The sequence below is a fragment of the Bubalus kerabau genome, chromosome 15 (genome assembly GCF_029407905.1).
Source record: "Bubalus kerabau isolate K-KA32 ecotype Philippines breed swamp buffalo chromosome 15, PCC_UOA_SB_1v2, whole genome shotgun sequence".
NCBI classification, from domain to species: Eukaryota; Metazoa; Chordata; class Mammalia; order Artiodactyla; family Bovidae; genus Bubalus; species Bubalus kerabau.
In genome coordinates this window covers 15,783,058-15,927,236 of record NC_073638.1, presented here as the reverse complement: position 1 = coordinate 15,927,236, position 144,179 = coordinate 15,783,058, and the positions used below count along the sequence as shown (strand labels likewise).

The 144,179-nt window shown below is 41.4% G+C and overlaps 2 protein-coding genes across 2 annotated transcripts in view; both read left to right on the top strand.

Moving 5' to 3' along the window:
* The window catches only part of FUT4 (fucosyltransferase 4), a 3,515-nt gene extending 2,783 nt beyond the window's left edge, over window positions 1–732 (top strand). Inside the window, exon 1 of the mRNA XM_055547763.1 lies at window positions 1–732. This exon is cut by the window's left edge and continues 2,783 nt beyond it. The gene's annotated coding sequence lies outside the window, so the exon portion shown is untranslated.
* Window positions 733–67,524: 66,792 nt separating this feature from the next.
* Window positions 67,525–122,808, top strand: PIWIL4 (piwi like RNA-mediated gene silencing 4). Its single transcript, XM_055547623.1, has 21 exons — window positions 67,525–67,608; window positions 68,663–68,665; window positions 69,121–69,205; window positions 71,392–71,517; window positions 75,787–76,001; window positions 82,934–83,055; window positions 85,373–85,453; window positions 88,557–88,754; window positions 90,574–90,685; window positions 96,011–96,134; window positions 97,385–97,502; window positions 98,262–98,373; window positions 104,821–105,005; window positions 106,964–107,036; window positions 111,323–111,523; window positions 112,566–112,669; window positions 114,756–114,826; window positions 116,179–116,332; window positions 121,591–121,716; window positions 121,823–121,970; window positions 122,680–122,808. The coding sequence occupies exons 1-21, from the start codon at window positions 67,525–67,527 to the stop codon at window positions 122,794–122,796; spliced, it is 2,559 nt and encodes an 852-aa protein (XP_055403598.1). The 3' UTR covers window positions 122,797–122,808.
* Window positions 122,809–144,179: the final 21,371 nt, after the last annotated feature.

Sequence of the window (144,179 nt, the reverse complement as noted above, 5' to 3'; positions counted from 1 at the left end):
CATTACCCCTCTGCAGAACAGAGAGTGAGATTGCACTGTATTATGGAATCATGCAAAAGGAAAAAAGTCTGGCGGCTGTTAACGACAGTTTTTGACTCTTGTCAGTTTGAAGTTAAATGTTTGGTTGCTAGGGAATAGAACTAAATCTGTGCCTGCAGTAAAACTTTATCTTTTGTTACAAAAATCTGCAATTCTGCCTGGGGCCACCAGATTTCTGGTCTGCCCAGTAGTACGTTCATGGACGTGCTTAGTTGCTCAGTCATGTCTGACTCTTTGTGACCCTATGGACTGTAGCCTGCCAGGCTTTTCTGTCCATGGGATTCTCCAGGCAAGAATACTGGAGTGGGTTGCTATTCCCTTCTCCAGGGGATCTTTCTGACCCAGGGATCAAACCCAGGTCTCCTGCATTGCAGGCAGATTCTTTACCATCTAGATACAAACATTTCTGCGGTCCTTGAGACTGTGCTGTGGGACCAACTTTGAAAATATATCCATTGACTAAAAACTGTCGAATTAACAGCATGTTAGGTGTCACCATGTACCTGCATTGTGTGAGACCCTGAGCGTGAGAAAGACAAAAATTTGTAAGACAAGGTCCCTATCATTAAGGCTGTTGAAATCTACTTTTGTCAAAAAGCAATTGGCAGAACTTATTTGTTAAAGTAACATTCTTTTTTTTTTAATTAACATTGTTGATTTACAATGTTGTGTTAGTTTCAGGTATACACCCAAGTGATTGAGTTGTGTGTGTGTGTGTGTATATATATATATATAATAATACATATATTATCTATGCCTGCTAAGTAGCTTCAGTCGTGTCCAGCTGTTTGTAACCCTATGGACTGTAGTCCTACAGTCTTCTCTGTTCATGGGTTTCTCCAGACAAGAATACTGGAGTGGGTAAACATTCTTTCTGACCCACAGATTGAACCCGAGTCTTTTATGTCTCCTGCATTGACAGGCCAGTTCTTTACCACTAATGCCACCTGGGAAGCCCTACATTCTCTATAACATATATTATAGGTATATATATTCTTTTTCAGATTCTTCTCCATTATAGCTTATTACAAGATATTGAATATAGTTCTCTGTGATATACAGTAGGTCCTTGTTATCTGTTTTACATATAGTAGTGTGTATCTGTTAATCCCAAACTCCTAATTTGAAGAGGAAGAATAAACTAGTGACATTAATAATAAATTAATAATTATTAATTAGTGTATTAAATTAATAATAATAAAGTGACATTAATAGTACCATAAATCAATTATTAGAAAGCCAGTTGATCTAAAGCCTAAGATAATGGGTTTTTTCCTCCTTGATTTATTATAATAAGCACCCTCAGTGACTAATTATTATGGATGAGGTCCAACATTAATTAGGTTTATACAGAATTCTGCTGTAAACAGTAATTTTGCATTTGATTAGTACAATGAGCTGATTCATGAAGTAACTTGTCTGTGAAAGTTACTCACTAAAATCTAGGTGCTTCAGTTCTTCCTTTTCCTTAAAAAGAGAAATTGAAATCCCTGGATAAAATGAAAAACTCACTAAAATCTAGGTGCTTCAGTTCTTCCTTTTCCTTAAAAAGAGAAACTGAAATCCCTGGATAAAATTTCCTCATTAAAATATTATAGCATGGACAGAATTACAGTATCAAAGTAGAGTCATTCAATAAAGAAGGAAAAATTCTACTCTTTAAATAACTATTTATGACTTATTGGCCAATGATCTTGGGGTTATTGGAAATCTACATGGGACAGTTGGGGAATAGTTTGGGTTTTGAAGGTACTCTGGCTTAGATTTGAATTCCAGCCATGCGACCTCAGGCAAATTGGTAATAACCCTGGGCCTCAGTTTTCTCATCTGTAAAATGGAGCAGGAATTGGCTTCACAGCAGCTTATGAGCTGTTCTGAGAATAAATAAAAAGGTGTCTAACACATAGTGGTGACTCAATTGGTGACAGAAAAATAGGGTTTTTTCCCCTTCTTGGAGTGATTTCAGGTTGCCTCCATATCCGCTTATATGGATTATAAAATTAAATCTCAAGATATGTTACAGAATATATCTGAAATAAAAAGCAAATGACCTCATATCATGTATTTCAAATGAATCCCTAAAGCTAGCCATACTTGCTATTCAAGATGCATCATTGCTATTTAGATTGAGCTTGAATTTGCAGGGTAGGAAGAAGCACCTATGCTTTCTTTGAAAAAAATTTTGTTTTAAATTTGTTTTGTTATATTAAGTTTTTGTTGAGTTATATTAAGTATTATTTTACTAATACTCTCTTTAGTATTAAGTCTGTTTAAAACTAACCATGTATTTTTTTATTACTAAGCATGAGGAAGGTATAATTGCAGTTTTATTCATGGGAAAATCCTAGGTAAAGAAAAAAACAATGTATTTTAAGGCTAATCTCATCAAATAGCAAGAGAAATGGGCAATGGTTCATTTTATGTAATTTCATTTTTCAAGTCATTCTAAGTTGAGCAGTTTACAATCTCATATATGTTAGCACAAAAATACATAGAAATACATCACATATTCCAAAATGGCTTTCTTAAACTTTTCTTTCCAATTTATTACAAATTTAATTTACTAGTTTTAGTGCTTGATGACTTTAATTACCAGTGCACCTGGAATGATATTGACAACAGGAAGACAGTCTGACTCACCTTCAGTATTCACAGGTCTTTTCCAGTTTCCAAACCCTTCCTTAGCAGTAATTTAGAAGAGACAGGGTAGCTTCATGGAAAGAGCTCACAATCTGGAGTCCAAACCTAGGTATGTGGTTCTGCCACTGCCTCTGTGACCCTGATTAGGCAAGTTACTTAAATTAACTTCCTCCTTTATAGTGAGTGAATGCCCCTTGCAAAACAAGGATTAAATGTGTTGACGTTTGCCAAGGTGCTTTGTACATGGTAAAATGCTGTACAGTTTCAGCGTACTCTAAATTTTCAAAGCGCTAAAGCAGGTGTCAGCACACATTTTTTCTGTAAAGAACCAGAGAGTAAATATTTCAGGTTTTACTGACCATACAATCTCTATTGCCTCTACTAATCTCTGCTGTTGGTGGTGCAAAGGCAGCCACTGCCTATCTGTAAACAAAGGCGTTGCCATAGTTTGTTAACTCTGCTCTAGACTTTCAGAGCTAGAGGAATTTGAGAAGCTTCCTGATGGAGTTTTCTTAGAAGGGATTTAAGAATTGGCATCTGAGAATCTTGGAGCTAGTTATTCCTAGATTACTAGGCCAGATTTGCAACATTTCCCAATTGTCCTATCGGGGGCAAATTATTTAAGCTTTCTGTGTTTTGATAGTCTCATCTCTAATTGAAGGTAATTATATATAATTTATGAAGGTGTTGGGAGAATTAGACACTTAAAGTACTCAGGACAGTGTGGGAAACACAGGAAGCACCTGAGAAATGTTAGCTGTGATGATCACCTGTCCATTTTACAGAGAAGGGAGTGAAGTCCAGATGTAGTTAAGGACTTGTCTAAGATTACAGTAATAGTTGGGGCTTCCCTGGTGGCTCACATGGTAAAGAATCTGCCTGCAATGCAGGAGACCTGAGTTCGATCTCTGGTTGGAGAAGATCCCCTGGAGAAGGGCATAGCAACCCACTCCAGTATTCTTGCCTAAGGAATTCCATGGACAGAGGAGCCTAGCAGGCTAAAGTCCATGGTGTCACAAACAGTTGGACGCTACTGGAACTACTAACACTTCCAGTTTTACTTCACAGTAATAGTGGCAGAACCAGACATGCTTGTGCAAGTCACAACCCCTTTGAGCCTTTGTCACTTGAACTGAAAAATGAGGGGGTTGGACAACATCATCTCTTACAACCTTCTAGTTCCATTGCCCTTACTCTACTAACTGACACCCTAGGGCTTAAAGAACTAATTTACCTCCCTAAGTGCCTTCCAGTCTGGAAATTATTTTCTATGCAGCATCAGTAAATTGTCAAAAAAAAAAAAAAAAAAAATGCAGGCACCAGAGAGGGAGACTCTGATGTGGCATTAATATAAAATAAATATATTTATATAGAATATGTAATTCTAAATATTATACATTATATATGTGAACATATTGTTGTTCAGTTGCTAAGTCATGTCTGACTCTTTGCAACCCCTTGGACTGCAGCTCATCAAGCTCCCCTGTCTCCCACTATCTCCTGGAGTTTGTCAAATTCAATGTCTGTAGAGTCAATGATACTATCTAACTATCTCATCCTCCACCACTCCCCTTTCCTTTTGCCTTCAGTCTTTCTCACCATCAGGGTCTTTTCCAGTGAGTCGATTCTTCGCATCAGGTGGCCAAGTATTGGAGCTTCAGCTTCAGCACCAGTCATCTCAATGAGAATATTCAGGGTTGATTTCCTTTAGGATTGACTGGTTTGATCTCCTTGCAGTCCAAAGGACTCTCAAGAATCTTCTCCAGGAGTACAATTCAAAAGCATCGATTCTTCAGCGCTCAACCTTCTTTATAGTCCAACTGTCACATCTGTATATGACTGCTGGAGAAACCATAGCTTTGACTATATGGACCTTTGTCAGCAAAGTGATGTCTCTGCTTTTTAATATGCTGTCTAGGTTTTTCATGTCTTTCCTTCCAAGGAGCAAGTATCTTTTAATTTCATGGCTGCAGTCACTGTCCACAGTAATTTGGGAGACCAAGAAAATAAAATCTGTTACTGCGTCCACTTTTTCCCCATCTACTTGCCATGAAGTGATGGGACTGGATGCCGTGACCTTAAGTTTTTTGATGTTGTGTGTATATACATGTATGATACATCACATGCCTTAAGTATCAGAGAAGGGAGCCAAGTCCTTGGCAATTAGTATGGTAAATAATTGCATTGAATACATTTCAATCATTTTTAAATGTTTCTCAGGGACTTTTAAGGTGCACATTCTAATACAAATTGAGTATTTATGTACCCAAGTTCAGATTATTTTGACAAAATGATTAAAAGTAATGAGATGAAAAATGACTCTTTTTTTTATAATGTATATTCCCCAGGCACTAGTGAATTCAACAGTGATACATCGGGTGTTTCTTGGTCAAGGGGTTTCTGTAAGCTCACTGGTAAACTGAAATGTGATGACTTTGATTTTTCTGAACCACACAAGGTCTCATTCAGCTTGCCCTCTGCTCTTTCTTGCCTGGCTTCTTCACTTTTACCCAGTGACTCATCTCCAAGGGTGTAAGTAGCATACTCTTTTCTCTTATTCCAGTTTATTTTGCTAAGTGTTCAGATGTCCTCTGTACTGTCTCTAGCTTCTGTGCTCTAAATTAAATAATACCATTTTTAAAAGAGGTGGGATAATGGGAATTATTCCACCTGGTTAACCACCAGTTAACCCTGGCCATCCAGTGGTTAGGATTTTGCACATTTACTGCCAAGAGCTGGGTTTGAGTCCTGGTCAGGGAACTAAGACCCCACAGGCTGTGCATCATGGCCAAAACACTAAAAAATAAAAGAGGTGAACTAAAGTCTAGGAATGTGACAGTGAGCAGAAGTATCTCTTTTCTTAACTGCTGATGCTCAAATTATTAAAAGGGGAAAAGAGGAACTTGGACTGTCCAAGGGGCAGTCCCTAGTTTCCCTTCTCCAATAGACGCACACTGATGTGCTCATTTAAGTACTGAAAAATGATGATGGCCAGTGAGGGTAGGAGCAGGTGTGACAGAAAAAGAGGACTCCATAATGAAAGAGTTAGAAGAAATGCATTATAAAGCAGAACAGGTGGTGAATATATGTGAGGTGGGAAGAGAAAAAAAAGACGTTGGGGTAAATGAGTACAAAGTGCTTGAAGAGGAAGTGAGAAGGTAGAAAAAGAGGAGAGGGAAGATATGGTGAGATGCAAAGAAAGTAGGATAAAGGAGGAACATGTGTCCAGAGAATGAGGGGACAGTGTAAGATCTGCCATTCAATACCACTGTCCTCCAGAGAAACCTTTGTTCCCATGTGAAATGCAGCATCCTTTGGCAAATGGGGAGCGAAATCATGAAGTTTAAAATCACTGATAAAGAGTCAGGAACTTAACAAGGAATAAACTAACATTTCAGCAGAAATATAGAAGTGCCCCTTAATTGATTACAACAGCTTCTTGAACTCTTGTGAATCCTTCTTTCTCATTTTGGAAAAAATCACATTGTGACAGATTATTTTATTTTTTTTATTTCCAGTCAGCATGCTTCAACTGTACTCAGAATCTATTTGTAGAAAAAAAAAATTTTTTTTTAAATAGCCATAATCACCAACTGACTCCACTGAGGAAGAGTCAGAGGAAAACATAGAAGGGATAAAGAACATTTAGTACATTGTTAGTGTCATGGGGAACCCTATTGGAAAACTCTTTCAAGTAACTTGTAAAGAATTGTATTTCTGAGATCTTCAACTGAATGTTTTTGAAAATTACTGAATCTTCCCTAAATATGCTAAAAATGAATGCTCTGTTAGATCATGAGAATTACAAGTCTTAATCTGAATTATTTTATAGGGAAATGGATTTCAACAACATTTTGCAAACATTTCTTGGATGTCTGCTTTGTGCAGATACTGTGCTAGGACTTGGGGTTGTAAATGAAACTAAGGCAAGGACTCTGCACTCAAAAAGTATATGTTCTGCACTCTCTGACATAAATCACAGCAACATCTTTTTTTTGATCCATTTCCAGCAATAATGGAAATAACAAAAATAAATAGGACCTACTTAAACTCAAAAACTTTTGCAGAGCAAAGAAAACAGTAAGCAAAATGAAGAGACAACCCACACATTTGGAGAAAATATTTGCAAATGAAGTGACTGATAAGGGGTTAGTCTCCAAAATTCACAAGCAGCCAATGATGCTTAACAGCATCAAAACAACCCACTCCAAAACGGGCAGAAGACCTGAATAGACATTTCTCCAAAGAGGACATCAGTTCAGTTCAGTTGCTCAGTTGTGTCCTAATCTTTTCGACCCCATGAATTGCAGCATGCCAGGCCTCCCTGTCCATCACCAACTCCCTAAGTTCACTCAAACTCATGTCCATCAAGTCAGTGATGCCATTCAGCCATCTCATCCTCTGTCGTCCCCTTCTCCTCCTGCCCCCAATCCCTCCCAGCATGAGAGTCTTTTCCAATGAGTCAACTCTTCGCATGAGGTGGCCAAAGTACTGGAGTTTCAGCTTTAGTGTCATTCTTTCCAAAGAACACCCAGGACTGATCTCCTTTAGAATGGACTGGTTGAATCTTCTTGCAGTCCAACGGACTCTCAAGAGTCTTCTCCAACACCACAGTTCAAAATCATCAATTCTTTGGCACTCAGCTTTCTTCACAATCCAACTCTCACATCCATACATGACTACTGGAAAAACCATAGCCTTGACTAGACGGACCTTTGTGGGCTTAACAGCATCGAAACAACCCACTCCAAAATGGGCAAAAACACCTGAAGAAACATTTCTCCAAAGAGGACATACACATGGCCAATAGACACATGAAAAGATGTTCAATATCACTATCAGATTAATGCAAATCAAAACCAAAATGAGATATCACTTCACACCAGCTAGAATTACTATCATAAAAAAATCCACAAACAATAAGCACTGTAGAGGGTGTGGAGAGAAGGGAACCCCTTACAGTGTTGTTGGGAATGTTAGTTGGTACAGCCAGTATGGAGAATAGTATGGAGGTTCCTTAAAAAACAAATAGAGCTACCTTACGACACTTCAATCCCACTCCTGGGCATATATCCAGAGAAAAACATGGTCTGAAAAGAAACATGCACCCCAATGTTCATTGCAGCACTGCTTATAATAGCCAAGACAGGGAACTAACCTAAATGTCCAGTCTCTATAGGGATTTTGCTCTCCTAGCAACTAGGCACACCCACTCATACCCTGTGATTTCCTCCTTCTCATAATGTTAGATAAACACTTTAGAAATTTCTGTTCTACTTCCTGAAACTTATTCTGAAATACAATGAGGCACCACCATCACACTGATCAAACAAAAACATGTTTAGATAAAAATGAGTCACATCTAAGGATTTCTCAAGCCTCCTTCTTTGGAAGATATATATATATACACACACACACATACACATATGTATATACATACACATTTGTTACTTTTAAACAAGGATTTTTGGCTAGAAATTGTAGCTCACTAATAATGTGTCATTTATTAAGCTCCTAGTATATGCAGGATGCTTTACATATTTCTTTTTCTGTTTTTTAACTCTTTACATTTTAGGCATTGTGTAGTCAGTCTTTAAGATAACCCCCATTGATCTGCAGTCCACACCTTTGTGTAATTATCTCCTTTTGAGTTTGGTCTGGATTTAGTGACTCATCGCTAATGAAGAGATGAATATGGCAGAAGTGAAAAGCTGACACTTCCGAGATTAGATCATGAAAAGCCTGGTTTTCCGTTCTGGGGGCCTTTTCTGCTTTATAGCTTGCTTGCTCTGACGGGATGTGAGCTACCCTGGGACAGGAAACAGGGGGAGGCCCTCTGGCCAACCCAGTGAGGAACTGCGTCCTGCCGGCCAGATGCGGAACCTCCAGAGGAGACCCAGGCCTGGCTGACATCTTAACAGCAACCTCTTAAGAGACCTTGAGTCAGAGGTCCCAAGGTGAGGCACGCCCAGATTCCTGGTCCACAGGATCTGTAAGATAATATATGTCTCTTGTTTTAAGGTTTGTGTAGGGGTATTTGTTATGTAACAATAGATCACTAACGCTGGTATTTTTCCCATTATAGAGATAAGAAAAATGAGAAACAGGTTAAGCGTGTACAGTCCTATAGATAGTACCTGATTCAGGATTCTAATATAACTCCATTTGATTCCAAATCTTTCATTATAGTACCCTGTCTTTAGTTTTGCAGTAACTATGAGGTATGCTCCTCTGTCCTTATTTACATAAGTTTCCCTAATCTTTTGCTGCTTAAATGGGCAATCTTCTCAACTCCTCTAAATTTGGATTTTTCTCATCTGTAAAATATGGAGGCGCATGTTTGCACTGGCTTACCAGGAAGCTTGCTGGGACCTCAGTGTCTGACATTTGGAAAGGAGCAGGAGTCGGAACTGGGAGGGGCTTAAGTTAGTTGCTCAGTCATGTCCGACTCCTTGCGACCCCATGGACTATAGTTTGCCAGTCTCCTCTTGTCCATGCGATTCTCCAGGCAAGAATACTAGAATGGGTTGCCCTTTCCTCCTCCAGGGGCTCTTTCTGACCCAGGGATCAAACCCAGGTCTCCCGCATTGAAGGGTTTAGACAAGGGTAATTGACTCACTAGAGGCAATGTCTTTGGGTGGCAGCCAGTAGCTCTTACCATGGTATCAACGAAAGCCCAGAGACCTCGTGGTGAGGGACAGATTCAAGTTAATAGCAGTTTTGATCTTGTGGATTGAGTACAAGAGTGTCTGTGTGGCCAGATGGGTAGTGGTAACCTTGCTGTTTCAGGCAGTCAATCCATGTGGTTTAAAGCAGGATCACGACAATGGGCTGGGAGTGCAGAAGTGGGGTTCAGTCCCTAAGTGGATAAGGTTGGCAAGAGCTAGAGAAGATTCCAAGTCTTCTGAGCAGAGCTGGGGAAGGAGACTAGGAAACATAACTGCTCTTCTTAATGGGTCCATCTCGTGCCAGGTTCCTCATCATGTCACTAGCTTCTAGTTCTTTGCATTCCCAGTGAAGGAACAACAGGGGATGCGGTAACATGAAAGAGCGCTGACTTGCGAACAATATGGAGCCCTGGCCATTGATTTCAGCTCTTGACTTCTTGTGGCCATGGCCCTGAATTTTCTTAGATGACTCAGTTTATAGCATTTTGTAATGTATGCGTGGGACTTCCCTTGTGGCTTAGTGGTAAAGAATTTGCCTGCCAATGCAGGGGATGTGGGTTCAGTCCCTGGGTCAGAAAGATCCCCTGGAGAAGGAAATGGCAATCCAAGTCAGTCTTCTTGCCTAGGAAATCCCACGGAGAGAGGGGCCTGGCAGGCTACAGTCCATGGGGTCGCAAAAGAGTTGGCCAGAATTTAGCAACTAAACAACAACGACAAATTATTTAGTTTTGAAAATCAGTGTAATAATTTTGAGTTATGGTCACTGAAATAACTATTGAAGGACTTTCCTAATGGTCCAGTGTTTAAGACTCTGTGCTTCCATTGCAGGGGGCAAGAGTTCAATCCCTGGTGGGGGAACTAAGATCCTGCATGCCACATGATATTTCTCAGATTTTATCATAGCTTCTAGCTATTTCTGTTTGTCTGTAGCTTAAGTAATATATGTCTATTAGTAACAGAAACATAATTCTAGAACAAAGATGCCTTTGATATGAACATAATTTCAGAGTAATGACACTATAGCAAGAAGGGAAACAGCTGATATTTAAGAAGTGAAGTGAAGTCGCTCAGTCATGTCCGACTCTTTGCGACCCCATGGACTGTGGCCCACCAAGTTCCTCTGTCCATGGTGGGTAGATAATTCTAGTTTTAGAGAAATTCTTGTAGGAGAAATCCACAAATCCACATTATATCAATAACACTTAGATCAAAATGTTTTACCTAGCTACCAAACTCCTTTGCAAAGTGCCTTTTTATAGTGTTATTTAAAATTTTCAGCTTCAATCCAAGAGAGCATCTTTTGAATAAACTTCTTCCATCTTGAAACTTCTGATTCTCTAAAAGCAAATAAATAATCAGGAGCCTCCAGTGCGCAGCTCAGCATATCTCCCTGGTCTCCCACCATGCATGACCCTTCCCTCCCAAAAAGGAGTTTATCCAGTTTGGACTGGGGAATCCACCACAGCTGTTAAAAATGTAATCACCATGAGCAGGAAGGCTGTCCTCCAAAGTTATGATACCCCATTTTTAAATGCAAACTTTAGAAAAAAGGATAAATATGCATACACTGCTGTTGCTGTTGTTTAGTTGCTAAGTCATGTCCGGCTGTTTTGTGACCGCATGGACTGTAGCTTGCCAGGCCCCTCTCCCCATGGGATTTCCCAGGCAAGAATATTGGAGTATATTGCCATTTCCTCTGACCAGAGGATCTTCCTGACCCAGGGATCAAATCTGTGTTGGTAGGCAGATTCTTTACTACTGAGCCACCAGGGAAGCCCAATTTTAACAATAATAGCCAAATAATATGTTGCATATTTATAGCTATCATTTATATTACTTGGATTCTATATTGGAACCACCTTACTAAATTGAAAAGAGATTTGAAAGAAACCATTGTTATGCCAAAATTACATATGAAAATCACCTTGAAATTTTTAGCTTCTTCCCTTGTGAATAGTTAATTGATTTATTTATTCATTTTGGTCTCATTCATCTAAACCTAGCTCCATCCCCAATAATTATCTAAGCAAACTATATTGTCTTCTTTCCCCCATCTCTGTCACTTCTTTTCCTCAAAGCAGAGTAAGAAGTATTTCAGTCATATTCCAGTTGTTTGTTATTATACTTGAGATTAAATCTGGGCCTATAGAATCATGATCAAATTGGAAGAGTATGTAGGAACGTTGGATAGTCTGATTTGCCTGTCATCTTGATATTGTGTAAGCCGTGACACTAGAATTTCCTGAATGGTGCTGCCATATGGATGATCTGTAGCCAATCAATGCTCAAGTATGACCCCTACAACCTGGTATCTGGTATCCTCTCCCACTATTATAGTCTACCTTAATCTGTATAAATTTTGTATCTGAAAACAAAGTGGTGGTGGGAAAACTAGAAATCCAAAGTCAGACAGTCAGTCAATCGGATTTATTAACGCACAAGAAATACAGGCACACGTTTCTGGGTCCCAGAGTGGATAGCAGTCTTAGGTGTTCAGTTCACCCTGCTCATCTGTATGCCTGAAGCCTGATGACATTTAGTCAGTTCAGTCCAGTGATTTTGGTGGAATGGCACTGCCAAGGCCACTCCAGGATCTAGAAACCAGGTCTTGTGGTCAAGTCCATCATTCCCTAGATTTTCCTCATATCATAAATGAAACGGAGTGGTATGTAGCCTTTCTATAAGGCTCCTTTTTTCTTAACGTAATGCTTTTGAGACTCTTCAATATTATTGTATCTGTCAGTAATTTCTTCCTTTTAATTGCTGAATGCAGGTTTTTATGTCCTAAGAAATAAGAAGAAACTATTGATATCATTATTATTATTTTACTGTCTTACTTACTTGGTTAAAGGCCTGGCAATTCTACATAATGTACTGGAAAGGAAATGGTTTGATATCCTTACCCAGGAGACTAAAATGGCAAACGTGCCAGCTGTATGTGGTTCCATCTTTGGTTTTAAGTCAGTACTACTGTTTGATTCAGAACACGTAGGAAGCCTGAAATGAAACCATCCCATACAAGTAAATAGGCAAGTCCTGTTATTCATTGATTGAGAAGGATTCATGTGATATTATGGTGATTAATTTATAGTAGCACCTGCAGCTTTGCTTTCTAGTTTTGTCTGTAAAGCAAATAAGTAAGACCGACCACAAAGATTCCTCTTTATTTCCACTTAGCTATGAATCTCTTTGAGTTTTCAGGCATAGACACTTTGTCTGTAAGAATTTCTGAGTTACAGTTTTAAATGAGCAACTATTTATCATACTCCATCCATAACTGACCAGAAAAGTCTAATTTAGATGCCTTTTGAAAGGCATCTAAAGGGGAAACTTTTGAAAGTTTCCCCTATTCAAATTTATTTGCTCCTTTGTTTTAGTACTTTTCTGTATTATATTTATTCTTTCTACCAGTCTGAACAGATAGGCTCCCCTTGAGGCCAAAAGAAATGAATGTCTCTATTCCTTCAGTTCAGTTCAGTTCAGTTCAGTCGCTCGGTTGTGTCCGAATCTTTGCGACCCCATGAATCACAGCACGCCAGGCCTCCCTGTCCATCACCAACTCCCAGAGTTCACTCAGACTCACGTCCATCGAGTCAGTGATGCCATCCAGCCATCTCATCCTCTGTCGCCCCCTTCTCCTCCTGCCCCCAATCCCTCCCAGCATCAGAGTCTTTTCCAATGAGTCAACTCTTCGCATGAGGTGGCCAAAGTACTGGAGTTTCAGCTTTAGCATCATTCCTTCCAAAGAAATCCCAGGGCTGATCTCCTTCAGAATGGACTGGTTGGGTCTCCTTGCAGTCCAAGGCACTCTCAAGAGTCTTCTCTAACACCACAGTTCTAAAGCATCAATTCTTCGGCGCTCATCCTTCTTCACAGTCCAACTCTCACATCCATAAATGACCACAGGAAAAACCATAACCTTGACTGACGAACCTTTGTTGGCAAAGTAATGTCTCTGCTTTTGAATATGCTATCTAAGTTGGTCATAAATTTCCTTCCAAGGAGTAAGCGTATTTTAATTTCATGGCTGCAATCACCATCTGCAGTGATTTTGGAGCCCCCCACCCCAAAAGAGTCTGACACTGTTTCCACTGTTTCCCCATCTATTTCCCATGAAGTGATGGGACCGGATGCCATGATCTTCGTTTTCTGAATGTTGAGCTTTAAGCCAACTTTTTCATTCTCCACTTTCACTTTCATCAAGAGGCCTTTTAGTTCCTCTTCACTTTCTGCCATAAGGGTGGTGTCATCTGCATATCTGAGGTTATTGATATTTCTCCCGACAATCTTGATCCCAGCTTGTGTTTCTTCCAGCCCAGCGTTTCTCATGATGTACTCTGCATAGAAGTTAAATAAGCAGGGTGACAATATACAGCCTTGACGTACTCCTTTTCCTATTTGGAACCAGTCTGTTGTTCCATGTTCAGTTCTAACTGTTGCTTCCTGACCTGCATACAAATTTCTCAAGAGGCAGGTCGGGTGGTCTGGTATTCCCATCTCTTTCAGAATTTTCCACAGAATACATGTATAGCATTGTCCTAAATGAGAAGGGGAGCACAGAGAAGGTGAACTTTATTGAACCTGCTGTATGGCCCATTAAGCTGGTTCACATACATTTCCCACACACATTATCCCATTTTGCAATCTCAGCACTCCCTGGGGTTTGTTGTTGTTCGGTTGCTAAGTCATGGCTGACTCTTTGCAACCCCATAGACTGCAGCACACCAGGCTTCCCCTGTCCTTCACTATCTCCAGGAGTTTGCTGAAACTCGTTTTCATTGAGTCATTGATGCCATCCAACCATCTCATCCACTGTCACCCCGTGGGGGGTTACACATTTTTTTTTAACTACAAGTTCATATTACTTTGTTTTGTTTTTTAAGATTTATTTATTTATTTTATTTTATTTTTGGCTGCTCCGGGTCTTCGTGGTTGCCTGAGGACTTTCTTTAGTTTCGGCGAGTGGGGGCTACTCTTCCTTTGAGTGTGCAGGCTTCTCATTTCCGGGGCGTCTCTGTCGCGGAGCGTGGGCTCTCGATGAGCAGGCTTCAGCAGTTGCTGCTCACGGGCTCTAAGGTGCAGGCTCAGTAGTCGGGGCACACGGGCTTAGTTGCTCCGCAGCATGTGTGATCTTTTTGGACCAGGGATCAAACAAGTGTTCCCTGCACTGCCAAGTGGATTCTTAACTGCTAGAAGACCAGGGAAGCCCTGGGGTTAATGTTTATGATCCTCATTATACAGATAACTAAGAGGCGAGTTGCCTGCTTAAGGTCACACCATTTATCACTGCCGAGCTGGGGTTGACTCCCGTGAACTCCAAGGCCACTTGTTCCCACTAAGCGCTACCTTGAAATGAAGGTGGATGGGATATTGCCATTTTCAATCTTTAATCTTCTGTATAGGATTGTTTAGGTAGTTTCTTACCCAAAAGTAAGGGAGAAGACTGTACCGTTTTACTTAGGAGCAGAATCCAATTTTTAAAAAACATTTTATTTCACTTTTGTTTTCATGTATTTGGTGCTTACTTATTAGGTACATATATGTTTATAACTGTTTCGTCTTTTTGATCACTCTCTTTGTATCATTATAAAATGTTCCTGTTTATCCCTATTAATATTTTTTTACAGTTTCTTTTGTCCAATATTAGCGTGGCCACCTCAGCTTTCTTGTGATTGCCTTTTGCCTGATGTATATTTTTCCATAGAAAAAGATATAACTCAGATTTTAGATTTTGATTTTAATCTATTATTAATGGAATCAAGTGTGTCTACTGTAGACAAGAGAGTTGAATTTTGCTCTCTGTTAACCTTATGCACTTTGACTGACTTAGTTAATAATTTACAGTTAATGTTTTTACTGGTACAGTTGGATTTATGGTGCCATTTTACTTTTTGTTTTTTTGTGTTTCTCATGTATTCCCTCCCTCTAATTTTCTTTTGCTGATTTTTTTATTAGGTAAATAAATTATACTATAATTTAAAAATATTTATTTAATGATCTTTCACTATGTTTGAGTTAGTTTCTTAATAGTTGCTCTTGCTTTTATCATTTTTTTCCTGCAGCCATTTTCAATTTTGTGATTTTTTTTTATATCATGTGGTGGCTCAGCACTAAAGAATCTGCCTGTAATGCAGGAGACACAGGTTCAATACCTGGGTGGAGAAGATCCACTAGAAAACAAAATGGCAACCCACTCCAGTATTGTTGCCTGGGACATCCTATGGACAGAGGAGCCTGGCAGGTACAGTCCATGGGATTGCGAGAGTTAGACATGACTTAGCGACTAAACCACCACCACCACATAATATATATTTACATTATATATTTATATAAAATCCTGCTAATGTTATGTTCTATGTTTCTTAATTCCAATATTGAAGTTTTATGAGCTTCTTTTGACTACCTATTCTTTCTGCTTGTCAATGGAAACTCTATTAACTTTCAAGTTAAGAAGAAAAAGCGCACTTTATTTGAGCCACACTGAGTGTTATAATCTGGGAAGCAGGTTCTCAGAAAGCTCTGAGAACCATTCCACTTGTTAGACATCAAAGGCATAATCATATTCATTTTGAGACAAAGGGTCACTCTCACTACCGATGTTTTACATAAAGTCCACCAAGGATACATGGTTCAAGTAAACATGTACAAAGCGAACAGCAAGTCACCATGACCCCTTGAGAGCTGGGAAAAAACAGTATTCTTTTAAGAAGTTACATTGCTAGCGCCAGCAGGCACTCCCATCCTTGAGGGGCTCTGGTTAATGTGTAATGGATTGGGCTCTAGTTAATGTATAATGGAGATGCACGGTGTATATTAGGGAGGGAGAAGGCCCAAACAAACAAATAAGGAGAATTTTATGTTAAATAATTTCTTTTCCTGCCTTAAAATATAAATAAATTGTATTTTATTATGCTGGTTTTCAATCACTGTCTTTTTTCCCATTTGTTCTCCATACATTTCTTGCCATGAGTTGCTGTTTGTCCTGGCGCAATAATTTGGCAAATTCTTTGACACTTAGGTTAACTCTAGATTTCTGTAGAGAATTTTATATCTTTCTTCCATTTTTTTTAGGTCATCACAAATCCAGGGCCATTATAATGTAAAGTCAGGGCTTGAGGTTATTTTGGCCCAAAATAGTAAAGCAGATTTGGACTGCAAATCATAGGAGGGCTAGCCCATGGTTGCAAATCTTAAAAAACAGTTGTTTCCTCTTTTTTTTTTTTTTTTTTTGCTGCCTCAAAAGGCAAATTTTCTTAGAATACTCTTGTATTATAGGACACAGCAGATTTTGTTTTGTTTCACCCTTAATCTGAGCATGTGAGTCTTGGATCCCCAGATTTTCAGCTGGAGAATGCCTCATATGTTCCCCATGTGGTTGAGCTCTAGGTATCATTTCCTGTCTGTTATAGCTCATGAGCTTGAGAAAACAAAAACTAAGATTTTTTTCAGATTGGGCAAATGCCCTAAGGATAAAAACAACTTTTCTCTCTTTTCTGTAACCACATGGATATTTTTGGTCTAAATGATTACTCTCTTGATTGTTTTCTTGACTGTATTCTTCTGGATGTTTTTATATTTTGTCTATTATTTCTAGTCATTTTTAGTGGAAGAGACAGCTTTAAAACCTAACCTATCATGTAACTGGAAATGGAGCCCACATTAACCTTTTTTTTTTTTTTTTCATTTCTGCTATTTATCTTGCATCAGGACATAAGTACTGAAATATAAATCTACCTAAACCAATGCTACTCTGTGTGTTCTGCAAGCCAGTGCTGGTTTGTGAACTGTTTATTATCAGCATAAAATAAGATACATACAAGTACTGAAAGTGAATATAAGCTAGTAAATTTCTACTTTATTTGTCCCAGATTGACAATTGCCAAGATAAAGATGAGCATTTATATCATGTCATTGAATCTGCTAAAAAGGTTGTTTATTAGCTCTTCACAGACCAGAGATTGAGCAGCATGGTGTCTAAACTAGGATGATTTTTTGGACTTTTGCTGGAATCACATAAAAACTGATAAATGTTACATATACTCTTCCCAGAAATATGTGCATGTAAAAATATAAAATTTTATATGAAATCTCTCTCTATATATATGTATATGTATATATGGACTTCCACAGTGGCTCAGATGGTAAAGAATCTGCCTGTGATGCAGAAGACCTGGGTTCAATCCCTGGATCAGGGAGATCCCCTGGTGAAGAGAATGGTTACCCACTCCAGTATTCTTGCCTGGAGAATTCCATGGGCAGAGAAGCCTGGCAGGCTATACTGTCCATGGTGTCACAAAGAGTCAGACATGACTGATATCTGAAGTGTTATAGATCTTAGTTTTTTAATCCTAGCAAGGGACAAGATGCAAAAGAAGATTTTGAATAATCATTTCATCATTCCACAGTGTCTGTCCACTTATTTGTGAATACAAACTGCAGAAGCCAAAGGCGGACCCCATAACAGACTATCAGGAAAATACATTGGAAGATGTTATTTATTAATCACTTGTTCATCCAACCAAACCCCTCATCCCCAGAACCTGTACCCTCTTCCCACATTGGAGAAGTTAATACTTACTTGCACACTTAAAGACTCTTGGTAGGAGGCAGAGACCACTTCCTTGCATAAGAGAGGCAATCTCACTTTCCCAAGCATTCTTGCAGATGGGCAGGACATGAAGCCCTCACAGGCAGGTGACCACATGCCAGTTCTCTGGCTCAGGACTTGGTGGCAGACAGGTTGGGACAGTGAAGAATGCATTTGGCACAGGCAGCAGGAGTGGCAGTAGTGTTATCCAGTTGCCAGGAGCAACAGAGAAAGCCGTCCTAGGGCCGGGGTACAGTGTCCAGCATCAGGGGAGTCAGTGGTGTGAACACTAGCATCTGGGCCTAACAGCATGGAAAGTGGTGCCTTTGTGGGACCCGAGCTGGGGTGAGATTTTGCATCTAGTTCTTAGCTATGTAGTCTTAAGACTGTTTTATGGCTTTCCCTGAAATAAAACAAGGCCCAAATTCATATGTGTATATATACACATCCCTGAAAAAGGAAATGGCAACCCACTCCAGTGTTCTTGCCTGGAAAATCCCATGGACAGAGGAGCCTGACAGGTTACAGTCCATTGGGTTACAAGAGTCGGACATGACTTAGCGACTAAACCACCACCATATATATACACACATATATTTTCACTTATGCTTCAATTAGAACAATTTGGAATCCATTGTTCACACAAGAAGTGAGAAATTCATGTAGGGAATAGTCTCAGAGAGCAAGGATTATGAGATTTTTTCCCAGATTTATTGAGATATAACATTGTGTAAATGTAAGATGTATAACCTGTTGCCTTTTTTTTTGGAGGATAATTGCTTTACAATGTGGTGGTGGTCTCTGCTGTACATCAACACCAATCTGTCTTTCTTGCCTGGCAAATCCCATGGATGGAGGAGCCTGGTAGGCTGCAGTCCATGGGGTCGCTAAGAGTTGGATATGATTTTGCGACTTCACTTTCACTTTTCACTTTCATGCATTGGAGAAAGAGATGGCAACCCACTCCAGTGTTCTTGCCTTGAGAATCCCAGGGACTGGGGAGCCTGGTGGGCTGCTATCTATGGGGTCACATAGAGTCGGACACGACTGAAGTGACTTAGCAGCAGCAGTATATATATATATATATATATCTCCTCTCCTTCTTGAGCCTTTCTCCCCCAACCAAAGAAGACATACAGAGAGCCATTAAACACATGAAAACATGTTCAGCATCTCTTATTATTAGAGAAATACAAATCAAAACTACAATGAGGTATCACCTCTCCCCAGTCAGAATGCATGTGTGCTAAGTCACTTCAGTCTTGTCTGACTCTTTGCGACCCTATGGACAACAGCCCGCCAGGCTCCTTTGTCCATGGAATTCTCCAGGCAACAATAGATAAATGTAAAAAATATTAAAATATTTTTATGTTAAAAAATATAAAAACATCAGGATCTTCCTCACCCAGAGATTGAAACTGCATCTCTTGTATCTCCTGCATTGGCAGGGAGGTTCTTTACTGCTAGTGCCACCTAATCAGAATAGCCCCTAATCAGAAGCCCCCAATCAGAATGGCCGTCATCAAAAAAACTACAAACAATAAATGCAGGAGAGGATGTGGAGAAAGGGGAATCCTCCTACACTGTTGGTAGGAATGTAATTCGTACTTGTTGCTTTAATACACTTACATTTTGCAAAATGACTACCACCATAGCACTAGCTAAAACCTGTCTCATGTTACATTATTACCATTTCTTTTTTGTGGGGAGCACATTTAAGATCTAGACTCTTAGCAACTCAAGAGTTAGCATACGATTTTTCTTTATGCTGAGCTGATAACCATTTCCTAAATCTTCCAGTTGCCTATACTCCACAGTAGAGAAAGCAACATACCTCTTGTTTTTTTTTCCTCTAGAAAAAAAATTTCCATGTGGATTTAAGACCCCTCCCTGCCCAGAGTGCTCTCTGATTTCTGAGCTCCCTGGATCCCAATCTGGCTGGACTACCTGTGGGTTTATTACAAAACATTCAGGCCTGTCCTCAGACCCCCTATCTTAGAATGTAGGGCATGGAGCCAGGAACACATAATTTAACAAGCCCTTCATAGGAGGCTGATGCACAGCCATGTGGGAATTCTGGTCTACGTTCTTGCTTCTAAGTGTGTGATCTGAAGACCAGCAGCATCAGCATCTTGTTATAAATTCAGAATCTCATGCTCTGCTTTAGACCATCTAGATCTTAATAAGATGTCCAGGTGATTTTTGTGCGCAGTAACATTTGGGACTCCCTTGTCATCATGCATTTAGATGTGATGTCAAAACTCTGCAGTCTGCTTATGGTGTGTGGTCTGATAAGATCTCTCAGCATAGGGCAAGGGAGTTCCAGGGTTCAACCCTGTTGCTTTCTCTTCTACAGTCATTACACCCTTGGTTAACCTCATCCGTTCTCAAGGCTTTTTTTTGAAAGCCAAGGTTAATTTATTTCAGCATATTAAATTCAATGGAATTTTACTTATTTCCTACCAAGACTGTATATGAAGATGAAGCTAGAATCAAACCTAGCTTGCTTTTCTTTCTCCATCTTATTATTGTGAACAGTTAAAACCTTTAGAAAAGTTGCAATAGTACAATAAATACCAATGTATCTTCATCTGGATATAGCAGATGTTAACATTTTGGCAAGTTTGCTTTTCTCTCAGCTTTTCTTTCTCTCCTTTCTCAAGGCTTTAAATATCATTTACATGGTATCACCTCCCAAATTTATTTCTCTGGCCAGGATATCTGCCTAAACACTTGTATCCAACTGCTAACCTCACTTGTATTTTCTAATAGATTACTTAGTTTCAGGGCTTCCCTGGTGGCTCAGATGATAAAGAGCCTGCCTGCAATTCAGGAAACCCAGGTATGATCCCTTGGAATGGAAGACCCCTTGGAGCAGGGCATGGCATGACTACCCACTCCAGTATTCTTGCCTGGAGAATTCTGGTGGACAGAGAAGCCTGGTGGGTTACAGTCTATGGGGTCGCATAGAATCAGACATGACTGAGTAACTATCACATCTTAGCTTCAACTTTACTAAATTAAATGCCTATGATGTCCCCATTGCCACAGAAGTCCTCCTATATTTCTACTCATATTGTCTGAAGCTTTGAGTGTCCTCCTTGATTCTTTCTTCTCAGATTTAATCCATCAGGAGATGCTGTAAAGTCCATCTTTAAATATATCCAGAGTTCAATCACCTTCTGTTATTTTCCCTGCTCACATCCCAGACAGGCAACCAATATCTCCAGCCTGGACACTGCATCTTACAGTTTCCTCTGCAGGTCACTCAACCTTTACCTGTCCATTCTGTGCAGTGGCCAGACTACTGACCACTGCTTCTAAAGAGAAATCGTACCAGATCTGTCTTCTGTTCAAAACTATCTGGTAACTTCATGACTTACTCAGAGAAAAGTCGAAATCTTTGTAGTGTCATTGAGACCTACGTGATCCAGACATCAGACCTCACCTCAGTTCCTCTCTGCTCTGGCCACTTGAGCCTCCTCGCTTTTCTTGATCCACAGACTCATTCCTGCGCTGGTGCATTTGCACTGGAGATTTTTCCTGTCTGGAAAGAACTTCCCCTAGATATCCTCTTGGACAATTCATGTCCTTCAAATCTTTTCTCAGTGGTCATCTTCTCAATGAAAACCACACTGACCACACCAGCAAAACAGCCAGCTACACTGTTCCCACACATTTATACTGAGTCACCTTCCTCAAAATACTACACAACCTCTAACATAAGCACTTCCCCATTTACTCTGCTTATGGTCTAGCCTGCCTCTTACCAATAGAACATGCCCCACAAGGTCAGTAATGTTTTTTTGTTTTTAGTTCACTGAGGTTTCCTAGATGCAAAAAATACTATGTCGTACATCTGACACCCAACGAATATCAGTTGAATGAATGATTAGTGTAGAGCACCTCCCTATTCTAGAGATAATATCTTTATTAATGTAGCCTTAGGCCAAATATGTTGTGAAGCTCCACGGCACAGCAGCCACTCACACTGACATCAATGCCACCTGTACTTTTCTCACAAGTGCTGCCTGCCGCTCCCTCCACTAAGCACGTCCCTCCCACACCAAGCCTCCTGCACAGTAGAGCACACAGTTATATTCATTTCTATTTCTCTTTTCAGAAAAGATAAACCTAGGCTTGTAGGTCCCATTTTCTGACCAATTGTGAGTCAAAATCAGACGCAATAAATCCAGGAGTTTGCACTGGAGCCAGAAATCAGATTACTAGAGCTAAGGCAGAGAGAAGGTGCAGGTTGCAGAGAAGATAGAAACCCAAGAGGAATTTAATTAAGAGGAGAAACTATCGGATCTCTCTTCTCTGCTTGTCTTAAAAAAATACATTGGTAAAGAATGGGAAGAAAAATCCAGGGAACACCCCCAGAAAAAAGGCAAGAGTTGAATTAGTCTGGAATTCATTTCAATCCCACAGAGATGTCTGCATGCAGGGCCTGCCCTGAGACTTGTGGGGACAATGACTGGCAAAATGAGTCCTGCTTCTGTCAAAGAGATGGCAGACCCACAGGAGAAAGAGACCTGAACTCCAAACATGAATAACAACAGGCATAATCCAAAGAAATACTGCAGAGGAAAAATATGAACACACAAAAGATGGGAGTCAGGAGGCAGGACCCAGGCCTGAACCTAGGCTGACCCAGCTACCCGAAGCCCTCACTGTCCCATGGTCCTGGAAACAGGACAGGGCCTAGGTGATGTTCAAGCCCCTGTGACCACAGGTGCTAGTAGGACAAGGCTCTACTGAAGGGACAAGGACAAAGGAGCAGAGAAGAGAGCCAGCTGAGGAGTGACCACACCCAAGCCCAGGATACACTGGGCATTGACTAGGCACTCCTGCCCATCCTGAGAATGTTCAGGACAATTGGTTTAGAAGGAAGAAGCAGAAAACCCAGATATCGGCCTGGACTGGGGAATCTGGGTTAATCTTCAGCTCCTTGGAAAGTTCTCAGATTAAAGTGAGAGCCCATGGTAGGAGGCCCCAGGTCTCTAAGAAAGAGAATACAGACTGCTGGTCCTGATCTGGGTAGAGGGTGAATGACTTAAAAATGCTGGAATGAGGCCTCCAAAGGCATTCTCAGGTAGGGAATAGGCCTTGAGAAAGAAAGTCCTGGTTCCCAAGCCAGCTGCGAGGGTTAGAAGGAACCTCTGATCAGTCATTTCAGGGACCATCTCTCCCTCCATCCTGAGAGACTGTATTCCTTAGTAGTCCTTTAAAGAAAGCCAATGTCAAAAATTATATTGTATTTTTGTTGTTGTTGAGTGGCTAAGTTGTGTCTGACTCTTTTGAGATCCCATGGATGGTAGCCTGCCAAGCTCCTCTGTCCATGCCATTTCCCTGGCAAGAATACTGAAGTGGGTTGCCATTTCTTTCTCAAGGGGATCTTCCAAGGGTCAAACAGTCTCCTGCTTGGCAGGTAGATTCTTTACCGCTGAGCCACCTGGGAAGCCCAACTATTTTGTTTATACAACATTGTCAAAAAGACAAAACCATAGTGATGGAGAACAGATCAGTGGTTGCTAGAGATTGGGTGGGGGAGGATGTGAATACGGAAGGGCAGCTGAGAGAGTGTTTCCGGGGTGAAGGAACTGCTCCATATTGGGTTGTGGTGATACTTGAACTAATCTATACATGTGTTAACATTTATGAAACTGTACATCAGAAAGAGCCGATTTTAATGTATGAGAAATTAACTCTGGTAAAGAATCCGCCTGCAATGCAGGCGACCCCCTTTCGATTCCAGGGTCGGGAAGATCCCCTAGAGAAGGGATCTTCTCCACTCCAGTATTCTTGGGCTTCCCTTGTAACACAGCTAGTAAAGAATCCGCCTGCAATGTGGGAGACCTGGGATCAATTCCTGGGTTGGGAAGATCCCCTGGAGGAGGGAAAGGCTACCCATTCCAGTACTCTGGCCTGGAGAATTCCACTATAGGATCACAGAGAGTCGAACACGACTGAGAGACTCTCACTTTAATGTATTAGAAAAAAGAAAAACAAAAATAGAAAAAAGAAAGAAAGCAGGGCCCCTTGGGCCAGTCACTTTCTGGTACAGAAGATAAACGTCTAGACAGAGCGGAAGGAGGGCTGTATTCTGACGGTGATTTCACTTTTCCCTTCGGTGGGAAGCTAGCGTCAGCCCAGAGGGAGGTCTGGAAGATCCGCTTCAGCGTCTCCTTCCAGTAGGTTTCTCCAGCTGTCTTGAGTACCAGTCCACGCAGGATGGCTCCTCCAAGCGCCACAGGAGCTTCGCCTCACCGGCTGCGTCTCGCTCGCGCAGGCGGCACGAGCCACACTGCCCTACGCAACCCCAGACGGCGCACTCTTTCGGGGCCAGGGAACGTAGCCGTCACAGGCAAAGCATTCACTGTCGCCCGCGGAGGAGGCGTCTGTCAAACCGCCTGCACCAATCCCTTGCAGGCTCTGAGGCCTTGGCCACGCCCCGGCGGCCAGCCACGGCCACATAGCCCCGCCCTCCTAGCCCCGCCCCGACTCCAGCCTCGCCCCCTGGGCGGTGTCTTGGCCGTGACTGAACTCGGTACTGAAAACTAAACCTAGGGGGAGACGCCCGGGGCCCCTCCCGCGGGGACGAGGATCTTGACCTGCAGCTTGGAGACAACCTCTGCCAGCTGTAGGAGCCGCGCGGGTGTTCAGGCATCTGATGAAGTACCAGGGCTGCCCGCGACCGGCCGAGGTCCAAGGGACCCCCGGAGTGGAGGAGAGAATGACGGGGTCTGGAGACGGGAAAGGGACAGCGGACCAGGGAGAGGCCGGAGCTTCAGGGGTGGGTGCGAGGAGGGGCCGGGGCACGAGGGAGGGCCGCGGTCCAGGTAGGCGGAGGGTCTGAGTGGGGATTTGGGGGAGGTCAAGAAGAGGCTTTCCCGGGGGTCCTCAGCTCTGGCTCAGTGGTCCCTTAGCTTTTCCCCTCCAAGTTTCGTTTCTCTCCTGGGCCCGCACTCGCTTCCCAGGTCTGCTGACCATCCCCCCTCCACAGGGCAGCAACTGGAAAGGTTGGGGCGCCGTAATAGGGATCCTGGGGGTCTAGGGACAATCAGTCCTGGCTGGTGCGGACTTTTAACCAGGACCCTCGGTGACCTTGGGCTTCCCGGGTGGCTCAGTCGGTAAAGAATCCGCCTTCAACGCAGGAGGCCCAGGTTTGATACCTGGGAGGGGAAGATTCATTCCCCTGGAGAAATATTCTTGTCTGGAGAATTCCATGGACAGAGGAGCCTGGCGGGTCACAGTCCACAGGCTCCCAAAGAGTCAGACGCGACTGAGCGACTAACACTTTTGTTGACTCGGATTGACAGCCCCAGAAGTTAAGACCTGGGGCAAAGTGGTGAATACTCTAGCGGGAGGATCTGACACAGGTTGTGAGAGGAACAAATGAAACTCCTGGGAGACGGGGACACCGCAGCACTGAGCTTCCTCTATCGGAAGCTTCCTCTACTGCCCTGGAAGCCTGAGACCTGACACCCACACCAGGGGGGGCCTGGGGCTTTGCCCTGAGCCCTCTCCTCCTGTCTGAAACATTGTTTGTCACACTGTCACCCTGAGTCCTGCCCCAGGAACTGACTCATCATTCTCAAAACATTTTGGTTCAGTAATATCTATATAGTCTTGGAATTAGTGAGAAAGTGTTAGTCACTCAGTCGTGTCTGACTCTTTGTAACCCCGTGGACTGTAGTCTGGCCTCCAGGATCCTCTGTCCATGGGATTTTCCAGGCAAGAATACTAGAGTGGGTTTCTGTTTCCTTCTCCAAGAATTAGTGAGAACCCTAAGGATTATTTTTTTTTTAATTTTTCATTGAAATATACTTGATTTTCAGGTGTACAGTGGAGGGATTCCAATATACATACACATATCTTTATTCTTTTTTAGATTCTTTTCTCATATAGGTTATCACAGAATATTGAGTAGAGTTTCCTGTGCTACACAGTAGGTCCTAGTTGGTTATCTTTCCAAGCTCCTGATTTACCCCTCCTTCCTGTTTCCCCTTTGGTAACCATGACTTTCTTTTTGATATCTGTAAGTCTGTTTCTGTTTTGTGAGTGAGTTCCTTTGTAACATTTTTAAAAATTAGATTCCACCTTTGAGTGATATCACATGATATTTGTCTTTCTCTGACTTACTTCACTTGGTATGATCATCTCGAGGTCCATCCATGTTAAAGCAGGTGGCATTATTTCATTCTTTTTATGGCTGAATAATATTCCATTGTATATACATACCACACCATTTTTTTTTCTTTTTTTGGTCATCAGTAGCAGCTTGTTCAAACCTGTGATCCCTAAGGTGGAAGTGCAGCACCCTAACCACTGGACAACCAGGGAATTCCCAGTACATCTTTATCCATTCCACCATTCCTAGACATTCAGGTTGTTTCCATGTCCTGGCTATTGTAAATAGAGATGCAATGAACTACGTGGGGTGCTACGTGGGGTGCTACATGGGGTGCATATACCTTTTCTATTATGGTTTTCTCCATAAATCCAGGAGTGGGATTGCTGGATGATATGGTAGTACCCTAAGGATAATTTTGTTTATGTAGGTTTTATCAAGCAATATTTACCATACTAGGAATAAAACAGTTTGTTTTTTTTTAATTTTGTCAATTTATTTAGAATGGTATTAATAACCCATTACATTTTTTGGATAGATCTATTCTTTATTGTAATATTTGTAATAAAACATAGTTGCAGAGACTTCCCTGGAGGTCCAGTGGTTAAGATTCCTAGCTTCCATTACAGAGGATGTGGGTTGGATCCTTGGTTGGGGAGCTAAGATCCCGCAAGCTGCAAGGCAAAGCCACAGAATAAAATAAAGGTGTAGTTAAAAAAAAAAAAAAAAATGTGGGACTTTCCTGGTGGTCCAGTGGTTAAGAATCTGCCTGCCAATTCAGGGAATATGGGTTTGATCTCTGGTCCGGGAACTAAAATTCCACATGCCATGGGGCAGCTAGGCATGTGTGTTGCAACTACTGAAGCCCGGGTGCCCGAGAGCCCGTGCTTTATAACAAGAAAACCCACCAGAACAAGACGCCTGTGTACCACAACTAAAGAGCAGCCCTCGTTTGCCACACCCAGAGAAACTCTGGGGGCAGCAATGAAGAGCCTAGGAGCTGCAAAGAAGATCCAGCACAGCCAAAAGTAATAATAATAGCAATTGCATTTAACTTAACTGCCTTTTGTGATATAACTGATGGTGTAATTGTAATGATTTGGGTGAGCTATTGTTTATGCTTCTCCCTTATGAGTGCCAGGCAAAAAGAGTAGAGAGTATTTACAATAAATATATTCTGAAGGAAAAGCAAAGGTATGGCAATTAGGCTTCTGGTGTCAACTGTCTACTTTGATATTTGCTGTCCTGTTGATCCAAAAAGTGGTATTTTGCAAATACTTTTCTACTTTAAACATGTCCCAGGTAATACAGTGGGAACCAGTTATAAAACCGTCAGTAAATATTCATCTCTAGTACTTTGACACTGATTTCTCTCTCTCTTTTTTGCAATAACCCCCTATTTCCTTAAGATTTTTATCTCCTCTCCATAGCTAGTTGCCTTCTGAATTTGCCTGTGGGTAGTAGACACTATTCCAGATTTTTGTAAAATAATTTTTTTTTGTAGCTGAACAGTTGTCAATTCTTTGACCTTATTCAGTGATTGATTCATAGATTCAGGAGAGCTCATGGAACTGTACTTACTTTTACTCTCTATTTACCATTCCCTCCTTTCAAATAGGAGTTCTAACTGGAAGAGTGCAGTTAAATGCGACTCAGATTGCAGCTTCTCTCACTGTGCCCATGGCAGAGATTTCTCATTGACCCTGGGCCATGGATCTTGAGTCAAATCACAAACTAATACTGTTCTTATGATAGTGCGCCAGGAATCCACAATCAGTCGATAAAAATCATTTTGCCATTTTTGCTTTGAAATAAAAGAATGATAAACATTTTTTGTGTTTCTGCTGCTGCTGCTAAGTCACTTCAGTCGTGTCCGACTCTGTGCGACCCCAGAGACGGCAGCCCACAAGGCTCCCCTGTCCCTGGGATTCTCCAGGCAAGAACACTGGAGTGGGTTGCCATATCCTTCTCCAATGCATGAAAGTGAAAAGTGCAGTCGCTCAGTTGTGTCTGACTCTTAGCAACCCCATGGACTGCAGCCCACCAGGCTCCTCCGTCCGTGGGATTTTCCAGGCAAGAGTACTGGAGTGGGGTGCCATTGCCTTCTCCAAGGCACTTATTCATAGCTGAAACCAAAGACTTGAGATGGGACAGAGAAACGGTACAACGGAGGCAGAGTGGGCAGGAAACAAGACCACTAAAAACACAGGAAAAGGAAACCAGGGTGGAATTCCGGTGCTGGGAGCTAGAGACTCATTCAGAATCCAGATCTGCCAACTATGAGTGATGCAAATAATTCTGCTTTTTGCAATTAGTATGTATTTTATAATTAAAACTTTTAATCCCAAAATGTTTCCTGTTTCATAGTTTTGAAGATCAGATGAGAACACTGGTCAAAGTACATGGCACAGAGCTTTCTAACTGGGAAGCTCAACTAGTTCACTAGTTTTTAAAAATGGAGTATCCCCTTAATCAATTTTTAATCACAATTTTGTTAATTTAATTTACATTAACACACATTTTGTTAAGAGTTTTGTTCATGATGATAATGCTCGATGACAGTGAAGCAAAAAGGTAAACAAAAAAGTAAAACCCTTCAAGTCAGCCAGACCTAAAATCACATTAGGATTGGAGCCCTTGACAGCCTGCCACCCGAAAGAAGTTATTTTATCATCATGCACAAATTTTCATAGGATGGGAAAGAATAAATGTTAGCGATATAAAGGCCTCAAATACTGATGTTCACTTCACTCTTCGTGATCCCTAAATAAACACATTTCCCAGCTATACTGGATGCCTGGGGTCTGGCTGCTCAGCGTACAAACCCAGTCCTACTTCAGCCCCTTCCCGGTTCCTCTGCAACGGTGAGAGAGAGAGGGGAGCTGCCATTCCCCTGCCCTCTGGCGGCAGAAGCGCGGCCTGCAGCCTCAGTGCAGCTGGGACGGGCTCCGCTCCCCGGGAAGGTCTGCACTGCTGCCGACAAGGGCCTGGCCGGGGGCAGAATCCCGGCCCCCTGGCCCCACAGCAACTTCTCATTCGTTCTGTGACCTACACACTCCCCCGATAAATTCATTTTCTCCTTAAGTAATTCCTGTTGTGTGTAAACAACAACCCTAAACTAAGGACACTTCTTTGCTGCTGCTATCAGTGCCATGAAATTATTTTAGTACCTTTTTCTCCATGACTGAATATACAAAGATAATGGGAGCAAAGTATTCTTCCACTGTAAAGATGGGTGGAATAGATCAAAATCCACTTGTTGAAGTTTCTTTAAATAGTCCTCCAGAGCAACAGTCTGAAGAAAAGCAGGAAATGCTTTCACAGGAACACTTCTGCGGAAGGACCTAGTGTGCTTTAGGTGCAGGTGTGCCTGGCTGGCAACGTCATATACCACATCTCTCGCATTTCTATCTTGACTCTTCCATAGGAAATCCTCTTGTGTGTTTCTACTGTACATTAAATAATCTTATTGGAGTTTTGCGTGTATTATCTCTCATTCTCACAATAACTGTACAAGATAGATTGTCCTATTCCATCCTTCAATTATGGAAATTGAAGCTCTATGGTTTAAGTAAGTGAACTCTAAAATGACTCTTTAAGTGACTAAGTCATTTCTGACTCTTCAGGTTCATGGACTGCAGTACTCCAGGCTTCCCTGACCTTCACTGTCTCCCAGAGTTTGCTCACACTCATGAGTCAATGATGCCAAATGAAAATGAAAATGACGCTTCCTGACCCTAAAATCCCTCTTGTTCCAATAAGCAAAGCAGTTTGTTTTAAAGGGCCAGGTCTGGGGCAGCTGTGGGCTCAGGGGTTCTTAAGCAGCATGTCTGCTGACGGGCAGGGCTATATCTCCACCTGGCTAGTTGCTTGGCTGGAGGCATCCTAGTACTGGTGCCAGCAGGCTGGTGAGGGTTGTGGGTGGATCCCAATGCTAATAAGCTAGGGAGAGGATTCCAAAATGGCACTTGCCAGCGCCAGTATCCATGTGGTAGAAAAAACACCCCCAAAATGACTGTTGCCAGTGTCTGTGTCCCCAGGATGAGTTCCAGCTGCTTCCTGCCTCTCTGGGAGGCTTCCTGAGATCTGTGTGTGTGAGTGTGTGTGTACTCAGTCCCGTCCGACTCTTTGCAACCCCATGGACTGTAGCCCACCAGGCTCCTCTGAGCATGGGATTTTCCAGACAAGAATACTGGAATGGGTTGACATTTCCTCCTCTAGAGGATCTTCCTGACCCAGGGATCAAAACTGTGTCTCTTGCTTCTCCTGCATTGGCAGGAGAAGTGGTGGATTCTCTACCACTGTGCCACCTGGGAAGCCCTATGTTGATCTGACCCAGGTTCATTACAAATTACTGCTTCTGTACTAGGTCCCGGAGCTGTGAGATTTGATGTGTGCTCTTTAGGAGTAGATCATCTATTCCCCACAGCCCTATGGATTGCCCTAAATAAGCCCCGCTGGCCTTAAAAGCCAAACACTTTGGGGTCTCTTCTTCCTGCTGCAAGATCCCCAGGCTGGGGAGCCTGATGAGGCGCTTGGGCTCCTTGCCACTTGGGAAGAATTTCTAAAGTTGTAATTATCCTCCCATTTGTGGGTCACCCTGGTGGCTCATATGGTAAAAAAAAAACTGCCTGCAATGCAGGAGACCTGGGTTTGATCCCTGGGTGGGGAATATCCCTGGAGAAGGGGATGGCAACCCATTCCAGGATTCTTGCTTGGAGAATTCCATGGACAGAGGAGCCGGGTGGGTTACAGTTCATGGGGTTGCAAAGAGTCGGACATGACTGTATCATGACTCTACCCCACCTACCTGTCTTGTTGAGGTTCCTTTTTTATATTTTTAGTTGTAGAAGATCCTTTATGCCCTTTCTGCCCATCTTCTGGTTATTCTTATCAATGGTTTCTCTGTAAATAGCTGTCATTTTGGTGTGCCTGTGGGAGGAGGTGAGCTCAAGTCCTCTGACTCCACCACCTTGGCCACTCCTCAACAGTTCTCCTTCTTGATGAATTAATTTGCAACAGGAGTTGGGCATTTCTGTGTTCTCCTTTTTGGCCAAGTGATGGGGTGATGGCCAGTTTGAAACTTTCTTTCTTTGCTACCATTCCCCTAAGTTCATGAACACAGGCTCTACTGGCCACCCGATCCAGGCAATCAAGGGGCATCTTCCAGGGAAGTACATCCCCGCTACCACCACCACACACGCACAACTGGGCACCAGATACATGTACCAGCTGCTGGGGCTCAGCAGAGAAGGAAGACTGTGACATAGGACTTGCCCTTTGAGGTCTCTGCATGGATTTACAGTCAGCCCTTAGATGTGTGTTTCATTAGAAGCCTGGCCCTCGGGCCACAGCTGTGCAGAAAGGCTAACAGGCCTCGGGGCTCCTCCCTCAGTCTGCTGCCTCTGTGCTGAGTCCTGTGGGTGTTAGCCATTGAAGAGCTCTTTCCCTATTGGTTCCAGTCTTGTGGGATCCATGAGCATACGCCCCACTCACTACCAGAATCAGGCCATCTAGAAGTGTCCGCTGGGCTGCAGCCACTAAAGTGGAACTCCAGATGACAGTGCAAGCTCCTCTCTGGGAGATATCAGCAGTATGGAGTGAGACTCAAAAATTAAAAAAAAAAAAGTCTCTCAGTCGTGTCCAACTCTTTGTAACCCCCAAGGACTGTAACCTACCAGGCTCCTCTGTCCATGGAATTCTCCAGCCAAGAATACTGGAGTAACCATTCCCTTCTCCAGGTTTTCTTCCTGACCCAGGGATCAAACCCAGGTCTCCTGCATTGCAGGCAGATTCTTTATTGTCTGAACCACCAAGAAAGCCCAGGAGTGAGACCCAGGGAAAGCACCAAGATAGCACCCAGCAGCCCCAGTCCCTGAAGACTTCGGCAGCCTCTAAATGTGTGCCAAACCAGAAGCCTGCCCCTCAGGCCAAAGCTCCAGGATGAGCAAATAGGCCTCTTTCATAAAAAGGCTGAGACTGTGTTTCAATAAGTGGCCTGTGCTACTACCCACGGGTGGTAGATGGCTAAGAACTGCCCCTCTGTTTGTAATAGCCCCAGGGGACTCACGATCTGAAGCTGAGAGGGTAACAAGCAGGAAGGCCAGGGGTCTCCAAACGGAGGAAATAGCCTGCAAGTGTCAGACATTTTTATCTCTCTTAAGGGGCAGGAGGAAACAAACTAGATATTTTTTTCTTCTCTATACAAATTTAAAAGGTTTCTCTTAAAATACTGTGTTGCCATAATAACACCTGGTTTCACCTAAAGTTAACTATTCTCAAACCTTAAGATAACCAGTGCATTTTTCTTATGGAAATGTTTGTCTTAAGCTATTCTAATATGCTATGCATTTACCCCAAACTCTGTCTTCAAGTCCGTTCGCCTAATGGCTCAGAACCTACTTGAAAACCAGTATGTTATACTTAGATATTGTTTCCCTAATCTATGTAAACAAAACTATTTGTATGGTAATCTGTCCTTCTACAAGATTCAAGTTAACCATTTTGTGGCCCAGGATGAATCGTCTGGTGCCAGGATTATCCCAAAATGCATCTTATGGGTGAAGTGCCTGGTGCCATTCTGAGTTTTAACATATTCCTTTCTTTCATTAACAGACTGTTAGTGACTATATAACATTCAGCTCAAGACTAGCAGGGGGGTACTCTTTCTGTCCCCTTCTGATACCTATGTCAGAAGCTTTCTCTATCTCCTTTATAGTTTAATAAAACTTTATTACACAAAAGCTCTGAGTGATCAAGCCTCGTCTCTGGCCCTGGATTGCATTCTTCTCCTCCGGAGGCCAAGAATCCTGGCGTCTTTTTTTCAGCAACAACCTTTCAAAGCTTTGCTGGCCACCAGAGCCAAGTAATCAAAGATCACACGCTGAGCCCCAGCCATAAAACCCCAGGCACAACGCAAGGGTACAAATTCCTTTCTAGATGGTACCTGGTGGCTCAGTGGTAAAGAATCTGCCTACCAAGCAGAACATACAGGTTCAATCCCTGGATGAGGGAGATCCCCCAAAGAAGGAAATGGCAATCTGCTCCAGTATTCTTGTCTGAAAAAATCCCATTGACAGAAGAGCCTGGTGAGCTACAGTCGTGGGGTCAGAAAAGAATCAGACATAACTTAGTGACTAAACAATAACTAGTAAGCTACTACAGAGCAGAGCAGAAAGAGAGCGCTAAAATGGCATGCACCAAGCTCTGTCTTTGGAGATTATTTCAGTAGGCCCCTAGATGTATGTTAAAGTAGATGCCTGTCCCTCAGGCTATGGTGTAAGCTGAGCAAACAAGCATCTTTCACAGAAAGTCTGGGCACCTTTGAGTCGGCTTCTGTGCTGGGTCCTGGGATGGGTGAATCTGCATGGACAAGTCCTTTAAGAACAGATTCTCAGTTCTCTACTCCTTGTAGATCTCATGGCTTTCAAAGCTATATATTTTAGGGGCTTGTCTCTCAGATGTAACTCTTAAAAATTGCAGTGCCAATTGTGGGTTTCAAGCCCTTCACTCCTCAGGGAGAAACCTGGGTTTGTGAGAGTTCCCTCCTGATTGTGGGTGGCTGTGCCAGGAGTGGGGTTTATGTGTGGGCAGGACTGTGTCTTAGCCTCTCCTGACCATTTCGAAGTGGGGATTTCCCAGTTTGCCCAATGCACAGAAGTCACTCAGCTACTTTCGGTTTCTGGTTTTGTTTTACAGTGTCAATTATTCCATATATTCCATATATGCAAGAGGGCATCAGAGGGCAAACACACTGAAACCATACTCACAGAAAACTAGTCAATCTAATCACATTAGGAACACAGCCTTGTCTAACTCAATGGTGGAGAGATCTGACAGAATGTGGTCAACTGGAGAAGGGAATGGCAAACCACTTCAGTATTCTTGCCTTGAGAACCCCATGAACAGTATGAAAAGGCAAAATGATAGGATACTGAAAGAGAAACTCCCCAGGTCAGTAGGTGCCCAATATGCTACTGGAGATCAGTGGAGAAATAACTCCAGAAAGAATGAAGGGATGGAGCCAAAGCAAAAAGAATACCCAGCTGTGGATGTGACTGGAGATAGAAGCAAAGTCCGATGCTGTAAAGAGCAATATTGCATAGGAACCTGGAATGTCAGGTCCATGAATCAAGGCAAATTGGAAGTGGTCAAACAAGAGATGGCAAGAGTGAATGTCGACATTCTAGGAATCAGCGAACTGAAATGGACTGGAATGGGTGAATTTAACTCAGATGACCATTATATCTACTATTGCGGGCAGGAATCCCTCAGAAGAAATGGAGTAGCCATCATGGTCAACAAAAGAGTTCAAAATGCAGTACTTGGATGCAATCTCAAAAACGACAGAATGATCTCTGTTCGTTTCCAAGGCAAACCATTCAATATCACAGTAATCCAAGTCTATGGCCCAACCAGTAATGCTGAACAAGCTGAAGTTGAACGGTTCTGTGAAGACCTACAAGACCTTTTAGAACTAACACCCCAAAAAGATGTCCTGTTCATTATAGGGGACTGGAATGCAAAAGTTGGAAGTCAAGAAACATCTGGAGTAACAGGCAAATTTGGCCTTGGAATACAGAATGAAGCAGGGCAAAGACTAATAGAGTTTTGCCAAGAAAATGCACTGGTCATAACAAATACCCTCTTCCAACAACACAAGAGAAGACTCTACACATGGACATCACCAGATGGTCAACACCAAAATCAGACTGATTATATTCTTTGCAGCCAAAGATGGAGAAGCTCTATACAGTCAGCAAAAACCAGACTGGGAGCTGACTGTGGCTCAGACCATGAACTCCTTATTGCCAAATTCAGACTTAAATTGAAGAAAGTAAGGAAAACCACTAGACCATTCAGGTATGACCTAAATCAAATCCCTTATGATTATACAGTGGAAGTGAGAAATAGATTTAAGGGCCTAGATCTGATAGATAGAGTGCCTGATGAACTATGGAATGAGGTTCATGACACTGTACAGAGACAGGGATCAAGACCATCCCCATGGAAAAGAAATGCAAAAAAGCAAAATGGCTGTCTGGGGAGGCCTTACAAATAGCTGTGAAAAGAAGAGAAATGAAAAGCGAAGGAGAAAAGGAAAGATATAAACATCTGAATGCAGAGTTCCAAAGAGTAGCAAGAAGAGATAAGAAAGCCTTCCTCAGCGATCAATGCAAAGAAATAGAGGAAAACAACAGAATGGGAAAGACTAGAGATCTCTTCAAGAAAATCAGAGATACCAAAGGAACATTTCATGCAAAGATGGGCTCAATAAAGGACAGAAATGGTATGGACCTAACAGAAGGAGAAGATATTAAGAAGAGATGGCAAGAATATACAGAACTGTACAAAAAAGATCTTCACAACCCAGATAATCACAATGGTGTGATCACTGACCTAGAGCCAGACATCCTGGAATGTGAAGTCAAGTGGGCCTTAGAAAGCATCACTACAAAAAAAGCTAGTGGAGGTGATGGAATACCAGTTGAGCTATTCCAAATCCTGAGAGATGATGCTGTGAAAGTGCTGCACTCAAAATGTCAGAAAATTTGGAAGACTCAGCAGTGGCCACAGGACTGGAAAAGGTCAGTTTTCATTCCAATCCCAAAAAAAGGCAATGCCTAGGAATGCTCAAACTACCACACAATTGCACTCATCTCACATGCTAGTAAAGTAATGCTTAAAATTCTCCAAGCCAGGCTTCAGCAATACGTGAACCGTGAACTTCCTGATGTTCAAGCTGGTTTTAGAAAAGGCAGAGGAACCAGAGATCAAATTGCCAACATCCTCTGGATCATGGAAAAAGCAATAGAGAGTTCCAGAAAAACATCTATTTCTGCTTTATTGACTATGCCAAAGCCTTTGACTGTGTGGATCACAATAAACTGTGGAAAATTCTGAAAGAGATGGGAATACCAGACCACCCGACCTGCCTCTTGAGAAATTTGTATGCAGGTCAGGAAGCAACAGTTAGAACTGGACATGGAACAACAGACTGGTTCCAAATAGGAAAAGGAGTACATCAAGGCTGTATATTGTCACCCTGTTTATTTAACTTCTATGCAGAGTACATCATGAGAAACGCTGGGCTGGAAGAAACACAAGCTGGAATCAAGATTGCCGGGAGAAATATCAATAACCTCAGATATGAAGATGACACCACCCTTATGGCAGAAAGTGAAGAGGAATTAAAAAGCCTCATGATGAAAGTGAAAGTGGAGAGTGAAAAAGTTAGCTTAAAGCTCAACATTCAGAAAATGAAGATCATGGCATCCAGTCCCATCACTTCATGGGAAATAGATGGGGAAACAGTGTCAGACTTTATTTTTTGGGGCTCCAAAATCGCTGCAGATGGTGATTGCAGCCATGAAATTAAAAGACGCTTACTCCTTGGAAGGAAAGTTATGACCAACCTAGATAGCATATTCAAAAGCAGAGACATTACTTTGCCAACAAAGGTCTGTCTAGTCAAGGCTATGGTTTTTCCTGTGGTCATGTATGGATGTGAGAGTTGGACTGTGAAGAAGGCTGAGCGCCAAAGAATTGATGCTTTTGAACTGTGGTGTTGGAGAAGACTCTTGAGAGTCCCTTGGACTGCAAGGAGATCCAACCAGTCCATTCTGAAGGAGATCAGCCCTGGGATTTCTTTGGAAGAACTGATGCTAAAGCTGAAACTCCAGTACTTTGGCCACCTCATGCGAAGAGTTGACTCATTGGAAAAGACTCTGATGCTGGGAGGGATTGGGGGCAAGAGGAGAAGGGGACGACAGAGGATGAGATGGCTGGATGGCATCACCGACTTGATGGGCGTGAGTCTGAGTGAACTCTGGGAGTTGGTGATGGACAGGGAGGCCTGGTCTGCTGCGATTCATGGGGTCGCAAAGAGCCGGACACGACTGAGCAACTGATCTGATCTGATCTCTGATATATAGATTTTATGTGTCCACTGGCAGAGGTGTGTGAAGGATCCACCTACGTGGTCATTGAACCAGAACTATAGTCTTGATAATCTTTTTGTTGTTGTTGATGAGAAGAGAAGGATAATCAGTGTTCCTTATTTGTGTTCCATGAGGGCAAGTTGTGTTTCCTTTTCTGTTTGTTATGCCCTTTTTTGAGCTTCCCTGGTGGCTCAGGCAATAAAGAATCTGCCTGCAATGCACGAGATGCAGGTTCAATTTCCAAGAAGGAAATGGCAACCCACTCCAGTGTTCTTGCATGGAGAATTCCATGGACGGGGAAGCCTGGTGGGCTACAGTTCATGGGGTCACAAAAAATCAGACATGACTGAGCGATTAAGCTTTTTCACCTATTGCCATTTTTGTAGGCTGTGTCTTCTTTAAGTTTCTGCTTTCTTCTGTAACAAATCTTTACACTTTTAAAAGCCAAACTCCAATTCAAGTATTTAAACCAATGTTTATTGATTGTTTACTGTGTTTAAGGAATTATTCTAAATTTAGGATGGTATTAAAAGCCAGACTTGTTCCTGTGCTGAAGGAACTCATGATTCTTTAACTTTGAAATAACTTTGAAAAGACAGCCTTATCAATAACTATTGATAATGCATGCTATGTTGCTTCAGTTATGTCCAACTCTTTTGCAACCCCATGGACTGTAACCTGCCAGGCTCCTCTGTTGATGGTGCCTTCTTCCAAGGGATCTTTCAGACCCAGGGATCAAAACTGTGGTCTCTTACATCTCTTATAATGGCAGGTGGTCATTATAGTGCCACCTAGGAAGCCCAATAACTATTGTGGTCAGCACTAAAAGAAAGACACGAAATGTTAAAGAAGTTAAAGATTGAAAAATGTTTTCTTGAAGATGCAACAAGCTTTCAAAAAAGAAGAGACATTTGAATTGGGTTTTAAAACAATAAGGTGTTTTAATTAGGAAAAGATTTATCTTCTGTATGTTTGTGCATGTGTGTATTTCTTTCTATTTATTTATTTAAACTAGAAAGGGATTTAATTCAGGAATGTTGGACATGCTGAAATAGTACATTCTAGATCTTTCTGGCATAACTCATGGAATAATGCAGAAGTAGTCCAGTAAGACACCAGCTTCCTCTGGGCTACTACTGGAACTAATTTCTTGGCTCAGGAACCCACTGCTACACAGCAGCCCTAGACACCAGGAAACCAGGGAAAAGAGAGACAGGTCAAGTAGCCCTAACTACCCTGACAAAGTCTAGGATGTAGTTGTTGACAAGAACCCGTGCCAGGGAAACTAGTTACAAAAGTCTTTGAAGAAACTGTTTTAGAAGAGGATGCTATGGCTGTTGGAGAGAGGCATAGTGACTCAGAGGAGTAAGGCCCTCTTCCTTGAGCTGTTGTTTGTGGGCAGATCTGCATATGAATATGTATGAATATGTCATAACTCTTGGCTCTTTGCTTCGTGTACCTGTTCTTAGTTGGCCAGGGAGAGCTCACTCAGGGGAAGGAGGAATACTACCTCTAGAGTAGTCATGTGCCTCTTTTTTGATGTGGACCATTTTTAAAGTCTTTATAGAAAGTGAAAGTGAAGTCACTCAGTCATGTCCGACCCTCAGCGACCCCATGGACTGCAGCTTTCCAGACTCCTCCATCCATGGGATTTTCCAGGCAAGAGTACTGGAGTGGGGTGCCATTGCCTTCTCCGTCTTCATAGAATTGGTTATAATGTTGTTTTTGTTGGTTATAATGTTGTTTTTGTTCTATGTTTTGGGTTTTTGGCCATGAGGCATGTGGGATCTTAGCTTCCTAACCAGGGATTGAACCTGAACCCCCTGCAATTGGAAGGCGAAGTCTCAACCACTGGACTGCCAGGGTTGGACTGCCACCTAAAATCTTATTTCTAGTCACAAGGTTTTGAGTAAGTATTTCTCCAGTGGACAGATGGGCCTGTCATGGTCAGAAAATGGAAGACAAACAGCTAGTTCCAATTAGCCAGGGTTTTAGCAACTTATTTAGGGCAGCTAGCTCAGTTTAGGATCTCAATGGGTGACTGGACTTATTTTTCAATATTGCAAATGATAGAACCTTGTCCAGTTCAGGCTTATCTTTAAAATATCTCTGGTAAAAAGAATAAGAAAACAAATGATCACATAGAGACACCCATCTGGTTATTAAAATCCTATCAAAGCATAAGAAGTATAGCAACATCAGCATCATGTGGTTTGAGTTGTTCCCTTCTTCTCTTCCTTTTGATTTACAATTAATTGGACATTGATAACTGAACAGGAGTCTCTGTGCAGTAAATTAGGATGCCGCGGGCTTCCCAGCTGGTGCTGGTGGTAAAGAACTCGCCTGCCAATGCAGGAGACACAAGAGATACAAGTTGATCCCTGGGTTGGGAAGATCCCCTGGAGGAGGGCATGGCAACCCACTCCAATATTCTTGCTTGGAGAATCCCCGTGGACAGAGGAGCCTGGAAGGCTACAGTCCATGGACTCGCACACAGCTGGATATGACTGAATCAACTTAGCACCCAAGCAGGACCTCGGAGGGGGCTGCAAATCAAAGAGTCAGTAAGCCTGCCCTACCCTACTCACTGTAATTGGGAAAATGGAAGCCTGGAGAGTGCAAAGCTGGGCAGACACCCACAGGAGATATTTTGTGGAGGTCCAGCTTGCCTGTTGGGAGAATCTGACATGCCATCAGTGCAGGACAGAGATGAGTTTGGCAGCAGAGGAGAGGGAGGATAGGGCAATCCCCTTCCCGAGGGCGACACTGCCGCACTCGGCACTGAGCCCCGCAGCAGCTGCCTCTCCAGCAGAGGAGGTGGAAAGCAAAAGTGGTGAGAGGTGGACTGCTTGACTGCACTCCTTGTAGCTGGAGGCACCCATTTCTGTCTAGCAGCGCCCAGATTTCTGAAGAGGGACGGACGTCTGTGACTGGAGTGAGAGAAGAAAGGTGAGGAAGAGTCAGATAAGAATATCAAAGGGCCTTGAAGGAACACATCTCTTGCTGTATGCTTGGGGCCTTCAGCAGGATGTCCACCTCCGAATTATGGAAGTCCCCTGTGAGGCCTGTGGGCACCCCCAAAGTCCCAGATGCGAAACCCACACCTCTCCGCACTCTGCTGAGGGTTCCTTGCATGTGCCCTTGAGTGCAGTTCCTAGAACCCACGCAATAGAAATTTTTTAAAATGAGCAATTGCGCCACCTTCTGGAATGCAAAGGTTGAAAATTGGAAAGTGTTAGTTGTTTAGTCCTGTCTGACTGTGACACCATGGACCCCCCAGGTTCCTCTGTCCATGGGATTCTCTAGGCAAGAATACTGGAGTGGGTAGCATTTCCCTTCTCCAGGGGATCTTCCCAACCCAGGGATCAAACCCAGGTCTCCCACATTGCAGGCAGATTCTTTACCGTCTAAGCCACCAGGGAAGGTTTCTAATTGTCAGCCTGTTGAAATGTAAGAACCAATGTAAACAGTATGAAAGCAGAAACTCATACTATCAAACACTATGAAGAATAAAAGAAATATGATAATTTTCCTTACAAAAAGAAAATTATAATTCTTTAGCAACCAAACTTAAAGACACCGAATATTGGTACCTAAGAGATAGGGAATTCAAAATAGCTGTTATGAAGAAATTTAACCAGCTACAAGAAAACTCAGGCAATTTAATGAACTCAAGAGTAAAATTATTGAACAGGAATTCTTTACAAAAGAAATTTGAATTATAAAAAAGAACCAAATGAAGATTCTGGAACTAAGGAATTCAATGAATGAAATAAAGAATGTATTGGAGAGCACAGGTAACAGGGCAGATCAGATGGAAGAAAGAATAAGTGATGATTCAGTTGGGAGAGGATTAGATTTCTAAAAAGTGAAGAAACTCTACAAGATTTATCAAATTTGATTGGAAATATAGATAAAAGTATAGATGTTTTCCCAGAAGAAGAAAGGGAGAAGGACCCAGAAAGTTTATTTGAAAACGAGAAATTTCCAAACCTGGGGAAAGAATTGGACATCCATAAAGTTAATAAAACACCTGTTTTCTCAATGCAAAAAGACCTTTTCCAAGATGCATTACAATGAAATTGTCAAAAAGTAGTGATAAAGAAAATTACCTACAAAGGATCACATTAGAGTATCAGTGAATTCCTCAGAAGAAATTCTGCTGAGGCCAGGAGAGAGTGGAATAACATATTCAAAGTGTCAAAAGAGAAAAGTTGCCAACCAAGAATACTATATCCAGCATAGTTATCCTTTAGGCATGAAGAAGAAATAAAGGCTTTTTAAAAGACAAACAAAAGCTGAGGGAGCTCACCACCACTAGATCTGCTGAAGGGAGTTCTTTAGTTTGAAATGAAAAGATGCAAGTGACATAAAAACATAGGAAAGTACACAACATTCTGGTATAGGTGAAAAAAAGGTCAAAGTTAGAAAATTGTAACTATATTAGAATGGTATTTTAACCACTTCATTACAGTAAAAAATTCCCTAATATATAGATATTAAAGCAAATTATAAACCCATTAAAAGTAAAACATTGCAGAGACTTCCCTGTTGGTCCAGTGGTTAAGACCCTGCACTTACTCTGCAGGGGGCGCGAGTCAGGGAACTGTAGTGTTGGCACAGTGAAATAAACAAACAAAAACTTCAGAATAGACTGAAGAATGGAATATAAGATAAAGGAGACTGGTAAAAAATTATTTTTTCGTATGTGAAAATAAATTTCAGAACTAAATGTTGAAAAATTTTGAAGTATGAAAAGGAAAAAATTATGCTAACTATTTGCTTTTTGTTAAACATAAAAAATACAGATTTTATAACCACAAAGAGTAAAACTATACATTAAAAATTATATAGCCAGACTATAAATCACCAGAAGGGCAGAGATTTTGTCCTAGTCATTACTTAATCTCCAGAACTTCAAATAGTATCTGGTACACTGTAGATTTGTAAGCAATTTACTTTTTCCAAATGAAATCATTTGAGTCCATTCCTTTGGATCAAACATATGCTTTACATTTTAACAATGGTTTAAACTGTCCACAATTTCTGCCCAAAAAGCCAGCTGAATTGTGATAGGGATTGCATGCAATCTATTGATCAATTAGGAAAATTTGACCAAATATTTAAATAAGAATTAACATCAATCCTTCTCAAACTCTTTCATAAAATTGAGAAGAAAGTGAGACTCTCAAACACATATTTTGAGGTGAGCACTACCCTGATACCAAAGCCAGATAAGGAAACCACAAGAAAAAAATCTATAGACCAATATCTCTGATCAAATATGAATGCAAAAATTCTCAACAAAGTATTAGCAAACCAAATTCAAGACATATTAAAAGGTTATATTCCATGATCAAGAGGAATTTATCCCTGGAATGGTTCAACATATGCAAATCGATAAAGCAACACATCACATTAATAAAAGGAAGATAAAAATCACATGATCATCTCAATAGACACAGGAAAACATTGGAGAAAATATAATATCCTTTCACTACAAAAACCTTAACAAATTGGGTATAGAAGGAACACGTGCTGTGCTGTGCTTAGTAGCTCAGTCGTGTCGGACTCTTTGCAACCATGTGGATCTTAGCCAGCTGGGCTCCTCTGTCCATTCAAGGAATTCTCCAGGCAAAAATACTGGAGTGGGTTGCCATTCCCTTCTCCTAGAAGGAACATGCATCAATATAATAAAGATATATCTGTCATATATGACAAATGCACAGCTAACATTATGCTCAATGAAGAAAAATGGAAAGCCTTTCCTCCAAGAACAGGAATAAGACAAGGATTCCCATTCTCACCACTCTTACTCAGAAAAGTACTGAAAGTCCAAAATAGGTCTAATAGGCAAGACAAAGAAATAAAAGATATCCACATTAGAAAAGAAGAAGTAAAATTATTACTATTTGCAGACAACATAATTTTTTATAGAGAAAATCTTCAAGACTCAACCAAAAAATGATTGGAGCTAACCAACAATTTCTGTAAAGGTGGAGAATACAAAATCAACATACAGAAATCAGTTGCATTTCCATACACAAATGACGAAACATATGAAAAAGAAATACAAAAATCTATTCCATTTATAATTACAATCAAAAACAATAAAATACTTAGAAATAAACTTAACCAAGGAAGCGAAAGAGGTATACAACAAAATTCCAAAGCAAACAATTCAATACCACAGTAATCCAAGTCTATGCCCCAACTAGTAATGCTGAAGAAGCTGAAGTTGAATGGTTCTATGAAAACCTACAAGACCTTCTAGAACTAACACCCCGAAAAGATGCCCTTTCCATCATAGGGGACTGGAATGTAAAAGTAAGAAGTCAAGAGAAACCTGGAGTACCAGGTAAATTTGGCCTTGGAGTACAAAATGAAGCAGGGCAAAGGCTAGCAGAGTTTTACCAAGAGAACACACTGGTCATAGCAAACACCCTCTTCAAACAGCACAAGACAAGACTCTACACATGGACATCACCAGATGGTCAATACTGAAATCAGATTGATTATACTCTTTAAAGCCAAAGATGGAGAAGCTCTATACAGTCAGCAAAAACAAGACCAGGAGCTGACTGTTGCTCAGTTCATGACTCCTTATTGCAAAATTCAGACTTAAATTGCATAAACTAGGGAAAAGCACTAGACCATTCAGGTGTGACCTAAATCAAATCCTTTGCGATTACACAGTGGAAGTGACAAAGAGACTTCAGGGATTAGATCTGATAGACAGAGTGCCTAAAGAACTATGGAATGGAGGTTTGTGACAGTGTACAAGAGACAGTGATCAAAACCATTCCCAAGAAAAAGAAATGCAAAAAGGAAAATGGTTGTCTGAAGAGGCCTTACAAATAGCCGAGAAAAGAAGAGAAGCTAAAGGCAAAGGAGGAAAGGAAAGATATATCCATCAGAATGCAGAGTTCCAAAAAATAGCAAGGAGAGAAAGGGAGAACAAGATGGTGGAGGAGTAGGTGGATGTGGAGTATATCTCTCTCCACAGATACTTCAGGAACACACCTTCAGACACAGAAGTGCATGCAGAACACCAGCTGAGAGTGGCAAAGAATATACAGAACCACACAGATCTCAGTAGGACAAAGGAACAAGGGGGAAAGCAGGAGTGTTAGTAGGACTGGACCTGCCCTCAGTGGGCGGGGGAACTGAAGCAGGGGTCCGATCCCCACATCAGGGCAATTATCTGAGTCAGAGGAGAAACATTTAAGGCTGAGAGTGAAACAGCTGATCTGCGGCGGCATAAATGGGATGAGAATTAGGCAGTACTTGTTGCAGCCATACACACCCCAGACAGGGACGCAGGTCCCCTGGAAGGCGCAGTGGCTAGGAGCTGGAGTTTAGGGATTGTAGAGGAATCCCAGCCCAAGGGCTGCTGATGACTGTGGAGAGATGGGTTGAGGGGATGTGAGGGAGGAGATTGTGGTGGGAAATGCCGGTGGAGGAAAGCCAGGCAGCCATGGAAGCAAGGAGATACTGCTGAGTCACATGTAAGAGATGGAGTCATCACCATAGCCTCTCTCCCCCCACACGCCAGCATCAGCAGCTGAACAACAGAGAGGCTGGCCCATCAAATGCCTGACGCACTCTACAGAGTAGGATCCCAGCCGGGGGGCCCCTCTATGTGCCCAATGCACCGAACAACAGAGAAAGATCCCAGGCAAAAGAGCCGCATAAGTGCCTGAATGGGCGGAGCTACAGAGAAAGACTGGCCAAAGAGGCCAAACAGTAAAGCTCTCACTGTTTGCAGATGACATGATACTGGACATAGAAACCCTAAAGATAGTATCAGAAAATTACTAGAGCTAATCAGTGTATTTAGCAAAGTAACAGGATACAAAATCAATACACAGAAATCACTTGCATTTCTATATACTAACAATGAAAAATCAGAAAGAGAAATTAAGGAATCAATCCCTTTCCACCATTGCAACAAAAAGAATTAAATATCTAGGAAAAAACCTACCTAAGGAGACAAAAGAATTGTACACAGAAAATTATAAGACACTAATGAAAGAAATCAAAGACAACATAAACAGATAAAGAGATAGTCCATGTTCCTGGGTAGGAAGAATCAACATTTTGAAAATGACCATGCCACCAAACGCAATCTACAGATTTAATGTGATCCCTATCAAATTACCAATGGCATTTTTTCACAGAACTAGAACAAAAAATTTCACAATTCATATGGAAACACAAAAGACCCTGAATAGCCAAAGCAGTCTTAAGAAAGAAGAATAAAGCTGGAGAAATCAATCTCCCTGACTTCAGATTATACTACAAAGCTACAGTCATCAAGACAGTATGGTACTGGCAAAACACACACACACACACACACACAGAAATATAGATCAATGAAACAAGACAGAAAGCCAAGAAATAAACCCATGCACCCATGTACCTTATTTTTGACAAAGGAGGCAAGAATATAAATGGGGCAAAGACAGACTCTTCAATACATGGTGTTGGGAAAACTGGACAGCTACATGTAAAAGAATGAAATTAGAACACTTCCTAATACCATATATAAAAATAAACTCAAAATGGATTAAAAACATAAATGTAAGACCAGAAACTATAAAACTCTTAGAGGAAAACATAGGCAGAACACTTGATGACATAAATCAAAGCAAGATCCTCTATGAGCCACTTCCTAGAGTAATGAAATTAACAATAAAAGTAAATAAGTGGGACCTGATTAAACTTAAAAGCTTTTGTACAGCAAAGGAAACTATATGCAAGGTGAAAAGACAGTCCTCAGAATGGGAGAAAATAATAGCAAGTGAAACAACTGACAAAGGATTAATTTCCAAAATATACAAGCAGCTCATACAACTCAATACCAGAAAAACAAACGACCTAATCAAAAAGTGGAGAAAAGACCTAAACAGACATTTCTCCAAAGAAGACATGCAGATGTCTAACAAATACATGGAAAGATGTTCAACATCACTCATTATTAGAGAAATTCAAATTAAATCTACAATGAGATGTCACCTCACACTGGTTAGAATGACCCTCATCAAAAAGTCTACAAACAATAAATGCTGGAGAGGGTGTGGAGAAAAGGGAACAGTCTTGCATTGTTGGTGGGAATGTAAGTTGATACAGCCACTGTGGAAGACGGTATGGAGATTCATTTAAAAACTAGGAATAAAACCACCATATGACCCAGTAGGACTGGAAAAAGTCAGTTTTCATTCCAATCCCTAAGAAAGGCAATGCCAAAGAATGTTCAAGCTAAGTCACTTCAGTTGTGTCCGACTCTGTGCGACCCCATAGACAGCAGCCCACCAGGCTCCCCCATCCCTGGGATTCTCCAGGCAAGAACACTGGAGTGGGTTGCCATTTCCTTCTCCAATGCATGAAAGTGAAAAGTGAAAGTGAAGTCGCTCAGTCGTGTCTGATTCTCAGCGACCCCATGGACTGCAGCCTACCAGGCTCCTCTGTCCATGGGATTTTTCCAGGCAAGAGTACTGGAGTGGGGGTGCCATTGCCTTCTCCGAAGAATGTTCAAACTACTGCACAATTGCACTCATCTCACACACTAGTAAAGTAATGCTCAAAATTCTCCAAGCCAGGCTTCAGCAATACATGAACCATGAACTTCCAAATGTTCAAGCTGGATTTAGAAAAGGCAGAGGAACCAGAGATCAAATTGCCAACATCTGTTAGATCATTGAAAAACCAAGATGCGTTCCAGAAAAACATCTATTTCTGCTTTATTGACTATGCCAAAGCCTTTGACTGTGTGGATCATAATAAACTGTGGAAAATTCTGAAAGAGATGGAATACCAGACCACCTGACCTGCTCTTGAGAAATCTATATGCAGGTCAGAAAGCAACAGTTAGAACTGGACATGGAAAAATAGATGGGTTTCAAATAGGAAAAGGATTATATCAAGTCTATATATTGTCACCCTGCTTATTTAACTTATATGCAGAGTACATCATGAGACATGCTGGGCTGGATGAGCACAAGCTGGAATCAAGATTGCTGGGAGAAATATCAATAACCTCAAATATGCAGATGACACCACCCTGATGGAATAAAGTGAAGAAGATCTAAAGAGCCTCTTGATGAAAGTGAAAGAGGAGAGTGAAAAAGTTGGCTTAAAGCTCAACATTCAGAAAACTAAGATTACAGCATCTGGTGCCATCACTTCATGGCAAATAGATGAAGAAACAGTGGAAACAGTGGCAGACTTTATTTTTTCTGGGCTCCAAAGTCACTGCAGATGGTGACTGCAGCCCTGAAATTAAAAGACACTTGCTCCTTGGAAAAAAAGTTATGACCAACCTAGACAGCATATTAAAAAGCAGTGATGTCACTTTGCCAACAAAGGTCCATCTAGTCAAGGCTATGGTTTTTCCAGTAGTCATGTATGGATGTGAGAGTTGGACTATAAAGAAAGCTGAGCGCCAAAGAATTGATGCTTTTGAATTGTGGTGTTGGAGAAGACTCTTGAGAGTCCCTTGGACTGCAAGGAGATCCAACCAGTCCATCCTAAAGGAGATCAGTCCTGGGTGTTCATAGGAAGGACTGATGCTGAAGCTGAAACTCCAATACTTTGGCCACTTGATGAGAAGAGCTGATTCATTTGAAAAGACCCTGATGCTGGGAAAGATTGAAGTTGGGAGGAGAAGGGGTCAACAGAGGATGAGATGGTTGGATGATATCACTGACTGAATGGACATGAGTTTGAGTAAACTCCGGGAGTTGGTGATGGACAGGGAGGCCTGGCATGCTTCAGTCCATGGAGTTGCAAAGAGTCAGACATGACTGAGTGACTGAACTGAACTGATGACCCAGCAATCCCACTCCTATACATATACCCTAAGGAAACCAATATTGAAAGAGACACATGTAACCCATTGCTCATTGCAGCACTATTTACAATAGCTAGAACATGGAAGCAACCTACATATCCATTGACAGATGAATGGATAAAGAAGTTTCGGTACATATAAACAATGGAATATTCAGTTCAGTTCAGTTCAGTTCAGTCACTCAGTCGTGTCTGACTCTTTGTGACCCCATGAATCCCAGCACACCAGGCCTCCCTGTCCATCACCATCTCCTGGAGTTCACTCAAACTCACGTCCATCAAATTGGTGATGCCATCCAGCCATCTCATCCTCTGTCGTCCCCTTTTCCTCCTGCCCCCAATCCCTCCCAGCATCAGAGTCTTTTCCAATGGGTCAACTCTTCACATGAGGTGGCCAAAGTACTGGACTTTCAGCTTTAGCATCATTCCTTCCAAAGAACACCCAGGACTGATCTCCTTTAGAATGGACTGGTTGGATCTCCTTGCAGTCCAAGGGACTCTCAAGAGTCTTCTCCAACCCCACAGTTCAAAAGCATCAGTTCTTCAGCGCTCAGCTTTCTTCACAGTCCAACTCTCGCATCCGTACTCAGCCATAAAAAGGAATGCATTTGAGTCAGTTCTCAGGAGGTGGATGAATCTAGAACCTATTATACAGAGTGAAGTTAGTCAGAAAAAGAAAGATAAATACCACATTTTAATGCATATATGCAGAATCTAGAAAAATGGTACTGAAGAATTTATTTACAGGGCAATAATGCAAAAGAAGACATAGAGAATAGACATATGGACACGGGGAGAGGGAGGAAAGGGTGAGATGTATGGAAAAAGTAACGTGGAAACTTACATTACCATATATATGTAAATCAGATAGCCAACAGGAATTTGCTGTATGGCTCAGGACACTCAAACACAGGCTCTGTACCAAACTGGAGGGGTGGGATGGGGAGGGAGATGTGAGGGAGATTCAGAAGGGAGGGGATATGTTCATAACCCAGATGATCACAATGGTGTGATTACTCACCTAGAACCAGACATCCTGGAATGCAAAGTCAAGTGGGCCTTAGGAAGCATTACTATGAACAAAGTGGAGGTAATGGAATTCCAGTTGAGCTACTTCAAATCCTAAAACATGATGCTGTGAAAACGCTGCACTCTATATACCAGCAAATTTGGAAAACTCAGCAGTGGCCAGAGGACTGGAAAAGTCAGTTTTCATTCCAATTCCAAAGAAAGGCAATGCCAAAGAATGCTCAAACTACCTCACAATTGCACTCACCTCACATAATGGTAAAGTAATGCTCAAAATTCTCCAAACCAGGCTTCAACAAAATGTGAATCATGAACTTCCTGATGTTCAAGCTGGTTTAGAAAAGGCAGAGGAACCAGAGATCAAATTGCCAACACCTGCTGGATCATTGAAAAGCTAAGAGAGTTCGAGAAAAACATCTATTTCTGCTTTATTGACTATGCCAAAGCCTTTGACTGTGTGGATCACAACAAACTGTGGAAAATTCTGAAAGAGATGGAATACCAGACCACCTGACCTGCCTCTTGAGAAATCTGTATGCAGGTCAGAAAGCAATAGTTAAAACTGGACATGCAAAAACAGATGGGTTCCAAATAGGAAAAGGAGTATGACAAGGCTGTATATTGTCACCCTGCTTAGAGTACATCATGCAAAATGCCAGGCTGAATGAAGCACAAGCTGGAATCAAGATTGCCAGGAGAAATATCAATAACCTCAGATATGCAGACGACACCACCCTTATGGCAGAAAGCAAAGAATAACTAAAGAGCCTCTTGATAAAAGTGAAAGAGGAGAGTGAAAATGTTGGCTTAAAACAAAATTCAAAAAATGAAGATCATGGCATCTGGTCCCATCACTTCATAGCAAATAGATGGGGAAACAGTGGAAACAGTGACATACTTTTATTTTGGGGGGGCTCCAAAATCACTGCAGATGGTAACTGCAACCATGAAATTAAAAGACGCTTGCTTCTTTGAAGAAAAGTTATGACCAACCTAGACAGCATATTAAAAAGCAGAGACATTACTTTGCTGACAAAGTTTTGTTTAATCGAAGCTATAGTTTTACCAGTGGTCATGTATGGGTGTGAGAGTTGGATTATAAAGAAAGCTGAGTGCTGAAGAACTGATGTTTTTGAACTGTGGTGTTGGAGAAGACTCCTGAGAATCCCTTAGACTGCAAGGGATCCAACCAGTCAATCCTAAAGGAAATCAATCCTGAATATTCAAGGAAGGACTGATACTGAAGCTGAAACTCCAACACTTTGGCCACCTGATGTGAAGAACTGACTCCTTGGAAAAGACCTTGATGCTAAGAATGATTGAAGGAGAAGGGGACAACAGAGTATGAGATGGTTGGATGGCATCACTGACTCGATGCACATGAGTTTGAGCCTGCTCCAGGAATTGGTGATGGACAGGGAAGCCTGATGTGCTGCAGTCCTTGGGTTCACAAAGAGCTGGACATGACTGAGTGCCTAAAATGAACTGATAACACTTTGCTGAAAAAACTGAAGAAGACACAGATGGAAAACATTCTGTGTTCATGGATCAGAGGAATTAGAACTGTTACAATGTCCATATATCTCAGAACTATCTATAGATTCTGGAGTAGGAAATCGCACCCTACTCTGATATTCTTGCCTGAAGAATCTCATGGACATGTAGCCTGTGGGCTACAGTCCAGAGGGTCACAAAGAGTTGGACACAACTGAAATGACTTAGCAGCACATCTATACATTCAATACAATCCCCATCAAAATACCAATGGTATTTATCAGAGAGATAGAAAAAGCAATCCTAAAATTTGTATGGAACTACAAAAGACCTTGAATAACTAAAGCACTCTGGTGGAAACAAAAGCAGAGGTATCACACTTCCTGATTTCAAACAAAATTAGCAAGCCATAGTAATAAAAACTGTATGATACGGGTCCAAAAGCATATGGGACTACACCAAGCTTAAAACATTTTGCATAGCAAAAGAAATAATTAACAAGTTTAAAAGGCATCCATGGGAAAAGATTTTTTGCACAGCATATTCAGATAAGGAGTCAATATTCAAATATATTAAAAACTCATATAATTCAATAATTTAAAAAAGCAAACAATATGATTTCAAAATGGGCAGAGAACATTTTTCCAAACAAGACACCCAAATAGTCAATGGGTACATAAAAAAAAAATGCTCAGCCCCATAAATCATCAGGGAAATGCAAATCAAAACCACAAGGAGATATCACTTCACACCTGTTAAAATGGCTATCATCAAGAAGATAGACAACAAATGCTGGTGAAGGTATGCAGAAAAAGAAATGCTTGCACATTGTTGGTGTAAACGTAAATTGGTTCAGTCACTATGCAAAGCAATGTTGAGGTTCCTCAAAAATTTGAAAATAACCTATCACAGTTCAGTTCAGTCACTCAGTCATGTCCAACTCTTTGCGACCCCATGAATTGCAGCACGCCAGGCGTCCCTGTCCGTCACCAACTCCCGGAGTCCATCCAAACCCATGTCCATTGCATCAGTGATGCCATCCAACCATCTCATCCTCGGTCATCCCCTTCTCCTTCTGCCCTCAATCTTTCCCAGCATTGGGGTCTTTTCAAATGAGTTAGCTCTTTGCAGCAGGTGGCCAAAGTATTGGAGTTTCAGCTTCCGCATCAGTCCTTCCAATGAACACCCAGGACTGATCTCCTTTAGGATGGACTGGTTGGATCTCCTTGCAGTCCAAGGGACTCTCAAGAGTCTTCTCCAACACCACAATTCAAAAGCATCAGTTCTTTGGTGCTCATCTTTCTTTATAGTCTAACTCTCACATCCATACATGACCACTGGAAAAACCATAGCCTTGACTAGATGGATCTTTGTTGACAAAGTGATGTCTCTGCTTTTTAATATGCTGTCTAGGTTGGTCATAACTTTTCTTCCAAGGAGTAAGAGTATTTTAATTTCATGGCTGCAATCACCATCTGCAGTGATTTGGGAGCCCAGAAAAATAAAGTCAGCCGCTCTTTCCCCACCTATCTGCCATGAAGTGATGGGACCAGATGCCATGATCTTAGTTTTCTGAATGTTGAGCTTTAAGCCAACATTTTTACTCTCCTCTTTCACTTTTATCAAGAGGCCCCTTAGTTCTTCACTTTCTGCCATAAGGGTGGTGTCGTCTGCATATCTGAGGTTATTGATATTTCTCCTGGTATCTTGATTCCAGCTTGTGCTTCATCCAGCCCAGAGTTTCTCATGAGGTATTTTACATATAAGTTAAATAAGCACGGTGACAATATAAAGCCTTGACATACTCCTTTTCCTATTTGGAACCAGTCTGTTGTTCCATCTACAGTTCTAACTGTTGCTTCCTAACCTGCATCCAAGTTTCTCAAGAGGCAGGTCAGGTGGTCTGGTATTCCCATCTCTTTCAGAATTTTCCACAGTTTGTTGTGATCCACACAAAGGATTTGGCATAGTCAATACAGCAGAAATAGATGTTTTTCTGGAACTCGCTTGCTTTTTGGATGATCCAGCGGATGTTGTGATTTAATCTCTTTTTCCTCTGCCTTTACTAAAACCAGCTTGAACATCTGGAAGTTCACGGTTCACGTATTGCTGAAGCCTGGCTTGGAGAATTTTGAGCATTACTTTACTAGTGTGTGAGAAGAGTGCGATTGTACAGTAGTTTGAGCATTCTTTGGCATTGCCTTTCTTTGGGATTGGGATGAAAACTGACCTTTTCCAGTCCTGTGGCCACTGCTGAGTTTTCCAAATTTGCTGGCATATTGAGTGCAGCACTTTCACAGCATCATCTTTCAGGATTTGAAATAGCTCAACTGGAATTCCATCACCTCCACTAGCTTTGTTTGTAGTGATGCCTCCTAAAGCCCACCTAACTTCACATTCCAGGATGTCTGGCTCTAGATGAGTGATCACACCATCGTTATTATCTGTGTCATGAAGATCTTTTTTGTACAGTTCTTCTGTGTATTCTTGCCACCTCTTCTAAATATCTTCTGCTTCAGTCAGGTCCCTACCATTTCTGTCCTTTATCGAGCCCATCTTTGCATGAAATGTTTCCTTAGTATCTCTAATTTTCTTGAAGAGTTCTCTAGTCTTTCCCATTCTGTTGTTTTCCTCTATTTCTTTCCATTGATTGCTGAGGAAGGCTTTCTTATCTCTCCTTGCTATTCTTTGGAACTCTGCATTCAAATGGGTATATCTTTCCTTTTCTTCTTTGCTTTTCACTTCTCTTCTTTTCATAGCTATTTGTAAGGCCTCCTCAGACAGCCATTTTGCTTTTTTGCATTTCTTTTTCTTGGGGATGGTCTTGATCCCTGTCTCCTGTACAATGTCATGAACCTCTGTCCATAATTCATCAGGCACTCTGTCTATCAGATCTAGTCCCTTAAATCTATTTCTCACTTCCACTGTACAGTCATAAGGGATTTGATTTAGGTCATACCTGAATGGTCTAGTGGTTTTCCCTACTTTCTTCAATTTCAGTCTGAATTTGGCAATAAGGAGTTCATGATCTGAGCCACAGTCAGCTCCCAGTCTGGTTTTTGCTGACTGTATAGAGCTTCTCCATCTTTGGCTGCAAAGAATATATCAATCTGATTTCGGTATTGACCATCTGGTGATGTCCATATGTAGAGTCTTCTCTTATGTTGTTGGAAGAGGGTGTTTGCTATGACCAGTGCGTTTTCTTGGCAGAACTCAGTTAGACTTTACTCTGCCTCATTCTGTATTCCAAGGCCAAATTTGCCTGTTACTCCAGGTGTTTGTTGACTTCCAACGTTTGCATTCCAGTCCCCTATAATGAAAAGGACATCTTTTTTGGGTGTTAGTTCTAAGAGGTCTTGTAGGTCTTCATAGAACCGTTCAATTTCAGCTTCTTCAGCATTACTGGTAGGGGCATAGACTTGGATTACCGTGATACTGAATGGTTTGCCTTGGAAACAAACAGAGTCATTCTGTCAATTTTGAGACCTACCACATAATTCAGCAATTCCATTTCTGGGTATATACACAAAGGAAATTTAAAAAAAAAACAAGATATCAAATATATATATGCATTCCTACGTTTATTGCCATATTATTCACAATAGCTGAGATATGGAAAAAATCTACTAGCCAATCAATGAGTGTATAGATACAAAAGACATAGTGTATGTGCAATAGTAGTGTTATTTGCTCAGTCATGTCCGACTCTTTGAGACCCCATGGACTGTAGCCTGCCAGGCTTCTCTGTCCATGGAATTTTCTAGGCAAGAATACTGGAGTGGATTGCTATTTCCTCCTTCAGGGGTCTTCCAAACCCAGGAATAGAACCTACATCTCTTTCATCTCCTGAATTGACAGGTGAATTCTTTACCACTGAGCCATCTGGGAAGACTTACATATACACAGTGTTGCATGTCAAATATATTTCAATAAAAATATGTTAAAATCACACACAAAAAAAACAGAGAAAGTGTACAAGACAAAGATAGGAACAAAGAATGAATGCAATGAAAAGAAAACAGTAGATGTAACATGGTAGATATTGATCCAACTATGCCAATAATTACTTTGAACATCAATAGTCTAAATGTATCAATTAAAAAGACTTTGTCTGAAAAGATTTTAAAAAATGAGATCCAACTATCTATATGCTGTCTACAAGAAGCCCACTTTAAATATAAAAAGACACATATAGTTTAAATGTTAAATGGATGGAGGAAATTGTACCTTGCTAACATTAATTTCAAAAAGCAAGAGTAACTGTATTAATTTCAGACAATGAAGTGAAGTGAAAGTCACTCAGTCATGTCTGACTTTCTGCAACCCCATGGACTATACAGTCCATGGAATTCTCCAGGCCAGAAGACTGGAGTGGGTAGACTTTTCCTTCAGACAGAGCAGACTTCAAAGCAAGGACAGTTATCAGGAATAAAGGAGCACATTCAGTTCAGTTCAGTTCAGTTGCTCAGTCATGTCCAACTCTTTGCGACCCCATGAATCATAGCATGCCAGGCCTCCCTGTCCATCACCAACTCCTGGAGTTCACCCAAACTCTTGTCCATTGAGTCAGTGATCTCATCCTCTGTTGTCCCCTTCTCCTCCTGCCCCCAATCCCTCCCAGCATCAGAGTCTTTTCCAATGAGTCAACTCTTCACATGAGGTGCCAAAGTACTGGAGTTTCAGCTTTAGCATCAGTCCTTCCAAAGAACACCCAGGACTGATCTCCTGTAGAATGGACTGATTGGATCTCCTTGCAGTCCAAGGAATTCTCAAGAGTCTTCTGCAACACCACAATTCAAAAGCATCAATTCTTTGGTGCTCAGCTTTCTTCACAGTCCAACTTTCACATCCATACATGACCACTGGAAAAACCATAGCCTTGACTAGACAGACCTTTATTGAGAAAGTAATGTCTCTACTTTTGAATATGCTATCTAGGTTGGTCATAACTTTCCTTCCAAGGAGTAAGCGTCTTTGAATTTCATGGCTGCAATCACCATCTGCAGTGATGTTGGAGCCCAAAACAATAAAGTCTGACTGTTTCCACTGTTTCCCCATCTATTTCCCATGAAGTGATGGGATCAGATGCCATGATCTTCACTTTCTGAATGTTGAGCTTTAAGCCAGCTTTTTCACTCTCCTCTTTCACTTTCATCAAGAGGCTGTTTAGTTCCTCTTCACTTTCTGCCATAAGGGTTGCATCAAAGGAGCACATTACATAATGATAAAAGGGTCAATTCTAGAAGAAGACACAACAATCCTTAACGTGTGTGCACCTAACAACAGACCATTAAATTACATGAGGCAAAAACTGACAGAACTGCAAAGAGAAATAAATGAATCCATTTTCATGGTGGGAGATTTCAACATCCATCTCTCAGAAATGGCAGACTGTAGGGAGAAAATTATAAGGCTATAGCTGAACTTAATAGCATTATCAATCAACTGGACATAATTGACATCTATAGGCTACTTCATCCAATAATAGAAAAATACACATTCTTCTCAAGCTCACATGGAACATTTGCCAAGATGGACCACATTCTTGGCCATGATACACACTTAACACATTAAAAACAATAGAAGTAATACCATGTCTGCTCTCCAACCACAATGAGAATAGAGAAGAAATCAGTAGCAGAAAGATAACTGGAAAACCTTCAAATACATGTAGATTAAACAACACACTTCTAAATAATACATGGGTAAAGGAACAAATCTCAAGAGAAATTGAAAAATGTTTTGAACTAAATAAAAATGAAAATATAACTCATCAAAATTTGTAGGATGCAGTGAAAACAGTGCTGGAGAGAAATTTATGGCATTAAACACATATATTAGAAAGGAAAAAAGATCTTAAATCAATCACTTAAATTTTCCCCTTAGGAAACTAGAAAACAAATAGCAAATTATATCCAAAAGAAGCAGAAGAAATTAGAGCAGAAATCAATGAAATCAAAAGCCAGAAATCAACAGAGAAAATCAACAGAACTAAAGAGTTGCCATAATTAGAGAAAATAAGCGGACATACAGCTCACACTGAGGGGACTGCTGTAAAGGAAATCTGACCTGGATGACCCACATCTGCCCTTGACTATTAATCTTTGGCCTGGGATCCACCCTCACCCACCTTCTGTGAACTTATGGTGGGAGTCAGGGGCCATTCCTAACTCTCCTGATGTAGGACCTAAGTATGCCTCCACATGAAATCACTCAATTTGGCAAATGCATATAGATTTGAGAGTTGGGCTGCCTCATGCATTAGAGGCAGGAAGCATAGTGTCTAAGGCCCACAATGGCTTGGTGGGGGGAGCACTTGAAAATGTTTCATTTCTCTTAAATTGGAAAAGGAAAATTTTGAGTTCCAAGAAAATGTTCTAATATATAATGTTGATATATTCATCTTTATATCATCTAAGTTTTAAGATATAATTTTAAATATCTTTTAAGTGAAAAAGGAGCCCACCAAGGTGAAGGTGCTTATAGACAAGGAAAGTCAAAATGGTGCTCTGAAATCACTGGGGTGGAGTTTCTTGTTGGATGGATTCTCAACCAAAGAGTGCTTTAGGTGAAGGGAATGTAAAGCTTATGGCTAGAGAACTAGGATAGGAACTAGGGAATAGAGACGCTCTCCACTGTAAACATTTTCCTTTTTTTTCTTTTTTTTTTTTAACCTTGTGCATGTATAGGTAATCTTAAATCCTTCCTGGAGCACAACAGGGCACACAGAGATAAAAAGACCTCTGCAGCATGGAACACTCAGTGCGAGTCGGTTTGTGTCTCCAGAAGGAGTTCATTGGCCTTAGAGCATTCAGCGTGGACCAAGAGGCAGATGCAATGTTTTAGAAAGATGCCCATCACAGTGGCTAAGCAGTTAACATACATAGTGGGAATTTTTCTTTCTCTGGATATTTTAGTAATGAAAATAGTGTATTTTTTACAATTTGCTGAGAGAGGGAGAGAGAGAGATAGGTGGTTCCCATCACAAATAAAAGACTGAGACAGGGACTTCCCTGGTGGTCCAGTGGCTAAGACTCCATGTTTTCAATACAAGAGACAAGGGTAGGTTCAATACCTGGTTGGGGAACTAAGATCCCACACGCCACAAGGGGTGGTTAAAAAATGACAATAAAAGGAAAAGACTGAGGCATAACAACCAAATGCATGGTGTTACCCTGACCTAACTGTACTCTGGAGAAGGAAAAAAAAAAGTTTTAAAGGACATTTGGGGAACGTTGTCTAAATTAAGTACTGATGATACTTGGACAACAGTATTTTATCCATGTTACATTTTGGGATTGGATTGGTAGTTATACAAGAAAATTGGAAGATATTGTTATTCTTAACAAATGCACATTAATATTAAGGGGTCAAAGGGTATAATGTCTACAGCTACTTTGTAAATGGGTCAGCAACACACATACACACACACACACACTGATAATGAGCACGGCCCTATGGGTCTCCAGGACACAAAGCTTTTCTATATTCCCCCATTTCTTTGATTACAGGAAATAGTCTTCATTCAGCATGAACTTTCCTGAGTTCCAATGGGCAGACAGAAGAAGTTGTAAATTAGGGAAGAAGAGGGGATGTGAGACAAAGGAGAAACAAAGTCAAGAGAAACAATATTGCAGCCTTGGGACAAGGTCCCTTTTCTCCATCAAGGGATTCACACAAGATCTTTTGAGCTGTCTTGCAGATACTGAAACTCCTACTAGGTGGAAAAAATTAATGGCTGAGGACGGTATGCCGTAGACCCCAGACTGGTTGGAATCAGAAGGTTAATGATGCTGATTCCCACTAGCTCATCACCAATCAATCAAAAGAATGTCCACCAACTGATCATGCTGTGAATGATCAGCTCACCAACTGAGCATTTATTGTGAAACTTCTCACTATCCCCTCCAAGTTTGGGGGACTCACAGTTTTGAGGGCATTAGCTCACTGTGACCCCCTTTGCCTGCCCAAGCACTAAAGCTATTCTTTCAGTTTTGAACTTCAACTAAACTGCCTCCAAGATTTAATTTGACCTTGGGACACAGAGGCCAGATTTAGCTTCAACACAAAAAGAAAAGAATAAAACACATATGTCAAAATGTTAACTGGTGAATCTTGGTAAAATGTTCTTTGGGCTAGTCTTGCAACTTTTCTGTAAATGCAATACATTTAAAAATAAAAAGTTAAAAAATGAGACTGTTTGAAATTAGTCCTGTGTTAATTTTAAAGTGTTGAAATAAGGTCCAAAGAAGACAACACCACTAATACACTAATTTCACAGGTATTCAACCACATATCTGCACTAGTAGATTGTCATTGTTTGCAGGGTTTTCCTAATAAAAATCATTTCAAATATTTAAGCTACAACTACTGGAATAAATAACTGAAAAATAACTGAAAATCTTTATAACTGACACGCAGGATAAAATTCAGATACCAGCGCTTGTGTCCAGAGTGCTCATGAAACATGTTTTAAATGAGTAAATACTACATTTTCTTTCTGAACGATGCTAGCCTAGTTTGAATGAAAAATGTTGCCTAAAAAAAGAGAAAGAGAGAAAAATGTTGCCTGATATATCAATAAACAAAGAATGTTACAGCCATGAAGTCAGTATGTGTCCAACTTACTTGTTCAGTCGTGTCCAACTCTTTGCAATCCCATGGAGTCCGCCAGGCTCCTCTGTCCAAGGGATTTTCCAGTCAAGGATACTGGAGTGCAGAGCCATTCCCTTCTCCAGGGGATCTTCTTAACCCAGGGATGGAATCTGGGTCTCCTGCATCCCAAGTAGATTCTGTACTGTCTGAGCCACCAGTGAGGCCCAAAGAACAGGATAGTGGCCCTAAATAGTTAAGGTGCATATCAAAGGAATAGTTTCAATGAACCCAGACTCTTGAAAAAGCTCATAGATAAAGCAAGAGGGTTCCAGAAAAATATCTACTTTTGCTTTATTGACTATGCCAACGCCTTTGTCTATGTGGCTCACAACAAACTGGAAAATTCTTCAAGAGATGAGAATACCAGACCACCTTACCTGCCTCCTGAGAATTCTGTAGGCAGGTCAAGAAGCAGCAGTTAGAACTGGACATAGAACAACAGACTGGTTCCAAATTGGGAAAGGAGTACATCAAGTCTTATATTGTCAACCTGCTTATTTAACTTATATGCAGAGTACATCATGCGAAATGCTGGGCTGGATGAAGCACAAGCTGGAATCAAGATTGCTGGGAGAAATACCATAATCTCAGATATGTAGATGACACGACCCTTATGGCAGAAAGCAAAGTGGAACTGAAGGGACTCTCGATGAAAGTGAAAGAGGGAGAGTGAAAAAGCTGGCTTAAAATTCAACATTCAAAAGACTAAGATCATGGCATCTGGTCCCTTCACTTCATGATAAACGGATGGGGAAATAATGGAAACAGCAAGAGACTTGAGTGTTTTGGGCTCCAAAATCACTGCAGATGGTGACTGCAGCCATGAAATTAAAAGACATTTGCTCACTGGAAGAAAAGCTATGTACATAGACAGCACATTAAAAAGCAGAGACATTACTTTGCCGACAAAGGTCCATATAGTCAAAGCTATGGTTTTTCCAGTAGTCCGGTATGGATGTGAGAGTTGGACCATAAAGAAAGCTGAGTGCCAAAGAATTGATGCTTTTGAGCTGCAGTATTGGAGAAGACTCTTGAGAATCCCTTGCTTGCAAAGAGATGAAACCAGTCAATCCTAAAGGAAATGAGTCCTGAATATTCATTGGAAGGACTGATGCTGAAGCTGAAACTCCAATACTTGGGCCACCTGATGCAAAGAACTGACTCATTGGAAAAGACCCTGATGCTGGGAAATATTGAATGAGAAGGAGAAGGTGACGATAGAGGATGAGATGGTTGGATGGCGTCACCAACTCAGACATGAGTTTGAGCAAGCTCTGAGAGTTGGTAATGGACATGGAAGACTGGCTTGCTGCAGTCCATGGGGGTCACAAAGAGTCAGAGACAACAGAGCGACTGAACGGAACTGAACAGACTCTTGATACCTCTTCTCTTAGGAGCAGTCCCTCAGCTGAGAGACTGCCTCCCAGGCCTGAAGTCCGCAGAAAGACCGCTATATAAAACAAATTCTCAGCTGTTAAATTGTACTTTTTTTGTTTCATTTGACACTAGGTTCCCTCCAAAATAGAACCTGAGATAAGGGTTTGCATGCAAGCAGTCTATTTAGGGAAGTGATTGCAAGACACAGTAGAGAGGGAGAAGGAAGAGTGAAACAAGGGAGGATGGAGTCCACGTAAGAGTGCATTACCAGAAAAATAAACGACCCAATCAAAAAATGGGCCAAAGAACTAAATAGACATTTCTCCAAAGAAGACATACAGATGGCTAACAAACACATGAAAAAATGCTCAACATCACTCATTATCAGAGAAATGTAAATCAAAACCACAATGAGGTATCATTTCACGCCAGTCAGAATGGCTGCGATCCAAAAGTCTACAAGCAATAAATGCTGGAGAGGGTGTGGAGAAAAGGGAACCCTCTTCCACTGTTGGTGGGAATGCAAACTAGTACAGCCACTATGGAGAAGAGTGTGAAGATTCCTTAAAAAACTGGAAATAGAACTGCCATACGACCCAGCAATCCCACTGCTGAGCATACACACCAAGGAAACCAGAATTGAAAGAGACACATGTACCCCAATGTTCATCAAAGCACTGTTTATAATAGCCAGGACATGGAAGCAACCTAGATGTCCATCAGCAGATGAATGGATAAGAAAGCTTGGTACATATACACAATGGAGTTTTACTCAGCCATTAAAAATAATACATTTGAATCAGTTCTAATGAGGTGGATGAAACTGGAGCCTATTATACAGAGTGAAGTAGGCCAGAAAGAAAAACACCAATACAATATACTAACACATATATATGCAATTTAGAAAGATGGTAACGATAACCCTGTATGCGAGACAGCAAAAGAGACACTGATGTATAGAACAGTCTTTTGGACTCTATGGGAGAGGGAGAGGGTGGGATGATTGGGAGAATGGCATTGAAACATGTATAATATCATATCTGAAATGAATCGCCAGTCCAGGTTTGATGCATGATACTGGATGCTTGGGGCTGGTGCACTGGGATGACCCAGAGGGAGGGTACGGAGAGGGAGGTGGGAGGGAGGTTCAGGATGGGGAACACATGTATACCTGTGGCAGATTCATGTTGATGGATGGCAAAACCAATACAATATTGTAAAATAATTAACCTCCAATTAAAATAAATAAATTTATATTTAAAAAAAAAAGAGTGCATTTACCAGGTGGCCACCAGTGTGACATTTGATACTTGACCCCACTCAAACCCTCTGTGAAGCCATAGAATGCACCACAAAACAGTCTGCCCAATGGACGGAGAAGGGAGTATTTACCCATCATTTCCCATGACACACCGGCCAAGTATGACATGAGATGTGAACTTCTTCACACTTCCAGGTTTGCTCCTCTGTTGGAATGGCTGAGAGAGTTCCTGTGGGTAACCTGCAGTAGCAGAGAAGCCCCAGGATAGAAGCTGGGGAGAGGGAGAGGTATGGTGCAGCTGAGGTTACACTGTGTGCAGCTGATCACCACAGCAAGGGCTGGAGCTAAAAGGTGGGCAGAAGAGAATGTGAGGAGTGGCACAAGATAAGAGTTGTCCAGCACTAGGAACATTATGAGCCAGTATATGCACATGAACGGACTTGACACAAATATGAAACATGGCAAAAATTATATTAAGTAAACTTTTGTAAAATGTGTTCATCACATATTCTTATGATAATAATGTCAAAGAAGGCAGTTAGCTAGACATGAGCAGAGAAAGGGGACATGGGCCGAATGGCAAGAACCCACATGCCTTGCAAACAATGGGGGTCAATGGGGATCCTTGGGTGGACAAGGAAGGGCAGGAATCTCTAGACACCATGACAATTCCAATCAAGACTAAATAAGAACAAAAATTCCTGCACCTCTCAGGAAGGTGGAGCTGGGATGAAAATCAGGGAATATGACTCCCAAAACCTTCCTTACCCGGTGAATATTCTACCTCTTCATTTCTACACTCCACATAACCAACCTGCTGAAGAAGCTCTGGACAGCCACTCACCTGAGTCTGCCTGCTTTCCCCTAAGAGCATATCACCTATATAAATCCTCATTTTACTTTCTTGACCTCCTTGTCTTATCTTTGAATTCTTTATGCCATGAGACAAGAACCTACTCTCTCGTATCAATAATAACTAACCCTAATACAATTTGTTATTGTTGTTCAGTTGCTCAGTTGTGTCCGACTCTTTGTGACCCCATGGACTGCAGCACACCAGACTTCCCTGTCCTTTACCATCTCCTGGAGTTTGCTCAAACTCCTGTCCATCGAGTCAGTGATGGCATCCAACCATCTCATCTTCTGTTGTTCCCTTCTCCTCTTGCCTTCAATCTTTCCCAGCATCAGGGTCTTCTCCAATGAGTTGATGCTGCATCTGGTGGCCAAAGTACTGGAACTTCAATTTTTATTACATGCCACACACTACACTGTGTCATTATTATTATTTCATTTAATCCTCAAAACAGTCAAAACAACCTTGAGATGTAGCCATATTTTGGTAGGTCTTTTTGTGTTTTTTAAGATTTTTTTTTATGTGGACCATTTTTAAAGTCTTTACTGAATTTTTTACAGTAATGCTTCTGTTTTAAGTTTTCGTTTTTCAGCTGTGAGGTATGTGAAACCTTAGTTCTCTGACCAGGGATTGAACCCACACCCTGTGCGCTGGAAGGCAAAGTCTTTTTTTTTTTTTTTTTGGTTGCTCTGGGTCTTCATTGCTGTGCGTGGGCTTTTCTCTAGTTGTGATGAGTGGACACTACTCTCTGATTGCAGGGCTCAGAACTCTTACTTCGGTGGCTTCTCTTGTTGCAGAACTTCAGCTCTAGAGAGGCAGCTCAGTAGTTGTGGCACATGGGCTAAGTTGCCCCATGGCATATGGGATCTTCCTGGACTAGGAATCAAATCCATGTCCCCTGCATTAGCAAGTTGACTCATAACCCCTGGGCCACCAGGGAAGTTCCTCAGTGGTTCTTAATCTAGGGCAATTTACCCTGCAGAAGACATTTGTCAGCGTCTATGGACACTTTTGATTCTCACAATGACAAGAGATACTGGTGTCTAGAGGCCAAGATTACTACTAAACATCCTATAATGTATAGGAGAGGTCCCCCTCCCCCCAGATAATGCGTTATCTGGGCCAAAATGTGAATAGTGCCAGGGTTGAGAAATCCTGGCATACCTTTATCTCCATTTTACAGCTGAAGAAACCGAGGCTAAGTGAGATTAAGTACATGTTCTTGAGACAGAAAGCTAGTGGGTTGATGGAGTTAAGATATAAATCCTAATCTTTAGGATTCTAAAGCTCATGTGTGCTTGTAACCATTCTGTGAATTCTCTGTTAAAGGGAATATGCAAGTGCCTTTAAAAATCATATGTGGAGGTCACAGTGTGAATTTGTATGTCAATTAGACTCTAAAGCTCATGTGTGCTTGTAACCATGCTGTGAATTCTCTATTACAAGGAATACGCAAGTGCCTTTAAAAATCATATGTGGAGGTCACAGTGTGAATTTGTATGTCAGTTATAATAATTATAGTAGAGAGTTGAAAATGCAGATAATTATTGGAAATAATATTTCTGATTTCATAATGAGTTACTATTTGGAAAACTGAAAGGATTTGACTGTTTGAAGTTATCTGTGGTATTTTCAGCATTTCTTGTCACTGTTGGTGTTCTCACATCAGTACAAGTCAGATTTATTTGAGGTGGTCAATTTGGAAAACATTACATAAAGATTATTTTTATATTCACAACAAAGCTCAGATTTTTCAAAAGTAGATTCCTTGTCCAGATTCTGTTCTCCACCTGCCCTATTTTTTAACATGCAATTCATGAGCATTCACAACTTTCAGACTCATGCATTTTCAAAGAAACATATTTATTACAGTGGCTTCACTGAGCCAAGACCAGACTGGTCATCTCTGTCCAAGGCTACTATACCTCTTGCACTTCCAGCCCTCAGGGCTAATGGTTTCCCAAGACAACTTAATAAAAGAATATTCTGATGTAAAATATATAAATAAATAACTTCAATAAACCATCTATACAATAAGCAGTCTATAACCTCTGCACCAGCTTTCAATATATTCATCAGTTCAGTTCAATTCAATTCAGTCGCTCAGTCATGTCCGACTCTTTGCAACCCCAAGAATCGCAGCACTCCAGGCCTCCCTGTCCATCACCAACTCCCGGAGTTCACTCAGACTCACGTCCATCGAATCAGTAATGCCATCCAGCCATCTCATCCTCTGTCGTCCCCTTCTCCTCCTGCCCCCAATCCCTCCCAGCATCAGAGTCTTTTCCAATGAGTTAACTCTTCGCATGAGGTGGCCCAAGTATTGGAGTTTCAGCTTTAGCATCATTCCTTCCAAAGAACATGCAAGACTGATCTCCTTCAGAATGGACTGGTTGGATCTCCTTGCATAGATTTATTTAATAAAGTTCTACACATATTCATGATTAAAGTAATCTTTGAAAATTAGGATTAGAGAGGAGTTTCCTTAAAATGTGAAAGATTATAAACGTGATATTTATGGCAAACTCAGAATGGAAACATTTCAGAGATAGTCTCTTTAAAGTCAGGAAGAAAACAATATCAGCTATCACAGTCACTTTCAAAACTATACAGGAAAACTTGACCAACATGATAAGACAAGTAAAAGAAATAAGAATAAGAAGGGATGAGATAAAATTACTATTATTTGTAGATGACATGATCATCTAAATGCGAGCTTAATGAAATCAAAGGACAAGCTATATGAACTGAGGAGTTCAGCAAATCTGATAAACAATATCAACTTACAAAAATCAATATCCTGTATCTGTATTAATAATAACCAATTAGAAAATATAATGAAAAAAGATATGCTTCAAACTACTAATAAAACTATGTTTCCATAAATTAAATAATATACAAGGCTTTTATGAAAAAAATTAAATTCTATTAAAGGATATAAAGAGACACTTGAATAAATGAAGAAATATAACACTGTAAGAGTGACTACTGCTAAGTCACTTCAGTCGTGTCCGACTCTGTGTGATCCATAGTCAGCAGCCCACCTGGCTCCGCTGTCCCCGGGACTCTCCAGGCAAGAACACTGGAGTGGGTTGCCATTTCTTTCTCCAACGCATGAAAGCGAAAAGTGAAAGTGAAGTCACTCAGTCGTGTCCGACTCTTAGCGACCCCATGGACCGCAGACAGTTCTTCTCAAACTAACTTATATATTCCATACAATGCCCATTGGAAATTAATCAGGAATTTTAAAGAAGCTTGACAAACTTATTTTAAAACTTATATGGAAGAATATAGTTTGCAAAAAATAAATCAGAGAATCAAAAAAATCAAAGAATAAAGACTAGCCCCACCAGATTTTAGGAGTAATGTAAAGAAACAATAATTAAAAGAGGTAAAGTACTGGGACTTCCCTAGTGATCCGGTGGTTAAGATTCTGTGCTTCTACTGCAGGGGCTGCAGGTTGATCCCTCCTTGGGATACTAAGATCCCACATGCCATGCAGTGTGGCCAAAAAATAAAAATAAGTAATGCTAAAGTCATTAAAATTCTTTTAAAGGGGTAAAGTATTGATTCTGAGCAGATATAAATAAGTAGAATAGAAATGGAAGACACAAAATCAGATCCAGATACACATGGAAATTTGCTATTTCTTGACGGTGCCTCCAGAAACCATCACATAAATTTAATACATGATGTTAGGGGTAAACAGCTTGCCATAGTGAGATAAAGTTAAATCCCTACCTCACATCATGCATATCATATAAATATATATTTATATGTATAAATATAAATAAATTCTTAAAGGATACAAGGTAGCTTATATGACTAGAAAACAAAATTAATAAATGTCATATGAAAGAAGTGAAAGTGTTAGTCCCTCAGTCATGTCCGACTCTTTGCAACCCCATGGACTGTCCATGGAATTTTCCAGGCAAGAATAATGGAGTGGGTTGCCATTCCCTTCTCCAGGGTATATTCCCAACCCAGGGATCAAACCCAGGTCTCTTGCATTGCAGGCAGATCCTGTACCATCTGAGCTACCAGGGAAACACAATGTCCTGTGAAGTCCTCGTAAATTCAGGGCAGGGAAAAGCTTCTTTCAAGAAAACCTGAATGCTTGGGGCTGGTGCACTGGGACCATCCAGAGGGATGGTACGAGAGTAAGGAGGGAGGAGGGTTCAGGATGGGGAACACGTGTATACCTGTGGCGGATTCATGTTGATATATGGCAAAACCAATACAATATTGTAAAGTTAAAAAATAAAATAAATAATAATAAAAAAATAAAACCTGAAAAGCACAAACAATAAAATAAAACATTAGTAGATTTGACTACATTGAAATTAAGACTTGATTAGATAAAGAACTTTATAGTTAAAATTAACAGGTGATAAATCAAGAGTAGATATTTGCTATGTTGTGAAAAAAAGTCTTTCAAATGACAAGAAAAACATGAGAAGTACAATTTAAAACAGCCAAGGATATAAACAGACAATTCACAGAACAATAACAGAAAAACCCTCACATCTCTCACATAGATGAAGAGATGGCTACCTTTTTTTTTTTTTTTAAAGCATTCCTTCACATTTTTCTATTAATTTAATTTTAAATGAATTCTCCCAATGCCCCAGTAGTTTCTTCTCAGAAACAACACTGACATGACATATTCAAAGACATCCAGAAGCCAGGAGCAGAAGTGAACAGATAACACAGACAAAAAAGCGTGATAGGTAAAAACTAGAAAGCTGGATAAATTTGAGGCGCGGGGGGCGGGGAGGGGGGCAGATGCAAAGAAAAGTCTGGCTGCAGTCTCCCACCCCCTCCGGCCCACGCGCTCCCCCCGCCCCCTCTGGGCGCCCGGCTCCACCCACCCTGGAGCCCCGGCCGCGATTCTGCGTAGATCCACCCGCTCCGCCCCTGTCGGTGCTGTGCCGTCCAGATGCCGGCGAAGAAGCGCCCTCACGGAGACTTGGCTGCCTCTGGGCTCCGCGGGGACATGAGCGGCCGCGCCCGCGTGAGGGCGCGGGGCATGGCCCGCAGCCCCGGCGCCGCGGAGGTGGGGCGTGCCCGGGGGCCTCCAGCTGAGCTGTCTCCCTCCTACCGCTCCTCCGTGGACACTGCCTTTCTCTGCATATCTCTCTCCCTCTCTGCTAGAAAGCAGCGATTTCTCTTCTCTTCTCTTTCAACTTTGAGTCTTTCCAGGGTTTATATATATATATATATATATGTAAAATTTCCTGTTGGGGAGCTTATCTGAGTAAGATATTAATGTAGATGTTTTGGCCGCTGAAAAGGACTGAAAGTGGGAGGCGAGTGGATCACTATTTTCTGTTTTCTGAGTTATAATTACTTCATTCGTTTGCAAGTCCCCTGGTGAAAAAGACTGTACCTTTAAAGGTACTATTATTTGGTATGTAACTTAATATGACCCATCTCCCTAATTTATATAAAAAGAAATAATTTCAAACACGAAATTTAGAATCAACCACTGTGCATAGGGCTCCTTATTAAACTTAGGCAGCTTGGTTGAATTGAGAAGCATATCTGCAATTTCTGAGTGACGTTACACTTAGTATTTGGAGCAATACTTAGCAAAAACTTAGTATTTGGAGGAACATCTTAGACCAGAAGTGTTATGTGAGTAGTGTGTCCTTATTATGCCTTTACTCTCAGAAAGAGGTCTTCTGTTGATTTTTCCCTTTTTTTTTTTTTTTAAAGCAGGCTAAGATTTATACCTTCTTCAACAGAGAATTACTGTGAAGAGAAAATATTAATGGTTCTTTTCATCTGTTTTGTGAACTAATTTTGGACCAGTTTTTTTCAGGAGTGTCATCATCAGACTGGTAGCCCAGATCCTCTGGGCTCAGTTTATTTCCTTGCTACAAACTTGTTCACATCAGAGTCCCTATGTCTGAGGGCTACAGAAGTGTGAGTTCTGTGATCATCTGTGTGTATATTAGTCGCTTCTGTCGTGTCCAGCCCTGTGCAATCCCATGGACTATAGCCCAACAGGCTCCTCTGTCCATGGATTTCTCCAGGCAAGAACACTGGAGTGGGTTGCCAGTTCCTTCTCCAGGGATTGAACCTTCATCTCCTGCATTGCAGCAAATTCTTTATCGTCTGTCACCAGGAAGCTTGTGACCACCTGTGCCACCTTCCATTTGATAACCTTCTTAGAGAAGGAAATGCAACCCACTCCAATATTCCTGCCTGGAAAACCCCATGGACGGAGGAGCCAGGTAGGCTACAGTCCATGGGGTCTCAAAGAGTCAGACACGACTGAGCAACTTCACTTTGGGGTGCAAGGCTCACACCTTTGCCTCTGGGGGCTAAAGCCTGTATCCGGCTCACAGTTAGCGTTGAAATCAAAGATTAATGAATGGGGAAAACTGTAGCTCTGCTTTATCTTCTTTTCTAAAATGGGCAATCTTTTCTCCTCTCTCAAGCATCTTACCTGCTAACATTTTCTTTTCCTAGCTCATGGTACTCTAATGACATAGGAAATGATGTCATTCTCATTCTCATCTCGTGAGAAGGTTTTAGTGTATGACATAATATCTTAACTCTGACCAAATATCTTTACTCATTTCAGCCTCCATCTGTTGCGCTTATTGATAATGAAGCATCCTCTAGCAGTGACTGTGAGAGAACAAGCAGGATTTCACAGAAATGTAAGTGCAGCTCCATCTGTTCCATTCAGTTCCATCCCATCTGAATGAAATAGGAGTGACTCGACCAAGCCTTTGAGCAGCAGACTCACTTCTTGAGCATCCTGCCTTCCTTTCCTTGAAGCATCCCTCTGTGTTTGTTGTGTTTCTTTGAGACCTCCAAACACAGAGTCTGCCGCTGAATTTCCTGGTAGTGTTTGGCCGTTGGGAACCCCCAGACGTTAGGAAGCCAGTTTTTCTGATTTCTTTCTGTTTCTTACTGAATAAATTTGAAAAAAAATCTTTAAAAATTTCTTTATGACATACAAATGTCAGTACTATTGCCTTGCAGAGATGGTAGAAACCTGGCGTGCCTGTTTCCCATTCTGTCTTCCTTTCCCACCTGTAGTAGACATCACCATTTGATGGGAGCCCTCTTCCTTGCAAATCCAGATTTGACCTCAAGATACTCGTTGACATGCTACTCTAAATAGCCCATAGCACACAGTGCGAGTTGGCTGCCCAATGAGCTGGTTTCCCAGGGCCGCTGTGATAGAGTACTGCAGACCAAGTGACTTAGACAGTGTAAATGTATGGTCTCATAATTCCAGCCCTGTTGCCATCATGCAAGTGTTATTCCAGCTTTTCTTTGAAAATTTCTTTCCACATCTGCTGCACATCCTTGTGACTAGCAAGTGATGGAAACTGTTCATCCATTGAGGGTAGACTGAATATTTTTACTTTTAAAATTGACCATTTTAACAATGTTGAAGTGCACAGTCCAGTGGCATTAACAATATTCACATTGTGCAACCATTGCCATTATCCATCTCTGGAACCTTTCTGCTCTTGCAAAATTGAAACTTAGTACACATTTAACAATACCTCTCCATTTGCCCCTCCCCCCAAACTCTGGAGGTCTTTCCTGATAGCTCAGTTGGTAAAGAATCCGCCTGCAATGCAGAAGACCTGGGTTCGATTCCTGGGTTGGGAAGATTTTCTGGAGAAGGGAAAGGCTACCCACTTTCTGGCCTGGAGAATTCCACGGAGTGTATAGTTCACGGGGTCGCAAAGAGTCGGACAAGACTGAACGATTTTTACCAGACTCTGGCAACTACCATTCTATCAGTTCAGTCGCTCAGTCGTGTCCGACTCTTTGCTACCCCATGGGCTGCAGCATGCCAGGCTTCCCTGTCCATCACCAACTCCTGAAGCTTGCTCAGACTCATGTCCATTGAGTTGGTGATGCCATCGAACCATCTCCTCCTGCCTTCAATCTTTCCCAGCATCTGTGGTAGACTGAATTTTTAGAAACCACCAGACATTATTTGACAGTAATCAGCAAGAATAATCAAATTTTAAAAAATGAAATAAATTTTGTTATTTTCCTGAAAGACTCCGACTCCACTGAAAAGGGTATGGACAGCAGTTTTGGGTGAGTGGGTAGTGCCATTTGGGGTAGTTGCATATCGTGACTATATCAAAGGAAAGAGATTTGTATACTATTAGTCATGTTACTTTGTAGTAATAATTTTGTAATGTAAAATTGATATTTTGACACTATCTTCAAAGTGTCAAAGTTATATCCAAAATCAGTATCGTTATACTTGTTTAAAAAAGAAAATATTCATCTGGAAATAGATTTCAATTTCATGTTTTCTAGATCCTGAAACACTGCCATGCCCCAAGGTGGAGTGCTGACTTTCACTCTCAGAGGAATGATCTAGCATAAAAACTGATGACAGCCTCTGGGCATTTCTCTTTCCTGTGGTTGGGAAGGTTGGGAGATTTTCAGCCTCAATCTGTGCAGAAGTTGATGTGGACAATCTTAATTTGTAATTCTTTAGGTGTTACACAAGAGCTACAGGAGGGAGACCAACCCTCCATCAGTGGGCGTGGAGCAGAATGTAGGGAAAGAGAGCCTCCTCCTTAGTCAAGAGGAGAATCAGAGCAGCCCCAAATGTTGTATGAGGTGGGACTAACCCAGGTTCTGTTATTTTTAAGAAAACATACCATGCTTCCTTCATGATTTTCAATTTTCAGGCCGCAGACTTCTGTACATTCCCCGTTGTTTTCAGCAATGTGGGTCAGTTTTATTAAAAACCACAAAAATCTGAGTTTTGGTTCTAGATGCATTTTTTATATAATAGTTGTAAGCAATATCACTAGCATGAAATATGAGATATTATGGTATTTTCTTCATATTTTAAATGCAGGTGGTATATCTCCGAGTGATTCTGGATGTACCTTCCAGGAAAGAGGTGGGAAAGTCAGACGGGACATCATGGATTTGGCTGTCTGTACAAGAGAGAAACTGGCCCATGTGAGAGACTGCAAAACAGGTACTCACTCTTCATGTTACTTAACTTTCTTTCTTTTTAATATTACCAAATCTTACCTAAGGAATTTTAATTTCCAGATCTAAAATAAGTTCATATCTTGACTTCAAAGATATGTATTGAGCGTCTGCTATATTTAAAACATTATCTAAGGGTGGCAGGGAGGTTTAGGAGAGAGGGGACATATGTATACCTATGGTTAATTCATGTTGATGTATGACAGAAATCAAACCAATATTGGAAAGCAGTCATCAATCAATTAAAAATAAACATAGAAAAAGAAAGGCAAAAACCCAAACCAAACAAACAAAAACATTATCTAGACACTCGTTGTTTTAGCCTTAATTCTCTCTTTTATTAATAGGAAGAATAACATTTTCTGTAAAACTGCATTTCATACATTGAAAACATTTTCTCTTTACCTCTGAGGTAGGGGTCTGCAAAGATGCTTTGTCCCTTTCTCAACTTTTTCTTGTATGGGGAAAAATAACCTTTCTGGACTTAAGCTCTAAAAAGAAAAGTGTAGCCTGTTTGGGGAATTCTTTACGATGATTCTAGGCTTACCCTTGAAATTGCAACCTAAAATTTTATGTGTATTTTTGGAAAAGTAGGCCTACTGTTTTTATAGGATCCTCAAAAGACTTTGTAATTCCTTCCAAAAGTTAAGACTCGGTGATGCAGAAAGCCTGCAGATAAGACTTTTTCAAACTCTTTCAAACCATGCAACAAAAATAAGTAGATAAATCCTTATCCATCATACACACACTACTACTACTACTAAGTCGCTTCAGTCGTGTCCGACTCTGTGTGACCCCATAGACGGCAGCCCACCAGGCTCCCCCATCCCTGGGATTCTCCAGGCAAGAATACTGGAGTGGGTTGCCATTTCCTTCTCCAATGCATGAAAGTGAAAAGTGGAAGTGAAGTCGCTCAGTCGTGTCAGACTCTTAGCGACCCCATGGACTGCAGCCCACCAGGCTCCTCTGCCTATGGGATTTTCCAGGCGAGAGTACTGGAGTGGGGTGCCACTGCCTTCTCCAATACACACACTACACAAACACAACAGAAACAAAGTTTCATGAGGCAGTGTTGTCCTTCCAGTGGCAGGGCTCTTGGATCCATTCTGTTGTATCCTAGTCTTTCTATGAAACGTGATGGTTCGCCTCACTTATTTTCATAACTGGAGCACTAATGAGATAGGATTACAGTTTGAACACACTTGGTTAAGTGATCTCAAAGGGTTGCCTGCCTGCTCGGACATTCTACCTGACTTCTGTTTATCCATTAATATGAGCAACTAAAATATGTTGGCATGGCCTTCGGGAGGACAGTGACAAAAAACTTTCCTTTGAATAAAATAGCACAATGATTCCTTGTTCCTACTGGGTATTTACACATGTCAATGAAAAAAAGTATTGCGTACTGTATCAGTAAATTAAGGATGTTGTTAATTTACATTAAGGATGAGGGCTGCCCACTGCCAAGCCCTCAGTTACTGCAGCCCCTCTCCAAGTGGGAAAGAATAGGATACTGGCCCCTGTAGCTGAGGTGCATGGCAAAGGAATGATTTCAGTGAACCGACTTTTGCATCCTCCCATGTAGTAAAGAATCCATCTGCAATGCAGGCAACCCAGGTTTGATCCCTGGGTCAGGAAGATCCCCTGGAGAAGGAAACAGCAACAACCCACTCCAGTATTCTTACCTGGAGAATTCCATGGACAGAGGAGCTGGGGTGGCTTATAGTCCATGGGGTTCTCAAAGAGCTGGACATGACTGAGTGACTAACACTGTCACTTTCATACATAGAAAGGTGCTAAAGTCATTAACACAGGATGTCTGGCTTTCTTTAATTACAATCATCTTTAGAGCTTCCGACTCCCTGGTCTTTGTTGCAAAAACTCCTATCTATCCTGCTCTTCCCTTGCCTCCTTACAGGCAGACTCTCAGAGTTATCTGAGATGCCATGTCCCAAGCTTAAGCCCTCAGTTTTGTCCACTGAATAAAACATAATTCTCATCTTTTAAGTTGTGCGTTATTTTTCAGTCAATACACGTGTCAAAACTGAGGGAATATTTCCTAAGGTACACAGGGTACTCTTTTATCCTCATGACCTCAGGGCTCATGTTTCCACTTCCTCCATGAGAAATGCGAAACAGTGACTGTTTGATAATTCTGTCCTGTAAGACAAACACTGGATTATTCCTTCAGAGGAGAGGTGAGAGTGCTTTCTTTGTGCCCTCTTAGAGTCTGTCCTGGTGGAGTTTACAGGATCCTGGGCACTGACCACTGTGTCACGGCCATCTCTGAATTTGTCCTGTAGAGTTTTTTAAAACAATTTTTAAAATGTGTATTTATTCATTCGGCTGTGCCGGGTGTCTTCATTGCTGCATTCAGGATCTTTGGTTGTGGCCTACAGACTCTTGGTCGCAGTGTGTGGGATCTGGTTCCCTGACTGGGGATGGAACCCAGGTACCCTGCATTGGGACCTGGAATCTGCCACTGACCCAGGGAAGTCCCTGTCTTCTAGATTTTGAAGAGGTGAATAAAAGTTCTGTAGGGCCTGGAGTTCCGGGAAGCTCACATGGCCTTCCTGTGCCTGCAAAAAACAGAAGCTCAGAGTCCTGTCTGTTCTCACACAGGGAAGATGTGAAATTTCTTCTTCTGCTCCTTCTCTGGGGCTTACAGAGCCATCTAACCACTGACTGTAGTGTTTCAGTATTTTCTGAAATATGGTAAACTTTTTATTATCTGAATTTCCAAGAGAATGGGCCGGGGGGAGGGGTGGGGCTCTATTCATGGTAAAAACTGGAGAGTTTCCTTCTAATCCGAGAGCTCCATAATTTCAGAGCAGCATCTGAAACTTACCAAACCAAATGGGCCCCCTCACCCACGCGCAGTAGTCAGTCTACTGACACACCAGGTTGCAGTTAGGGAAAGTGCAGTGTTTGTTATGAGGCACTGAACAAGGAGTCTAGGACAGCTAATGCTCAAAAAGCCCAAACTTCCTGGTGTGTGTGTATGCTCAGTTGCTCAGTGTCCGACTCTTTGCAACGCCATGGACTATAGCCGGTCAGGCTCCTCTGTCCGTGGGCTTTCCCAGGCAAGAATTCTGGAGCAGGGGATCTTTGTGACCCAGGGATTAAACTCATGTCCCCTGCGTTGGCAGGCGGATTCTTTACCACTGAGCCACCTGGGAAGCCCTATTAATCCTTAGGTGCCAGTAGGTCTAGAAGCTACATGATCATGGTCATCAGATAGTTAAATTCTTTCGTTGGGTGGGGGTTTTAGCATCTGTAAAACAATTCAGGAAATGTGCACTAGATACTATTATCTAGGTACTTAGAGGGAGAAGGCAATGGCACCCCACTCCAGTACTCTTGCCTGGAAAATCCCATGGACAGAGGAGCCTGGTAGGCTGTAGTCCATGGGGTCACGGAGAGTCGGACACGACTGAGCAACTTCACTTTCACTTTTCACCTTCATGCTTTGGAGAAGGAAATGGCAACCCACTCCTGTGTTCTTGCCTGGAAAATCCCAGGGACGGGGGAGCCTGGTGGGCTGCCGTCTATGGGGTCATACAGAGTTGGACATGACTGAAGCGACTTAGCAACAGCAGCAGCAGCAGGTACTTAGAGAGGAGCGAAAGCAGACGATATGGAAGAAGGGTCTGTCCCAGGAAGGTCCCATGGGGTCTTGCTCAGTTACAAAGTTTTCACTTGAATGATTTGAGTTGCACAGAATCAGCACAAAGGCAGTCTTTGGAAGGAGTTCTAGGGTAGTTGAATTCAGGTGTTTCTCTTCTCCCCAAACAAGGTCAGTTCCTGCTCTTTGGTTCTTATGAGGCCTGCTTTGCCAATGTGATCCTTTTGTTTGTAGGACTCTGCTTTCCAGGTGGCACTAGTGGTAAAGAATCTGCCTGCTGATGCAGGGGACATGAGACATTGGTTCGATCCCTGGGTTGGGAAGATCCCCTGGAGGAGGGCATGGCAACCCACTCCAGTATTCTTGCCTGGAGAATCCCATGGACAGAGGAGCCTGGTGGGCTACAGTCCATGGGATCCCAAAGAGTCAGACACGACTGAAATGACTTAGCATGCATGCTTGTAAGGTTATCAGGCTGCCGGTTACTCAAGCTTACTTCGTGTCACTGAACAAAAGTTCTTGCTTTCCAGCAGCAATTATGCATATGCAAATAAATTTTTGAATGCCGTGATTAATATGAACATGATGCCTTTTTTTCACTAAAAAATATTTTTTATTTGTTTTCTTCAGGTTCCAGTGGAATACCTGTGAAACTGGTCACAAATCTCTTTAATTTAGACGTGCCCCAGGACTGGCAGCTATACCAGTATCATGTGACATATAGTCCGGATATAGAGTCTAGAAGGCTGAGAATTGCTCTGCTTTATAGTCACAGGGAACTCTCCAACAAAGCAAAAGCATTCGATGGTGTCATCCTTTTTCTCTCACAAAAGCTAGAAGAAAAGGTATAGTATGATTAATTTTTAAACACACACATATGCATATATTTATACTCCCCCATATAGATTTTAGAGGTTAGCTGATTTTCATGACAGCTGGAATAAGTGTGTCACTATTCCCATGCCCGAGATCAAAAGACTTCTTAATTAAGACCTCATCAGCAATTGATTTCCTAATTAAGAAGCTGCTGGTCAGGCATTTCAGAAAGAAGAGCTGTAATACAAACACTGCTTTTTTGACAATTTTTTTTCAAGGCAAAGTGTCCTTGAGAGAGGAATCCTTTTTAAACTTTTCCCAAAATAGGCAAGAGTTTAAGAAACAGCATTTAACCTGTGGCCTCAGACCTTTAAATTTACATTTTTTTTGCTCCTGTGCATTCTGTCCATCTGTCCAAAGGATTGACTTTACATCAATCTTGATTCTAAAACTGTCATTTTTCATGACTTGTTCCATCGTATGAAATAGGAGTTACTTATATCAATCTTGCTCCTTGGAAGAAAAGCTATCATCAACTTAGACAGCATATTAAAAAGCAGAGACATTACTTTGCCAACAAAGGTCAAAGCTATGGTTTTTCCAGTAGTCATGTATGGATGTGAGAGCTGGACTCTGAAGAAAGCTGAGTGCTGAAGAATTATGCTTTTGAACTGTGGTGTTGGAGAAGACTCTTGAGAGTCCCTTGGACAGCAAGGAGATCCAACCACTCAATCCTAAAGGAAATCAGTCCTGAATATTCATTGGAAAGACTGATGCTGAAGCTGAAACTACAACACTTTGGCTACCTGATGCAAAGAACTGACTCATTGGAAAAGACCCTGATGCTGGGAAAGATTGAAGGCAGGAGGAGAAAGGGACAACAGAGAATGAGATGGTTGGATGGTATCACCGGCTCAATGGACATGAATTTGAGCAAGCTCCGGGAGTTGGTGATGGACAGGGAGGCCTGGTGTGCTGCAGTCCGTGGGGTCGCAAAGAGTGAGACAAGACTGAGTGACTGAACTGAACTGAGCTGACCTGAACTGATGTCGATCTTAGGGCTTCCCTGGTAGCTCAGCAGAAAAGAATCTGCCTACAGTGCAGGAGATGAAGGTTCCATCCCTAGGTTGGGAAGATCCCCTGGAGGAGGGCATGGCAACCCACTCTAGTATTCTTGCTTAGAGAACCCCATGGACAGAGGGGCCTGACAGGCTATAGTCCATGGGGTCACAGTGGGTTGGACATGGCTGAAGCAACTGAGGACACATGCATATATCAATCTTAAGGATATTTTTGAATGGTTATGACCTTTGGATATGGCAATTGCATGATTCATATCCATTTTCTACACCTTCCCATTTTTAGTCCTAAAATCAAAATACCAATATCAAGGTTTTTATCATATGCTTTGTTCTAAGGCAATATTAAAATTATTACAAAGAAAAAGAACCAGTTTCTGTATGAAAAACTAAAGCAGAGTATTGAATTAAAACATGATGCTTCTGTCCCTTGGAAAGTGTTATCATTTTAGTTCAGCATCTTAAACAGGATGACAGCTAGAGCCTAAATGGAAATTTCTAGATTCCCTGTGAACCTTTGTGAATTTCCTCAAGAAGTGCTTTCTGAACACTCTTGAAGCCCTTATCCGTTTATGAAATTCTAAGATTTATAGGAGCTACCTGAGTGTTTATTTCATCTGAATATGGAATTTTAAAATTATACCATATGATTAGACTTAAGAACATGTAAAATCTGGATCTGTAAATTTAGAAATATTTTTATTCATCCTAAGTCCTTATTGGTCCCTCAATATTTTGTCCCATGACCAGATGTTGATAGCATGCTAGTATAGTCTCTCATACTTAAATGACATATTTCAAGGGTTTTACTATCATTAAAGATCATCTTGTCCTTCTACATACAGGCAGATTCTTAATCACTGGACCACCAGGGAAGTCCCAGACTTTTCTACAGTTTTACCTGAGGCAAGAAACACTTCAGTGAAATATCTCATCACTTGTGAAAGAATGCATTTCTCTTTATTTCCATCCCTCCCCTACATTCTTGGTTCATCCTGAAAGCCATTAAAATTACCCTTTCACTATAGAAAATACATCAGTTCAGTTCAGTCGCTCAGTCGTGTCCGACTCTTTGTGACCCCATGAATCACAGCACGCCAGGCCACCCTGTCCATCACCAACTCCCAGAGTTCACTCAGACTCACATCCATCGAGTCAGGGATGCCATTCAGCCATCTCATCCTCTGTCGTCCCCTTCTCCTCCTGCCCCCAATCCCTCAGCATCACAGTCTTTTCCAATGAGTCAACTCTTCGCATGAGGTGGCCAAAGTACTGGAGTTTCAGCTTTAGCATCATTCCTTCCAAAGAAATCCCAGGGCTGATCTCCTTCAGAATGGACTGGTTGGATCTCCTTGCAGTCCAAGGGACTCTCAAGAGTCTTCTCCAACACCACAGTTCAAAAGCATCAATTCTTCGGCGCTCAGCCTTCTTCACAGTCCAACTCTCACATCCATACATGACCACAGGAAAAACCATAGCCTTGACCAGAAGGACCTTTGTTGGCAAAGTAATGTCTCTGCTTTTGAATATGCTCTCTAGGTTGGTCATAACTTTCCTTCCAAGGAGTAAGCGTCTTTTAATTTCATGGCTGCAGTCACCATCTGCAGTGATTTTGGAGCCCCAAAAAATAAAGTCTGACACTGTTTCCCCATCTATTTCCCATGAAGTGATGGGACCAGATGCCATGATCTTCATTTTCTGAATGTTGAGCTTTAAGCCAACTTTTTCACTCTCCTCTTTCACTTTCATCAAGAGGCTTTTTAGTTCCTCTTCACTTTCTGCCATAAGGGTGGTGTCATCTGCATATCTGAGGTTATTGATATTTCTTCTGGCAATCTTGACTCCAGCTTGTGCTTCTTCCAACCCAGCGTTTCTCATGATGTACTCTGCATATAAGTTAAATAAGCAGGATGACAATATATAGCCTTGATGTACTCCTTTTCCTATTTGGAACAGTCTGTTGTTCCATGTCCAGTTCTAACTGTTGCTTCCTGACCTGCATACAGATTTCTCAAGAGGCAGATCAGGTGGTCTGGTATTCCCATCTCTTTCAGAATTTTCCACAGTTTATTGTGATCCACACAGTCAAAGGCTTAGGTATAGTCAATAAAGCAGAAATAGATGTTTTTCTGGAACTCTCTTGCTTTTTCCATGATCCAGAAGATGTTGGCAATTTGATCTCTGGTTCCTCTGCCTTTTCTAAAACCAGCTTGAACATCAGGAAGTTCACGGTTCACATATTGCTGAAGCCTGGCTTGGAGAAATCTTGAGCATTACTTTACTAGCATGTGAGATGAGTGCAATTGTGCGGTAGTTTGAGCATTCTTTGGCATTGCCTTTCTTTGGGATTGGAATGAAAACTGATCTTTTCCAGTCCTGTGGCCACTGCTGAGTTTTCCAAATTTGCTGGCATATTGAGTGCAGCACTTTCACAGCATCATCTCTCAGGATTTGAAATAGCTCAACTGGAATTCCATCACCTCCACTAGCTTTGTTCGTAGCGATGCTTTCTAAGGCCCACTTGACTTCACATTCCAGGATGTCTGGCTCTAGGTGAGTGATCACACCATCGTGATTATCTGGGTTGTAAAGATCTTTTTTGTGCAGTTCTTCTGTGTATTCTTGCCACCTCTTCTTAATATCTTCTGCTTCTGTTACATCCATACCATTTCTGTCCTTTATCGAGCCCATCTTTGCATGAAATGTTCCCTTGGTATCTCTAATTTTCTTGAAGAGATCTCTAGTCTTTCCCATTCTGTTGTTTTCCTCTATTTCTTTGCATTGATCGCTGAGGAAGGCTTTCTTATCTCTCCTTGCTATTCTTTGGAATTCTGCATTCAGATGCTATATCTTTCCTTTTCTCCTTTGCTTTTCGCTTCTCTTCTTTTCACAGCTATTTGGAAGGCCTCCCCAGACAGCCATTTTGCTTTTTTGCATCTTTTGCATGGGGATGGTCTTGATCCCTGTCTCCTGTACAATGTCACGAACCTCAGTCCATAGTTCATCAGGCACTCTATCTATCAGATCTAGGCCCTTAAATCTATTTCTCACTTTCACTGTATAATCATAAGGGATTTGATTTAGGTCATACCTGAATGGTCTAGTGGTTTTCCCTACTTTCTTCAATTTAAGTCTGAATTTAGCAATAAGGAGTTCATGATCTGAGCCACAGTCAGCTCCTGGTCTTGTTTTTGTTGACTGTACAGAGCTTCTCCATCTTGCTGCAAAGAACATAATCAATCTGATTTCGGTGTTGACCATCTGGTGATGTCCATGTGTAGATTCTTCTCTTGTGTTGTTGGAAGAGGGTGTTTGCTATGACCAGTGGATTTTCTTGGCAAAACTCTATTAGTCTTTGCCCTGCTTCATTCCGTATTCCAAGGCCAAATTTGCCTGTTACTCCAGGTGTTTCTTGACTTCCAACTTTTGCATTCCAGTCCCTTATAATGAAAAGGACATCTTTTTTGGGTGTTAGTTCTAAGAGGTCTTGTAGGTCTTCAGAGAACCGTTCAACTTCAGCTTCTTCAGCATTACTGGTTGGGGCATAGACTTGGATTACTGTGATATTGAATGGTTTGCCTGGAAACAAACAGAGATCATTCTGTCGTTTTTGAGATTGCATCCAAGTACTGCATTACGGACTATTTTGTTGACCATGGTGGCCACTCCATTTCTTCTGAGGGATTCCTGCCCACAGTAGTAGATATAATGGTCGTCTGAGTTAAATTCACCCATTCCAGTCCATCAGTTTGCTGATTCCTAGAATGTCGACATTCACTCGTGCCATCTCTTGTTTGACCACTTCCAATTTGCCTTGATTCATGGACCTGACATTCCAGGTTCCTATGAAATATTGCTCTTTACAGCATCGGACCTTGCTTCTATCACCAGTCACATCCACAGCTGGGTATTCTTTTTGCTTTGGCTCCATCCCTTCATTCTTTCTGGAGTTATTTCTCCACTGATCTCCAGTAGCATATTGGGCACCTACTGACCTGGGGAGTTCCTCTTTCAGTATCCTATCATTTTGCCTTTTCATACTGTTCACGGGGTTCTCAAGGCAAGAATATTGAAGTGGTTTGCCATTCTCTTGTCCAGCGGACCACATTCTGTCAAATCTCTCCACCATGACCCGCCCGTCTTGGGTTGCCCCACGGGTATGGCTTAGTTTCATTGAGTTAGACAAAGCTGTGTTCCTAGTGTGATTAGATTGACTAGTTTTCTGTGAGTATGGTTTCAGTGTGTCTGCCCTCTGATGCCCTCTTGCAACACCTACCGTCTTACTTGGGTTTCTCTTACCTTGGGAGTGGGGTATCTCTTCACAGCTGCTCCAGCAAAGTGCAGCCGCTGCTCCTTACCTGGACGAGGGGTATCTCCTCACCGCCACCCTTCCTGATTTTCAACATAGGATAGCTTCTCTAGGCCTTCCTGCGCCCGCGCAGCCACGGCTCTTTGGACATGGGGTTGCTCCTCCCGGCCGCCGCCCCTGGCCTTGGGCGTGGGGGCGTGGGGTAGCTCCTCTCGGCCGTGGCCCCTGACCTCGGACGCTGGGTAGCTCCTCTCAGCTGTCGCCCTGACCTCGGACACCGGGTAGCTCTTCTCAGCCGTTCCGGCACCGTCGTAGCCTGGCACTCTCGGCCACTGCCCCTGACCTCGGACATGGGGTAACTCCTCTTGGCTGCCGCCCTTCGGGCATGGGGTCCTCCCGACTTCTGCCCCTGACCTCGGGCGTGGGGTAGCTCCTCTCGGCTGAGCTTAATGCCTGCTAATGAACTGACCTCTTCTAATTCCTAACCCTTCTGAAAAATCCTTGACCATTGATTCTACTGACTGATCTATTCATTCTTTTATTCCAAAAAATCTCTACCGAGCCTTGCTTGGTCTAAGGAGCTTTAGGTTTAGTTAGGCACCTGGTATAAAGACCTATTCATGCATTCACTATACTGTTAGCATGTGGTTCCAGATTATAAGAACCCTAGGGCTTTCTCTAGGCCTTTAAAAAATGAACTCAGATTTCCTGTCTAAACTGTCACGGTTTTCTTCTCTCTCTTTCCACATTTACTTTCCCTATGGTCTGTTCCCTATCCTTTGCTTTCTTCTCCTCTGCTCCTCTGTTTTTTTTTTTTTTTTTAATGAACTTTTGAGAGGCTTCTTTCTGAAATCCATGAACTCAAGGTGGGCAACGTGCAACATGCATGCGTCCTCAGTCATGTCCAACTTTTTGTGACCACATGGATCATAGCCTTCCAGGCTCTTCTGTCCATGGTGTTCTCCAGGTAAGAATACTGGAGTGAGTTGCCCTTTCCTACTCCAGGGGATCTTCCTGACCCAGGGATCGAACCCACGTCTCCTGCATCTCCTGCATTGCAGGCAGATTCCTGACTGCTGAGTCATGGGGGAATCCCCAAGATGGGCAGGACACTTTATTAATAGGCTTTTGGGAATCCATGAACTCCTGTAAATGGGTACATTATATGCCTTGTTGTGGTATTCAAATATGTAACACTTTCTTGGGAGAATGTCTGTAACTTTCATCAGACTCTCAAAGTAGGTTGTGACCTGTTTTCCTCTACCTCCCCTTTCCCTCCGAAAGTCAAGAACCCTATTCCTGAATTCTCTTTGGATTGAATCTTTGAACCCTGAGTCTGGTTTTGATTCTCAATTAAGAAATCGGAGAGCGGAGAGATGTGTTGCTTTTCTGGGATTAGCAAAATACAGAGGGAAAAAACCTCCCAAACATAACCCAATGATTAGATTATCACTCACATCACTAACAGCTGCAGCTTTGTTTTTGGTAGAGCCTGTGAAGTTTTGACAGCTTTAGCAGCCACATTCTGTGCATTGGAGGATATAGAGTCTGTTTTAAGTGCTTCTTTTTCCAGGTCACGGAGTTGTCAAGTGAAACCCAAAGAGGCGAGACTGTAAAGATGACTATCATTCTGACGAGAGAGCTGCCGGCAAGTTCTCCTGTGTGCATCCAGGTCTTCAATATCATCTTCAAAAAGTAAAGTGCCTCAAATGTGAATTTAATGTAGGCCAATGATGCCTTTCCGCGTAGAGCCTGGGTATTAAAAGTATTTGCAGTTTTGTAGGCGGTGTGCGGGCAGCAATGTCCTCTTTCGGGCCGTTTTCTGTGTACTTCTGTGTATTACTGCAGTAATAGGCACCACAGCCCATCACAGCCTTGAACGGGCACCTCTGTCACTATTCAGTATCATCTGTGTTGAGACAAGGGCCTCAAGGGTTGTAATGTCTCGGGGACCAGGGCAGGTGCCTTTGCCCTTTTCCTGTACCCACTCCCAGCCTCCATCCCCAGACTTAAAAACTGGGTCAGTAAACTGAAGGAGTGGCTTTTCTCCTGGCTGATTTGTTTTAGGTGTGAAAGGGCATCACCATCTGCTTTCAGTGCTTTCAGACCCCTTCCTTTCCCCACTTGTCCCCGGGGACAGAGGAAGGGTGTCACCAAGCTTTTCAGTGTTCTTCAGACTGATCTGAGGATCACTTGCTTCAGCGTCAGCTTGGGTGTTAGGTGCAGCTTGACAAAATGCAGGTTCCCTAGCCCTTCAGTGGACCTAGTGAACAGAATTTTGTGAGTGGGGCCTGAAAAATCCACATTTTTGGCAAGCTTCCCAGATGGGAGCTCAGAAGCTTGAGAACCCCTGTTTTCCATGCTGTTGGTGTGGATCACTAGGGTGATATGTTAAAAAGCTAAGATTTTAGCCCTTTGCTCTGGACAGGATGAGAGGAGTTTGGGTTTACTGAGTAGGACACATAGAGGAATTTCCATCACACAGATACACTGATTCCTAATTCTAGTCAGAAGTCTAGGCAAGTGTCTTTTGATCTTATCTGGCTTCAGCTCAGCACTGTAAAAAACGCTCTTCAGAAACCAGTTGCATGTACCACCCCCCCCCCCCGATTATTTTAAGTCAGCTGACATTTGGAAGGTGCTTCGCAGTGACAGAGCTCTTTCTCTGGTGCTAGAGTTTCCTTGATCTTTACTCAATTGCCCTGAGGCAGGTATAATTAAACTCCCCATTTTACAGATAAGGAGACTGAGGCTCAGATGACTTTGGGTAGTCAAGAAGCACACAATTGGAACCTCTGTTTTCAGACTTGAAACTCTTCCATTTCCCCAATGCACAGGGCAGCTTCAGATCAGTAATGTGTCACATTCCAAAAGCAGCCAGAGTTAGTTACTGAAGAGGCAGCCTTGTCATTTAGTAGCAGTCAGGAGCCTGAATAGACTCATTAGAAACAAACACCTCAGGAATGTAAATTGGTGCAGATACTATGGAGAACAGTATGGAGGTTCCTTAGAAAACGAAAATAGAACTACTGTATGATCCAGTGATCCCATTTCTGGTATATACCTAGTAAGAACTCTAATTCAGAAAGATACGTGCACCTCAGTGTTCATAGCAGCACTGTTTACAATAGCCAAGACATGGAAGCTACGTAAATGTCCATCAACAGGTGAATGGATAAAGAAGTGGTACATATATGCAATGGAATACTATTCAGTCTTAAAAAGAATGAAATGCCATTTGCAGCAATATGGATGGACCTAGAGATGATCATACTCATTGAAGTAAGCCACAGAAAGACAAATATCATATGATATCACTTGTATGTGGAATTTAAAAAATGATATCAATGAACTTATTTACAAAACAGAAGTAGGCTCACAGACAGAAAATAAACTTATGGTTACCCAACGGGATAGGGAGTTAGAGGTAAATTGGGAATTTGGGATTAACATATACACAATACCATATATAAAATAAGCAACTATGACCTACTGAATAGCACAGGGAACTATATTCAATATCTTGTAATAACCTATAAGGGGAAAGTGTCCAAAAAAGAATATACATATATAACTGAATCACTTTGTTGTACCCTAAAACCAATACAACATTGTAAATTACTTATACAAAAAGAAAGAAAGAAAAAAGAAAGGAAACGGCCACCTCATTTCAAAATAAGAATGGGGCCAGAAGAGCCTGTGGACATGGCTTTTCTCACTTCAGCCACGGCATCCAGGTTGTTAACGTCACAGTCATATCTGCTAAGGGACCACTTCCTTTTGCAGTTAAACCCAGAAGAATAGAACTATTTTCAATTGTGTCATTCCCAAATATGGAGTGATAGTTCTTGTATATACCCTCATAGGTATATACAGTAGCTAAACTTTCAGCATTATAACAATAAGAGTTCTGGGCTTTTCTCCTCGTTTTTATTTTAGCATGGGTACAAACTTAGAAGTATACTGTTATAGACAGATGTTTAACACAGATTTAAAATCTATATACTTTCAGGATCTTAAAAAAGTTATCCATGTACCAAATTGGACGGAACTTCTATAAGCCTTCAGAGCCAGTGGAAATTCCCCAGCACAAGTAGGTTTATTTATGTTTTCTGTTACTCTGAAATTGTTATAATGTGAGCAATATCATTTATGATGCAATATGATACCATTGTGCCTCCTCTGAGAGACTCCGTGGTAAGAAAAGTAATGGATTTTTTTAATTTTCAAGTTTTTTTAATAGAATGGTCAATGTCAAAAGGTAGCAGTCTGTTTTCTTATATTAGTGAGCTAGATAATTATCATAAATCCTAGAATTCAGAAACTGAACTTCGTGTGTGTGACAAGTAATCATGAGAGCAGAATAAGCTCTGTTATGTTATACCTCATAACTTGGGCTCTGTTTTCCGGCTGACACAAAGTTAACACAGCCAGGGTGGTAGGTAGGAAATTATTGGGTAAGAAGATGTCAGATACCCAAGCCAACTAAGCTTCCCTAGTGAATGATAGAACCATTAGGAACACTTGCAGAATCTTCATCCTAAACTAGGAAGTAGAGACTGCAGCGAAGGTGGTCTTGAGCTTTCCAAAACATGTGGTTGAGCCAAAAACAGAGGCAACCAGTGACCCAAAGGGAGAAATACAGATGCTCCCTGACTTAGGATGTTTCGACTTAATGACATTTTGGCTTTACAATGATGTGAAAGCGATACACCGTCAACAGAAACCACACTTGGAATTGCGGATTTTGACCTTTTCCAGGGCTAGCGGTACGGAGTATGGTACTATCGGAAGATGATGGTTAGCTGCCACGGCCACAGCACCCAGGCAGCCACCCCATCACGAGGGTAAATGACCGATACGCTCACAACCCTTCTGAACCCATACAACCATTCTGTTTTTCACTTTTAGTACAGTATTCAGTAAATGACACAAGATATTCAACACCTGATTGTAAAATAGGCCTTGTGTTAGATAATTTTGTCCAACTGTTGGCTAATGTAAATGTCCTGAGCACACAAGGTTGGCGATGCTCTGATGTTCAGTAGGTTACTGAAGAAAAGGTTGGGTGTATTAAATGCATTTTCGACTGAGGATATTTCAACTTATGATGGGTTTGTGAAGATAAAAACCCATTGTCAGTTGAGGAAGGTCTGTACATAAAAGAAAATGGATGCAGGGTGTTTGGTTTCTGCCAGGTGGAGGAAAAGGGCAGGGTGCCTGTGTGCTGGTTCAGTGGATCAGACTGTTCTGTATAAAGCACCTAATCATTCACCCTGTCAGTTATATCTCCACCTGGATTAGAAATTCTTGTGGGTCCAGTCTTGTGACCAGCTGGTGTTGGTGCTGTTACCAACCAGCATTCTTCGTCTCCTTAATCAATAGAAATTGATCAGAGACCAGACAGGAAATTCAGGAAAGGCTTTATCAGGGACCCTGCTGCAACAGGGAGGAACAAGAACAAGTGATAGGTTCCCTTGCTTGCTTACTCACTGAGGGGAGCAGCTGATTGCTTATGTGGGGTGAAGGTAGGGATATGTCCAGAGGTCTGGCCAGAGGGTTAGCTTAGGTGGTTTGTCCATCCCTTCGGTGGTGTTGGGTGTAGCGGGCATGCACAGTACCCTGCTTTTGCTCCCAGCTCTTCAGAAGAGGCAGTTGGCTTTTTGGTATATTTTTGTATCTTATTGTCCATAATTTGCCTCAACTGTGCATGCATCCAGTTGCTTTTAGTCCTTGATAGTTTCGCTGCATTTTGTTGCTGGAGGAGATGTTTGTCCAGGTGTCAGTATTGTGGAAAAAGGCCCCAGTTCCCAGCCTCTGTCTGCTAGTGCATATGCTGGTCCTGAAGCTGATATTTGGGGCTTCCCTGGTGGTTCAGATGGTAAAGAATCTGCCTGCAATGCAGGAGACTGGGGTTTGATCCCTGGGTTGGGAATATCCCCTGGAGAAGGGAATGGTTATTCACTCCAGTACTCTTGCATTAGTATCACAGTCAATGAAGTCCACAAAAATATCAACTGAAATGATTAAAAAAAAATTGTTCTTTCTTGACAGCTCCTGTAACTTTTTCTTATTCAAGACTTCAGACTATGATATTCATAAATGTGGAAAGGAGATGTAGCCACTGCTGTGGTTTCTCTTGTGTGTCCATATGTGACATCACTTAGATTATTTCTGTCTCATTGTGAAATCTCATCACTGTCTTCGCCATTGAGTTAGTGTGCTTTTTTGAACCTAGATGTGTGCATGCTGGGACAGATCCCTCCATAAACACTTCAGTCTTAACAGCTATGCTCTCAGCCAGGGGCAGTTTTGCTCCTCAGGGGACATTTGAAAATGTCTGGAGATATTTTTGGTTGTCACAGCGTGGGAGTTGCGGCTGGCATCTAGTGGGTAGAGGCCAGGGGTACGCTACATATTCTGCAATGCCCAGGCTTCCCCGGTGGCTCAGTGGTAAAGAATCTGCCTGTGAAGTAGGAGACGAAAGAGATGCAGGTTTGGATCAAACCCAGGGATCCTAGGTCAGGAAGATCCTCTAGGGGAGGAAATGGCAACTCACTCTAGTATTCTTGCCTGGAGAATCCCATGGACAGAGGAGCCTGGTCAGCTAGAGTCCATGGGGTTACAAAGAGTTGGACATGACTGAGCACACCACACCACACACACACACACACACACACACACTCTGCAGTGCACAGAACAGCCCCTAGCAAAGAATTATCCAGTCCAAATGTCAGTAGTGCCAAGGTTAAGAAACGAAGCTCTAAAGAAATGTATTTTATTCTAATATATGTTTAAATTTTCCCCTTATTTGCTTCCCTTGTGTCTCAGCCGGTAAAGAATCCGCCTGCAATGCGGGAGGCCTGGGTTTGATCCCTGGGTTGGGAAGATCCCTTGGAGAAGGGATAAGCTACCCACTCCAGTATTCTGGCCTGGAGAATTCCACATGGGGTTGCAAAGAGTCAGACACAACTGAGTGACTTTCACTTCACTTCACTTCACTTCATATGTTTAAAGACACTCCAGCTGGAAATAGCTGTAGCATTAAGTCAGCTGCTGAAAGAAATCAGATTTAAAGAAAAATTGTTTCATAAAATTGAGAGAATTAGAATATAAAGTCACCATTTTAAACTGTTTATTGTTATCCTGATATAACATTTAAAATATTTATTTAAAAATTTTTTGTTTTTTTGAAGATTGTCTCTTTGGCCTGGGTTCGCCATTTCTGTATCACATTTTGAAAGCAAACTCCTGTTGAGTGCTAATGTGAGTTACAAAATACTGCGGAACGAGACAGTTCTGGAGTTCATGACGGATCTCTGCCGCAAAACTAGCGAGTCCTGCTTTACCCAGACGTGTGAGAAACAGCTGATTGGGCTCATTGTCCTGACAAGGTAAAAGCCTGCCTTTCAATAGACTTTCCTCTAGAGAATACATTATGTATGCCACGTAGGAAGAGGAAGAGCTCCGGGCACTGGCCGGAGCCGAGATCTGATGAGTCCGCTCCCTGCTGTCAGTTGTCTAGAGCTGAGGCTCCCTGGAGGGGTGTGCTGGGCGCCTGCCATCTCTCCTGGTCCTTCCTTACCTCCTCCCATACCCTCCCCTCACCCCCAGTGGTCTGCACTTTGCTGCTCCAGCCCCTCTGCCTGGTTCCCCCTCCTCTATTTCTGCCTTTTAGATTTCTGCTCACACAAAGTCCCCTCGAAGGTCCACTCAGTTGGAATTATTCATTTCTCTGCTCTATGCTGCTCTGGAAGCCCAGTGCTTATCGTCACCTCTTTAGGGCCCTTTTATTTCATTTTATTACATCACAGTGGGGCCTTCCCAGGCCCCATATCTTCTGCTTTAGCTCGTCTCTGAAGTACCCACATAGCAGTGTCTGATGCACTTTCCTTCACCACAGCCTGCTGTCAGGAAATTGGCTTTACTGTGCTGGGCAAGCCGACCCAACTTTGGTTCAGTAGCAACAAGACAGAGCATCAGGTCCGCATCTCATCTTCACTATAAAGTTATGAGGTCCTTATGGCTGAGGACTTTCAAGCCTCTCGCTCTGTCTGTGTATAATTTGCCCTCAGTGCATACTGAACCGAATGAAACATGGACAGTTAGGTGACTCCCTGAGGAACAAAAGCCCACTCTATGCTGCTGCCAGTTCATGGACACTTTTTACAGAAGACCCGCTCGCCTTCTCCTAGTCTAGGTTGGAATTTCCACCTGAAGTTGTTTTTCTGGGTTGTAGAGCAGAGAGGTGGCACTGGTTGAATTCCACACTGCCCCTTTATCCTCTTGTCATGAGCTCCATGAATTAGCTTACCACACTATTTCCAAGACAGCTTGCAAGGTACCGAGAGCCCAGGAAAAAAGTGACGAGGAGGTTTCTGTCCCACGGCTGGGTTGGCATGAGAGAGTGTTCCAGGCCACATGGTACCTGATGAAGGGGAGAAAGAGCTTAGAAAGATCTTAGCTGACCTGCTTTGCAGTTTTGCCCAGGGCCAGCCTTAGATGGAAGATGAGGTAGGCTGCCAGAATGGCATGGTTCATCAGCCTCCCTAGGATGTTTTTTTTTTTATGAGAAAAACTAGCTGGGAGTTCAAAAATTCTGAGTTGAAAACAGAAGCTGACAGGAAGATTTGGAGTCATACTTCAGCCTTTGAACATTTAAGCATGATTTACCTGAAGCTACAGTATTTCCCGGGCATGCCTCAGTGGCTCAGCTGGTAAAAAAACCTGCCTGCCAACGTAAGAGATACAGGAGATGCCAGTTCGGTCCCTGGGTTGAGAAGATCCCATGTAGAAGAAAATGGCAACCCACTCCAGTATTCTTGCCTGGAAAATCCCATGGACAGAGGAGCCTAGCGGGCTGCAGTTCATGGGGTCACAAAGAGTCAGGACTGAGTGCACGCACACACATACACACGTGTGCACACACACATACACACACAGACAGTGTCTCTCAGTGAGAAAAGCAAATGGTGGGCCAGCGATTATTCCTTTGGTTTTGTTGGAATATGGGGTCCTCTTATGAACAGAAGAGTTCATCAACGCTCTTCTCAGATAAGAGCTATCTTTTTTTTTAAGTGACTATTCTTGAGTTACTGTCTTTCATAATATCTGAAATTCTGGAGGATAATACTTTGAATTAAGGTGTAGTGAACTAGCCACTTACCTTATAGGATTTCAGAGAGGAACTTAAAAGATTTCTTGCATTGCCAGATACAATAATAAAACCTATCGCATTGATGACATCGACTGGTCGGTGAAGCCCACACACACCTTCCGGAAGCGGGACGGCGCTGAGATCACCTACGTGGATTACTACAAGCAGGTAACGCTTGTTTCTTCTTTCAGCCTCCTCTCCCTCCCGTCTAGCTCGGGGAAGGGCTATGGTCTGACTCCTGCCCGCCTCTTGAGCCGCACCTCGTACCATCCTGTTTCCTTGGAAGGTTCTGCTGTGCTCATGGTTCATTGTTCCATAGGTCCATCACTTCCCTCTGCATTTTCTCACACTCTGCTTCCTCGTCCTTGACACCATTCACAGTCGGCCAATTACTGAACACCCTTCAGGACTCAGCTCAGCAGGAAACTCTTTTTTTTAATAAAATTTTTTTATGTGGACCATTTTTAAAGTCTTTATTGAATTCGTTACACTATCGCTTCTGTTCTGTGTTTTGAGTTTTTGGTTCTGAAGCATGTGGGATCTTACCTCCCTGACCAGGGATCCAACCTGCACTCCCTGCTTTGGCAGGTGAAGTACCACTGGACTGCCAGGGAAATTCCCCTAGCAGTCAAGGGAGCCCTAGGACTTTTTCTCCCTCAGGTCCCCTCTCTGTACTTAACTTCTTGCAGTTATCACAGGCAGGATATGAATGATCTGACTCTCCCTCTTCAACTTTGAGCTCTTGATTTCTGGACACCCAGGGCTAGCATCTAGTAGATGCTCAAACACTTATTGATGAAATCTCCTGCTGACTCTGGGAGCTGGGTTCACAGTGATGAGAATTTCCCCATCCCCACTGTCCAACTTCAGTCCCTTTCAGAGGTGCCTTCTCTTTATTGCATATTCAATCATATTTCTGTCTCCAAAATCTCACCACTGTTTTACAAACAAAAAGAGAAAGCAAATATGTTGATCTTTCTACACTTTCAAGAAAAATGATTTCCTTTTCCTCCTTAGCTAATTTCTTTAGAAGGTCCTCTAAACTAGCTCCAAGCACCTCTTCCGTTCTTCCTTCAGGAAGCCTCAGCAGTCTGGTATCCTGTTCTGCTGCTAAGGAACTAGCTCTCCAAGGTCAAAGTCAGCTACTGACCTTATTCTAAGGGGCTTTTGTTGGCTCTGGACGCTAGTGACCGCTCCTGGTGGGCTGAACTCCTCTTCCTTGGCCCCACAGCACATCCCTGGTGGTTCCCCCCCTGGGTTTCAGATGGTTCTTTCTCAGCCTCCTTCAACATTTTCCCCCTTCACTTCACTGAAATTCTGTAACTCACCACAGCCCCTTTGCAGAGGATCTTTTCTTCATATTCTGAGATCGCTTCCAATATAATATTTTTGTCTTGCCCTCCTTCCTAAATTACATCCTCCTCTCCATTTTCAGGCTGCATTTGCATGAATATCCTGCAGGCATCTCAAATGAACAAAATTCAAACTGAATTCATTGTCTTTCCCATGCCTGTCTCTCCTCGGGAATTCTGCGTCTCAGGAAATCATTTTGTATCCTTCTTCTTCTTTGCCCCCTCCGCCTCATTGAGTTGTCCTTACAGAACACATATAGCTTTGGGCATTTGGCAAAGCATTTTGTGCAAAAAATGTTCTCCATTAGTGTTTATTAAACACAGAGTTTTTTTTAATGTTTGGGGTTTTTCCTGCATGGTTAAATTCATTTTTCTTTGATGTGTTTGAGGACCTGTGACATTCTGAAAAGGGAATCATGATAAAAATCTCACTCACTTTCTTTGAAATGAGTTGTGATTCCCTGCATATCTATTGTAATTAGGGAGAAAAAGAAAGAAAATGGTACCAGTTTCTAGAATGCTTTCCTCTTTGTCCCAGGAAAGGAATGATAAATTACTATATAGTCTACTCTCAAAGTAGAAGACATCCTTTTTTTCACTTCAGCCATGTTTTAATTTTTTCTCTTTTTCTATTATTTTTTGTGTTTTAATTTTTTGTGTTGGTTTTTGCCAGCATTTGTTTGTAGATTTTTTGATGACCATTCTGACTGGTGTGAGGTGATAACCTCATTGTAGTTTTGATTTGCATTTCTCTAATAATTAGTGATGTTGAGTATTGTTTTATGTGTTTATTTGCCATCTGTATGTATTCTTTGGAGAACTGTCTGTTTAGGTCTTCTGCTCATTTTTGATTAGGCTGTTTGTTTTCTTGATATAGAGCTGTATGAGCTGCTTATATATTTTGGAGATTACCCCTTTGTCAGTTGTATCATTTGCAATTATTTCTCCCATTCTGAGGGTTGTCTTTTAATCTTGTTTATTGTTTTCCTTGCTGTTCAAAGGTTTTTAAGTTTAATTAGGTCCTATTTGTTTGTTTTTATTTCCATTGCTCTAGGAGGTGGGTCAAAGAGGATCTTGCTGTGATGTATGTCAAAGAATGTACTGCCTATATTTTCCTCCAAGAGTTTTCTGGCTTTACAGTTAAGTCCTTAATCCATTTTGAGTTTGTTTTTGTATATGGTGTTAGGAAATTAGTTACATTCTTTTACATGTAGCTTTCCAGCTTTCCCAGCACCACTGATTGAAGAGGCTGTCTTTTCTCCATGATATATTCTTGCCTCCTTTGTCAAAAATAAGGTGCCCATAGGTGCATAGGTTTATCTCTGGGCTTTCTACCTTGTTTCACTGGTCTGTATTCTGTCTCTGTGCCAGTACCATACTGTCTTGATGACTGTAGCTTTGCATATAGTGTTAAGTCGGAAAGGTTGATTCCTCCAGTTCCATTTTTCTCTCTCAAGATTGCTTTGGCTACTTGGGGTCTTTTATGTTTCCATACAAACTGTGAAATATTTTGTTCTAGTTCTGTGAAAAATGCCATTGGTAGTTTCATAGGGATTGCATTGAACTTATAGATTACCTTGGGTTGTATGGTCATTTGCACAATACTGATTCTTCCAATCCAAAAGCATGGTACATCTCTCCATCTGTTTGTGTTGCCTTTGACTCTTTCATCAGTGTCATAGTTTTCTGCCGGTTTTTTGTCTCCTTAGGTCAGTTTATTCATGGGTATTTTTGTTGTTGTTGCAGTGGTGAATGGGATTGTTTCCTTAATGTCCTTTTCTGGTTTTTCATTGTCAATGTATAGGAATGCAAGTGATGTCTGTGTATTGATTTTATATCCAGGTAACTTTACTGGAAGACATCTTAATATTGACCTTTATATTTCTCTATTTTATTTTATCATAAAAACTGTTGCCAAATGCTAAGAAAATTGGGAGACAATAAAGTTCACCTGATTACACAGCTTAGTGGGTAGAATTCTTGATCATGCTCCAGGTAAATAGTAGAATACCCTCTTCTTGGAATATGTCCCAGTTTTGCTTGAGCTGTTCCCAGAACTTATAATACTCCTGCATTTTCTTCAAGGTGCTGTCTTGGATTCTGCCTCCTTTGTGAAGCCTTCCTTAATTTACCAGCCATAAATTATTTTCACTACCTTGCTTCCTATTCCTTGTGAGGGAACCAGCCCCGAGTGGTGTAACAAGCAGAGGCTCCCAAGTCTTAAGTGATAAATCCTGGTTGTGCTAATTTTCAGTTACAGGACCTTGGGAAGTTATTTAATTTCTAATGATGTTTCCTCATCAGTGAAGAAGATGATAATAGTATTTGACTCACAGTCCCGTTGTTAAGAGCTTCCCAGGTGGCTAAGTGGTAAAAAAATCTGCCTGCCAATGCAGGAGTCGCAGGCTTGATCCCTGGGTCAGGAAGATCCTCTGGAGAGGGCATGGCAACCCACTCCGGTATTCTAGCCTGGATAATCCCATGGACAGAGGAGCCTGGCAGGTGAAGTCCATAGAGTTGCAGAGTCAGACACGACAGAGCACACAACAATCACACTCTGTTGTTAAGAGTAAGTGAGGAAAGGGTCTTATTTACCAAAGAGAAATAGACTCACAAACATAGAAAACAAACTTATGGTTATGAAAGGAGAAGTGGGGGATAAAACAGGAGTTTGGGATTAACATATACGCTACTACTATAAATATATATGTAGTAGGTATCCAACAAGGACCTACTGTATAGCACAGGGAAGTATACTAAATATTTTTATATTTAGTATTAAAAAAACTATACTAAATAACCTATAAGGGAAAAGAATCTGGAAAGAATATCTAACTAAAACTCCATCACTTTGCTGTACAACAACAGGACCTTGTAAATCAATTACAGTTTAATTTAAAAAAACACAGTACTCATCCATTAAAAAAAAGACTAAATGAGGGAAAAAATAAATGCTTAGCGTACATGTATTATTTGTGCTTCTGGTCTACCTTGCTTTGTAGATCATGTGGTTATGTGTAAAGGCAGGGACTGTGCCTCTTTTTTATTTGTATTCCCTTCAGTCCCTGGAATATAGCAAGCACAAGATATGAATGAATGAAGTCATGTATAAAAACTCTTTCTACCAATGCTTCTCCAAGCTTTTCAGCCATAGCATTGTTGTAATCACCACTTTAAATTAATGTTTCCTGAACTGTTTTTTATTTTAATGACTTAAAGTCTTTATTGAAGACAGAAGCCCTCATGGCTGGCTTCCTGCATTATGATTATTGATGTCAGCATCACGTGGTCCCCAGGCATTTTGTAAATTATAATTCCTGTTCTGTCATCAGTGTTGAGTAAGCCATACTGGTGTTAATGGGAACTTTGCCTTTGGAAGGTAAATGAACTCATGGCAAGGTGAGAATGTTGAAATTCAAGTTTATGAAGGGAAAGGGGGTGGGGAAGGAACTAATGATTGCCGAGGACTTATTATAAACCAGACACCGTGCTAGTGGTTTACATGGGACACCTCTGGGCTCTTGTTCTCCTCATTTCATAGAGGAGGAAAGGTAAGCCCCTTCCCCAGTGTCATGGTCCAAGTAGATAGACTATCTGTGGATCAGATTTACATTTGTCAGAGTTCAAAGCTACTTCCCTGTAACATCATACTGTCTTGGAAAGTAAGGACAGTTGTGCTCTTTGGGGAAATCTGAGGTTGACTCAGTATGACCATTGCCTCCGACTTGTGTATGATATTTTCATAATGCACACAGGCGCCAGAGCCAGTTAGCTGCACATGGGTCAGCTGGCCTCAGTCTCCAGTGGCAGTGCTGCACCTGGGGTCATGGTACTATGGATTTCATCCAGCTTATGACTCTGGATGAAACTCAGAAGAGAGCAAGAAAATGTTTGGGAAAAAAAAGTGGTATTGAATTATAAGAGGTAATAATTAAAATCATGAAGCTGCCCCTGAGATGTAAGAGATAGGTCCCAGGAAGGAAGTAGAAATGAGTAGGTTACTGTGGGGATTAGTAGGGACTTTTTTCCCCCTTCTATTGAAAAGAGTTTCTTATCTATTCATTTGTTGCTTTTAAGCAAGGGTGCTCATTGTATAGTGTTTCCATATTAACTTTTCCCTCATTAATCTTGCATTCTGTAGCAATATGATATTACCTTATCTGACCTGAACCAGCCAGTTCTTGTTAGTCTGTTGAAAAACAAGAAAAATGACAACTCTGAGGCTCAGATGGCCCACCTGATTCCCGAGCTCTGCTTTCTAACGGGTAATGTTTGTATTTGATTCTCTCTCAAGTTCTTGATCACAGACTCATGACACTTTGCAGTGGGCAAAGCCTCCTTAAGTTAGATGAGTGCCAGAACTCTAATTTAACCCAGGAAGGATGACTCTTAGGTAATCTACTTGATCACAGAGGAAGTGGGAGGGTAGAGTGCCCTTTGGAAATTGGTCAGCACCGTGAAGGTTATCTATTTCCTTTATCTCATGTATTCCATTTGTTACTTTGACATTAAATTGGTTGCCAGATGTTTTACTGAAACCAAGCTATTTCCCCCCTGTTTTTGAACTTCACTAGGCTAGGTGTTGCCAGTGCAGATGTAAGACACCCAAGTTCAGTCCCCGGATCAGGAAGATCCCCTGAAGGAGGGCGTAGCAGCCCACTCCAATATTCATGCTTGGAGAGTCCCATGGACAGAGGAGCCTGGAGGGCTTCGGTCCCTGGGGTCGCAAAGAGTTGAACATGACTAAAGCGACTTAGCACACATGCAGGCTAGGATTTAATTTTCTTCAGGTGTATTCTTTGAGAGGTGCCAAAATACTCTTTGTTTTCTTTTTGCATGAGCTCCAGAAGGTAATCTTCACTCTACGCTAGAATCAAAAAAAAAAAAAAAATACTATCTAAGATTCTTTTAATCATGTTCATCTGATTACCAGGGTGAGACTGAGACGGGAGGACTTTCTACATTTTACACTTACGATGCTCGAATGAGTTTGATGTGCATGTGTTTATTCTGCAATTAGAGAAGTTAATAAGGATACCATCCTTGCAGAGAGGGATGAACGTTCTTAGTGATACTGTGGCATTTCACATCTGCATAGTTCTCTTGATGGTCTCTAGCCACACTGGTCCCTGAGCACTTGACGCATGACTAGTGTGACTGAGGGATTGGATGGAGCTTTGCTGTAAATGTAAAGATATAGAATAGACGTCTAAGATGTAGTGTGAAACAAAAGAGAAACTATCTCATTAACTCACTTTTTATATTGGATATGTGTTGAAATGATAATATTTTGGATATTCTGAGTTACTGTTTGAATAATTGCATCTGTTTCTTTCTGGCTCTTTTTAAATGTGACTACTAGAAAACATTTTAAATGAAAAGGTGGCTTGCCTTGCTGTCAGATGGTGAATCTGATTCAGTTTAAGTTCAGAGTTTTATTACTCTGTGCCTAAGATGGGCTGGATTACATTGAGGACTGTTCATGTTTCACTTTGTTTTCATTCACAATGTATAGGGATGCCTGGCCAGGCGACCTCTGATTTCCAGCTGATGAAGGCTGTGGCTAAAGAAACTCGTCTCGATCCTTTGGTAAGGCAGCAGCACCTGGCCAGGCTTGCGGATGACTTCCAGAGGTATGGGGACATCTCCACATCCAGATGCTCCACAAAGTCTTTTTGTTGATGTTTGTTATCAAGAATAATATCTCACCTATACTGAGCACCTAGCATGTGCCAGGCAGTGTGGTGGCACTCTCTGTGGATTGCCACATTTAACCTTTTCATTACCCCTATGAAATAGCTAAGTTAGTCCTACATTTTGTCAATCAGGAAACCATGGCTTTAAAAGATTTCCGAGTTTGCTCAAGGTCCATGTTATTCAGTGTCAGAATTTGTATTTGAAGCCTGACCTATTTAGCTCAGGGGCTTCTTCAGTGAATCAGTAGTAAAGAATCCACCTGCAATGCAGGAGATGCAGGAGACTCAGGTTCAATCCCTGGGTCGGGAAGATCCCCTGGAGAAGGGCATGGCAACCCAGTATTCTTGCCTGGAGAATCCTATGGACAGAGGAGCCTGGCAGGCTGTAGTCAATAGGGTCACAAAGAGTCGGACATGACTGAAGTGACTGAGGACACATGCAGACAGTGTTTGGCTCAATGGCCCATTGTATTTACCAGAGGGCCACACTAGGAGCATTTCCATCCCTTGGAGTCCCCCATGGGTGCAGTCCTCCTATAATTCCTTGGAGCAGAGAAAAAATGGTGAATAGAAATAGAAGTCAGGAACCCTAAAAAATCAGTCTCTGAATAATTAACATTATAATTTTATCTCTAATGATTACAATTTTTAATTAGTAAGCATTTTTAATGACTTAAGACTCAACTCTGTCAACAGAAACAAGGAGGCTCGTTTTGAGCTGGAGACCTGGGGGCTGCATTTTGGATGCCAGATGTCTCTGACTGGCCGTGTTGCACCTGCAGAAAAAATAATAATGCAAGACCACATAGTAAGTTCTGTAATTTTATTTTCATTTAAAAGTATTTTCTCTTGAATGTATGTCAGTTTGATCATAAGTCAGAGTAGGATTATAATATAATGTTCATTTGCTTTCTCTGTGGCCTCTTCCCAGGTGGTACGAGTAGTAAAGAACCCACCTGCCAATGCAGGAGATGTTAAGAGATGTGGGTTCCATCCCTGGGTTGGGAAGATCCCCTGGACGAGGGCATGGAAACCCCCTCCAGTATTCTTACCTGGAGAATCCCATGGACAGAAGAGCCTGGCGGGCTACAGTCCATAGGGTCGCCAAGCATTGGACACAACTGAACTGACTTAGCACAGTATATTTCGCCACCCTCCCTTTGTCCTAAACCCCAAGGACCCTCTGTTTTCCTTTTTAATCTGAGTGTACAAGGATTTAGTGGCACCCAGCAGATTTAGGTTAGTGTGATATGGTGTCACATTTACAGATGCATTAGAAGACTTCCCTGGTTGTCCTTTGGTTAAGAATCCACCTGCCAAGGCAGGGGACACAGGTTCGATCGCTGGTCCAGGGAGATTCCACATGCTATGAAGCAGCTAAGGCCACATACTGCAATTACTGAAGCCCACGTGCTGTAGAGCCAGTTCTCTGCAACAAGAGAAGCTGCCTCAATGAGAAGCCCCTCACTGCTTCTCAGTGAAGAGTAGACCCTGCTTGCCACCACAAGAGAATATCCGCACACAGCAGCGATGACCCAGTGCAGCCAAATATAAATAAATAAAAGATGCATTACAAAATGGTACTTCACGCCATTGCAATCAAAACATGTAACTATTATTAGGTGGTGTTGTACTCTTATATCGCTTAAAAAATTTGTGGTACCTGAAAATGTTTTAACTGGTGGAGGTTAATTCCAGTAGACTGTGTTTCCTGATACCAGAGTTCTTTCTCTTCCCCAAAATAGAATGCTGCTCAGTTGGCATAAACGTGAAGAAATTCTCCCAGAGCTCACCTAGCCATAGCAGTTAGGCAGAGAGGCATTCAGAAACCTGGAGAGACAAATCATTGCCTCTCTGGGGTTTCCACTGGAAAAAAAAATGAACCAATATTATGCAAAAATTGTACATTCTCTACTTTGCCCCTCTGTTTTGCCCGTTTTTAAAGTGAGTTACATTTCATTTTTAAAGGTGTTCTTCTTGCCCTTATTTGATGCAGGTAAGTCAGCATGTTGAAATTAATGATTGAGCAGTGAATGTTTTTTGTTTTTTGTTTTTTGTTTTTTGTTTTGTAGGATGGGGTTTCTTTTTTTTTCATTATTGCTTTTTGATAATCTATTCAAATAACCAAAATCCTTGTTGGAGAAGCTAAGGAAAAACTAAACACAAAACACTGTCAAGTCCTAAAATGTACACCCCCATTAAGATCTTGGTCAGGAGTCAGTAAAAAGAAGCTCAGTTTTAGTTCTACACGTGAAGTGAGATGTAAAATATTTTAAATGGTCTGTTTCATCATCTGTAGGTAATCATACTTGTTAGAGTTTTGTTTGCATATTTTGGCCCAGAATCAGATCTTTATAGGAGTACTGTGTTCTCAGTCATGTCCAACTCTTTGCAGCCCCATGGACTTTAGCCTCCCTGGCTCCTCTGTCCGTGGGATTTCCCAGGCAACAATATTGGAGTGGGCTGCCATTTCCTACTCCAGAGAGTACTCTTACTCCAGAGATCGAACCCACATCTCTTCCATCTCTTGCATTGACAGGCGGATTCTTTACCAGTACTCTTGCCTGGAAAATCCCATGGGCGGAGGAGCCTGGTGTGCTGCAGTCCATGGGGTCGCTAAGAGTTGGACACAACTGAGTGACTTCACTTTCACTTTTCACTTTCATACATTAGAGAGGGAAATGGCAACCCACTCCAGTGTTCTTGCCTGGAGAATCCCAGGGACGGAGGAGCCTGGTGGGCTGCTGTCTATGGGGTTGCACAGAGTCGGACACGACTGAAGTGACTTAACAGCAACAGCAGCATCACCTGGGAATCCCCCCTTCATAGAAGGGGCACTAAAGTGGAGAACCCGCCCCCTAGAGGTGGTATTGGGTAGGTTAGAATTGTCTGTGTCAGTGACTTCTCAGCTGATCCTGCTTTTTTAAAACTGGATTTGAGAAACTGGGGCTTCCCTGATAGCTCAGTTGGTAAAGAATCTGCCTGTAATGCAGGAGACCTGGGTTCGATCCCTGGGTTGGGAAGATCCCCTGGAGAAGGGAAGGGCTACCCACTCCAATATTCTTGGGCTTCCCTTGTGGCTCAGCTGGTAAAGAATGTGCCCGAAATGCAGGACACCTGGGTTCGATCCCTGGGTTGGGAAGATCCCCTGGAGAAGGGAAAGGCTACCCACTCCAGTATTCTGGCCTGGAGAATTCTGTGGACAGTATAGTTCAGTTCAGTTCAGTCACTCAGTCTTGTCTGACTCTTTGTGACCCCATGGACTAGACACACCAGTCTTCCCTGTCCATCACCAACTCCCAGAGCTTGTTCAAACTCATATCCATCGAGTCAGTGATGCCATCCAACCATCTCATCCTCTGTTGTCACCTTCTCCTCCCACCTTCCATCTTTCCCAGCATCAGGGTCTTTTAAACTGAGTCAGTTCTTCATATCAGGTGGCCAAAGTACTGGAGTTTCAGCTTCAGCATCAGTCCTTCCAATGAATATTCAAGACTGATTTCCATTAGGATAGACTGGTTGGTTCTCCTTGCAGTCCAAGGGACTCTCAAGAGTCTTCTCCAATACCACAGTTCAAAAGCATCAGTTCTTCAGCGCTCAGCTTTCTTTACAGTCCAGCTCTCACATCCATACATGACTACTGGAAAAACCATAGCTTTGACTAGATGGACCTTTGTTGGCAAAGTAATATCTCTGCTTTTTAATATGCTGTCTAGTTTGGTCATAGCTTTTCTTCCAGGGAGCAAGTGTCTTTTAATTTCATAGCAGCAATCACCATCTGCAGTGATTTTGGAGCTCCCCAAAATAAAGTATGTCACTGTTTCTGTTGTTTCCCCATCTATTTGAAGTGATGGGACCAGATGCCATGATCTTAATTTTCTGAATGTTGAGTTTTAAGCCAACTTTTTCACTCTCCTCTTTCACTTCCATCAAGAGGCTCTTCAGTTCCACTTCACTTTTTGCCATGAGAGTGGTATCATCTGCATATCTGAGGTTATTGATATTTCTCCCAGAAATCTTGATTCCAGCTTGTGCTTCATCCAGCCTGGCATTTCACATGATGTACTCTGCATATAAGTTAAATAAGCAGGGTGACAATATACAGCCTTGACGTTCTCCTTTCCCAGTTTGGAACCAGTCTGTTGTTCCATGTCCAGTTCTAACTGTTGTTTCCTGACCTGCATACAGATTTCTCAGGAGGCAGGTCAAGTGGTCTGGTATTCCCATCTCTTGAAGAACTTTCCACAGTTTGTTGTGATCCACACAGTCAAAGGCTTTGGCATAGTCAGTACAGCAGAAATAGATGTTTTTCTGGAACTCTCTTGCTTTTTTGATGATCCAGCGGATGTTGGCAATTTGATCTCTGGTTCCTCTGCCTTCTCTAAAACCAGCTTGAACATCTGGAAGTCCATGGTTCACATACTGTTGAACCCTGGCTTGGAGAATCTTAAGCATTACTTTGCTAGCATGTGAGATGAGTGCAGTTGTGTGATCGTTTGACCATTCTTTGGCATTGCCTTTTTTTGGAATTGGAATGAAAACTAACCTTTTCCAGTCCTGTGGCCACTGCTGAGTTTTCCAGATTTGCTGGCATATTGAGTGCAGCACTTTCATAGCATCATCTTTCAGGATTTGAAATAGCTCAGCTGGAATTCCATCACCTCCACTAGCTTTGTTTGTAGTGATGCTTCCTAAAGCCCACTTGACTTCACCTTTCAGGATGTCTGGCTCTAGGTGGGTGATCACACCATCATGGTTATCTGGGTCATAAAGATCTGTTTTGTATAGTTCTTCTGTGTATTCTTGCCACCTCTTCTTATTATCTTCTGCTGTTGTTAGATCCATACCATTTCTGTCCTTTATTGTGCTCATCTTTGCATGAAATGTTCCCTTGGTATCCCTAATTTTCTTGAAGAGATCTCAAGTCTTTCCCATTCTATTGTTTTCCTCTATTTCTTTGCATTGATCACTGAGGAAGGCTTTCTTATCTCTCCCTGCTATTCTTTGGAACTCTGCATTCAAATAGGTATATCTTTCCTTTTCTGCTTTGCCTTTAGCTTCTCTTCTTTGCTCAGCTATTTGTAAGCCCTTGTCAGACAACCATTTGCCTTTTTGCATTTCTTTTTCTTGGGGATTGTCTTGATCACTGCCTCTTGCACAATGTCATGAACCTCCGTCCATAGTTCTTCAGGCACTCTATCAGATCTAATCCCTTGAATCTATTTCTCACTTCCACTCTATAATTGTAAGGGATTTGATTTAGGTCATACCTGAATGGTCTAGTGGTTTTCCCTACTTTCTTTAATTTAAGTCTGAATTTGTCAAGGAGTTGATGATCTGAACCAGAGTCAGCTCCCAGTCTTGTTTTTCCTGACTGTATAGAGCCTCTCCATCTTTGGCTGCAAAGAATATAATCAATCTTATTTCAGTATTGACCATCTGCTGATGTCCATGTGTAGAGTCTTCTCTTGTGTTATTGGAAGAGGGTGTTTGCTATGACCAGTGCATTCTCTTGGCAAAACTCCGTTAACCTTTGCCCTGATTCATTTTGTACTCCAAGGCCAAATTTGCCTGTTACTCCAGGTAGCTCTTGACTCCCTACATTTGCATTCCAGTCCCCTATAATGATGAGGACATCTTTTTTTGGTGTTAGTTTTAAAAGGTTTTGTAGGTCTTCATAGAACCATTCGACTTTAGCTTCTTTACAATTACTGATAGGGGTGTAGACTTGGATTTCTGTGATATTGAATGGTTTGCCTTGGAAATGAACAGAGATCATTTTATCGTTTTTGATATTGCATCCAAGTACTGCATTTTGGACTCTTTTGTTGACTATGATGGTTGCATAAAGTCGAACATGACTGAGTGACTTTCACTTTGAGAAACTGAGTACAGAAAAAGTTCACAGGCCTCAGAGTGGCCTTGGGTGTGTGTCCTGGGTCACCTGCCAGCTGGTAAAGGTGGGAGTGTAGGTGAGAGGGCTGTGGTTCTCCTCACACTGGCTGTAACGGGAAAGAATGAATCCTGGCTCAAGACAGAGCCCTTCTGGAGGCCAAACCCTGCCCCTTGGTTCTTAGGTGAAGATTGTCCCCTGAAGCTGAGCCCCTGCCTGGCCTTCTGTGACATAGCACTGGGAGGATGGCTGGGGCCTGGTAGTCAGAGTGCTTGGTGGAAAATGCCCTGACTGCAAAGTCAAGTCCACTGCCACCAGCTGGCTCCATAACCACTTTCAGCCGTCAGTTTTCAGTCTGTAAAATAAGGGGATTGCAATGCTTCTTAAATAGTACTATGCGGACGAATCACTGGGAAATTCGTTAACATGCAGAGTCTGGTCCAGTGGGTCTGGGATGGGGCCCAGGACTGCATTTCTGACGAGCTCTCAGGAGACAGTGCTGCTACAAGACGACACTCTGAGTAGCAAGGGATTCGCTTATAGTGTCCTTTTAAATTCTACCAGTGGTTCTTCCTGGCTCATACACCAGGGACTTTTGATTTGATTTCAGAAAGCTGGGGACTAGTCTGAAGTCTGCCCTCTTCAATGTCGGGAGCTTGTTCTTCCCGGTCACCTGGGGAACCGTCCAAGAATAAGATAGGAGCCTGTGTCTTGGCTTCATCTTTGCTTCTGGATATAGCTACTCCTAGTATAATGTGTAGTCTTAATTGTAGGCTCTTTTCATCTCAGTATGGTGACCTGGAAGATCAGTCATCAGCATTTCCCACTTACGACTTCTAGATGCCTAAAGCAAAGAGACCAAACGAGACAGTCATTCATGTGAGCTTTTGTAGTAAAGATCTTAGGCTTGTAGAGCTGGAAGGGAACCTAGAGATTTGTGTGGGGTTTGCTTTTGGGGTTGTTTTTTTTCTCTTGGTCACACTGTGCAGCTTATGGGGTCTTAGTTCCCCCACCAGGGATTGAACCTGTGCCCTCAGCAGTCAAAGCTTGGAGTCCTAACCACTGGACCGCTAGGGAATTCCTGGGAACCTAGAGATTTGAACCGGACACTTGCCTTTGCCATGGCAGAGCCCATGAGGTGAAGGGACTTGCCAAGGATCTACAGGCAAGGAAGGGTTGACCTGGGATGTCATTCAGTTGCCTCCACTCCCAAAAAGTGTGTGTTGTGTTCAGATGTGAAGTACTTATATGTGTGGTTTAAGTCTGTGAGTAGCAAACTGTACTGAATTGTTCTGTTATGTCAAATATGAAATATCTCCACATTGTCTTTTTTATTTAATTATTCTCTGTTATTTTTCTCAGTGTCAACCTGCATCTGCAGCTGACTGGTCCAAGGATATACGAATTTGCAAGGTTTTAAGTGCACAGTCTTTGAATAAATGGCTGGTTATATGTAGTAACAGAGCTGAAAGTGTGACAGAGAACTTTCTGAACTGCTTGAGAAGAGTTGGAGGTCCCATGGGATTTAATGTGGATTGCCCCAAAATGTGAGAAGATGCTGAAATTTCTCCTCATTTTTTTCATATGTTAATATGGTTTGATTAGAAAGGTAATAGGAGTTAATGGCTGAAAGAGCTACAAATGTTTCTATGTCGGTAAAATTTCCTACTATAGAGTCCCGAGAAAATAGTTATACGTAGAGTTGGCAATGATTAAAATTTTATCCAGTTAAGATGTATTTTATGTTGGTCTTTGTAAAACTTTATTTTCATAATTCTTCCTAGGCAGTAGTCTCATTACCTCAATGTCTTTCCAATACTAGTTGAGATATGAATTCTTAATAAATCCATATATTGCCTTCTCAGCTTTTTTCTTAATTCCTCCATATCACTTGTTTATAAAACTTAACAGCAGTCAGGATATTAACAAAAGTTGCATTTCCTGACTTATTTGATAGATTTTATGATTTAAAATTTAATGTAAAAATAAATCTGAAACAAGTTTTCTTCTTCTGTTCCTGTGGCATAAGATTAGTCATCTAGATAGTTTGCTGATAGAACCAGGTCATTCATTTAGCCTTTGAACGTTTATTGAGTATCTACTACTACATAGTAAATGCTTTGCTATTTGCATGGGATGAGAGAAATATGACACTTTCAATTTAGTAAGGGATCCATTCATATACAATCATACTCAAAGCTGAATACTGTTTTAATTTAGAAAAGCCACAAAGTTGGTCATGCCTTACTTCATTGCTTAAAAAAAGAACAACAGATACTTCTTTCTCTTTGTTGTAGTGGAGGTGCAAATGTCCTAATTGCCAGGGTGGGGAGTTAATCTTTAAATACATGGTTACTAATTAGTTACATCATCAGCTCAGGAATTGTTGTAAACCGTAGCTGTTCCCGAAGTCTCATTTTACACTGTCGTCTAGAATTCTCTTCTTATCAAATCTGTTAACAAATCGCCTGGTTTGAGTTTTACCTGCTCTAATTTCTCTCAACCCATGAGGTAAGAAGACAGGAAAAGATTAAAGAAAGAAGCTACAGTCTCAGATCTGGACTGGCATCACAGGCTCTTTTTCACCCGGATTGCAACAAGTCTTGCTCTTGTTCTGCTCTTGGCCTGTTTTATCTGAAAGCCCATATTTTATTCCATCCTTTTTCTCTCCTGTGGCGTATCTATTTACTTATTAGATTTATATGCATAGTTTCTCCCATCTGAAAGAGCAGTGCTGGTCACTCCTGTTGTAACCAGCGCCAGGCAGATGTCGGTCCTGCCACCTGGTGGGCAAGCTTTCAAAGGCCCCTGGGCATTGGGACCGTTCCAACCATATATACATATGAGAGGTCGAACCCATGTCAAGAAAAGAGATCTATAAATTCCTCTGAGTGGAATCATTTTCTGTAACCTCTGGCCCCTAATATACTGTAGCCACAGAACAGATAATTGATAAGTACTTGTCCACTGATTGATTGATTAATTAAGGTTAGATATTCCAGGTTCCATGCAAGATGCCACTAAGGGAAAAAAAACCTTTTAGTTTGAATCATACAGATTAACTGGATATCTTGATCTCAGGAATCTAATGATTTTTATTTTAGAGTTCCCATGGAGATTCAGATTACAGAATTTTTTTTTAGTCCCAATTTAACTTGAACTCTGTTTCAAACATTTGATAGTGAGACTTGTAGTTTCAAAAGTATGCCTTCAATTCCATTTTAAACAACAGAATTGTTGTTTAGATAGAATCTGTGGGGACTCTATACAATGGAGAAAATTTCAGTTTTCACTAATCTGTTTTTTATGTTAATAAAAATAGTAATTAAATGTTTCTGGCATATCTTGTTTGACAGAAGCAATTTTAGACACAAAAGATTTCAGTTTAATGATTTTTTCCCTCAAATTATAGTCTGTTATAAATATTGACTGCTATTATTTTTAATGCTATATGATTATGTGCTACTAAAATTTATACATTTTCAAAATTAATCTTTTTATGTAGCATAAAAGTACAAGAAAATCCAGCTGCGTTTATTCACGCTATACAGAAGCATGTTAAACATGAGGTTCAGTTGGTAAGTATAGGATAGTTTTTCGTGTTTTGAGGTATAATTTTTATTTTTCTTCATATCTAACAGTCTTGAAAGAAGGAATTTGAACATATTCTCCCATATGTTTTCAAATTGCTGTGCATTTCCCCAAACACCCAATAAAGTATTAATCTTGATATTTTAACCAGATAGTTTATTTTCCTTTCATATTTCTAATATTAATTTTTAACCCAGGTGGCACTAGTGGTAAAGAATCTGCCTGCAAATGCAGGAGACACAAGAGATGTGGGTTCGATCCCTGGGTTGGGAAGATCCCCTGGAGAAGGGAATGGCAACCCACTCCAGTATTCTCGCCTGGAGAATCCCATGGACCAAGGAACCTGCTGGGCTACAGTCCATGGGAACCGAAAGGATTTGGACACGGCTGAGCGCCCACCCCTTTATCAACTTCTTGGATATTCTGCATATTTTCGGCTTGTTGGTGGGGGTCATCTTTTACTTAAGGTTTAAGATAAATTGACTCTCATCCTATAAGTGTTGAGGCACCCAGTTTTGTTCTCGTGTTTCAGGGGGTTCTTGGAAGGTGTAAGTTTTCCACGTCACCTATGGTCCCATGTTCCTCTTCCCCTGAATTTTTGTCCCCCTTCATGGGTGCCCTTTCCTTCTGCTTTATAACACCCTGAGGGATACCCACAATTGCTTCATTTCCCAAAGTATCGTATGTGTGTGTATGCATGTTGTGTGTGGTGAGTGTGTGTTTGTGTGTGTCATGAATGTATGTGTGTGTGGTGTGGTGTGGTGTGTGTGTAGTGAGTGTATGTGTGGTGTGTGTGTATGTATGTGTGGGGTCTGTGTGTAGTGTGTGCATGTGTGTGTGGTGAGTGTGTGCATGTGTGTGTGTTGTGAGTGTATGTGTAATTTGTGTGTATAGTGAGTGTGTGTATCTGTGTGTGTGTGGTGTGGTGTGTGTGTAGTGAGTGCATGTGTGTGTGGTGTGAATGTATGTGGTGAGTGTGTGTATTTGTGTGTGTGTTGTGAGTGTATGTGTTTGTGGTGTGGTGTGAGTGTAGTTTGTGTGTGTAGTGAATGTGTGTGTGGTGAGTGTGTATGTTTGTGTTTGTGTTGTATAGCTGACTTTGCTGAGGGTTTGGGGCCAAGGCACGATTACATCACATACCACCATTCCAGACAAGTTAAAATTGACTTACATTTTCGTAAAGGATTTCTCAATCCTTCCCGTGTCTTGGAAATGTTCGCTCAGCCTCTCACTGCACTGCAGTGCTTCTCTGCCCCAGCTCCTGTCTTACTCCCCTGGCTCATTCATCCCAGCTCCCAGCCTTGTTATTCATATCTCACATAAAGCAGTTTAGTTAGCTATCTCTTTCCACAAAAATTTGCCCATAAGGATGTTATTAAACCAAAGAAATTCTCACTCTAAGAGCATTTATTTTTCACTTTAAAATGTAAAATTGAACTTACAGAAAAGTTGCAGGAATAGTACTGCTGCTGCTGCTGCTGCTGCTAAGTCGCTTCGGTCGTGTCCGACTCTGTGCGACCCCATAGACGGCAGCCCACCAGGCTCCCCCATCCCTGGGATTCTCCAGGCAAGAACACTGGAGTGGGTTGCCATTTCCTTCTCCCATGCATGAACGTGAAAAGTGAAAGGGAAGTTGCTCAGTTGTGTCCAACTCTTCGCAACCCCATGGACTGCAGCCTACCAGGCTCCTCTGTCCATGGGATTTTCCAGGCAAGAGTACTGGAGTGGGGTGCCATAAAGAACTCTAATATACCATTCACTCAGATTCCCCGATTGTTGGCATTTGATCATGTTTACTATCATTTTCTGTCATTTCCTCTCCTCCCTCTTCTCCCTCCCTCTTTACCTTCCTCCCTTCCTATCTTATTTATTTATTTTTTCCTGAACATTTGAGAGTAAGTTACAGGCATGATGCACATTACCCTTTTAATACAGTTATGCACATTTCCTACAAACAGGGTCACTCTCCTACGGAACCACAGAACAACCATCAAAATCAGGGAGCAGTATAACCAGCTAATCTACCAACTCCATTCACATTTCTCCATTTGTCCCCAGAATGTTTTCTCTAATGAATAGGTCTAATATATTGCATTTAGTTGCCTTTTCTCTTTAATCTCTCCTTCAGTTTGTAACAGTTCCATAGTTTCCGTTGACTTGGATGACCTTCCAGTTTTTAAGAGTATAATAGACCAGTTATTTTATACAGTGTCTCTCACTTTGGGTTTGTCTACTGTTTCTTTATCATTAAATTCAGTTTATGCACTTTGGGCAGCAGTATCACAGGAATGATTCTGTGTTCTTACCAGGAGGTACTCCATTACTAGGGTGGTTTCTGTCAAGCTTCTTCTTTATAAAGTTACACTTTTTGGTAATTAAGATTTTTTTTGGTAGGGACATACTTTGAGACTATGTAAATATCCTGTTCTTCATCAAACTTCACCCACTAGTGTTAGAATCCATTGATAATTCTTGTCCTACAGCCTACGTGCATGCGCTCAGTCGCTCAGTCATGTCTGAGTCTTTGAGGCCCTATGTCCAAATTGTCCTTGGTTTTGCCAGTAGGAACTCCATTCAGTATGGCTTCTGTCTTTTTGATGTTTTCTTATCTTTCTTGGAACACTTCCTTACTGTCTGGCACAGTAAGATATTCCAGGTTAATATAAGTTTTTCTGCCCAACTCTGGAATTGTCTATTTCTCCAATGAGCCCTGAATCCTTTTGGAAGAGATGAGTATCACAAACCAAGATCTGGGTACTGGTGTGCTTATTTGCTGCTGGGGTGTCACGGCCCCTAGGCTTTCCCAATGGGCAAAGCTAGGAAATACATATATATGTGTGTGTGCATGGGCTTCCCTGGTGGCTCAGTAGTGAAAAGTTTGCCTGCGGTGCAGGAAATGTGGGTTCAGTCCCTGAGTGGAGAAGATTTCCTGGAGAAGGAAACGGCAGTCCACTCCAGTATTCTTGCCTGGGAAATCCAATGGACAGAGGAACCTGGTGGGCTAGTCTGTGGGGCCACAAGAGTTGGACATGACTTAGCGACTGAACTACCACTGCTGCTTGGGTGTGCATATATACACATGCACCCTTGCATCTATTTTGTTGCTGTATGTATCTATGTATATATTAAAATATTTTATCAAAATTTTAAATATAAAACATGTGTTCAGGTCCCCCAGTTGCACCCCAGTGCCACAGGAGATGGTACTCCCTTTCCGTATCTGTACCCCTTATCTCTGAGAGTGAGAAACATGGCCCTTATTATTCTCCACATTCTTCCTTACTTCTCCATCCCTGGTGTGTAACCAGTCTCACTTGGCTCTCACCTTCTTATGGTCCTGGTTCCCATTGGGTCACTCCTTGCTTAGCCCCAGATTCACAGGATGCAAGGCAGGAAAGCCCCTGAGATAATTTTTCCAGTACTTTAAAAATATTTTCTTCTGCTTTATATGATTAAGTGTAAATAATTTTCACTTTTGATGTTATGATTTGGAAGAATTCTATAGGTGAAAATCATTATATTTGTTTTCTGTTGATTATGACAGTGCCTATCTTTTCTGTAATTTGGGGGATGGGGGTGGTTGAAAGTAGAGAATAAAAGATAGGAAGGAGATGGAGTTAGGCCGGGAGAGGTCGTTCTGTGAGGGAAATACCTGATGGTAAGTGTAGGCAGTAACAGAGAAGACTGGAATTTACCAGGGCACCTGAAGCTTCTTTCTCCTTATTTTCCCTCCCGTCATACCCTACATTCAAGTCCGAGTAAACAAACAAAAACAAAAACTGTTGTTTTTTCTTTAATTTCGGATGTCCAGTGCCTAATGGGAAAAAGACCACAATTAAAGCGAATCCTCCACTTTGCTTGTCTGTGGGTGCAGTTGGGGAGTGGGGAGTAGGGAGCTGGAGAGCCACAGGGAAGGGTCACTGCAAAGAAGAGAGGTAACAGGAGGAAAAGCTAGGTTGGAAGGGAATTTGAGAAAACTGACCGAATCAAATCAGGAGGGAAGCAGAGAGGAAGGAAGAGCCCAAGGAGGTGGTAGGATTGGAGGGGGGCTTTGCAGAGCAGATGGCTGATGAGAAGGCATTTCAGAAGGTTTAGATTCATTGTCTTCTCTTTAAAGATCGTTTAAGAGAAGAATTGTATGTGTGCTGTTTGCTTCTTGGGAGTGTAAGGGCGAAAGATGTTTTGGAAATTCATTGTTTTTTAAAGCTTCCTCTCAACAAAAGTAAATTGACTTTCTTCTTTTTGTTGTTGCTGCTGTCTGTTTTGTTTTTAGGTGATGTGTATTCTGCCTTCTATTCAGACCAGCTATTATGATTCCATTAAAAAATATTTGAGCTCCGACTGCCCAGTGCCCAGCCAGTGTGTGCTTGCTCAGACGTTGAATAAGCAGGGGATGATGCTGAGTGTCGCCACCAAGATTGCCATGCAAATGATCTGTAAACTCGGGGGTGAGCTCTGGGCGGTGGAGATCCCGGTGAGGAACTGCCTCTCTTTTCCTTTTAGTCAGCAATCACTAAATTTTAGTCATTCATTGGTGATTCATTGGTCACCAAATTTTAGTCACCAATTTTAAAAAGTGAATCAAAGTAGGAGATATTTTCATGTGATTCTAGAAATATTTGCACTGTTTGTTTATTGGGTCGGTTTGTTGTTTATCTGTTTGTCTGCTCTGGGTTCCGTTATACACCAGCCACTGGGAAGGTCTAGAGAGTGAGTTGTGGCTCCCTGTTCTCATGGCGCTTTAGTCAAGCTGGTAACAGAATATTTCACGAAAGAGAATCTAGTCTGGCATCGACTTGAAGGGACTTGATTTGGAGCCATCATTTAAAATCTGGGTTCTATGGCCCCTGCCTTTTCCTGCCACTGCCTGGCAGAGGACCCTTGCACAACCTGGATGGAACGCCTCCCCCCCCGCCCCCCGCCCCACACTCTGAGAGCTTAAGGAAATAGCAGAGCCCGTGATGTAAACCTCCAGTTTGTGTTGGGAACTGAAAAAATCCTGTTCTCTTTCCTGAACTATGGGCACTGTGGAAGGAAGTGAGGAGACGGAGGAATGAGAGCCCGTTGCCTGTTCCCTTAATCAGGATATACGAGGTTAACCTCAGCTGCTCCTCCTGGAGGCATGCATACAAGTGAGGATTCCTTGGAGAGCTAAAGAACGGGGAATGGAATTTCCCTTCAGATTCCTTCAGCTCTGAGGCAAGGGATAAATGATGGACCGACCGCTTTACCGGAACCCTTAAGCCATTGATGGCCCTTGCCTCCCCCAACAGTGGTTGGTGGCCATTTTGGATTACAGTGTGTCTCTTAATCAAAGTATGTACTATATTCTTCCCTCTGTCTTTAAGTTTCTCTGGTTTCTGGTTTAATAATCTGCCTCATCTGGACCTTGATCTCCCCGGCAGAGTTTAAATAATTTCACAACCACGGAGAGTCTTTTAAAAACTGCATATTAAGTCATTGCTTGGGAAAATAATACCTAGTTCCATTAAATCATGAAAAATCTAATTTTACAGTTAAAGTCCCTGATGGTGGTCGGTATCAATGTCTGTAAAGATGCATTCAGCCAGGGAACGATGGTGGTTGGATTTGTGGCCAGTATTAACCCCAGAATCACCAGGTACTTTTAAAAATTACCCTAACATAGTCTTCAACTGTTTGGACTTCTGATTTAACTAAAGGCTATACAGCAAGGAATAGTTTGTATTCTTCACTCATTTTTAAAATATGAACACTTGTGGTCACAAATTATATTCACATATATAAATGTGATGGGTAATACTGGAGTAAAATTTAGCTTCAATAAAACCATTTTTATATGTACATTAGGACAGGCTATTTCTTATATGCTCTGTACTAGAAAGTTTACGTTCATGATGTCAAGCAGTTGAGAATCAGTTTGCCTGGATTTATATCCTGATCTGCAACTTACCTATCCTGTGTAAATGTTCAAGACATGCTTGTTACTATTTTTAATAGTCACAGAAACTTGATATGGTGGTTGTTTATTTACACAGCTTTTAAAAACATAGGCAGGGAACTTCCCTGGTGGTCCAGTGGTTGAGACTCTGCTCTTTCACTGCAGGGGACACGGGTTTGATCCCTTGTTGGGGGACTAAGATCCCATCTGCTGAGACATGCATCCAAAAATAAATAAATAAATAAGAAATAAAATACATCATCTTTAGAACAAAGCAAACATAGGCAGGATGAGGAATAACACATTAAACATTGACTCAGTACATATTAAATTGTAGTTCTTAGAATTGTTTCAATATTTATAACTAAACAATGTGTTTTGAGGCTGTTCGCAACAGGTTTTCTTCCTAGAATTAAGCTCTTTGATTTACTCCATTAAATTTGTGATCAGGTATATATTTGGGATTGTGGGAAACAAACAAACAACAGTTTGCATGCCTCCAACTTCATTCCAGGTTGTATGAGATCCCTGTTCTGTGTGTCACTTCCTTAATCAAACACCTAAGGAAGGCAATGGCACCCCACTCCAGTACTCTTGCCTGGAAAATCCGTGGACAGAGGAGCCTGGTAGGCTGCAGTCCATGGGGTCGCTAAGAATCGGGAACGACTGAGCGACTTCACTTTCACTTTTCACTTTCATGCATTGGAGAAGGAAATGGCAACCCACTCCAGTGTTCTTGCCTGGAGAATCCCAGGGACGGGGAAGCCTGGTGGGCTGCTGTCTCTGGGGTCGCACAGTGTCAGACACGACTGAAGCGACTTAGCAGCAAGGGACTTCTGGCTTCTTAGCAACATTTCTAATTGCATCATGATTATTGCACATTTTTAGAGAACTAGAGAAATGGAGATATTGTATATCACTAAGTCATTATCTTCATTTTACAAGTGCTTTTAATGAATAATTTTAGCAAGAGAACTTGCTTCTGAAGTCTAGATTAAGTTAATCATGTTAAGATTTCAATTCCCCAAAGCTTACCTATAGAAATGAAGTTTATCCTTGAGAAATCTTTGAATAATTTGAAAGTAGAAGGTCTACTGCTAAACTAATACATTTCCTTAATAATGTAGTGGCCTGTATTTATCAGTGCTTATTATGTACCAAGTGCTGAACCAAGTACTTTGCGTGTTTTATCTAATTTTTACAACAACCCTATGAGATACTAACTACTTTGCATGCTAAGTCACTTCAGTTGCGTCTGACTCTTTGCAACCCCATGGACTATAGCCCGCCAGGCTCCTCTGTTCATGGGATTGTCCAGGTAGGAGTACTGGAGTGGCTTGCCATTTCCTCCTCCAGGGTATCTTCTGATCCAGGGATTGAACCCAAGTTTTCTGTGGCTCCAGCATTGGCAGGCAGATTCTTTACCACTGAGCTACCTGGGGAGCCCACTAACTACATTACTATTTTGTAAATTTCCTTGGCACAACTGAGGAAACTGAGGCTTAGGTTCATATAGTAAAGTCACACAGTTGGTGAATTTATCAGCCAAGACTTGAACCCAGAGACATATGATGCTAGCACTGAGCTTTAGTTTCTAGTATCAGTGAATTTTATTGAGTGGGAGGGGGGTGAGGAAGAGCATTTTAATATAATAGTAATCATATAGTGTATAAAAAGTTATGAACATTGATTTAGTTATAATGTCTACCTCTTAATTTAATACTTATGCATGTTGATAGCAGAATTTTCAAAGGTGAACTTTACTTTGGTTCTTTGCTTACTTTAGGTGGTTTTCCCGCTGTATCCTTCAGAGAACAACAGCTCATGTTGCAGACTGCTTAAAAGTGTTCATGATCGGTACTAAACTCATAGCACTAGGGGTGGGCTCCAAGGACTGCTCCTTCAGACCCAAAGTCCATAAGCTTCTAGCAGATCAGACAGGTGGAAACAGACTCCTTAAGTCTCCCTGAGTTAATTGGCACCTAGTTGGAGACCCCAAAGCTGTGGCCTGACTCAGACTGACAGATAGGCTCTGTGGAATTTACGTTTGTGTCTCTGTGTGAAAAACTGAAAGCCAGGAGGAAAGAAAAGTTTGTAGCTGCTGGTGACTCTGGCAAGCAGTTTGAAGGCCAAAAGAAACTTAGCCTGGAGGAACAAGAATTGTGACAGACCAGGTCTAGAAACAGGAGAAAAGCCTGGGGGACTGGGGGTGGGGGTGCTGGCAGGTCAGGTGTGGCATCAGAGGAGAAAATGGGGAAGACAGCAGATGGGGAGGGTGCCCTCCTCACAGAGGAACGCAGTGGAAAGAGGGGTCTGGGGTTTCCATATCTTTTCCAACCCAGGTCCGAAACTCGCTTGGCCCCTGCCTAGCAATGTGACCTGTACAACTCCCCCCACCCCCAATCTGCATCATCACAGCTATAAACTCTGAGGGGTTGTAAATATTTGTTTTCCAAAAAAGTGCAGTTGGTGATATGTCCTGGTAGTGGACTTATACATATGGTCATTTTCTATCAAACTAAAATTAATCTCCGGGACCATAAACTCTCCTAATACAATGGTGCCATATATGCAAGAATTTTATCATATTACTTTCCCTTCACTTCAAAACCTGGTCATTTTTTTAGCAGTAGTTATGAAAAGTTTCTGTTGGGTAGGAGTCTCTGCTCTTTAGGCAGTTTCTTAAAGTGAGTGGAAATTTTTCAGAGTTCACACTGTCAGCGAGACTTATGGGTGAGTCAGTGTGAAGAGATGTTTTTTACAGGAGCAGCCAAGTCTTTTCCTTGTGTTTTCATATTTATGCTCATTAGAGAAGAACATTACATAATATTATCCAGTCTTTGAGAGGATTGAAAGATTGAAAGAAACTAAATTAGTATTAATTTGGTTTGGGGGAATTTGTATGTCTGTGGCATAAATTAAATTTTAATTTATTGCTTAGATATTAAAATTTTACTAAAGAGATACGCTGAGTTTGAGGATATATTATGCCACAGAAGCTATTATGATTCCTTAAATAGCAGAAATGCCGCAATGTTCCAGAAAGTTATCCAATTTTATATTATTACAAATACAACCCAAATTAGGTATTACCCTATCTCACTGTGGTCTGAAATAGCAAGCTATTTAAACACTGAAATATATGGGAATGTTATTTGTTGTTGGCATCGGACAAGTCATCCTTTTCTTACTAACATCAAATCCTGCAGGGGCACTGAACAGGTGGTATACGCATAACCAGGGTTTGCCAGCACGGATAATTGTGTACCGTGAAGGTGTCGGCGACGGTCAGCTCCAGACACTCGTTGACTATGAAGTCCCACAACTGCTGAGCAGTGTGATCGAAGCAAGTTCAAATACCAGGTATCAAATGAGTATTCTTTTCCCACTTCCAATTCTAGCACATTCATCGCAACTATTAAAATTATTATGTGCATCTGTCTCTTTTATTTTTTGTGTGGTTAAGTTTTGCTCCATTTCTGCTTTATGCAAGTACAACCACCCCTAGATTGGAGGGTGGTTGGGCTAGTCTTATGTAAATCGTCTGGGTGCTGTGAGCTTTTGGGGGCCCTGGGTAGGGGTACCAGAAGAAGGCAGGAATCTCCAGAGCAGCTGACACTGAGATTCAGCAGGAAGCTTGCAGGGCTGCTGGCAGCTAAAGATGCTTCGTACATATTAACATGCTGGGGGGAACAAAACCAGCTCTGGTTTCAAATTCAAGGCCCAGATCAACACAAGGGTGAAAGGCTCTGACGTGCAGGCACTGATCTGCAGCTCAGGTGTGTGGAAGATGCCAAGTGCGGTTTGGGTGCTGTGAAATCCAGGCTGCATTTGGAAATCAGACCATGCTAAACACCAAGAACGTTCCTCTACTGTCAGATTTCTAGATTCGATGCCTTGGTCCATTTTCCTCCATGATTATATCCAGTGGTAAATGCAAGAAAAATGTTAGAACCAGAAAAATGGAGGAGGATTATGATCTTAAGATGGCTTCTTAAAATCCTCAGAAAGCCTTATATTCCAAGTTGTGCATAGCACTCCCTCTCCTCTGTAGGGTTATACCATCATACAACTGTTGAGGCGCAAAGGAGCCAAACCTTGACCTCATCAGTGACCATCAGAGAGGAGGGAGAGCATCATAGCTCAGTGGCAAACCACCTTTAGCTGCATTCAAACTATCAGAGCCAAACTTTCTCATTCCCCACTGACCTTGGGTCACTTCAGTTCAGTCGCTCAGTTGTGCACGACTCTTTGTGACCCCATGGTCTGGAGCACACCAGGCCGTCCTGTCCATCACCAACTCCCGGAGCTTGCTCAAACTCATGTCCATCGAACCCATGATGCCATCCAACCATCTCACTCTCTGTCGTCCCCTCTCCTCTTGCCTACAATCTTTCCCAGCATCAGGGTCTTTTCCAATGAGTCAGTTCTTCACATCAGGTGGCCAAAGTATTGGAGCTTCAGCTTCAGCATCAGTCCTTCCAATGAATATTCAGGACTGATTTCCTTTAGGATTGACTGGTTGGATCTCCTTGCAGTCCAGGGGACTCTCAAGCGTCTTCTCCAACACCACAGTTCAAAAGCATCAATTCTTCAATGCTCAGCCTTCCTGTGGTCCAACTCTCACATCCATACATGACTACTGGAAAAAAACCATAGCTTTTATAGACCTTTGTCAGCAAAGTGATACCTCTGCTTTTTAATATGCTGTCTAGGTTGATCATAGCTTTTCTTCCAAGGAGCAAGCATTTTTTAATATCATGGCTGCAGTCACCATCTGCAGTGATTTTGGAGCTCAAGAAAATAGTCTGTCACTATTTCCATTGTTTCCCTGTCCATTTGCCATGAAGTGATGGGACCAGATGCCATGATCTTAATTTTCTGAATTTTGAGTTTTAAGCCAACTTTTTCACTCTCCTCTTTCACTTTCATCAAGAGGCTTTTCAGTTCCACTTCGCTTTCTGCCATGAGAGTGGTATCATCTGCATATCTGAGGTTATTGATATTTCTCCTGGCAATCTTGATTCCAGCTTGTGCTTCATCCAGCCCAGCATTTCACATGATGTACTCTGCATAGAAGTTAAATAAACAGGGTGGCAATGTACAGCCTTGACGTACTCTTTTCCTAATTTGGAACCAGTCCATTGGTCTATGTCCGGTTCTAACAGTTGCTTCTTGACCTGCATACAAATTTCTCAGGAGGCAGGTCAGCTGGTCTGGTATTCCTATCTCTTGAAGAATTTTCCGCAGTTTGTTATGATCCACACAGTCAAAGGCTTTAACATAATCAATGAAGCAGAAGTAGATGTTTTTCTGGAACTCTCTTGCTTTTTTGATGATCCAGCGGATGTTGGCAATTTGATCTCTGGTTCCTCTGCCTTTTCTAAAACCAGCTCGAACATCTGGAATTTCTTGGTTCATGTACTGTTGAAGCTTGGCTTGGGGAATTTTGAACATTACTTTCCTGGTATGTGAAATGAGTGCAATTGTGTGGTAATTTGAACATTCTTTGGCATTGCCTTTCTTTGGGATTGGAATGAAAACTGATCTTTTCCAGTCCTGTGGCTACTGCTGAGTTTTCCAGATTTGCTGGCATGTTGAGTGCAACACTACACAACATCATCTTCTAGGATTTGAAATAGCTCAACTGGGATTCCATCACCTCCACTGGCTTTGTGCATAGTCATACTTCCTCAGGCCACTTAATTTCGGATTCCAGGATGTCTGGCTCTATGTGACTGATCACACCATCATGGTTATCTGGGTCATTAAGATACTTTTTTGTATAGTTATTCTGTGTATTCTTGCCACCTTTTAATATCTTCTGTTTCTGTGAGGTCCATACTGTTTCTGTCCTTTATTGTACCCATCTTTGCATGAAATGTTTCCTTGGTATCTCTAATTTTCTTGAAGAGATCTCTAGTCTTTCCCATTCTACTGTTTTCCTCTATTTCTTTGCATTGATCACTGAGGAAGGCTTTCTTATCTCTCCTTGCTATTCTTTGGAACTCTGCATTCAGATTGATATATCTTTCCTTTTCTCCCTTGACTTCAGCATCTCTTCTTTTCTCAGCTATTTGTAAGGCCTCTTCAGACAACCATTTTGCCTTTTTGCGTTTCTTTTTCTTGGGGATTGTCTTGATCGCTGCCTCTTGTACAATGTCATGAACCTCTGTCCGTAGTTCTTCAGCTACTCTATGAGATCTAATCCCTTGAATCTATTTGTCTGTTCCACTGTATAATTGTAAGGGAGTTGGTTTTGGTCATACCTGAATGGTCTAGTGGTTTTCCCTACTTTCTGCAAGTTAAGTCTGAATTTGACAATGAGAAGTTCATGATATGAGCAACAGTCAGCTCCTGGCCATGTTTTTGGTGTTTCTCTATCTTTGGCTGCAAAGAATGTAATCAGTCTGATCTCAGTATTGACCATCTGGTGATGTCCACGTGTAGAGTCTTCTCTTGTGTTGTTGGAAGAGGGTGTTTGCTATGACCAGTGCGTTCTCTTGGCAAAACTCTGTTAACCTTTGCTCTGCTTCATTTTGTACCTCAAGGCCTAACTTGCCTGTTACTTCACTTCCTGTGTTTGCATTCCAGTCCTCTATGATGAAAAGAACATCTTTTTTTGGTCAATTTTTTTTGGTTAGTTCTAGAAGGTCCTGTAGGTCTTCATAGAACCATTCAGCTTCAGCTTCTTCAGCGTTACTGGTTGGGGCATAGACTTGGATTACTGTAATATTGAATGGTTTGCCTTGGAAACAGAGATCATTCTGTCATTTTTGAGATTGCATCCAAGTACTGCATTTCAGACTCTTTTGTTGACCCTGAGGGCTACTCCATTTCTTCTAAGGGATTCTTGCCCACAGTACTAGATATAATGGTCATCTGAATTAAATTCACCGATTCCAGTCCATTTTAGTTCACTGATTCCTAAAATGTAAATGTTCACTCTTGCCATCTCCTGTTTGACCACTTCTAATTTACCTTGATTCCTAGACCTAACATTCCAGGTTCCTATGCAATATTGTTCTTTACAGCATCGGACTTTACTTTCACCACCAGACACATCCACCATTGGGCATTGTTTTCGCTTTGGCTCTGTCTCTTTATTCTTTCTGGAGTTATTTCTCCACTCTTCTCCAGTAGCATATTGGGCACCTACCAACCTGGGGAGTTCATCTTTCAGTGCCTATCTTTTTGCCTTTCCAGTCTGTTCATGGGGTTCTCAAGGCAAGAATACTGAAGTGGTTTGCGTTGGGTCAATCTAACTGATCCAAGAGTCACCAGCATGCAATTTGGGGATTGCAGGATACATTTTAGCACCTGAAAATGCTAAAGAGTTAGTTCTCCTGCACCATGACATCAACTTTTAAAAAGTTTTGAGATTGAAAACATTAATAAAGTATTTTTAAGATAAAGTGCTTAAAGTGAATTTTCGGTGATCTGGAGGTTTCTCCCATAATGGCAAATATTTGTTTTTGTTTAGTCGCCCAGTCATGTCTAACTCTTGTGAGACTCCATGGGCTATAGCTCACCAGGCTTCTCTGTCTCTGGGATTTCGCAGGCAAGAATACTGCAGTGGGTTGCCATTTCCTTCTCCAGGAAATATTCCCAATGCAGGGATTGAACTTAAGTTTCCTACATTGCAGGTGGATTCTTTACCGCTGAGTTACCAGGGCTGAATATTTGGATTTTATCTATTAACACTTAACACCTGGTCATTCAGCATTTGGCCCCAAGGTGTATGTGGTCTGTCCATCCACCCTCCCAGGCATGTGTTTTGCAGGATTCAGAAGCAATGACTGGAGGAGTAAGGAGAGCTTCTAGTTTTCCATTTTTTATTCAGAAATTGGAAGAAGAGCGAAGGTGAAACAGGGAAATGATTGCTAATGGAAAAAAGAATCTTGTCTCTGTGTATATAATTCTATAAATGCTTTCTTTAGAAGTGCTAATTATAATTTATTGTCCCATGAACCATTCTTGAGAGTCCCTTGGACTGCAAGGAGATCCAACCAATCCATTCTAAAGGAGATCAGCCCTGGGTGTTCTTTGGAAGGAATGATGCTAAAGCTGAAACTCCAGTACTTTGGCCACCTCATGTGAAGAGTTGACTCATTGGAAAAGACCCTGATGCTGGGAGGGATTGGGGGCAGGAGGTGAAGGGGACGACAGAGGGTGAGATGGCTGGATGGCATCACCGACTCGATGGACGTGAGTCTGAGTGAACTTCGGGAGTTGGTGATGGACAGGCAGGCCTGGCGTGCTGCAATTCATGGGGTCACAAAGAGTCCGGCACGACTGAGCAACTGAACTGAACTGATGAACCATTCTTCCCCATCCCCTTTCAGTGATGGAAACTGGTCAAGTGATTGGACATACCACACTTTGGCAACAAATGAAGATGATCCTTAATTTAAAGATTGTTTGTATTTCAGGGAGTAGGGGAGATTAGGGGTAATTTTAATTTTCTTTGTTTTGCAGCATTTTGTGAATGAATGAATTTATTTCATTTTAAAATTACCAAAAATATATAAATAAATAGAAAAGGCTGCATGGCTTGGTTTTAGTTCTCTCCGTCTTCTTATTATTACTATTATTTTTTACTTTGCCTCTCTGGTCTTAAGCCCCAAACTGTCGGTGATTGTGGTCAGGAAGAAGGGCATGCCACGATTCTTGGTGGAAACTGGCCGAAATCTGCAGAACCCACCACTTGGCACTGTCGTGGATTCGGAAGCAACACGGCCAGAATGGCAAGTCTGTTAGAAAATCTATTTTTAACAAAGCTTTGACCATGTGTGGTCAGGTTCGGCCCTGTTCTGCATGCCTTCTTTCTCACAATCCTTCCTTTCCCCTCAGGTATGACTTTTACTTGATCAGCCAGATGGCCTGTCGGGGAACCGTTAATCCCACCTACTATAATGTCATCTATGATGACAATGGCCTGAAGCCCGACCACATGCAGAGACTCACATTCAAACTGTGTCACCTGTACTACAACTGGATGGTGAGTGACAGCTCAGTACTTAGTTGCAGAGTATAACTTGGGGTGCCCACCTGGAAGTTGTCACCCGAATCACCTTTGGCACAATGCCTGAATTTCCACAAAGGAGGGATGAATAAATGGATGAATGGATGGATGGATGATTTCTTAGTCCACACTGGATGAAACCCACTCTATCATAGACATAAAATACCAGTAACTATTAGAATGCATTAGCATTGATAATTTCTCGAAGACTTTACTATATATATTATTTTATACCGGTCTGGGAGGAAATCAGGGTATTGTTACTTCCAAGTTACAGATGAGACAGTTGAAGGCAACTCAGATGTTGTGTCTGGTGGGAAAGCAATAGGCATGACTCCATTCCAGAGCTGCTGTCAAGGTCCAAAGCCAAGATTTGCTCGCAGCCCCTGAGAGCATCAAGTTGTAGGAAACGTAGGTCAGCCCTCAGTGTGCGGCTCACAGGTCCGGGGTCAGCCCTCAGTGTGCGGCTCACAGGTCCGGGCGTCATGAAACCTCTCGGCTCCCCATCCTGCCCAGCGAATTTAAGTTCTCGGTGAGCGAGGTTGCCCTTTGTTGGTGAGTTCTTACTGATTTACACACATTCTAACATATGTATAAATAGTGGATGAAAAAAACCTCAGGAAAGAATACTGCTTTGAAGAGTAAGTTTTCCTCTTAATTACTATCAATACATTTTCCTCCTCAGGGCCTAATCAGTATTCCAGCTCCCTGTCAGTATGCACGCAAGCTGACCTTCCTGGTGGCACAAAGCCTTCATAAAGAACCAAGTTTGGAATTAGCCAATTCTCTCTTCTACCTGTGATAACATGAATGGAGGGCATCGCTGGTGGAGGATTCTGAGGAGCCCTTGATGTACTCTATATAAATCTGCTATAAGCTCAAGGCTGTGGCTCTGGGAAGCAGATTGAGTGTAGTTTTAACTTCTGAGGGAAAAAAAAAAAAGACACAGCAACTGAATCCGAAATGGTTCAGAAGAAATGATGTTTTATTTTTATTTTTTTTATTAAAAACTTTTTTATTGAAGGACGATTGCTCCACAATATTGTGCTTATCTCTGCGTTTCATCAACATGAATCAGCCACATGGTACACACATGTGTTGTTTTATTTTAAAGAGCTTTGTGCTCAGGGTGAATTCTGTGGTGTATAGAGTTAAAATGTACCATCACCTGTAAGGAATACCAAAAAGTTAAATAAGTGCTTGTGTGATGTTTTAATGGTAGGGTTTAATTTCCACCCTAAAATTTGCAGAAGTTTTCTTAAAATTATGTTGTAGAGTGTTTTGTTGAGTGGTTTAAGTAGTTGTTAGAAAATAAAGAAAATTGAGAGCATCACATGCGTGTTTATTGTTATTTGAATTTTAGTTGACATTTCATATGAACTTCATTATCTAAGGGCTTTCAGCAAAAACTCTTAGCCCCTAAACCACCTCACCATCACTCTTTGAGTTATATTTCCAAAAGTGAACATTTCACTTATTCTTTCTTTTTTAAAATTGAAGTATTGTTAATTTACAACGTTGTGTTAGTTTCAAGTGTACAGCAAAGTGATTCAGTTATACATGTATTTTTACACATATATGCATGCGTGCATGCTAAGCCACTTCAGTCATGCCGGACTCTTTGCAATCCTGTGGACTATAGCCTGCCAGACTCCTCTGTCCATGGGATTCTCCAGGCAAGAACAGTGGAGTAGGTTGCCATGCCCTCCTCCCGGGGATCTTTCCAATACAGAGATCGAACCCACGTCTCTTAGTCTCCTGCATTGGCAGGCGGGTTCTTTACCACTAGTGCCACCTGGAAGCCCATATATACACACAAATATATGTATTCTTTTTCAGATTTTACTTATTCTCTCATGGAACTTTATTTCACTTGGTAGCAGCTTCTCTCGCTGTGATCTTGTCTCCTATTGCTTCCTAAACAATAGGTACCATCAGAAGAGAACTTGCAGAGGCTCCCATCCATCTGCCCACCTTAGGGCATCTGTGGGCATAGACCCTGCCCCTCCCCTCGTTACTGTAAGCAAACTGTGCTCCTGTGGAATCCCTCCGCCCGTGTACTAACTCCTGTTCCCTCTAGTCTATCCAGGATGCTTCTCTAACCATTCCTCCCTCTCCCTTCTGTATCATCAATTTCTCTCTCACGCTGGATTCTTCCCACTCATCAGCATTAGAAATACATTCTTATTTCTCCCATATTAAAAAAGAAACATTTGTCCTCAAGCTCCTACCTTGTTTTTTTGCTCCTCTCTACAGAGAAACTTTATCAACTTAAAAAATAGTCACAATCCTAAAGTTGGGAGGTATGTTTTATCCAGTGGGTATTTTTAGGACTTCACGCCTGGGAGACAGCATCTCAAGTGACCCCGAGAGAATTGCTCTGAGGAGGGGGTGGAGGAGTCAGGTTGTATCGGTTTGCAACAAAGGGCAGGTATATCTGAATATCAAAACTATTTTTTAAGAAGTCAAGAAATAAGATATCTCAAGATATTTGGTGCTTTTCTATGTATGGGAAGATGCAAGAGTCTGGACTCACTGAAGTCATTCTTTTCATATGCATCTCAGCTCTCTGGGGCCAGGATCCTGAGTTTTTCACACAGAGTTCCTCAGGGCTCCCTGTAGGGAGTGGCTGCAGTCTGACAGCTTCTGATGGCAGGGACTCTTCTCCTTCCTGAGTGCCCTGGAGGGCTGGAATCCGGACAACGGTAGCATCCTTGTTTATCAATATGACAGGAAATATTCCAGTTCTCAGCTTTTCAAGAGCCGTCCGTGACTGATGTATCCAATTTCATATGCCACTCAGAATTTCACCACAACCATTACAGCAAAAATCACTTTGGTCAAAGAGGCAGTGACTTCCATTTATTAAATCTGATGGTCAGTTCTCTGTCCTCATCTTCGCTGACCTGTCACCGTATTTGACCCAGTTGGTCATTTCCTCCATCTTGCGTCACTCCATGTGGCCTCTAGGGTAACACTCTACTGGTTTCTCTTCTGCTGCGTCCAACACTCATTCCGTTTCCTTTGCTGCTTTTCCCTCATCTTCTATCCTTTTCCTGTGTGAATGCCCCAGGGATGAGAATATGGTGGCATGCAAAAATATTTTGATGCAGGAAAGACTGGAGTCCAAATTCTTCTCCCAGGGGAGAGAGTGTGTAGAAGGCTGCAGAAGCATGGAGCAGAGAGCAGACACTACCGCAGATCGTATAAGAGGGCACCAAACACAGGCTTTTCCTAATTGAGAGCGTTTTTCCAGGCTGGGCCCAAATGCACCCAACATGGGACCTTTTCTAGTAAAGAAAACCTTTGCTGGAGTGTAAGGGGTAGGGGGTAGTTAATGCATTGCAGGCACAGGACCAAGATTTTACATACATATTTAATCTTAATGACAACTGTACGAATTAAGCATTATAATGACCATTCTACAGATGGTAAAACTGAAAATGAAAGATACCATGTGGCTCACCAAAATTTATAAAATGAGTAATTGTGAAGGGAGAATTTTCCTCAGGTGTATTTGACTCCAAAACCTGAGAGATAAACCATAAGACTCTATCACCTTAATAATAGGTACTAAAGGATTAAAAAACTTCTCTCAGAGTTCTTAGATGAGGGAGTACCTTATACACTTTAAAGTTGGCATTGTATATAGCAAGTCTTCAGAGGGAAGTTCAGTTCAGTTCAGTTCAGTCACTCAGTCGTGTCCGACTCTTTGCGACCCCATGAATCACAGCACACCAGGCCTCCCTGTCCATCACCAACTCCCAGAGTTCACTCAAACTCATGTGCATTGAGTCGGTGATGCCATCCTGCCATCTGTTGTTCCCTTCTCCTCCTGCCCCCAATCCCTCCCAACATCAGGGTCTTTTCCAATGAGTCAACTCTTCACATGAGGTGGCCAAAGTACTGAAGTTTCAGCCTCAGCGTCAGTCCTTCCAATGAACATCCAGGACCGATCTCCTTTAGAATGGACTGGTTGGATCTCCTTGCAGTCCAAGGAACTCTCAAGAGTCTTCTCCAGCACCACAGTTCAAAAGCATCAATTTTTCAGCACTCAGCTTTCTTCACAGTCCAACTCTTACATCCATACATGACCACAGGAAAAACCATAGCCTTGACTAGACGGACCTTTGTTGGCAAAGTAATATCTCTGCTTTTCAATATGCTGTCTAGGTTGGTCATAACTTTCCTTCCAGGGAGTAAGCGTCTTTTAATTTCATGGCTGCAATCAGGGGGAAGGCACTGTACAAATCCAGAGTGGTTGTGGTTTTGTGTTGATAATGTGGTTTTCTTCCTTCTAAGTACAATGATGTAAAGTGCCACTAACTAACAGCCAACATGTATAAACCTACATGTAGCATGTTGATGAGGCAATGCTAAGGTTTATGCTGCTGCTGCTGCTGCTAAGTCGCTTCAGTCGTGTCCGACTCTCTGCGACCCCAGAGATGGCAGCCCACCAGGCTACCCCGTCCCTGGGATTCTCCAGGCAAGAACACTGGAGTGGGTTGCCATTTCCTTCTCCAATGCATGAAAGTGAAAAGTGAAAGCGAAGTCGCTCAGTCGTGTCTGACTCTTAGCGACTCCATGGACTGCAGCCCACCAGGCTCCTCCGTCCATGGGATTTTCCAGGCAAGAGTACTGGAGTGGGGTGCCATTGCCTTCTCTGGCTAAGGTTTATAGAACTCCTCATTCTTTTACCCAGATAAATAGTGGCCAAGGTGGTGGCTCTTTACCATTTTAAGCCACCAGGGGGCATACAAGGACTGTTGGATGAGCTGAGTCCTTTGATTTTGCCCTGTTGCTCAGTAGTGTCTGACTCTGCGACTCCATGAAATGCAGCATGCCAGACTTCCCTGTCTACTATCTTCCAGAGTTTGCTCAGACTCATGTCCATTGAGTCGGTGATGCCATCCAACCACCTCATCCTCTGTTGTCCCCTTCTCCCCCTGCCCTCAGTCTTTCCCAGCATCAGGATCTTTTCCAATGTGTTGGCCCCTCATATCAGGTGGTCAAAGTAATGGAGCTTCTGCTTCAGCTTCAGTCCTTTCAATGAATATTCAGGGTTGATTTCCCTTAGGATTGGCTGGTTTGATCTTCTTGCTGTCCAAGGGACTCGCAAGAGTCTCCTCTAGTGCCACAGTTTGAAAGCATCAGTTCTTCAGTGCTCAGCCTTCTGAGAATAGCCGACCTCAAGTGAGCTCCGAGGGCAACATGAATTAGGAAACTCTGCATTTGAACTGTGGTTCCAACTCTTTCAGCTGAGGGATAAAATAACTTTACCTCTTTAAAACTCAGTTACCCAATCTGCAATATGAGAAGAGGTTGATTAAATCAGTGGTGCTAAACCTCGGAAACATCAGAACTTCCTATATTTTAAGACTTTATTTAAAAAAAAAAAAAAAGCAGACACCTGGGCCCACCTCTAGACATAGTGATTTTATTGGTCTGAGATGAAGCCTGATCTTCATCAGGTGGGATCCTGATGATTGCCCAGAGTTGAAGAAGACTGGGTCTAGGGCACTGGGTCTGAATTCCAGAAGCACCATTTACTAGCTCTACAACTTTGGGCAAGTTACTTAACCTCTCTGAGCCTCAGCATATCTACCTGCATAGACATCTAACAGTGTCCATGTTGTCGGGGGTGGTAAGGATTAGAAATGTCCAATCTAGGGCATCTGGGTTTAATCAAGAATGCCATGTTATTACAGTTCATGAGGAGAAAAGGATCAAGTGACACAATTTAGGCAACAAGTACTCACAGGTCCACGTAATGTGCCAGACACTGTAGTTCTGAATTCTGAAATCTTGCTTAAGGAAATCTTAACGTTTTCTCTAGACACAATCAATCTACCAGTTGCTGTTTTAGGGAGAAGGCTTTCTGGTTTTGCTTTTATTTGGGGAGTGGAAAGGAGACTCTGGAAGAGAGCACACTTTAAACACATTTCTACAGCAGCCACGAAGTTCAGGAACCACACCTCCCACAGCTGACTGACGACCTCCAGCTGCTACACTCAGGGTCCACCACAGTGCTGACTTTGAGAGCAGGCTTTCCACAGGCTGCTTCTTGCCACTGACTGGGCACAACAGAGGCGCTAGATTTGGGTCTTTTCTGCCCAACATGGGACTCTATTGTTGAGCAGTCCTCTTTGACTGCTCTCAGAGCAGTTGATACCACCCTAATGACAGAAAGTGAAGAAGAACTTAACAGCCTCTTGATGAAGATAAAAGAGGAGAGTGAAAAAGCTGGCTTAAAACTCAACATGCAGAAAACAAAGATCGTGGCATCCAGTCACATCACTTCTCGGTAAATAGATGCGGAAACAATGGAAATTTTTGACCAAGGCTTTCTCAGAACTGCCCTGTAGTCTGGAGCTCTTCCTGCCCATCCCCTGTCTCCTGTCTCCTGTCATTGATCCCGATTGGCATCTTGGTCTGTATGCTCTCCTTACTTGTCCTACTTCCTCTCACCTTTGTCCTTCATGGGCTTTTCTCACAATTGTTGCTGTTTATGCACAAGTTGTGTCCAACTCTGTGACTCCATGGACTGCAGCACATCAGGCTTCCCTGCCCTTTACTGTCTCATGGAGCTTGCTCAAATTCGTGTCCATCAAGGCGGTGATGCCATCCAACCATCTCATCCTCTGTCATCCCCTTTTTCTCCTGCCCTCAATCTTTCCCAGCATCAGGATCTTTTCCAATGAGTCAGCTCTTTCCATCAGGTGGCCAAAGTATTGGAGATTCAGCTTCTATCAGTCTTCCCAATGAATAGTCAAGGTTGATTTCCTTTAGGATTGACTGGTTTGGTGTCCTTGCAGTCCAAGGGACTCTCAAGAGTCTTCTCCAACACCACAGTTCAAAAGCATAAATTCTTCAGTGCTCAGACTTCTTTATGGTCCAACTCTCACATCCATACATGACTACTGGAAAAAACATAGTTTTTACTACTCAGACCTTTGTCGGCAAAGTGATAACTGTTTTAATATACTGTCTAGGTTGGTCATAGCTTTTCTCCCAAGGTGCAAGCGTTGTTTAATTTCATGGCTGCAGTCACCATCCACAGTCCACATCTACCATCCACAAAATCACCATCCTCCTGATTTTGGAGCCCAAGAAAATAAAGTCTGTCACTCTTTCCATTGTTTCCCCATCTATATGCCATGAAGTGATGGGACCAGATGCCATGATCTTCATTTTTTGAATGTTGAGTTTTAAGCCAGCTTTTTCACTCTCCTCTTTCCCCTTCATCAAAAGGCTCTTCAGTTCCACTTTGCTTTCTTCCATAAGAGTGGTGTCATCTGCATGTCTGAAGTTGTTGATATTTCTCCTGGCAGTCTTGATTCCAGCTTGTACTTTATCCATCCCTCATTTCGCATGACGCACTCTGCATATAAGTTAAATAAGCAGGGTGACAATATACAGCGTTGACATAGTCCTTTCCCGATTTCTCACAACGAATCTCTGAAGTCTAACTCTGCCCTGGTGTCTGTCTCTTGAAAGACACAAACTGACACAACTTCCATGAACATTATGTCATTTTTAAGTTTTTAATAAAAATAAGCTGATTCTTAATGTTAGGAATCCACTGGCTACAACCTGAAATTTAAAAGAAAACTATGTACCTTGAGATGTCATATTTTAAAAATATTGGATTTCAAGTTAGTGATTTTCCATGGTAGTTTACTCTTAAATCTTCCTAACAAACTTCAGCATCTCAGACATGATACAGAAAGTTCTTTTGAGAAGTGCTGTCAAAGGCCTGAGTTTTGTTGCTCAGATTAACGTGTACTTCTCACTTCAATTTGACCCACTGCCTCCAGCCAAGAAAATCCTACAGTCCCGACAAGAATGATGAGGAAAGGACTCCTTTTGAAGGAGAGAGTGAGGACAACTGAAGAACAAAAGATGAGATCAAGTTCCTAGAGAAAGATTTTTTTTTAATCCTTAATTAATTTTAAAATTATAAAAAATAATAGATGTTCATTATGGAATATTTGCGGTGGAAAAAATACAATGTTGTGGAAAAAATCTTAAATACAGCTACTACTCAGAAGTATATTCTGTCAAAACTTTGATATATGCTTTTCATCTAGTCTTTAGCTATGCCATATGTATAGTTTTATATACTTCATTTGTACGTAAGATTATAACATGAGTTTTTTCCTATTCAGTTAAAAATTTTGTAAGTGTAAGTTTTAATGATTGAATAATATTTTACAGATGTAACAATTTACTTGTTCCCTTCTCTTAAAAATTTACTTCAACAACTACAAGTGATTTATATATACACACATTCTTTTTCATATTCTTTTCAGGACATTGAACATAGCTCCCTGTGCAAAATACTAGGACCTTGCTGTTTATCCAGTCTATATATAATAGTTTGCATCTGCTCATCCCAGATGCAAAACTGTTATGTATAGTTCTCTTTATTATAGTGATAGGTTGTTTCCAATTTTTCTTTGCCATAAAAAGATAGCATAGTTTTTATTCATAGTATTTTGGGTTGCTTCCTTGGGTTAGATTACTAAAAGCCATAATTCATAAGTTCAAAGTTAGAATAGTTTCAAGGTGCTTGATTTATGTTGCAATTTTCCCCCCAAATGTCATATCTTACACTCATGTAGCTCATAAGCTTGATATATTCTTATTAGAGGCAAAATATTAATACTTTGTTAGTATGATAGATGCCAGATAGTTTTTTTTTTAATATTTATTTGATTATTGGTATAGGTAAGCAATTTGAAAATGTTTATTATTAGCCTTTTATATTTTCCATTTGTGTTTTTCTTAATGTCTATAAGGCTTTTATATTTTAAAGATATTAATACTTTGTCATACTTTTGTCAGAGAAGACAATGGCAACCCATTCCAGTACTCTTGCCTGGAAAATCCCATGGATGGAGGAGCCTGGTAGGCTGCAGACCATTCGGTGCGAAGAATCGGACACAACTGAGCAACTTCACTTTCACTTTTCACTTTCATGCATTGGAGAAGGAAATGGCAACCCACTCCAGTGTTCTTGCCTGGAGAATCCCAGGGACGGCGGAGCCTGGTGGGCTGCCGTCTATGGGGTCGCACAGAGTCAGACATGACTGAAGCGACTTAGCAGCAGCAACATACTTTTGTAACTATGCCCCTAATTTATTATGTGCTTTTAAATTTTGTTTATGCATTTTTTTAGCTTCGGAAATTTAAGGTTTATGTATTCAAATTACCACTGTTTTCTTTTAAGACTATGAAAGCACAGTGGGATTTGAAACCTAGAAAATCTATCTCTATCTAGAGATTTGACGAATATGACTTTTTTTGTTTTGATTTCTTTATCTGTAATGCTGTAAAGCCATCTAGATTATTTTAGTGTAAAGTGAGGATCTAAACTGTTTTTTGCCCAAATCTGGAAAAGAATTGATGGATTAAAAGAGAACCAAATAGAAATCCTAAAAATGAAAAATAGAAGCATCAAAACAAAAATATCAATAGACTTGTTAAGCAGTAGACTAAAAATAGATGAATAGAGGATGAAGAAATTGGAAAGCAGACTTTAAGAAATCACTTCAAATGCAGTACAGAGAGATAGATGTGGAATGTAAAATGAGATACTTCACCACACATTTGGTAGAAGTTCCAGAGACAGGAAATACAAAGTATGAGGTAGAAGGTGGAGGCAATTTTCAGGAGATAATGGCTTCAGATGTTCCAAAATCGAAATATACATTCTTAAAGTGAAATAAAAAATCACAAGTCTTCTTACCTTATACAGTGGGATAAAATTGTAGAACATCAACTATAAAGGGAAAATCTTAAAACCATTCCTGAGAAGAAGTATACACTTGCAAATTGCCTGCAAAGAAGGACTGACACCTCCTGTAGACTTCACATTTTAATGTGTATGAGTATGAGTATGGCAAAAATCATAACAATATTGTAAAGCAATTATCCTCCAATTAAAATAAATTAATTAATTAAAAGAAAGAATAGATGAGAAAAAATTGAACAGTGTCTTTAAAGTCTTGAGAGAAAAGATTAAGGAAGCTAGAACTCTATGAGCAGCTAAATGATCATTGAAGAATGAGTGATGAATTAAAAAACTCATAGGTCCACAGACCCTTGCTGAAAGAACTACTAAAGAATGTACCTCAGCATGACAGAAAATAAACCCATTGAGCAAAGCAAAGATGAGTAAAGAATATTAGTAAAACATGTTGTAAATTTAAATTAATACTGGCTGTCTATGAAAACACATTTTTGATTTCCTGTGAATAAAAGTTGGAATCCATTATAGGCAACAAGAACCCAAGTGAGATGAAAACATTTAGGAAGAAGTTAGGTTTTACTCATGGCAACCCACTCCAGTATTCTTGCTTGGAGAATCCCATGGATGGAGGAGCCTGGTAGGCTACAGTCTAAGGGGTCGCAAAGAGTCTGACATGACTAAGTGACTTCACTTAGGTTTTACTCAAGTCCTTATCTTATTAGGAAGGAGATTAGAGATAATCTCTAATTAGAGATAATCACTTCCCTGGTGGCTCAGAGGTTAAAGTGTCTGCCTCCAATGCAGGAGACCAGGGTTCGATCCCTGGGTCGGGAAGATCCCCTGGAGAAGGAATGGTAACCCACTCCAGTATTCTTGCCTGGAGAATCCCATGGACGGAGAAGCCTGGAAGGCTACAGTCCACAGGGTCGCAAAGAGTCGGACACGACTGAGCGACTTAACTTTCTTCTTTCTTTCTTTAGAGATAATAGCTTTACACATGATTAGAAAATAACATTAAAATGTATGTAGATTTCTTCTAAAAGAATAAAAATACCATCCAAAGGAACTTCCCTGGTGGTCTAGTGGTTAAGACTCCATGCTCCCATGAAGGAGGCCCAAGTTTTATCTCTGGTCAGGGAAGTAGATACTGAATGCTGCAACTAAAGATTCTGTGTGTCACAGAAATTTCTTGCAGCAACTAAGATCTGGTGCAGCCAAACACATATGGCTGCTATGTGACACTATGGGATGGGGATCCCATAGTCCCATCCCATGTGGCATGGCCAAAGGGGGGAAAAAATACTGTTCATTACTTTGAATCAGTAGAAGGGAAGAAAAGAGGATACTTCAGTTCACTAGAGGACAAGAAAAGAGGAAGAGTAAAGAAAAAAGAACACGGTACAGAAGCACTAAATATGGTACATATACACTCAAAAATAAATTTAATATACTATATATTAAAATTATTTATTACTGGGGAAGGTGAGATTGGATCTAAAAAGTCTAGCAATATATTATATATAAGAGGTACATCTAAAATGAAACAACATAGAAAGTTTGAAAGTGAAAAAATAAAGACAACTTTAATTTAAATAGCCAAAATAAAGCTATTGGTATCAAACAAAGCAGAATTTGAAGTTAAAGGTAGGGATGTTACATATTTATAAAAGTAGCAAAATAAAATATCCAAGGAGATATTATCATGAATGAGTAGCCATGGATTAGTATAACTTTGAAATATAAAAATAAAAGAATTACAGAAAGACATTTACCAATTTCTTTATTCAGCTAAATGAAGAGACTCTAACATGTGTCTTTCAAAAACTGATCAAAAAGACAAAATCATTAGAAATTTTATAGGTTAACTGAAAAAAATGGACACATATGATTTAACAATAGGCACAAAGCAAATCTGTACAAATTCCAAACAGCTGATATCATTTATGGACACTGTTCTAAACAGTTTGGAATTTAAAGGAAATCACACTGGAAAAATATTTTTAATTAGAAAAGAGTACTCCGTAATAAAAGACCTGAAGGATAAAGTCAAATTGATATTTATAAGGAAATATATGGCTTAAATGTGCATACTAGAAAACAAGACTAAAAATTACTTAAGTAAACATATAACTGGAGAAAGCTAAAGAACAGAGAAAATGCAAAGAATGAATTAGGAAATAAAGATAAAAGTACATATTAATGAAAAATAGCACAAATTTAAAAGTTCAATGGATTATGAGAAAAACAAAATCTAATTCTTCAGAGAAAAACAAAAGCTAATTCGTTAACTTATCTTATTTTTTATTGTAGAAATTTTCAGAAATGGATAAAAGCAGAGAATGGTATAAAGAGCCTTCATCGCTCAGACTTCAACAATTATCATGCTACTCTCAATCTTGTTTCAAATATACCGAGTCACTCTTACACGACTTACTGTATATTTTAAAGCAAATCAAGACATCTTACAATTAAAATCTGGCTCTTTGCCTGGAAAGACTGGTAGAAAGAAGTTTTAGTCATAAACAAAAGTTTTAGACTCATAAACAAAAAGAGAAGACAGAAATAAAGCAATATTAGGGATAAAAAATCACAATAGATATTTTTAAATATCATGAATATTTTAATACCTTTATGCCAATACTTTTGAAAATTTGAAAGAAAGGTGTAATTTTCTAGGACTATGAAAAGTAAGACAATTTACTCCAAAAGAAATAGAAAAATTTAATATAGAATGGTGGTTAAGAGTATAGATCTTGCAGTCAGACTGCTTGGGCTTGATTTTGGCTCTGCCGTTACTGTGTAAGCTTCAGCAAGATAACCTAATCTCTTTTTGCCTAAGTTTCCTCACATGTAAATGGGAATAATAACTACACTAGGTCAGGACTTCCCTGGTGGTCCAGTGGTTAGGACTCCAGAGATAGAGTTAGGACCAGAGATAGGTAAGCCCTCTCACTGCTGGGGGCCTGGGTTCCCTAGTCAGGGAACTAAGATCCCACAAGCCAAGGGACACAGCCAACCCCTTCCCTCCACCTCTTCCCTGCCAAAGCCCAAAGACTGTACTTAGGTCATAAGACTGTTGTGTCAATTAAATTTGTTATTGAAATGCTTAGAACAAGGGCCTGGCACCACGTAAGTATTTGTTGTTGTTTAGTAGCTAAGTCATATCCGACTCTTTGTGACCCCATGGACTGTAGCCTGCCAGGTTCCTTTGTCCATGGGATTTCCCAGGCAAGAATGAAGGAGTGGTCTGTTATTTCCTTCTCCAGCATAAGTATTACCTACTGCTAATATGGTAGTAACAAAATAACAAGAGCTCACTATTAATAGCCAACACTGTCCTCCCTAAAAAGGAAACAGAGCCAGAAAGATTTACAGCTGAATATTGCTATAGTCAAGGAACAGATAATTCCTATCTTATACAAACTGTTCCAGAGGGTACACAAAGAGACAAAGCCATTCAGTTTATTTTATGAGACAATATAATCTCATTCCCAAGCGAGTCACAGTATAAAAAAGCAGACTACATACCAAACTCACTATAAACATCGATGTAAAAAGTCTAAGTAAAATATTAACAGATCCAGGTTAGCAGAGTAGAATACATTTAAAAAATATAACCCAGCATGATTTATCCCAGAATGTACAGAAGTTTTAACTTTAGAAAATCTATCATGTCATTTACCACATTAACAAGCTAAAAGAGACAACTGACATGATCACTGAAAAGATGCACACTAAGCTTTTAAGAAAATTTAGAACTAATTTGTGATTTAAAAAGACATTCTTAATGAAGTATAGACAGAAGAAAACTTGAAGATCTTTGGCTTGGAAAAAGGCATCTAACAAAAACATATATCATATCATAATAAATTTTATCATATAAAATAAGTGCTTAGAAGCTTTTCTATTAGAGTCAAAAACAAGACAAAGATATCCACTACCACATCATCAATACTGTGTTATATATTACACCTAATATAATATGTAAATACAATATATGCTGCTAAGTCACTTCAGTCGTGTCTGACTCTGTGCGACCCCATAGATGGCAGCCCACCAGGCTCTGCCGTCCCTGGGATTCTCCAGGCAAGAACACTGGAGTGGGTTGCCATTTCCTTCTCCAATGCATGAAAGTGAAAAGTGAAAGTGAAGTTGCTCAGTCGTGTCCGACTCTTCACAAGCCCATGAACTGCAGCCCACCCAGGCTCCTCTGTCCATGGGATTTTCCAGGCAAGAGTACTGGAGTGGGGTGCCATTGCCTTCTATTATTTATTATATATTATATGTTGTTGTTGTTCAGTTGCTAAGTCATGTCTGACTTTTTAGGACCCTATGGACTGCAGCACTCCAGGCTTCCCTATCCTTCACTATCTCCCTGAATTTGCTCAAACTCATGTCCATTGAGTCAGCCATGTCATCCAGCCATCTTATCCTCTGTCAGCCCCTTCTCCCCCTGCCCTCAGTCTCCCCCAGTGTCAGGGTCTTTTCCAACGTATATATATGTATATATAACAGATACATATATATATAACAGAATATATGTTATATAATATGTAATAATAATATAGCATTTAGCAGTACTGCATTAAAGTTTCTAGCCAATAAAGCAATGGAAATACATGGATCTAAAAGAGACAAAGCTATTGTTATTTGTGCTTGGTATGACTGTCTGTTTAGAAAGCCTAAGAAATTCTACAGAACTGATAAAATTATTCAACAGGATAAGTCATATAAAACTACTTTCAAAAACAAATAGCATTTTCACAGGCTAGCATTACACAAAGAAACTGAAAAAATTCTGGTTTAACAATAAAGTGATTTGATGTCTAAGAAAAAATAAAAACTTTGTATAATTTTTTGCTGAGAAAATTTCAAGAATGCTATTGAAAAAAAATATAACAAGATTTTAAAAAGTAGACAGATAAACAGTACTCGTGATTAAGAAGATTCCGTATGGTAAAGATGGCAACTGTTTTCCAAATACATATAAAATTTTAATAGAATTCTAGTAAAAATCCTAATGTAGTTTTCCGTAAAACTTGTAAAGTTATCTCAAAATTCATGTGACAAAATAAAAGCCCCCATAGATCCAATTCAGTTCCAAAAAAGAATGACAAGAAAGGAATGCTTATTCCACCCTGTATCAGAGATTATTTTGAAGATAAATGAGTAAAACAGAATGGCTTTGGTTGAGTCATAGATAAAGGTCAGTTGTACAAATGAGAAATTCCAGAGCAAGTCACTACATATATGGACATTTATTTAATGGAGCTGGCATTACAGGTCTGAAAGGAAAGGATTAAGGACTCAATCAAACGAACCAGGTGGATGGGCTTCTGACACTAAGAAAAGTGGATTTTCATCTTATATGAAAAACAAAAATAAATTTCAAGTAGATTAAAAATCTAACAATTAAAAACAAAAATTATAACAACCAGAAGAAAACATAGTGAATATCTTTAAGATATTGAAGTGAAGTGAAGTTACTCAATCATGTCTGACCCTTTGCAACCCCATGGACTGTAGCCTACCAGGCTCCTCAATCGTGTCCAACTCTTTGCAACCCCATGGGCTGTAGCCTACCAGGCTCCTCCATCCATGGGATTTTCCAGGCAAGAGTACTGGAGTGGGTTGGCATTTCCTTCTCCAAAGGAACTTCCCCACCCAGTGATCGAACCCTGGTCTCCCACATACTAGGCAGATGCTTTACCGAGCCACCAGGGAAGTCCAAAGTGAAAGTTGCTCAGTCATGTCCAACTCTCCAGGCCAGAATACTGGAGTGGGTAGCCTTTCCCTTCTCCAGCGGATCTTTCCAACCCAGAGATAAAACCCAGGTCTCCCTCATTGTAGGTGGATTCTTTACCAACTGAGCTATGAGGGAAGCCCTTTAAGATATTAGGGTAGGGAAATTTCTTCCCTTAGAAGAAATGGAGTAGCCCTCATAGTCAACAAAAGAGTCCAAAATGCAGTACTTGGGTACAATCTCAAAATCAACAGAATGGTCTCAGTTCTTTTCCAAGGCAAACCATTCAATATCACAGTAACCCAAGTCTGTCCCCCATTCACTAATGCTGAGGAAGCTGAAGTTGAGTGGATCCATGAAGACCTACAAGATCTTCTAGATCTAACACCGAAAAAAGATGTCCTTTTCATCATAGGGGACTGAAATGCAAAAGTAGAAGTCAAGTGATACTTGAAGTAACAGGCAAGTTTGGCCTTGGAGTATGAAATGAAGCAGGGCAAAAGCTAACAGAATTTTGCCAAGAGAACACACTGGTCATAGCAAGAACCCTCTTTCAACAACACAAGAGGAGAGGTTACACATGGACATTACCAGGTGATCAATACAAAAATCAGACTGATTATATTCTTTTCAGCCAAAGATGGAGAAACTCTAACAGTCAGCAAAAAGAAGACCAGGAGCTGACTGTGGCTCAGATCATGAATTCCTTATTGCAAAATTCAGACTTAAAGAAAGTAGGGGAAACTGCTAGGCCATTCAGGTATGACCTAAATCAAATCCCTTATGATTATATGGTGAAAGTGATAAGTAGATTTATGGGATTAGATCTGATAGACATAGGGCCTGAAGAGCTATGGACGGAGGTCTGTAACATACAGGAGGCAATGATTAAGACCATCCCCAAGAAAAGAAATGCAAAAAGGCAAAATGGCTGTCTGAGGAGGCCTTACAAATAGCTGAGAAAGAAAGAGAAATGAAAGGCAAAGGAAGAAAAGAAAGATATACTCATCTGAATGCAGAGTTCCAAAGAATAGCAAGGAGAGATAAAAAAAAAAAAAAAAAAAAAAGCCTGTTTAAGTGAACAATGCAAAGAAATAGAGAAAAACAATAGGATGTGAAAGACTAGAGATTTCTTCAAGAAAATTAGAGATACCAAGGGAACATTTCATGCAAAAATGGCCACAATAAAGGACAGAAATGGTATGGACCTAACAGAAGCAGAAGATATTAAAAAGGGGTGACAAGAATACACAGAAGTGTAGAAAGAGGAACTTAATGACCTGGATAACCATGATGGTGTGATCACTCGCCTAGAGCCAAACATTCTGGAATGTGAAATGGGCCTTAGGAAGGAACACTACAAACAAAACTAGTGGAGGTGATGGAATTCCAGCAGAGCAATTTCAAATTCTAAAAAGATGATGTTGTGAAAGTGCTGCACTCAATATGCCAGCAAATTTGGAAAACCTAGCAGTGGCCACAGGACTGGAAAAGGTCTGTTTTCATTCAAATCCCAAAGAAAGGCAATGCCAAAGAATGCTCAAACTACCACACAACTGCACTTATTGCACATACTAACAAAGTAGTGCTCAAAATCCTCCAAACTAGGCTTGAACAGTATGTGAACCGTGAACTTCCAGATGTTCAAGCTGGTTTTTTTAGAAAAGGCAGAGGAACCAGAGATCAAATTGCCAATATCCGTTGGATCATAGAAAAAGCAAGAGAATTCCAGAAAAATGTCCATTTCTGCTTCATTGACGACATTAAAGCCTTTGACTATGTGGATCACAACAAACTAGAAAATTCTTAAAGAGATGGGAAAACCAAACCACCTGAACTGCCTCCTGAGAAATCTGTATGTCAAGAAGCAACAGTTAGAACCAGACATGAAACAATGGACTGGTTGAAAATTGGGAAAGCATTACATCTAGGCTGTTTATTGTCACCCTGCTTATTTAACTTCAAAGCAGTGTACATCACATGAAATGCCGGGCTGGATGAGGCCCAAGTTGGAATCAAGATTGTGGGGGTGGGAGAGGGAATATCAATAACCTCAGATATGCAGAATACACCACCCTTATGACAGAAAGCAAGGAGGAACTAAAGAACCTCTTGAAGAAGGTGAAAGAAGAGCATGAAAAAGCTGGCTTAAAACTGAACATTCAAAAAACTAAGATCATGGCATCCGGTCCCATCACTTCATGGGAAATAGATGGGGAAACAATGGAAACAGTGGCTGACTTTATTTTGGGGGGCTCCAAAATCACTGCAGATGTGACTGCAGCCATGAAATTAAAAGGCGCTTGTTCCTTGGAAGAAAAGCCATGACCAACCTAGACAGCATATTAAAAAGCAGAGACATTACTTTGCTGACAAAGGTCTGTCTAGTCAAAGCTATGGTTTTTTCCAGTCATCATATCTGGATGTGAGAGTTGGACCATAAAAAAGTTTGAGCACCAAAGAATTGATGCTTTCAAACTGTGGTGCTGGAGAAGACTTTTGAGAGTTGTTTGGACTGCAAGGAGATCAAAGCAGTCAAACCTAAAGGAAATCAATCCTGAATATTCATTGGAGGGACTGATGCCGAAGCTTCAAATCTTTGGCCACCTGATGCAAAGAGCCAACTCATGGAAAATACCCTGATGCTGGGAAAGATCGAAGGCAGGAGGAGAAGGGGATGACAAAGGACGAGATGGTTGGATGGCATCACCAACTCAATGCACATGAGTTGAACAAGCTCTGGGAGATGGTGAAGAACAGGGAAGCCTGGCATGCTGCAGTCCATGGGGTCACAAAGAGTTGGACATGACTGAGTGACTGAACAACAGGGTAGGGAAATATATTTTATACATTCTTAAGCATTATATAAAATAGCATAGATTGAAAAAATTTATAGCTTCTAGCATGTCAAAATGTATTCCTAATGACAAACGAGATGCTAATTTAAAAAGACAAGCAGCAGACTAAAACAATATATTAGTAAAATACTCATAAGAAAAAGATTACTACTCAAAACATGTAAGAAACAAAAGGCTATCTAGCTAATTAAAAAAAATAAAAAAGCACTCAATAGAAAAATGAGAAAAAAGGTGAACAAGAAAATCATGCTAAAAGGAGCCAAATGACTAATGAACATATGAGATGATGCTCAAGCTCACCAGTAATCAGGAAAATTTGAAATAAAATGTTAATGAGGTTTAATTTCACTTTTATATGTTTGGAAAAATTCAAAAGTCTGCTAATACTAACTGCTGTTGAGAATGTAAGGAAACAAAAATTGTTTTTATTTTACAGTGTAAAATCATACAACCATATTGGAAGACCTATACCCTACAAACCAGTAATTTTATTTGAGAGTCTCCTTAAAGGAAGACAATGTATAAAATATACTTCAATCATACCATAGAATACCATGCAGCAGTTAAAGGCGATAGCTAGGTCTATGTAAACCTACATAAATCGTTCTCAAAATAATTTGGTTTTTTTTTTTCACCTTCACTGAAGTATAACTGACAAATAAAATTGTAAGATACTTAAAATGTACACTGAGGTGGTTTCTTAAGTGTATACATTGTGAAGGGATTCTCACCATGTAATTAAGTATCACTTTCATCACTTCAAATGCTTATCTTTTCTCAAAAACAATGTTTTTTTTTTAAATTTAAATTTATTTATTTTAATTGGAGGCTAATTACTTTACAGTATTGTATTGGTTTTGCCATACATCAACGGGAATCCGCTACGGGTGTACATGTGTTCCCCATCCTGAACCCCCTTCCCACCTCCCTCCCCGTACCATCCCTCTGGGTCATCCCAGTGCACCAGCCCCAAGCATCCTGTATCCTGCATCGAACCTGGACTGGCGATTCGTTTCTTATATGATATTTTTTGAGAGAAAGCAAAAGAAATCAAGACATAGAATGATGTGTATATGATGCCACTCTTGGAAAATATTTTAAATACAGTGAAATGCCATATATTTTCCCGGTTGTATAGGTGTGAGCATACACACATATAAAAGGGAAAGGTGGAGATGGGAGATTACACATTAAACTGAAGACATCTCTGAGGCTGGGAGGATTGTGAGACTGAAGCTGTGCATGTTGAATGAAGGGAATCTTCTTTAAAAAATATTTTTATTGAAATATAGTTGATTTACAGTGTTGTGTTAGTTTCAGGTGTAGAGAAAAGTGATGGAGTTATATCTTTTTTTAGATTCTTATCCATTATGGGTTTTTACAAGATATTGAATATAGTTTCTTGTGCTGTACAATAGGTCCTTGTTGGTTGTCTATTTTATATTTTATGTATAGTAGTGTGTATATTTTCATCCCAAACTTCTAATTTTTCTCTCCCCAACTTCTTTCCTTTTTGGTAACCATAAGCTTGTTTTCTATGTCTGTGAGTCTATCTCTCCTTTGTAAGTAAGTTCATTTGTGTCATATTGTAGGTTCCATATAAGGGATATCATATGGTATTTGTCTGTCTCTATCTGGCTTACTTCACTTAGTATGATAATCTCTAGATCCATCCAAATTGCTGCAAATGGTATTGAGTGAAGAAAATCTAATTTCCATTCTATTTTTTCTTAAAAATGAATCAAATATCATGAAATGGTAACTAACAGCTGTCAATTCCAGGTTGAGGATACCTGTGTATGTAGATCCCAGGCTGATAATGAGAAAAATATTAGATAGATCCCAATTGAAGGAAATTCTAAAAAATGTCTGACAGTGCTCCTCAAAACTGTCAAGGTCATAAAAAACAAGAAAAGTATGAGATACTGTAGTAGTCAAGAGGAGCCTGAGGGATTCTAATAACCAAGTATAATATGGTATCTTAGATCTGATCATGTACAACACGAGCACATTAGGAAAAAACGAGGGAAATTTGAAAGAAGTATGGATTTTTGTTAACGATAAAGGTCAGTTTTCATTCCAATCCCAAAGAAAGGCAATGCCAAAGAATGCTCAAACTACTGCACAATTGCACTCATCTCACATGCTAGTAAAGTAATGATCAAAATTCTCCAAGCCAGGCTTCAGCAATACGTGAACCGTGAACTTCCAGATGTTCAAGCTGGTTTTAGAAAAGGCAGAGGAACCAGAGATCAAATTACCAACATCCGCTAGATCATCGAAAAAGCAAGAGAGTTCCAGAAAAACATCTATTTCTGCTTTATTGACTATGCCAAAGCCTTTGACTGTGTGGATCACAACAAACTGTGGAAAATTCTGAAAGAGATGGGAATACCAGACCACCTGACCTGCCTCTTGAGAAACCTGTATGCATGTCAGGAAGCAACAACTAGAACTGGACATGGAACAACAGACTGGTTCCAAATAGGAAAAGGAGTACTTCAAGGCTGTATAATCTTACCCTGCTTATTTAACTTATATGCAGAGTACATCATGAGAAACACTGGGCTGGAAGAAGCACAAGCTGGAATCAAGATTGCCAGAAGAAATATCAATAACCTCAGATATGCAGATGACACCTCCCTTATGGCAGAAAGTGAAGAACTAAAGAGCCTCTTGATGAAAGTGAAAGAGGAGAGTGAAAAAGTTGGCTTAAAGATCAACATTCAGAAAACTAAGATCATGGTATCCAGTCCCATCACTTCAAGGCAAATAGATGGGTAAACGGTGGAAACCGTGGCTGACTTAATTTGGGGGGGGCTCCAAAATCACTGCAGATGGTGATTGCAGCCATGAAATTAAAAGACGCTTACTCCTTGGAAGGAAAGTTATGACCAACCTAGACAGCATATTAAAAAGCAGAGACATTACTTTGCCAACAAAGGTCCGTCTAGTCAAGGCTATGGTTTTTCCAGTGGTCATGTATGGATGTGAGAGTTGAAGAAAGAAAGCTGAGCACTGAAGAATTGATGCTTTTGAACTGTGGTGTTGGAGAAGACTGTTGAGAGTCCCTTGGACTGCAAGGAGATCCAACCAGTCCATCCTACAGGAGATCAGTCCTGGGTGTTCACTGGAAGGACTGATGCTGAAGCTGAAACTCCAATACTTTGGCCACCTGATGTGAAGAGCTGACTCATTTGAAAAGACCCTGATGCTGGGAAAGTTTGAGGGCAGGAGGAGAAGGGGACGACAGAAGATGAGATGGTTGGATGGCATCACTGACTCAATGGACATGGGTTTGGGTGTACTCCGGGAGTTGGTGATGGACGGGGGGCCTGGGATGCTGCAGTTCATGGGGTCGCAAAGAGTTGGACATGACTGAGCAACTGAACTGAACTGACCGTATCAAGACTGGTACATTTGGGAAGATCCCCATGAGAAGGAAACGATAACCCATTCCAGTATGCTTTCCTGGAGAATTCCATGGACAGAGGAGGCTGGCAGGCTACAGTCCATGGGGTCACAAAGAGTCAACACAACTGAGTGCACGCACGCATGCACACACATACACACACACCTACACACTAGTACATGAATCATGACAAATGCATGATACTGATGTAAGATTTGTCATGATTCACGTTCTAGTGTGTGTGTGTGGAGGCGGGGGGAGGGGGGGGGGCTGGTATATGGGAACTCTTTGTACCATCCTGTCAACATTTTTAAAAGAAGGGTAGGTACAATATTATTCCAATTTTGTGTGTATATGTGTAAAAAAATAAAAAGACAAGTGAAATATTTATCAGAAGTATCAGACAGTGATTAGGTCT

Bases quoted from the DNA above. Each gene is read 5' to 3' on its own strand.
- PIWIL4 (XM_055547623.1), top strand. From the start codon at position 67,525: ATGAGCGGCCGCGCCCGCGTGAGGGCGCGGGGCATGGCCCGCAGCCCC. The intron at 83,056-85,372 runs GTAAAGTGCCTC...ATATACTTTCAG, and splicing joins TTCAATATCATCTTCAAAAA to GATCTTAAAAAAGTTATCCA. The intron at 85,454-88,556 runs GTAGGTTTATTT...GTTTTTTTGAAG, and splicing joins GTGGAAATTCCCCAGCACAA to ATTGTCTCTTTGGCCTGGGT.